General features: G+C 40.4%; 2 protein-coding genes and 1 non-coding gene across 4 annotated transcripts; 1 reads left to right on the top strand and 2 right to left on the bottom strand.

Moving 5' to 3' along the window:
• Nucleotides 1-35586: 35586 nt before the first annotated feature.
• Nucleotides 35587-35692, bottom strand: LOC132772421 (U6 spliceosomal RNA). Its single transcript, XR_009631161.2, has one exon. It is a non-coding gene; the product is annotated as a U6 spliceosomal RNA (small nuclear RNA).
• A 2116-nt stretch (nt 35693-37808) lies between these two features.
• Nucleotides 37809-50671, top strand: ECRG4 (ECRG4 augurin precursor). The gene is made up of 5 exons (XM_060769709.2): nt 37809-37985; nt 42827-42916; nt 44479-44526; nt 48208-48365; nt 50363-50671. Exons 1-5 carry the CDS (start codon nt 37922-37924, stop codon nt 50522-50524), a joined length of 522 nt encoding a protein of 173 aa, XP_060625692.2. The 5' UTR covers nt 37809-37921; the 3' UTR covers nt 50525-50671.
• A 1899-nt stretch (nt 50672-52570) lies between these two features.
• UXS1 (UDP-glucuronate decarboxylase 1) lies at nt 52571-106153 on the bottom strand. 2 transcript variants are annotated; one of them, XM_060769707.2, is made up of 15 exons: nt 105852-106153; nt 87397-87424; nt 86072-86120; nt 84259-84302; nt 79169-79229; nt 75218-75398; nt 72908-73012; nt 72109-72168; nt 70979-71100; nt 69972-70091; nt 66969-67012; nt 63225-63285; nt 62398-62455; nt 61578-61681; nt 52571-53368 (listed from the first exon to the last, which is right to left on the bottom strand). In XM_060769707.2, exons 1-15 carry the CDS (start codon nt 105949-105951, stop codon nt 53237-53239), a joined length of 1269 nt encoding a protein of 422 aa, XP_060625690.1. In that variant the 5' UTR covers nt 105952-106153; the 3' UTR covers nt 52571-53236. The 2 variants fall into 2 exon arrangements, with proteins under 2 accessions (XP_060625690.1, XP_060625691.1); XM_060769708.2 differs by having other exon boundaries at nt 106044-106150.
• Nucleotides 106154-109509: the final 3356 nt, after the last annotated feature.

Below are 109509 nucleotides of genomic sequence, written 5' to 3' on the forward strand. Positions count from 1 at the left end.
CGTTCCATGACTTTGCCCAAATAGGGGAGATTGGAAACTGGCCGATAGTTGTCGAATTGGGTGGGATCCAGTGATGGTTTCTTCAACAGCGGTTTTATAATAGCTTGCTTTAAGCTCGCTGGAAACTCTCCTTTCTGTAAGGAGGTATTAACCATCACCTTCACCCACCCTGCCAAACCCCCTCTGGCTTCCTTGATCAGCCAGGAAGGGCAGGGGTCTAGGATGCATGTGGTGGGTCGCACCTCTCCAAGGATCCTGTCCATATCCTCAAGCTGAACTAATTGAAATGAATCCAACAAAACTGGACAAGCAGATGCTCTCATTACATCCCCAGAGACTGCCGTTAATATGGCGTCAAAGCCCGACCGAATCCGCCCAATTTTATCCGCGAAGAATCGAGCAAATGCTTCACAGCGAGTTACCGTGTTATCAGGGGCCTCGCTTTTCGGCGGATTTAACAGACCCCTGACAACTCGGAAAAGCTCAGCTGGACGGTTCTTCGCAGATGCAATGTTGGCGGCAAGAAATGTTTTCTGTGCCGCCGCAATTGCCACACCATAGGACCTTAGGAAGGCATTCAGGTGTGTTTGGGCAGGGTTGGTGGGGTTCCGGCACCACACACACTCCAGCCTCCTCTTCTTTCGCTTCATCGCTGCCAGCTCCTCGGTAAACCAAGGATCAGGTTTAGCTCGGTTACTCGAGAGGGGGCGTTCCGGAGCGATTGTGTCGATTGCCCTGGTCATTTCCCTATCCCAGCGAGAGACCAAGACATCGACAGAGTCGCCAGCCAAGAAGGTGGAAAATTCCCCAAGAGCCGTCAGGAAGCCTTTTGGCTCCATAAGCCTCCTGGGGCGGACCATTCTAATAGGTCCACCACCCCTGCGGAGGTTAGGAGGCGCAGTGAGTCTAAACCTGATCAGGTGGTGATCGGTCCATGGCAATGGAGCGATGGTCAGCTCCTCCACCCCATCACTTTCACCCCATCTTTGAGAAAAGACCAAATCTAAAGTGTGCCCGGCACTATGGGTGGGACCAGATACTAATTGGGACAGGCCCATGGTTGCCATGGCGGCCATGAAGTCCTGAGCTGCACCCGTAAGAGAGGTCTCGGCATGGACATTGAAGTCCCCCAAGACTATAAGCCGTTGGAAGCTCAATGCCAAGTCCGAGACCACTCCCGCTAGCTCAGGTAAGGAGACTGTTGTGCAGCGGGGTGGTCGGTACACCAACAGAATCCCTATCCTGTCCCGGTCACCTATCCTAAAGCCGGCACACTCAAAAGAAGATGACTGTGGGATGGGGCACCTGATCAGGGGAATACAACCCTTATAGACCACTGCGACTCCGCCTCCCCGCCCTCCAAGCCTTGGTTGGTGCTGAACGGAGTAGCCTGGCGGACAGAGTTGGGAGAGATTTACCCCTCCCCCCTCGTCCAACCAGGTCTCCGTTATACAAGCCAGGTCAGCTTGTTCTTCCAGGATTAGATCTTGAATAATGGAAGTTTTCCCATTTACTGACCTGGCATTGAGCAGCACCACCTTTAGCCTGGAGGGGCCACCAACCTGGCACCTCAGCTGTATCTTGTCAGGAGAGTGTTTTGGAATTGTCAATAAGTCATTGACAATAAGTCAATTAGGCCCCATCTACACTGCCATATAATCCCGTTTCTGAATTATATCGCAGTGTAGACTCATATAATCCAGTTCAAAGCAGATAATCTGGATTTAGAAACTGAATTATATGGCAGTGTAGATCCAACCTCAGGAAGCCAACCACATGTTCTGACTATGCTTAGCAAGATTGCGGAGACCTCATCTATACTGCTATGTAATCCAGTTTCTGAATCCAGAATCTGCTTTGAACTGGATTATATGACAATGTAGATTCATATAAATGAGTTCAAATCAGATAACGTGGATTCAGAAATTGGATTATATGGCACTGTAGATCCAGCCTGAGACTGGATGACTCCAGCCCCTGTTGTAAATCTCCACAAGGTTCTATTAGTGATGTTTTGATACAGAGAAAAAAATTGTAAGCAATTTCTGTCTCAGACTAGGTCTTTTATTTCAGCTTCTCCATACCTAGCACCAACTGTAAATTTACTTGCACTCCCATTTCCTAACGTTTCCATATATAAATCCCCTCCACCACTGAAAAAGAATACTTTTAACTACAGGCTATACAAAAGAAAAGTGCTCATTCTGTGTTGTGGAACCAGTCATCCATATCTCGATAACAAAGACTGGGGCATAACTTTTCTTTTGCAGCATTAAGGTCAAACTGTCTAATTTCACTTTGGGGGGGGGGGGAGGGGGGGTTGATGCAACAAAAAGTGAACTAAGAATCCATTAAATAATGATAACATTAATTGGCCAGATTGTCAAAATCCATGCTCAGCTGTTCGCCTCTATTGCAATGGATTTGTTTTTTGCAACTCTAGTTAAGAGCAGGATTGAATCCCTCTGCTTTCTCTTCTTTCCCCCTGCCCGTCTGATGAGATCCACAGTGTCACCTGGAGGACCTAGAGAGTTCCTAGAGGGGTCATATTCTGTTGGATGTAAGTTAGTGAAACCAAGGCTACTGGTCCTATGGACATGGATGTTAATTACCTCCTTGATATCAATGGGTAGAGCTTATAAAAATAAATACCCCTCTCCCACTCTTCTCCTCTTGAAGAAACAGCCACAGCTGAGATATGAAATCTCGGCTGCCATGGGATTGCTGTCCCAGATGCTATAGTGACCGCATCTCCCCCTATGAACCAGCACGGGTTCTAAGATCTGCTGGGGAGGCCCTTCTCTTGGTCCCACCTCTGTCTCAAGTGCGGTTGGTGGGGACGAGGGAGAGGGCCTTCTTGGTGGTAGCCACTCGACTTTAGAACGTCCTCTCCAGAGAAACAATTCAATGTTTTCAGAAAAACTTGGGAAAAAAATGCTCTTCAAGCAGCCCTTCGAACATGATTAACACATCGGTTAAAATTTGAGGACCAAGCGAATTGTTGACTCCGGCACTTTTATGTCACTGAAATGTATACACCCATTTTAATCTGCAGATATTGCTGAGTTTTATTGAGTATTTAAATTAGTAGAGCTTTTATATGATGTTTCAATGTATATTTGTTTTATGTTAATTGGCATTGTTATTGTGTTATAAATGTTTATATATTTTGCTGTATTTTGTTTACCTGTCCGAATGGATTCTCCCCTACGAACCATCAAGGTTGTTAAGATATTCTGGAGGGGCCCTGCTCTCGGTCCCACCACCTTCGCAATTGCGTCTGGTGGGGACGAGGGACAGGGCCTTCTTGGTGGTGGCCCCTCGGCTCTGGAACTCTCTCCCGATGGAGATTAGATCTGCCCCTTCCCTCCTGACTTTCAGAAAGCTGGTAAAATCTTGGCTCTGGAATATAGCATTTGCAGAATGATGATTGACTCAATAACTGCTGACCGCACTGGTGGATGGTGATGAATTTGTGATTTTACCTTGACGACTTGGCTTTATGTAATTATTTGATCTGTATTTTAACGTATTTTAATGTATTAATGTATTACGATGTTATTATGTTTTATCCTATTTATGTATTAATTTCCTGTTGTTAGCCGGCCTGAGTCTCTCCTCGGAGGTTGAGAAGACCGGGTTATAAAAGCTCTAAATAAATAAATAAATATTCTGCTGCTCTACTATGTGCTTTGTAAGCTGCCCCGAGTTCCCTTTTGGGAGATGGTGGCAGGATATAAATAAAGTTTATTATTATTTTACTGGCATAAAAGCACAGTATGACACAGCAAATTAGATATTATTATTATTATTATTATTATTATCACATTAGAGTCTTACTTATCCAACATAAACAGGCCGGCAGAACGTTGGATGAGCAAAAATGTTGGGTAATAAGGAGGGATTAAGGTAAAGCCTATTAAATGTCAAATTGTGTTATGATTTTACAAATTAAGCACCAAAACATCATGTTTTACAACAAATCAACAGAAAAAGTTCAATACATTGTAGTGTTATGGAGTAATTACTGTATTTATTAATTTAGCACTAAAGCATTGCAATGTATTGAAACAGCTGTGGATCTGGGCAGGAGGCAGGCTGTGGTGGATAATACAGAATGTTGGATGAGCGAAGGTTGGATAAGCGAGACTCTACTGTATTATCCAGTTGCTAGCTTTGAAGATCTTGAAGTCAAGGTCACAAAGTGGCTTCATGCAGCTACTGCACTCTTCATTTAATTAGCCAAAATAGAACAGAAAGAAAACTGATAACTTGGCTGCTGCGAGTTCCAAATTCCATTTACAATAAGATGGAGTGTTTCTCTAAACTTTTATTGGTAACAGCATCCAAACCAGCACAGCATTTTCCATATGGAGTTCTTCCTTCCCTTCCTCCAATAAATCAAACAGAGTAGTTTTCCAATCCTTTGTCTTATTTTTCAAGCCATAAGGGTAAATGAGTACATTCAGTCATTCATGAGCCCTGGTAAGAATATGCGCCACAGTTATGAAAACTGAGTGATGCTTGATAAAAAGCATTTGAAAATTCATTTCCTTTAATTTAAAATGTCTGTTCTGGTAAGTTAAAAAATGTATGTTTCTCGTTCTCTAGAGTCTTTGCTTGCTGGAATATTTGCATATGCTTCAGACACTTTCCTCTGTCAAATTCACATTCTCTTGATGCTTATTCACCTCCTGCATTTTTAATACTTTGAATACAATATCACTTGCATCCAGGAACAATAATTATTCCTTCAGGCAAGAGTGAAATAGCACAAGCAACAACGACAAATAAAATGAAAGAAGGGAGATTATATATCTTTTGATTTGGGATTATCTGTTATACATAAAAATGAGGGTGAAAGAAATGGTGATGATGATGATGATGATGGAAGGATGGAGGTTATTTTAATTATTTTAATGTAAATACCCAAGTGGTATACATTACACTGTGTAGATTTAAAGACAAATATATAAAGGTCATTGGAAGGTCTTCCAATGTGTTTTAAAAAAGAAAATATGTAGAAGCAAAAAATATTAAATTGTGACAGCAAATAATCTTCATCCCCTTAAAAGGTCACATGGAACTTTTGAAGAGTACAGTAGAAGAAAAGAATTTTCTCAAGGTATTCACCTTTGTATGAGTACAGTTTTGGTCCCACAAGAAGCACATTTAATCCAAGTTCAGATCACTTGCATCATTTGATTTTAGCAAGACAGTGGACAGGGAAAGTGGAGAGAGACAAGGATTCGAATCATCACTTGGCCATGGTAAATCATTGGGTGACCTTGGGCAAGTCACGCTCTCTTAGCCTCAGAGGAAGGCAAAGGCAAACCCTCTCTGAACCAATCTTATCAAGGAAATCCATGATACATTTGCCTTTGGGTTGCTATAAGTTTGAAGTTATCTGAAGGCACACAACAAGAAGCAACTACAGACATTTAATTTATACTGTGAATGACAACATTCTACTTGATGGATTTGATTGAGTTTCATTGGGCTATGTCACTGAATATCAGTACTCCTGGTAGAACCTCATCAGCAAAAAGACCCTTCATTTCATTGTCAGAGCTGATCATCAATTACATTTTATCAGACTTATCTGACAGATGATTGCCATCTTGACTCAAGGAGCATCTGAAGAGCGGTGCTGTCCCTCCATCCCTCCCTGCCTGCCCATTGCTGCCTGCGTGCCTCGGTGCTTTGGCTCTGTGACCCTGCACCAAGGTGCCAAGAAAAAAGCAGCATACATGATCAAGACAAAAGCAGTATAAATAGTCAATAACTTTTCTAAAGTGTATGTGTTTTATTTATTTCAATTTTTAAAAAACTTGCAAACATTGTAGCCTAAGATCTCTTGGATCTACTTTAACCGTCTGAGATCTACCTTGTCTACAAATGGAATCCTACCTGCATCCAAAAATACATATACTCTAAGAATTTGAAATGTCTTCCATGCAATTCTATTGTATGCTTCTGTTGAATGTTACCATAGAATAACATGGAGGATCTAGGAAATTCCTAGAGGAGATGACCCTCTAAGAATTTTCTAGATCATCCAGGGTGACTCTATGGTAACTTCCAACAAAAGTCATTCATTTCAATAGGTTTACTGCTATCCAATTTCCTGTTTTCATGGTAAGTTCAGGAAGGTATCTTCTGTGAATATAAGGATGATCCTCATGCAAGGCAATGTGATCCATATTTCTGAATTGCATTCAGATTAGGGACTGAAACGAGACTGGATTGGGTCCAGATTGCTTTCAATTTTCTTACTCTAAACCTGAGTTAACAAAGAATGTATCAAATTGAAATTTATGACAAACCACTGAGTTGCTCAACTTGCTGACTGAAAGGTCAACGGTTCAAATCCAGCGAGGGGGGTGAGCTCCCATTGTTAGCCCCAGCTTCTACCAACCTAGCAGTTTGAAAACATGCACATGCAGGTAGATCAATAGGTAGCACTCTGGCTGGAAAGTAATCGCACTCCTTGCAGTTATGCTGGCCAAACTACAAGAACTACAAACTACAAGAAAGGAGATTCCATCTGAACATGAGGAAGAACTTCCTGACTGTGAGAGCTGTTCAGCAGTGGAACTCTCTGCCCCGGAGTGTGGTGGAGGCTCCTTCTTTGGAAGCTTTTAAACAGAGGCTGGATGGCCATCTGTCGGGTGATTTGAATGCAATATTCCTGCTTCTTGGCAGGGGGTTGGACTGGATGGCCCATGAGGTCTCTTCCAATGCTTTGATTCTATGAAATGACCTTGAAGGCATCTGCAGATAATGGCAGTTCTTCAGCTTAGAAATTGAGATGAGTACCACCTCCCAGAATCTGACACAACTAAACTTAATGTCAGCGGAAACCTTTACCTTTACCTATACACTTATAGTCTTCCTTTTATTCTTGGTTATTGTGATTTAATCTTGAATGTACACATTAGGGTACCTTGGTCAAAGAAATTCATATAAACAAGGTATGTATGATTTGGTAATGTACAACAGAGGTCTAAAGCTGCAGTTGTTGCCTGAAATAACTGCTGCTATGTAGCGGATGCGAAACTGGCAAGGCTATATGGCTAACAAATGTTTACAGTGTTTGAGAATGATTGCTGGCATTATGACAAGAACTCTAAAATATGGAACAGATGAAGATAAATGTGAGAGCCAGGCAGTAACACATACTGCAGCAGATGTGCGCAGAAATTAATGGTGTGGTGGCAATAACAGATTCAGATGTGTCACAGTTAATTCATCTCTAAACCAGGCTGTAATGGAACAACCATTTGAGTAGCATGAAAAGGAAAGCAAAGGGGTTTTTTTTTGTTTTTGTTCCAGGGCAACCTGTTTAGCATTGCAAATATTGTCCCAGAAATTTTGAATCATGTATGGAAAAGCTGAACATTTTCACTATAAAGGTGAAAAAGCTTTTTAAAAAATCTGGGGTTCTGAAGTTTTAAAGTCATTGAAACATATTGTGTTGAAAATGCCAAAAGGCTAAAATTGTGTGCATGCAAATGTAGACAGATGATAAAAAAAGATGATAGATAAGCAAATAGATAGATGGATAGATAGACAGACAGATAGATACAGGTAGAAAAATAGTGTCCTATTTATTTGCAGACATCTAGCGGGGATAGCAATATAAGTGTTTGTTTGATCGTCATGAAGAGTCTCCACAAAATCAAATAACAAAAAGTAAGAGTCAAATGTGTTTTGGCAGTTATTTAAGAATTTTTAAAGACATGGGTGAATTTTTGATAGGTTGTAGTGTTGTGTCTAATCAAACCAACATTTTCAAAATGATGTAGTAGTACAGCTTGAGTCTCGCTTACCCAAAATGCCAAAAGATTTTCAGAATTTTTTCATTTTAGAATTTATTTATGCAGGCCGTCCCCAAGGTTTATGCTTAAGTTGAATTTGTATGTAAGTCAGAAACGTGGACTATCTACTAGGCCTGGGTAACAATGGAAAAATTTGTTTCTAAAATCGATTTGTATTTGGGGGGTTTTTTTGTTTCGATATTTAAAATAATTACAAAATTTTCCTTTTAAAAAGTTCGATATTTACGAAATTTCGTAAATGGTAAAAAATTAACGAATCGATTTCCGAAACAATAACGAATCGATTCGTTAATGGCGGACGCGACCGCGAAATACGCTAAAAACCCTCCAAAACCTTCTGAAGCTTCCCTCTCCCTCTGTTGTTGACTATTGGTGTGATATTATAATTTTTTTTCACTAATTAAACCATAAAACTGGCCCAGACATGCGGAAATAATAACGAAACGACCTCAAAACAATAACGAAACGAATACAATATTGAAATACGAAGCATTTACAAAACGTTTTTGAAAATTCGTTTTTTTTAATAATTGCTCCAGAATGGTTCGTTATCGTTTTGTAATTGAAAAAATTAACGAATTATTAACGAATTACGAATTAACGAAACGAAACCGCCCAGCCCTACTATCTACAGACATCACACTCAACTCCGGAAACGATTCCATCAGCGTTGCTGCTGGAAAATCCTGCAAATCTCTTGGGAAGGCAGGCAAACAAGTATCAGCATGCTACAGGCCCATAGCCAGGATTTTGTTTCGGGGGGGGGGGCTGAGTTTGGTTTGGGGGGGCTGAGTTTGAGTGAAAGGGGATCTACCCTAGCAAACCTTTTGTACTCCAATACCCCAATGCATATGGGACATATTGAGCATGGTGATCAGATCATGATATGAATAAACATAACAGTTTAAATAATGTACCAGTAAGGCCTTCTTGTGGACCACCATGAGAATTTCAGGGGGGGGGGGCTGAAGCCCCCCAAGGCCCCCCCCCCCCGGCTACATGACTGGCATACTGGAAGAAGCAAACACCTGCAGCATTGAAGCGATGCTCCTATGCTATCAACTCTGCCGGACTGACCACATTTTCCAAATGTCTGATCACCATCTCCTAAACAACAACAATAAAAAAACTTTATTTATACCCCGCTCCATCTCCCCCAGGGGCTTATATGAGGCCACGCCCATCAGTACAGTACACACAATATAACACAAAAATATAACAAAACCAGAAAATAAAATATATAAAATGCAAAACCAATAGAATAAGAGACACAACAATATAAAATCAAGCATTAAAAACACAGAATATTTCACTGGGCAGGGCCAAGGATAAAATTGTAAAACACTGGGAGATAGGACAATGTAAATTATCAGGAGGAGGATCCGGGAATGAGGATGGATTTAATTGCACGAACCATAAAATAAAGTGCTTCTAAGGACATTTTGTGCAAAGTTTGGTCCAGGAGTATCTTACATTTAATCACTGAAGGCACATTGGAATAACCAGGTTTTTAAATTCCTCCTGAAGATTGCCAGTGTGGGGGCTAGCATAATATCTCTGGGGAGTGAGTTCCAGAGCCGGGGGGCCACCACAGAGAAGGCCCTCTCTCTCATCCCCGCAAGTCGCACTTGCAATGCAGGCAGGAGTGGGAGAAGAGCCTCTCCGGAAGATTGAAGAGATCGTGTGGGTTCATAGATGGAAATGCGGTCACGCAGGTAGGTGGGTCCAAAACAGTTACTATACTCCCAACTCAAGAACAGTAAATGTAATGTTGGTGGACAGGAAATGATATTTAAAGATGGGTTTAAAGCCAACCTTAGAAACTGTGGGATAGACACAAAGAACTGGGAAGCCCTGGCCCTTGAGTGCTCTAATTGGAGGTCAGCTGTGACCAGCAGTGCTGCAGAATTTGAAGAACCATGAATGGAGGGAGAAAGGGAGAAACGTGCCATGAGGAAGGCGCGTTAAGCCAACCCTGATTGGGACTGCCTTCCACCTGGAAACCGATGTCCTCACTGCAGGAGAACATATGGATCAAGAACAGGAGGGCTCCACAGTCACCTATGGACCCACTGGCAAGATACCACACTTGAAGGACCATCATCCTCGAGCTTCGAGGGATCACCTAAGTAAGTAAGTCAGTCAGAACAGGTACATTTTTAAGTGTAACTCTAGATGTATTAGTGCTTTGGATAGCATAGTGAAGGGTTAACACCCCTGTGGTGTTTGTTTTGTTGTCTGTGCCCCTGTTCAGAAGATTCCACCTCACTTTCTATCCTTATTATAATTGGATTTTGAAAAATGTGGCTTGTTGTGGAAACAAGGATTGGTGATAAAGCTTCAGTGGAGACACCTTTTCCTCACGATGACTCTTTCAGGAGTAAAATTCCCTTCCTAGGGGTAGATTTCTCACCTCCGTTCTTAACTATGAGTCATTTGTAAGTCTGATGTTTGTAACTCAGGGACTGCCTGTATATAAAATAAATGTATTTCTATGCGTAAAATGAATGAGAGAATGGAAAGCAAGAGGGCTATGCCCATGTTCAGCATCCCGCTGAGTTTTTCAAGGAGATCTGATGGGGGAAATAGAAGATGGGGAAGGAGGGAAGGACTCTGCTTGCACAAGCGCCTGGAAAAAAACAGGTGTCCAGATGCTTCCCTGGCTGTTCACACTTTCCATCCACATCCTCTTGTCCACAGATATGTCAAAATGTGGCTTAAAGCTTTACAGCTGATTAATTCTTAAGGCTTCAACTGAAATTACTTTTCTCAGTTGAATTTACAAATACCATCGTAATAATTTGCAAGCAGCAGTAGTGAAGATCAAGTTTCAAAATTAATGGTTTCTCTATGTTTATTCGTTTGGTTAAATAAAAGCTGTATTTCAATCAGCTTATTCTCAGCATTTGGAGAACAGCCAGAATCCAAAACCTCACTGCAAATCTGTAAACTTCATTTACTAGAGGCCCCAGTTATGAGTTTGTGAACAACAACTAAATTCTACCTACCATCGCACCTTTCAGGTCTCCAAAAAACTGAAATTTGGCTACAGACGGACCTCTGCTGAAGTTGTGCTTCTATATAAGCCATACAAAGCAGACATTCATCATTTTGGCCATGCTTATATAAGTGAAGGAGCAGCGAAAATGTCTGCTGGGTTTGAATTATTGGTCCAAGAGCTGTGAAGGACTCTTGTGTGAGCTGGAATGCAAGGAGAGGGGCCAACAGAGACAGTGTGTCCAAGAAAACAGGAAGCATATTCCTTTTCCTCCTTTAGACCAATTCCAGTAGGCAGGATATAAAAATTTCATATTTTGTTTGTGAAAAGCATGAAGGTAAGATATTTTTACACTGAAATTAGTTCTAGGCTTGGGTGAAAGTTTGAAGTGCCCTCAATATAAAACAAAAACCTGAAGGTATAAAATGGGGTGGCTAATTAACACTTATTGATCACATTCTCATTTTAATATTTTACTTTAAAAAATTCTGAGCTCAATATACTTAAACAAAATCTTACTTCAGCAAATCATTGACTGTTCTGCCAAAGAGCCAAATATTGGATTGCTGAGAGGGGAAAGTGTTTATTCAAGAAATAAGCCCTACTAATTATATTTTGTAATTTCATTTTTGTTCAATGTGTTGTTGAAGGCTTTCATGGCCAGAATCACTGGGTTGCTGAGAGTTTTCCGGGTTGTATGGCCATGTCACAGAAGTATTCTCTCCTGACATTTCACCCACACCTATGGCAGGCATCTTCAGAGGTTGTGAGGTCTGTTGGAAACTAGGCAAGTGAGGTTTATATATCTGTGGAATGTCCAGGGTAGGAGAAAAAACTCTTGTCTGTTTCCAGATGGGAAACAATCAGGGCCAGCTAACACCTCCCAACAAAGGATTCCCCAGGCAGGAAGCAGTCAGGCTTTGAAGCTGCAAGGCCATCCAATTCTAATCAAGGTGGCCACTTGCAACATTCACACTTGCCTCAAACAGACAATAATTAAACGGTTGCAGCATTAGGAAGGCTGAGAATCACTGCTTTAGCTGAATTGTACATTTATTGTTATTTTCACATGGTGTGAATTTGCAAAATGATTTAATATTACAGTGAAAATCTTACCTGGGGAAAAATAGTATTATTTATGTATTTATTTATTTACGACATTTATATGCTGTCCTTCTCACCCTGAAGGGGACTCAGAGCAGCTTACAAGTTATTAGACTGGTAGTATATAAAAATAAGTGCAAGGTGAAGGCACCCTCCCACTCCCAAAGTAGCCCAGGCTCATAGACCAGTTTTCCTAAGTTGTCATCAAAGATGGCAGGTGTTGAGGGAGCCGCAATGGAGGACAGTTCTGAATGTAGCCGGTGTCGATGTTATGGCCAAGAGGTAGGTGTAAAGTGGCTATAGGGAACCTGACAGCAATGTTAGTTGTCCATAAGCCTCCGAATGAATTGGCCTCCACGTACCACGATGGAGATTCACAAGAGCGGCAAGAGGGCATCTGAGCAATCACGCGCTGGGGCGATGGAGCAGACAGGAGTAATCACAGCCAAGAGCAGGGACAGCTATAGCAGGCATGCGCAAGGTCTCCAGTAATAATGAAGCCTCTAATACAGTGTTTCTCAACCTAGAGGTCGGAACCTTGAGCTGGTCGTGAGGGGGGTTTCAGAGGGGTCTCCAAAGACCATCAGAAAACACATATTTCTGATGGTCTTAGGAACCCTTTTGGCAGAGAAGGCTGAAGATCTCTCTGCCTGTCCTTCTCTTCCTTTTTGGTGTTGGTGACTACAACTCCCAGAATTCAAAAACAGTTCACATTTGGGCATATTAAGTATTTGTGCCAAGTTTGTTCCAGATCCATCATTGTTTGAGTCCACAGTGCTTTCTTGGAGGTAGGTGAACTACAACTCCAAAACTCAAAGACAATGCCCACCGAACCCTTTCAGTATTTTCTCTTGGTCAAGGGAGTTCTGTGTACCAAATTTGGTTCAATTCCATTGTGGCTGGCATTCAGAATGCTCTTTGATTGTAGGTTAACTACAAATGCCAGCACTACAACTTCCAAATGACAAAATCAAAACCCCTCAACCCCATCAGTATCCAAATTTAGGCATATTAGGTATTTGTGCCAAATTTGGTCCAGTGAATGAAAATACATCCTGCCTATCAGAGATTTACATTAGTAGCAAAATCACAGTTATGAAGTAGCAATGAAAATAATTTTATGGTTGGGGTCACCACCACATGAGGAACTGTATTAAGGGGTCCCGGCATTAGGAAGGTTGAGAAACACTGCTCTAATATCAGCGGCGGCAGTGATCTCTAAGGCGGCAGCAATGACGTGGCAGCCTCCGAGATGGAAAAAAACTTCATGGAGTCATCGGTGCCGATGTCAGGGTGCTATCGAGTTTTTCCTAAAGCCTTATCAGTGTAATTTCAATAACAATGGCCGCACAATGGCTCCTGGCCCATGACCTCTTACCCCTTAGGTCTTCTAATCAATGCGTTAAATAAGATAAAAACATCCCTCAGAATTTCAAAAATTAAGCCCCGAACCAGCCAAAGATATATAGTTCCCTGGGGCAAACAGAAATGTTGGTAAATGCTGGCTAATCTGTCAGAATGCTGAATAGTGGCCACAGTGTTGGTGGCAAATGGAAGCAGGTTCCATTAGTCACTGTGGATGTGTGCAATGTGCAGTGTGCTTTTGTTCTGTTAAAATGGTTACATTGTGTCACTACGTCACATTGTTTAGAGCTCAATAAAATGTAAAAGAACAGACAACCTCCTACTGAACCCATTTGAGGATGATTGGTAGAGATGCCGCTAGGCAAAGGGAAAAGACTGTTATTCAATAGCCCCAGATGTTCCCAATCCCATTCCAGTTTTTACCCATAATTTAATTGTTATAAAGCTCAAGTGAAACCAATAGGTTTTTATCTTCCTGGGACTGGTTAGAAGTAGGAAGAAAGCCTTATTAGTTTTAGTAGTGCTTTGGAAAGACTCCGTCTTCAGTGCTTATGCCAGTTCATACTGTAGGTGTTGAAACAGACAGCAAGCCCTCTGTCAAAGCAATGAAGCTGACTGTTCATATGAGGAGCTGACAGTTTGACAGAGGTTGACATGACTTTTGCTGCTTCTGCTCAACCCTTTGAAAAACAGCAGTAGTAGGAGCAGGGAGGTGAGGAGAGTATGCAAGACTGGGACTGGAGAATTCAAAGGCAGCCATGTTCACCCCAGTCTCAGTTTGAGACTGAGAGAAAGAAGTTGATAACATAAGCTTTCATAAACTCAGGTCTACTTGCATCGGACGAAGCAGCCGAAAGTTTCCAAAGGCTTCTTTCTCTATATTAATCAAGGTGCTACAAGATCCCTTTGGGGCTGGAAAGGTAGGAATGTCCACCAACAACACCATAGGAATGCATGTTAAATCTACTCTGCAATTTGCAGGAACTAGATTTTCCTTGTTCCCGAGGGGTGGCATCTTCACAAAGCCAGACTGCCCTGTCTCACATGGAAATTGTGGTTGCCCTTGAGATTTACAGAGTTATGTGTCTGTGGGGAAATACTGCATTACTTCTGAAAGAGATAAATAACTGTGGAAAAGATGCAAGTAAAAGAAAGGGGAGAAATGTGCATCAATAACTTTACACTAGTACACTTTGTAAGAAAATATGTATTATTTTGCATACTCTTTTCCACTGAAAATTTGCTAGGACGTAGAGGGTAGGACAATCCAGAAACAGCTGCCTGCAGTTAGAACACATGCAAGGTAAATTATGTTTGATTTGTACACCATTATTTCTACTACTATTATTTACATAGGTAGTGTATCCTTTATCCAAAATGCTCAAGAACAGAAGTGTTTACAAGTTAAAATTATTTTGGACATTCGAATATTTGCATATATATGATAACATATCTTGGAGCCGGGACCCAAGTCTAAACATGAAATTCATTTTTGCTTTGTTTGCACCCAATACACATAACCTGGAGATAATTTTATATTCAATATACATTGAGCCACTAGAAAACAAAGGTGTCATTATCTCAGACACCCATGTGAACAATTTTGGATTTCTGGATAAGGGATGCTTGTTTTACAAGCATAATTTTAAACATATGTCATGGTCCTTTACATGATTGCGTATTTTTATTTGTGTTTTTAACTGTATCATGTGTTTATTTATTGCTATATTTTGCTTCCCATCTCAAATGATGGATAAAGGTAGACAGGCCCGTAGCCAGGATTTCGTTTGGGGGGGGGGGCTTAATTTTTTCAGGGGGGTTTCGGGGGGGCTGAGTCTGAGTGAAAGAGGGTCTACCCTAGCAAACCTTTTGTATCATTACCCCAATACCCCCATGCATATGGGATATATTGAGTATGGTGATCAGATCATGATATGAATAAACATAACAGTTTAAGTAATGCACCAGTAAGGCCTTTTCACGAACCACCATGAGAATTTCGGGGGGGGGGGGGGGCTGAAGCCCCCCGAGCCCCCCCCCCCCCCCGGCTACATGCCTGAAGGTAGACAAAGAAGAAGGAGGAGAAAGAGGAGGAGAAGTGCTGATAAAATTCCATGTCATTAAACAGACAAAAGTTAAATTATAAATGTATTTATTTATTTCTTTACAGTATTTATATTCTGCCCTTCTCACCCCGAAGGGGAATTAGGGTGGATCATAGAACACATATACAGCAAACATTATACACTGACAAGACAGACATTTGAATGTGATTTTCCTGCTTCTTAGCAGGGGATTGGACTGGATGGCCCATGAGATCTTTTCCAAGTCTAGGATTTCCCATCTTCGGTCTCATGGAGGCTTGTGCTCGGTTCCAGCCACGGAGTGGGGTAGGGGAGGGTGCTGTCATTCCATCTTCCCTGCCGAAGAGCTTTGTTCGTAAACTTCCTCCTTGATCGAATCACTAGCATTTTTCTGCCATTTCCTTATGGGTGCCTTAAATACCTCCCAACTTTAAAGTGGTACCTATTTATCTATTCACATTTGCTTTTGAACTGTTAGGTAGGTAGAAACTGGGCTGAAGGCCAGGAGCTTGCCCCAACCCAGGCTTTGAACTGTCAACCTTTCGTTTAACAAGGTTTATTGCAGCTGGCAGTTATCCTGCTGTGCTAAAGCTATTTATTGTTTTATTAACTATAAATAGAAAGAAAAGACATTTGAGTTTCAGGGTAGCATAGTAGTATGAGTGTTGGACTAGAACACTGGAGACAAGGAAATGAATTCTACTGGGTGAGTCACATTTCCTCAGCCTCAGAAAAAGACGTTAGCAAACTTCTCTGAACAAATCATGCAAAGAAAACTTCATGAGAAGTTTGTCTTAGGGTCACCATAAATTGGAAACAACATAAGAAAACACAGCAACAAAAAAGAAAGGTAATTTAAAAACAAATCTTTAAAATGTTTATAATACACCATATTATTAAAAGCCTTTCCCATGAACAGTTGCTTCATTGAAGCCTGTCAAAACTAGAGATGGGAAGATCTGGGAAAAAACCAAAAACAAAGGGGTTGTGTTTTTTTCGTTTTTTCCAAAGTCATTTTTTCCTGGAAAAAAATGAAATCTTCATGTTATATAGTTTGAACACAATGTCATAGATATATCATTTATCATTGGAAAAGAACATATTCTACACACTTTTCAATTTTTCCAGAAAAAAGAGCTTTGGAAAAAATAGAGAAAACCCCTATTTTTTCCCCAATTTTTCCAGTTTTTTTCCAGGCGTTCCCATCTCTAGTCAAAACACACACACAATATATATATATATATATATATATATATATATATATATATATATATATATATATGCCTGCCTCCAGAAAGAACCAACAGAGCAGAGCTGTCTAGACATTTCATGGTGGTGACACACTTACTGCTCCTCAGACTATCCATGGCACACCTACACACTGCAGGTGACACACTAGTATGTCACAACATACAGTTTGGAAATAGTCTAATTTCTCTTGAAAATGACTTTCAAGCCTAAGAGTAACCACTAAAAATGCCCCTTTCCACCAGATATTCACATGGGAATGGTGGGATGAACACAAGGGATTCTTCTGAAGATCTCAAAATGTAGATAACCTCATAGGTGGTAATATGGTCTTTTGGATAACCTGGTCCAGAACCATAGAAAGTTCTATAGATTATGAATAATAATGTTACAATCAGCTCACACCTCGTGGACATTTTTTTAAAACATTAAAGCAAACTCAACAATGATAATGCAAAGAGAACACAAGAAAATATGGGAATGCATTTGTTAGAAAATTCCTCATAGCAACACAATAAACATTTGGACATATAGGTCAACAAAGATTCTGGCCATTTAATAAACCATATCCCAGTTGTTTTAGTGTACCTGAGCAAAACCAACAAGCCTCCAACTCAGCTGGTCCTTATCAACACATTGTAGGATAAAATGGTAGGGCTAAGCACTACTGGCATCATCTTTTAATCAACCTATAGGAGAGAGAGGTTTTTTCCCCACCACAAGTATTTTGAATCTTTAAATACATTTTAAAATGCACTATGGATAATTGGTAGTAACAGGAGTGAGGGAGATCTTCTACCCTGCCAGTGAGCTGACAATGTTGACCGATATGGGTCTTTCTCTGTAGGAGGGAACTTCATATCTTCTTTGTTGTTTATTCATTCAGTCACTTCCAACTCTTTGTGACCTCATGGACCAGCCCACTCCAGATCTCCCTGTCAGTCGTGGCCACTCCCAGCTCCTTCAAAATTAAGTCAGTCACTTAAAGGATACCATCCATCCATCTTGCCCTTGGTCGGTCCCTCTTCCTTTTTCCTTCCATTTTCCCCAGCATCATTGTCTTCTCTAAGCTTTCCTGTCCTCTTATGATGTGGCCAAAGTACTTCATCTTTGCCTCTAATATCCTCCTCTCCAGTGAGCAGTCGGGCTTTATTTCCTGGAGTATGGAGTGGTTGGAGCTTAACTCCAACAAGAATAAACAATTGGGCATGTGCCTATGTAGTACCAACCTTTTGGGTTTTCAAAATATGCTTTCCTCTATCATCTGCAATAAATTATGGAAGATGAAAATACACCCCAAAATCTGTTATTCATCATTTTTCCTACACACATACTGAAATTCCTTTAAGATGAGAACACAAATATACATCTGCTTGCAATCATCTCTCTTTCCCTTTTGAAATGCTTCCGCACTGATTGAGCAGAAATGTGACTCCTCCAAATTCAGCTGTGAACTGCTTACTGCAACTTTCTTTTTTCATTGGAGACTCTGGATTTCTGCAAAATGAAATAAATGTATCATTCATACATTCATCTGAGTGGTTTCAAAAATCTCTGTTGCTTCTTCTATCGCTCAGTTACTTCTTGCTTCCTTTAGAAGTCAGTAGGCTTAAATAAAGAGTGGATTTTTTTGTATGAGGAAAAGTAATGTTCTGGGAAAGTATGAAGACATGAAATAGATTACTTGAAAGGTAACGTGACAAAATAAATACAATTGCTATAAAAATTCTAGTCCTTTGAAATCAGCTGTTTAAACTTTGGGGAGAAAGGGGGAGAAACTCAGAGTTTCACACTATTATATTGAAAAGTTAAGTGCTAGTTAATTGCAGATGTTCTGACTGGAATGTCATGAACTCAGATAGTGTAATACTGTTGGATTTGCTCAGAGAAATAAAGTTTATGAGATGTTTCTCCTTATTCTATACTTAGATTAAACAAGCTGTAATCTACTACTTGAACAATGTTAAAATTGATCACATTCAGCATATCTTAGGATACACTTGCATTGTAGAACTAGTACACAGTTTGCAGACATCACTTTAACTTCCATGGTTCAATGTTCTGGAATCATGGGACCTGTATTTTTACAAGGTCTTTAGCCTTCTCTACCAAACTACAAATCATAGGATTTCTAGCATTAAGCCATGGCAAATAAAATGGTATCAAACTGCATTGATTCTAATGTGCAGATGGACTCTTAGGGTAGTTCTACACAGGCACAAAATGCAATTGTATTTGACGAGACAGGGCGATTCCAGACAGCCCTTTATCCCGCAAACATCTGTGTTAAAAATGTGGATGTTTGTGGGGGGCTGTCAGCATCTACGCCAGAAAGCACGTGCTTTCTGGCATGGGTATCCAGATGTTCTCTTGGGACTAGCCTGAGAGAACATCTGGAAGACCTAACTCACTCCCCCCCCCCCCCCCAAGCACCCAGACTCCTTAGAAAAGTAGTAAAATCTTACCTATTGTCCATTAGAAGCCTCTCCAAGCTCTCCAGGCACATAGATGTGCCAGGAGAGCGGGGGAGGGGGGCTTGGGGGAGGGGGGTATTTCCACAGTTTACCAGGCTTATTTAGCCCAGTAAATTGTGGCAATGGTGTCTGGACTGCAGTATTCTGCGATCCAGACCTGGAAGTACTGGATTTATCCCGCTTCTTCCAAGAAGGTGCGGAATAAATTCTCTAACAAATTAATTCGGTGCAAACCAGGGTTTTCCTGGTTTGTGCCGAATTAATGCGGGACTGGCCAGAATGTTGTCTGGATACCCCCCCCCCCTTTTATTATGGAAGTTTCCATATCTATCCCATACCCAGTGGTGTCAAATGATCCTCAGTGGAGGCAGCTGACAGTGAAGTTTCTGCAATAAAGGTCTGGATGGGCCCAATGAATCACTGTCAGCTGCCTCCACTGGGAATTGTTTGATACCACTGGGTATGGGATAGATTTCTATCCCTGGCACCCTTATTTTTCCTGAAACAGATTAAAACTGGGACATACCTGATCTCCTGCTGAATAAAATCCCACATTATCTGCTTTGAACTGGAATATATGGCAGTGTGGACTCCAATAACTCTGTTCAAAGCAGATATGGCAGAATTTTCTGCCTAAATATTCTGCGATATAGGATTGTGTGGAAGGCCCCTAGTTCAAAGCAGATATTGTGGGTTATCTGCCTAGGTATTCTGGTTTATATGGCTGTGCGGAAGGGCCCTATATTAATCTGTAGACAGTTAAAACCTTTGAGGATTGCCTGAAAGTAATTTAGTGACCATATCAGCTATAGTTGAAAGGTAGGGAAATCCTCCATCATAATGAATATTAAATCTGGAGCCCATTAAGATTTAAGTAATATTGTTTATGCTGCTGCCTGAGGTTTTGATGCCATCGTTCTTGGAATTGATTGCAATCCATTGCTTTGTTTTCTAGTACAATAAACTACAAAGTTTGTACAATAAAAATCTAAATACATAATCTTCTCTTTTATATATTAATTTAAACTCTAGTGACTTGCACTGTGTCCCTCCCAAAAAGAAATATCTACTGTATACAGTACATGCATAGGGTGGCTCTCTGGGTGGATGCTCTGCATTGATGCTACAGATCTCATAAGCACTCATGAAAATCTCAGTAGAATTTCATATTTTCCAAAAGGACAACCATGTTAGTTTGCTGCAGCAAAAATAGCAAGAGTACTCTCACAGCACCTCAAATAATTAAAAAGAAGCTGTTCTATTTGCACTGTACACGTTTTGAAGACATACTCCTCTTCTCACTTGCAAGATGGATGATTTTGGCTCCTTCCACACTGCCCCCATATCCCAGGATCTGATCCCAGGTAATCTGGCAGTGGAGACTCATATAATCCAGTTCAAAGCAGATAATCTGGGATCAGATCCTGGAATATAGGGCAGTGTAAAAGGGACATTAGTTAGCTTATTGCTTGCAAAAGCAATAAAGCAATAATAGGCTCTAACTAGTTTGAATTGATACAGTTAGGTTATTTCTTAACATAAAGAAACAAGTGAGCCAAGTAATTTTAACTAAAGTGATTTACTTAGGTTGGGATGTAAGCATTAACTTAATTGCTATTATTAATGAAGTTATAAACAAACCAAATGAGTGACAGTGCTAAAGAGATAATAGATTCCCCAGCTGGTTCTCTATCCAAAGTTTAGTTCTTCTAGATTTTAGCAAAATAGCTATTAAATTTTCTTAGATCCTAACAATTGTGGGATTAAAGTGTTCAAGTCACATTTCAATTCTTTTAAATCAGAGAGACAACTTGAGTTCCAGCAGGTCTGAAGACTGACAGGTGGGAGGTTCGAATCCGGGGAGCGCACGGATGAGCATCCTCTGTCAACTCCAGCTCGCCATGCAGGGATATGAGAGAAGCATCCCACAAGGATGGTAAAACATCAAAACATCTGGGTGACCCTTGGGTAATGTCCTTGCAGACAGCCAATTCTCTCACACCAGTGATGTGGAGATATTGGAAATATAAATATTTATACATATATTGTATGTACATTAGAAGCACTGAAATGTAAAAAAAAACCAGGTTCTCTCTGTATTAGAAAGCCAAGCTGACAGGACAAAGGGAAGCTGAAGTATCTGTGTCCAAGGCAGAGGCAAGAGGGAGGTGAACATACCAGTGGGTGGGGGGGGGGGGGGGAGAGAGATAAGAAAGTCCTGATACCAACAGATATAAGTAAAAAGTAAAGAATCTCCCTCCCCCCTGACAGGTCAAAAGTAGGCCCCTGATGGATTTAAGCTGCTTTAGAAAAAATATAGAGACATGTCTCTTGCATGTTGGAAGATAGAATTTGATATTTCTATGATGCTAAAGTGCCGTAGTGATGATGTTACATATGTAGAAGCATGTTTCTTTGTTTGCCTGCATTTGAAGATGTATAAAAGGGAAAGTCAATGCCTTTATCATTGCTCTGGTTTGCTTTTTGGAAAAGACTCAATGCCAGAGTGTCAGCTGAAAATAAGCATACTTTTCTGCTACACCAGAAGCGACTTGTAGTTTCTCAAGTTGCTCCTGACACAAAAAAAGGTTCTGAGATGTTTTTCTATTGGAATTCACCATTGGCTCTGTTGCCTATGTCTGATAGGCATGGCAGCCCAACAACTTCTTTTTGTTGTTGTTGTTTATTCATTCAGTTGCTTCTGACTCTTCATGTCCTCATGGACCAGCTCATGCCAGAGCTCCCTGTTGGCCACATGGCTACCCCCAGCTCCTTCCAAGTGAAGCCAACAACTAGAAGTCAACAAGTTCTAGAGGATCAGAATCATTTATCCTTAATTTAATTTATGTTACAATGATGAAGAAAAGTGGAGCATAAAATCTGAAATCAATAGTAAAAAAGTAGATTTAGACTTCAAAGACTAAGCTTTTTCACTCATAGTATCTCATAATACACTATGAGTGAAAAAGCTTTGTATCTTCTGTAATTGCAAATCAAGAAAAGTTAGATGGAGATACACAAATTCAAAACCTATTTACATCTCATTTTCCTGCCCAGTCTGATTCCTATTAAAAGCAACTGTCAAAACTGAATTGAAAAGAAGATGAACAGAACTAAACAACACAGCTAGGGAAACTTTCCATCTAGTTAAACGATCTCCCTTCTGTTTATGTTCATTCATCCTTAACATTAACACTGTTCAGTTGCACTTGTGGATTGGAATTCCTCATAGTGAGCTGGCATTTCTGAGAAAAGAAAGATTTCCAAAGAACAGAATTTCTTTTAAAGATCAGCTCAGTTACCTGTTGGAGAAAATAAGGGAGCAAAGGGTGAACAAGTGCTTTACCAGTCTGATGCTTAGGAATAAACGTTTGATCTTGAGAAGTATTTCTTGCCCAGATTTAATCTGACAAATGGGGCATATTCCTGTCTTTTGAAGCCTAGCTTATTACAGGGAATGAGGCCGGTTATGCTGATTTCAAAACAGATGAGGAACCACTAGACACCCCTCCCCCAATATTTTAATGTATGTATTGCAGTTGCCTACAAGTCATCCAGTTATAGTTACCCTAAGGCTGGCCAGTATAGTTGTCAGCAGTAAATTTGATAGGCTAAGTCTCTTGTGGCCACAAAAAGGTTTTTAACACCACACTTCCCAAGTAAAGTTTAAGTAAGGATCAATTAGGATTGTTGTGTGCCTTCATGTTGTTTCAGACTTAGGGTGGCCTATCACAGAGATTTCTTGTCAAAGAAAGGGGACTTTCTTGGACTTCTTCCGAGGCTGAGAGAATGTGTCTTGCCTAAAGTCACACAGTGGGTTCAGGGCCAAAGTCTGGAGTTCAAACTACTACATGTTTCCTGAATTTTGAATTCCTTCTCTCTCTTTTTCATACCTACCTTCTTTCTCTCTTTCTAAGTTTTCTTCCTTCCATCTCTATTTCCTACCTACCTACCTACCTACCTACCTACCTTTCTCCCCTCCTCCCTCCCTCCTGTCTTCCTTCTCTTCTTTCTTTATTCCTCCTTCCTTCCTTCCTTTGGGCAGGTGGAGGGTAATGAAGGGCAAGCGGCAGCAATGGGAGGCAGGCGCAAGCAGCAGAAGTGGATTTCGGGTGGCGGCTAGTGAGTGGCAGCAGCAAACTGCACCTGGCAGACCACACCAATGGCTTGTGGTGGCCCCAGGCAGCCCACGGTCCACATGTTATAGAGGCCTGCCCTAAGGTGACCCTTTCATTAGGTCTTCTTGGCACAACTTGCCATTGTCTCAATCTGAGGCTAGGAGAGGGCAACTTGCCAAAGGTCACCCAAAGGGTTTCCATAGCCAAGCACAGAATTCGGAGAAAAAAACTTGATCTTAGACAAAAACTTTATTCTCTACATTTTGAGAGTTTGATCATCAAAAGGTCTACTGGTTATAAATACCTGCCAATAGCCAAATGGAAATAATCACAACACAATAAATTTAAAATTAACTATTTTTTCCTCTTATGTGTGGCATGTTTGTGAGAGTATGACAATTCTGTTCTTTTGCCATACAAACATAAAAGACAAACACATCCTTGCTCTAAGCATTAACCCCTATATCTTATAGCCAAATAAATAAAGACACATTCATTTCTAAACATTAAACCAAATACTATATCCATTTTAATTTAATCAACTAATCTCTTTTTATATAAAGGTATCAATTCTACCCTTCTTTAAAAACATATAAGGTAGTGGGGGATAAAATAACATAACAAAACATTTAAAATACATTATAGCCCTCTATATTATTTTCTGCACTATTCCATAGTCAACACAATACTTAAATTAAAGAAAGAAAGGAAGAAGCTCTTTTGTTTTATAACTGATTGGGAGTCTACTAGGCTGCAGATGTAGATAACCTAAAATCCTTCCACCTCACAGTTGTAATCCATAGCCCATCTGCAAAACGTGATAAATTTTCCTGTGATTATCTCCGTAGTTGGGATTTTTTTCTTACAATATTAAAAGAATTGAGAAGGAGGAAGGGGCAAACTTATATCCTCCAACTGTCCCAATTTGGCATGGAGAGCCCCAATTATAGTACTGTCAATCCATATTTTCAGCAGCTTTTACAAATCTCAGTTTCTCTCTCCTCTTCCCACTCCCTCCCCTTTTGTCCTCAGTTTATTTCAGGTGCTGCAAACAATTTTGCACTCAACTACCACAGCAGGAGAAAAAAGGAAGTGGAAACTTGTGCTTTCCATTATGAACAGTTAAAGACAAATTTCAGTTGTGTCCCCTAGTGTATCTCTTCTTCCTCATTCATAACTTTTGACATCTTGACTACCCTCTGAGGTTGTTTTGCCATACATGTTCCTGTCTGCATTAGTGAAATGTTGGAAGGCATGGGTTCCTCTTAGTGAGGGGTTCTTGGTCCTCTGCCAAGTTTGACCATGGCTGATCTGTTCCTCTCTCTAGGAAGAGGAAATTCGGGGATCAGAAACTCTTATTCTCCCAACAAGAAATTGATGTCACACCAAGACCCCCCCCCCCACCCCTTCAGCAAAACCTTCATTTGTACCATGGTGGGAGATTCAAATCTTGGCTTGTCTGAGGAAGACTTACAGCAGCAGCTAGCTCCAGAGGAGACTTTGTCTCCAGACTCCCTCTATGAATTACAAATGGACACCCTGGTGTCCTAATGCCCTCATACTTGTTTGACTGTTGCTTTCATTGACATTTTGTGCTTTCCTTTTTACTTTCACAACCTGTCCCACTTACTGTGCAGCTCCTACATCCCAAACAGGGCTTCTCTCTCCTCTCTTTTCCTCATTTCCACTGCCCCTTTCCATGCCCCAACCATTGGTCAACTTCCATACCCCAAAGACCCTGATATCCGCTAATTAGGCAATACGGGACTCCCTATGTATGTGTGTTGTAATATTTTGTGTTTTATGATTTCATAAAATATCTTTGGAGCCATGAAGCCACCACCATGACCTTGGTGACTAGCAATCCTTGACCCCAGCAAAGGACTCAAGCGCCCATGATCTTCGGAATCAATCCATCTCCATTGATTCCAGGTTGGACTGATTGCACAAAGGATGGCCTTACCCTGAATTGGGCTATATGTGTGGCCATATGGACATAAAAAATTCATAATCACCTGGCACCCTTCCTGGAGTTTGGAAGGTCCTGCCACTGTTTTTCTTGAATGCCATTTCCTCTTTCCCAGGAATGGATTCCTTAATCCTTTTGTTTTGGACAGCATGTTTGTAAGGTCAACAATGGACACAGGCATCATGGGCGCCAGACCCATCTAATGGGTCATTTACTGGACAATCACCAAAACAATAATCCACAGTTGTCAGTCTTGTGGCTGAGACACTGTAGCCCAGTCATAAATCTATATTCTCTTTTGTTTTTCCTGACCATTCCACCCCCTGCCTGCCAACTGGAGAGCTGAAGTCTGCATCGGAAGTGGGGAAAGCTCTCTGATTGGCTGCTGGGTGCCGCAGCCCCTCCACATGGAGAGAATCCTCCCAGCTGCTTGTGATGTTAGAGTCGGCTCCACCCATCAGTGCAAAGCCACCCCCAGCTGGGCACGCGTGTGAAAAACAAAAAACTGAGCTGTATAAAATGTGTGTTTATCTGTACCATGGCATCAGCTTCTTTGAGCACCTTACCCCCCCCTGGCTGTCATCCTTTCTGGTCAGATTGAATAAATTACTTTGGTGGCTCCTGCTTTGACTGGTAAGACTTCTTTGATTAGGAACTTTGGGTTTAAACTTTAAGTCTCACCAGGCACAGATTCAGTTTCCGCGTTCTCACTATCTCACTATCCGCGAACTGCCCTAAATTGCTCTATAATAAAATGAGATGAGAACTCCTCAGTGGCCACAATTGATTTGTCCCCTTTCCACCTTCTTTCTTGCTTTATTGTTCCCTTTCCTGTACCAAGGGCACTTCTGAAAATCTTGTTGAGAGATTCACAGATAATTGCATTTCTTTTTTTACACATTGTGACTCACAAAGCCTGCTTGCCGAGGCAAAATTCCAACTAGGTTAGCCAAGTGAAAAAGCAAGAAGAAACAAAAATGATGTAACAACTAGAAATAGAGTAGCTATTGTTAAAACAAGACATGTCAGTTATTTTATTATTATTATTTTACAATGATGACCTCAATAAATCCATCATTCACTCAAACCATTCATTGAGTTAACCAATTAAATATTTAATTTGCATGCTTCCCTTCCACCATGCTTGGGATTTACAGCAGCTTACAATAAAATACTGTGAATACTTACAATGATAAAAGCAAAAGAAATTCAAAATGCATTCTAAATATTTAAACCATATTTTAAAAATACAGTACTTGTCCTGTCAAAAGCCTGTCAGCTGAAAGAGGGATCAATTGTTTGAAGGAGATTTTTTTACATGGTTCAGCTAATATTAAGGATGTCTTATACTCACATTGATCATAGTTGGAATGTTCTGTGTATGTTAAGATCTGTCTCTCAGTCCCTCACTCTGGAAAATCAATGAAACATGGAATTATATTTTGTCTCAATCATGTCCAAGCCATGCAGAGTTGCTCCCTTGCCACATGGCCTTTCCTTTCACATTTGTTAGAATATGGACACTAGGTCTTCCAGCATGACGTTACAGTCAATGTTTTCTGGAAATTGGCTGTAGAATTGCATTGGGAGACCTAAAAAGACATAATCTCTGGAAAATCTCTAGTTTTCTATCATGAGTGGAGAAATTAGAGTAGCCATAGAGACACACTGGAGGACCTTGATCAGCATGGGGAAACTTTCTAACTTGGGAGCCCCATGGAGGGTCGGCGTGGGGTGGGCAGGCTGGGAGGGAGGGGGTTCTCCCCAAATTCCCTACCTGCTCTTTTCTCCCCTTCCTCTTCTCTTTTGGAGGCATAAAGTGAAGGAAAGGTGGGGCAGGTTTGGGTCCCAAAAGCATTGGCCTTTGTTAGGATGAGATGGGGAACTGAAAGAGAAAAAGTATATCAATTAGACCGCACATTGCCTATGCCTGATATAGAATCCTAGCGCTGGAAGAGACCTTCAAGGGCCATCCAGCCCAACCCCATGTCATGAAAGAAGGCACAACCAAAGCACTACCGATAGATAGCCTCTGTGGAAAAGCCTCTTGAGGAGACTCCGCCACACTCCCAGGCAGCCTATGCCACTCTCCAACAGCTCTAACTCTCAGGAAGTTCTCCTTAATCTTTTCAGACAAATCTCTTTACCTGACATTTGAACCCATTGCTCCCTTGTCTCTAGAGCAGCAGAAAGTCAGTTTTTCCCTTCCTCCTCAAAGGGACACCCTTGAATATCTTGAAACATGGTCTTCATATTCCCTCTCTACCTTCTCTCCTCTCAAATAAACACCCCCCCCCCAGGGTGAAAGGAGGAAGGAAAAAGAGAAGGGAGGGAGGGAGGAAGAGAAGGATGGAAAGGAGGAAGGGTGGAAGGAATGGAGGGAGGGAGGGAAGAAAGGAAAGACAAAAGGGAAGGAAGGAAGGATGAAAGGAAGGACAAAGAGAGAGAGGGAAGGAGGGAGGAAAGAGGTAAGCAAGGACGAAAGGGTGGAAGGGAAGTGAGTAGGAAAGAGGGAAGTAAGGAAGGAAGGGATGGAAGGAGAAAGAAAAAAGAGAAGGATGGAAGGATAAAATGATGTGAGAGAGGAGGGTCTCAGAAAAGACCCAAGAGGCCACATCCAGCCCCTGGGCCTGGGTTTGCCCATACCTGACCTAGATGTCCTTAGAGAAACATTTAAAATCAAATCCATGAATATTCATCTCTACAAAAGTCAAAACTCCAAATGTGGAGGAACGATTGTACTAAATTTCCTGAAAATTTCAGAAATGTTCAAACACGGGGTACAATCAACTGTCAGTCCGTGAAATATGTGATTGGGATTGTAAGGGAGATCTATCCTAAAACTATTCACAGTGGTAATTATTGGGTTCTGTATTTTTAAAAGACTATTTTTTAAAATATTGAGCTTCCTACCATAATGTTTCAGTGTCTCGTGTGTAATGTCTACCCAGATTGCTCAGATAGCAGCAACCTCTCCACGTTAATGGGATGCTCACTGAGGAGAATGAGTGCTTTGTACTTGCCTGATTGTCTCTTCCGTCAAAGGAAGGCTTCTGCGCATTCCATTCCATTGCCCCCAATTTACAAGTGATTACCCAGCCCAAATTACCCTGCACGTCACACATGCTGTCACATACTTGACATGAAAATGTGCACTAATCAGCCGCAGAAGCTACTTCCTCAAAAGCATTTATGTTTGAGAATAAAGACCCAGCCCAACTGAAAAAGAGAAGGGGGAAAATCTTCCCTTTAAGCCTTTCTTCACATTGTCGTCATACAGTTCCTGGTGCTGATTCTCTGCATGTTGAAATAAACTATGCTGCTGCCTCACTGTCTTCTGCCTGGCATTCACTTCTGCATCTGAATTAGGATAATAGTCAAGATAGGAATGAAAGTGGAAGTGTTTCAGTCCAGGCAAAGCTATCATTTTCCAAACAATTACCCTAGTCTAGTTCTCTTTCCTTACTTTGTGCATTAGACTTAAAGTTTAATGCAGCTTCACAAATGCTTTATTAAATAGAGGCACCCATTTATCAGGAGACATTGCATCCTAAGGGAAACATAAGGACTTTGGGGCACGTTTATACAACAGAAAACTTTAACACAGGTTCAATCCAGACAAGCCTTTATCCCAGAAGCATCCACATTAAAAAAAAAACAAAAACAGATGTGTCTGGGGCCTGTCCACACCCACCCCAGAAAGCGTGCGCTTTCTGGGGTGGGTGGGTGTCCAGGCGTTCTCTTGGGACTTGCCCGAGAGAATGTGTGGAGGCCCTTCCCCCAAGCCCCCAGACCCTTTAGAAAAGTAATAAAAACTTACCCATCCTCCATTGCAAGCATCATTTCTACATGCCAGGAGAGCCGGCCGAGGCTTGTAATGGAGGACGGCTAAGTTTTTATTACTTTTCTAAGGGGTCTGGGGGCTTGGGAGGAGGGGGCACTCCCACAGTTTGCCGGGCTTATTTAGTCCTATAAACTGTGGGAAGTAGTGGATTTATCCCGCACCTTCCAAGAAGGCATGGAGCAAATCCACTGTCAAATTAATTTGCTGCAAACCAGGGTTTTCCTGGTTTTGTAGCAAATTAATTCAGGACTGTCTAGAACGCTGTCTGGACATCCCCTCCTTTATTGTGGTAGATACTGCAATAAAGGTCCTGTCTGGACAGGCCCACAGATAGTATTAGAGTGGGTTTCTAGTTGCATTTCTGTCCAACACTTAAAGTATTAAATCAGGAAAGGTGGAAGGTGAACTATATGTCCTTCCATCACCCCAAATGCCAGAATTATTATCTAGCATATATGAAGGAGTTCTTACTTCCATCTTGCCAGTTTAAACTGATGAAAGGCCACCTGCTTTATGAATTATCCATATGAGTATCTATGGGGGTAGTCTACATGACTAAGGAAATTGAGACTTACTTTCACAAGATTTCACAAGATTTCCTGAGTTAAACCAGCTTTGCCCAACTTCAGACAAAATTAGAGGATGTTCTGGAGTATAGTGGAAACTCTAAACATCCCCTAATTTTGTCTAAGTCAGACTGGTATATTGTCCAGACAGGACACCACTAGCATCACCATTTTCCTGAGTAGGAAAAAAAAGAGATGGATTATGCTCATTTGTCTGTCACTACTCTAATCCAGACAAGGAGCTCCAAGCAAACACTTGGCCACTGTGGGCATCCCATTCTGGCATCAACAGAGGCAACCAGGAAGATGGTGGGGAGAGGCTCACTTCCTCTTCCTAGTCATGTGGGTACCACTACTGATGTCAGAACTGGATGCCTGTAGTGTATAGAAGTTGTGTGTCTTACTGGATAACACAAAAGTTGGTTAAAACCAGATGTTTTCTTGGACCAGCTGACCATGTGAATCACTTGCAGATGTCATACATCCCTTGTGTGACCACCTCTAAGGCCATTTCAGATCATCTGGATTTATTATTGTAGACCAGGCTTACACAAATTGTGTCCCTACAAGTGTTTTGGACTTTAGCTCCCAGAATTCCTGACCATTTGACAAGCTGGTTAGGGTTTCTGGCAGTTGGAATCCCAAACAACCGGAAGACCGGAGGTTGTACAGGCCTGCTGTAGACTAGTAGACAAGTGTAGACTTGGGCTACAACTTCTGGGAGAAGTAACTGGTCCTTTGGTAGTAGCATACATTTATATTCTCAAATAGAGTCAGCTAGCATTCTTCTCTTATTTCAGAAAACAGGCTAAGATACATTTATTTAAACTTTTGGGATTAGATCCCCCCCCCCCCCCGATGTATTACTGTAAATTTATGGGGGAGGAGGGAAGCATACTGATAATTAAACAATATTTTTATTTAATTGTATTTGTGGGTTTTGTAACTCTGCTATTCCCAGCAAATGAAAGTATAAATAGAAATAAAAGACAAATGATATAATGAATTGAAGCCTGGTACAATCTTAAACTATGCAGGACCCTGGGGCAATGGCAGAGAAGCACATATGTCTACAACAAATGGACAGATGCATGATTAAAAAAAAACCTGTGCTAGCAAAGAAAACAACATCTGTATCCTGAATCTGTTTGGTGATGAGGAAACAAAGAACACCTGTACAAACCTTTTGAACAAACCATTGTTGGAATTTTTTTAAATGGCTGGGAGCATACATTATAAACATAGTTATAAATGTATAACTATGCACTGTTTCTCAATCTGACTCTGTTTGAACAACCAGCAGCTGTGCATAATAACAGAGGTTTGAGTTTCTGGCGATCAAGGGGCTGGATACTGAATATATGAATGCATAAGTATGCCGCTTTGAGTCCCATCAGTGGGAGAAAAGTGGAATAAAAGGAAGTAAACAACAACAACAACAACAACAAGCCTAGTTTATGTATTTGTAACTGCTCAACAAGATGCCAATTTCTATACACTAAGACACCAAGGTTTTCTGGTCAAAATAATAACACACTCTCCCAACACACACACACACAAAACCAGCAAAAACAAAATACAATGACATGAATGGGAAAGTCAAACAGAATACAGAAAACAAAATGGTTTCCAATTGGTGAGATAGTTAGGCAAGACTGCATTTTATCATCCTGTTGGTTTAACGTCTTTGTTGTAAATATATGTAAATTGGGATTTGACTTGAAGGAAGTATGAACATTTAAAATATGCAGATGACACTATAATACTAGCAGAAAATACTAAAGACCTGGAAAGATTTCTAAAGAACATCAAGAAAGAAGGCGCAAAGGTAGGTTTACAGTTGAACATTAAGAAAACAAAAATAATGACCACAATTGATGTACAGAATTGTAAATCAGACAATGAAAAAATATTCATGATTTTCCATACCTTGACTGAAGTCAAGAAATCAAAAGTTATGGAGCAAGTCTACATTGGCTGGTAAATCTGGGGTTAGTTTGTAGCCATATTACCCTCATGAATCTGTGGCAGAACAGAGTCTACACCAGTGGTTCTCAATCTGTGGATCTCTAGGTGTTTTGGCCTACAACTCCCAGAAATCCCAGCCAGTTTACTAGCTGTAAGGATTAGTGGGAGTTGAAGACCAAAACACCTGGGGACAGTCCACTTGAGCTGATACTGCATGGGTCATGCTGGACTGTCATTTCACCATCCATATTGCCACTGCTGCTCCTATACAGCTGCAAATTTCTTTTTGAGCTCATAGCTATTGTCAACTTGCCAGCAGTTGACAACAATTTAAAGCAAAGCAAGCCTGAACTCTCACTAGAAGCTAAGATAAGTATATTGAAGCTCTCATACTTGGGACATATCTGGAGTCAACATGCCTCATGTGAAAACCTTTGATAATATAATGTTTGTTTGTATTTTCTACTAAATTATGCTCTTTCAAAATGACCATTTCAAAGGTAAAACTACATATGAAGAATTATATCATAACTGTTTTTTCTTGTATTGTTCATGCATTGCAATTGTTCATGTCTATGGAGCCTCTGAGAGTCTTGCTGAGAAGAAGGAGGAAGGGGGGAAGGCGAAGGGAGGATATGCAGACATGCAAGCCAGGTTTGTAAGTCATTGCTAAGCATATTTGTTGAAATTTCTGAATTCGTGTTTGTTTTATTTCAGAGCAGATCCGAAAGTAAATACCATCTATTAGCACTTTCTTGTCAATCTTCAGCTTGCTTAAGGAGATTGTGCAAATTATTATCCACTGCAATATCTTAAGAAGAATTGCCTATTTATTTTCTGCCATCTGGATCAAGTATCTGTCATGATAACATAAATGTTTGCGATGTTAGGTGAGATCATTTTGAGATCTAGCAAAGACATTCCTAGGTCACAGTTTGAGATGAGGAGAAAATAACCTGCTATAGTAAATCTGATATTTAATGGGCTTAGCCTTGGTTAGACTCCTAGTACTTTAAGTCAGAGGAGCAATCTCTAAAGATATGAAATCTTCCTGCTGGTGAGTGTGGTGTGCATCAAATCACTCTCGTGTTGACTTTGACTATTGAAGAGATTTAGCATGCACTCAGATAAGTACAGTTAGTGTTTGTTGCTCTCTGGCATGAAGAAGTTCCACAACTGTGCCCTTGCAATGCCAGTGGATTAAAGATCCTTGTGTGACTTAGGGCCTCATCACATTAATATTGGGAAATGCTAAATCTGTATGCATCCGGTTGTTCATAAGGACTGGATGCATACTCTATAACAGGCCTGCACAACCTATGGCCCTCCAGCTATTTTGCCCTTCAACTCCCAGAAGCCCTAGCCAGCTTGTCTAATGGCCAGGAATTCTGGAAGTTGGAGGCCCAAACAGCTGGAGGACCACAGGTTATACAGGCCTGCTCTGTACACACAGCATGCATACAAATCCCATCCTTTTCTTATGTTTTGAGATTTATCTACTTTGACTCATCGCACCACAAAAGGCTTGCTCCTTCCAATCCATTTGATGTCCCTAGACATCACCCTCTGACCATCCCCCCCCCTTTATTTATTTATTTATTTATTTATTTATTTATTTATTTCGATTACTTCCACCCTGCTCTTCTCACCCCGGAGGGGACTCAGCGCGGCTTACAAAGGTATAATTTGATGCCAACATCACATAACAGTAGTATAAAACAATCTAGCAGCAGTTAACAGTTAAGAAACAGTTTCTGCATATAACAATAAAACCAATAAAGCCGATAAAACCACTAAAACCAATTGCACCTCATTAACAGTCAGCGTTCGCCATCTCATAGTCCAGTTTCCAATTCCACTTTGTCAGTCCTGTCAGTCCTAATCATCTGATTGTCCTTATCTAGTTGTCAGATTGCCCAAAGGACTGGTCCTACAACCATGTCTTTACTTTCCTCCTGAAGGAGAGGAGGGAAGTTGATGACCTAATTTCTCCCGGGAGTGAGTTCCACAGGTGAGGGGCCACCACTGAGAAGGCCCTGCTCCTCGTCCCCACCAACCTCACTTGTGATAGCGGGTAAATATTTTAGTTATGTAGCCCGGAAGTCTCTAAATTTTGCAGATTCAATGGGATGTAGGCTCATACAGATAAGCTGCACCTCAGAATCAATTTAAGGTAAAAAAGAACACAATTCCAACTTGTGTTCGGAGCCCCTGGTGATGCAATAGGTTAAGCCCTTGTGCTGACAGGACTGCTGACTGGAAGGTCAGTGGTTTGAATTCAGGGAGTGGGCTGAACTCCCATCGGTCAGCTCCAGCTTCTCATGGGAGACATGGGAGAAGCCTCCCACAGGATGGTAAAACACCCGGGTGTCCTCTGGGCAATGTCCTTGCAGATGACCAACTCTCTCATGCGAGAAGCGACTTGCAGTTTCTCAAGTTGCTCCTGACATGAAAAAAACTTGTGTTCAACTACTCCATTTCTGAGACCTTTGGAAAGCGGTTTCCAACAGGTTGCTAATGAAAAGGAAACAAAAGTCATGTAATGGAACCCATTGGGAACTGCATGCAAATGAGCTCAGAAATAGCATATATGCAAATGTGATGGCGTCCTAAGCTATGTGAAAGAATGAGCATTGCTAGATTTTTGTCATAAATATGTATTCTTATCTAAAGCTGTTTCCTTGTTATTAAGCCAATTCAAACTTGATGTACTTAAAAACCACTAAGCAGGTTTAAAAAAACAACCATGTGCAACCTACATGGCAGACTAAGAGTAGGTAAGAGCACACCTGCTCAAAATGTTAGTGTCAATACTTCTCAGGCAGAAGACAGCAGCCAGCCATGGCATATATCATGCACGAGTGCTTTCCAGATGGAGTTCTCCTCAGGCTACCAACCAACCAGCCTTATGCAGGTAGTCCATCTTTTCCTTTTTGACAATTCTATTTTTCTTCTAAGAAAAATATTGTGAGAGATGAGGGGGAAAGAGGAGACAGCAGTTGAAACTGGTACTGCTTATATCAGTGAGGCAGCCAATTCAATCTGGACTGTAGCATCTATACTGTTAAATGAAAGCGGTTTGACACAAATTTAACAGGAATTGTTCAATGTTATGGAACCCTGGGAGTTATAGTTTTACAAGATCTTTAGCCTTCTCTCTCTGCCACAAAGTGCTGGTGCCTCACCAAACTACAAACCGTAGGAATTCATAACAAAGAGCCAATGGCAATTAAACTGGCAACAAACTGAATTAATTCTATAGTGTAGGTGCACCTGGTGTCGTGGAACCTGTTGTTGTTGTTGTTAATGTTTATTTATAGCCCACTTTATCTCTCCTGAAGGAAACTCAAAGCAGCTTATTATTTCTTGGAGAAGTGTCGGTTTCAGCATGTTCAACTTCTTAAAATTTTACACTGAACTCAAAAAGATTTGTTACCATGCAATCATCAGTCACCAATGTCCGTTGCAGGAAAATGTATGGACTACTTCTAATATTCTGCAGATGAGGCAGGGCCTAGCAGAATAAAAGTCCCTCATGTGAGAAAGGTTGCTGACATGGTTTGGAAAGTAGATGTGAGATGGTGTAAAGGTTCAGAGTTTTCCCAGGCAGAAAAACTTGATAGCACTGTGTAACAACTAAGCCTTTCTCACCTTAATTGATTTTCCAAATAAAAGGACATAAAGAGAGCCATAAAAGAAAAACATATGCTTTTGTGGACAGAAATTTTATCTGAGACTAGAGCAGTGGTTTATTTATTTATTTATTTATTTACTTTGCTTATATACCGCTGTTCTCAGCCCGGGGGCGACTCACAGCGGTGTACAACATAGAGAGAGCAAAATTCAAGACACAGTATAAAACAATTCACAATCCAACATTATACAAAACATCGTCATTACTACAAAAACCATTCAGCGTTGTCTCATCGTCCAATCCACAATCCAGTATTATTTTCCGTTGTTCCATTCCTATAGTCATTACCAATCATTGCACTTCTTGTTCGAACAAAAATATGGAACGCTTCATGAATTCGCGTGTCATCCTTGCGCAGGGGCCATGCTAATCTTCTCTGTATCGTTCCAATTTTAGTATATGTGCTGCAATTTTAGTATATGTGCTGCTGTGGGTCCCCGGATGTTTTGGACAACAACTCCCAGAAATCCTAGCCTGTTTACTAGCTGTTAGGATTTATGGGAGTTGAAGGCCAAAACATCTGGGGACCCACAGGTTGAGAACCACGGGTATAGATGCACCCCAGTCTAAGAAAGCTTATGCTACCAACTTCTCACAGGTAGCCTCTAACATGCTATAACATCCCTTTGCATACATCAGTGGTGGCATTGCATTTTCTGGAGGGAGGGAGAGAGAGAGAGAGAGAGAAAGGAGAGAGAGAAAGAGAAAGAGGGAGAGAGAAAGAGATGTAACTGAGAGGAGAAGCTTCTCTCAAATTCAGGGAATGTCCCCATGAGTCACAGAATCATAGAATCCTTGAGTTGGAAGAGACCTCATGGGCCAATAAGTCCAATCCCCTGCCAAGAAGGAGGAAAATTGCATTCAAAGCACCCCTGACAGATGGCCATCCAGCCTCTGTTTAAAAGCCTCCATAGAAGGAGCCTTCGCCACACTCCGGGGCAGAGTTCCACTGCTGAACAGCTCTCACAGTCAGAAAACTCTTTCTCATGTTCCAGTGGAATCTCTTTTCCTGTAGTTTGAAGCCATTGTTCTGCATCTTTGTCTCCAGGACAGCAGAAAACAAGCTTGCTCCCTCCTCCCTATGACTTCATCTCACATATTTATACATGGCTGTCACGTCTCCTCTCAGGAGCCCCCCGGTGGCGCACTGGGTTAAACCCCTGTGCTGGCAGGACTGAAGACCGACAGGTCACAGGATCGAATCTGGGGAGAGGCGGATGATCTCCCTCTATCAGCTTCAGCTCTTCATGTGGGGACATGAGAGAAGCCTCCCACAAGGATGATAAAAACATCAAATCACCCAGGCATCCCCTGGGCAACGTCCTTGCAGACGGCCAATTCTCTCACACCAGAAGCGACTTGCAGTTTCTCAAGTCGCTCCTAACACGACAAAAAAAATATGTCTCCTCTCAGCCTTCTCTTCTGCAGGCTAAACATAGCCAGCTCTTTAAGCCACTCCTCATAGGGATTGTTCTCCACACCCTTGATCATTTTAGTCACCCTCCTTTGGACACATTCTAGCTTGTCAACATCTCCCTTCAATTGTGATGCCCAGCATTGGACACAATATTCCAGGTGTGGTCTACTGTCATCCTGGAACCAACGGAGGAGAACAGTCCAAACCTTCCAAGCTGTCCCAAACAAATCACAGGCAGTCTCTGAGTTACAAACATCAGAAGAGAAATTTATTCCTGAAAGAATTATTACAGGGAAAAAGATGAAGCTTTCTCACCAATCGCTGTTTCCACAAGGCAATTTTTTTTCAAAATCCCATGATCACAGGGACAGAAAGTGAAATGAAAGCTTCTGAACAGGGACAGAGATGGCAAAACAAACTTCACAGGGGGGTTAATGCTTCCCTATGCTATCAGGCATCCCCAAACTGTGGCCTTCCAGCTGTCTGGGCCTCCAACTCCCAGAAGCCCCAATGAGCTTGTTCAATTGTCAGGAATACTGGGAGTTGAAGGCCCAAACAGCTGGAGGATCACCATTTGAGGATGCCTGATATAGGTAGATGGATGGGTGGGTGGGTGGGGTGGGTGGATGGGGGGAAAGAGAGAGAGAGATTTGGGACTGAGGTGGCAAAACCAACTTCACAGGGGTGTTAACCCTTCCCTATGGGATCAGGCATCTCCAAACTGTGGCCCTCCAGCTGTTTGGGCTGGAGTTATACTTTAAAAAAGTACCTGTTCCGAATTACATACAAATTCAACTTAAGAACAAACCTCCAGAACCTCTCTTGGGGTCTGCCTGTACTGGGGACTAAGTCTTCTCTTCTCTGGGCTGGAAGGCAAGGGAATGTCTCTTCCAACTGGCAAAAGTGAGGCTGGCCACACACTTGTGGTGGTTTCCCCATCCTGAAACCCCTCTCCTCCTCGGATGGGGATGGAGCAAGGAGGGGAGAAGACGGAGGTGGACTGACTCCCTGCCAAGGTGGCTCAGCCTCCCCAGCGTCTCTTGGCGGCCCCTTGCCTCGCCTTGCCCAGACCCTCCTCCTCCTCCTCCTCCTCCTCCCCCTTCCCCCCTCGGAGGCGCCTCCCGTTATTCTCGTAGGTGGGAAAAAGGAGAGGAGAAGGAGGACAAGGAGAGCCGCGAGAAGGTCGGGCCGAGAGGTGCCTGCCTGCCTGCTTTCCTTCCTTGCCTCCAAGATGCGGGCTCCGCTGCGCTGCCTGGCCGCGGTGGGGCTGCTCCTGCTCCTGTCCTGCGGCCCAGGTGAGTCCGAAGAAGGGCACAAAGAAGAGGGGGGAGGGAGGAAGGCCCCCTCCTCCGGAGAGCCTCATGCCCCCCCAAGCACGACCTAGAGAGGGAGGGAAAAGTTGTGGCAAGGCTTGGAAAGGAGAAGGGCGCACGGGGCGGGGGGAGTCTGGCAGGCACGGCCTCCCATTCTGGGTGGAATCTCCGGGATTTTAAAAAGTTGGAATTAATGAAACGTTACAGAGGTTGATTACTCAATCAAGGGGGAAAAGTAGAAAACAACACACTGGTAAAATAAAGAGACAGATAAAAAAAGAAGGGAGAGGGAGAGAAAAAATTACAGAGGAAGGAAGGACAGACAGAAAGGAAGAAGGAGAGAGAGAGAAAAATGAGAGGAAGGAATAAAAGAAGATGGGAAGGAAGGAAGACAGGAGGAAAGACTGGAAGGAAGGAAGGAAGGAAGGAAGGAAGGAAGGAAGGAAGGAAGGAATGAAGACAGGAAGGAAGAGGGCAAGGAAGGAAGGAAGGAAGAAATACAGGAAGGAAGACAGGAAGAAAAAGTGGAAGGAAGGAAGCAAGGAAGGAAGAAAGACAGGAAGGAAGGAAGAGGGGGGGAGAAAATGACAGAGGAAGGAAGGACAGACAGAAAGGAAGGAGAGAGAGAAAAATGAGAGGAAGGAAGGAAGGAAGGTAGGAAGAAAGAAAGAAAGAAAGGGAAGGGAGGGAGGAAGATGGGAGGGAAGAAAGGAAGACAGGAAGGAAGACTGGAAGGAAGGACTGAATGAAGAAAAAAAGAGGGGAAGGAAGGGAGAGGGAGAGAGAGAGAAAAAATGACAGAGGAAGGAAGGACAGACAGAAAGGAAGAAGGAGAGAGAGGAAGGAAGGAAGAAAAAGAAAGAAAGAAAGAAAGAAAGGGGAGGAAGGAAGGAAAATGGGAAGGAAGTAAGGAGGACAGGAAGAAAGATTGGAAGGAAGGAAGGAAGGAAGGAAGGAACAGAGGAAGGAAGACAGACGACAGGAAGAAAAACTGGAACGAAGCAAAGAAGAAAGGCGGGAAGGAAGAAAGGAAGGAAGAGGGAGAGGGAGAGAAAATGACAGAGAAAGGAAGGACAGACAGAAAGGAGGAAGGAGAGAGAGAGAGAGAAATGAGAGAAAGAAAGGAAGGAAAGACAGGAAGGAAGATGGGAAGGAAGGAAGACAGAAAGGAAGGAAGCAAGCAAGGAAGGAAGAAATACAAGAAGGAAGACAGGAAGAAAGACTGGAAGGAAGCAAGGAAGAAAGACAGGAAGGAAGGAAGGAAGACAGAAAGAAAGATGGAAAGGACAGAAGACAGGAAGAAAGATAGGAAGGAGGAAAGGAAGACAGTAAGGAAGAAAGGTAAGAAGAAAGACAGGAATAAAGGAAGTATAGAAGGATGGATGGAAGGAAGGAAGACAGATGAGAAGGGAGAAAGACAGGAAGGAAAGGAAGGAAGGAAGGAAGACAGGAAGGAAGATGGGAAGGAAGGAAGACAGAAAGGAAGGAAGCAAGCAAGGAAGGAAGAAATACAAGTAGGAAGACAGGAAGAAAGACTGGAAGCAAGGAAGAAAGACAGACAGGAAGGAAGGAAGACAGGAAGAAAGATGGAAAGGACAGAAGACAGGAAGAAAGATAGGAAGGAGGAAAGGAAGACAGGAAGGAAGGAAGGTAAGAAGAAAGACAGGAATAAAGGAAGTATAGAAGGATGGATGGATGGAAGGAAGGAAGACAGATGAGAAGGAAGGGAGAAAGGGAGAAAGACAGGAAGGAAGGAAGACAGGAAGGAAGGAAGACAGGAAGGAAGATGGGAAGGCAGGCAGGCAGGAAGGAAGATGGGAAGGCAGGCAGGCAGGCAGGAAGAAAGATTTCCATTTTTCCTTTTAGCGCTTATACAGTATATGCATACTGGTCCTGCATATTCAAGGATTCTGTTTCTACAGATTCTCCAATCCATGACTAAAAATATCCCCTCCTAAAAAAAAGCAAACCATTACTTTGCCTTTATATATATAAAAACATTTTGCTACCCTTTTTTCATATAATGGGACTTGAGTATCCACAAATTTGAGGTGTCCTGGAATCACACTCAGGCGAATGCCAAGGCCTCCCTGTACTATAGTCCCTTCTTCCAAAAACCTGTTTTTTTTTTTCTAATCAATTCCTTTCCTTACTTCCCTTTGTACAAAAAGTCTATACATTGCCTCCAGTCTTAAAGAAATGTCACTAATAACGTTTCTCCATAATCAATCCAGTGTACCCATTTCTGTTGTCTATTTCAACCACTATTCCCCCACTCTGGGCAGTGTTGAAGTCTTCCATCTCTGCACATACAGCAGTCTTGCTCCCATGCTCATATACTGAATCTATCAAAATGCACACAATTCCTTCACCTGAGGTGTGCCAAAAGAACGGGAAAATAATGCTAAAGTTGAAAATGAACTTTAAAACGTAGCAATGCCGCCACATCTTGTCAGTGCTCCATGGCTCTTCCTGGTCACTTCTCAAATGCAAGTTCAAATGGCCTTTGAGTGCAACCACACTGTAGAATTAATGTAGTTTGACACCACTTGAACTGCCATGTTTCAGTGTAGTTTTACAAAGTCTGTAGCCTTCTCTGGTGAATAATGCTGAGGCCTCACCAAACTACAACTCCCATAATTACATATCATTTAGCCAAGGCATTATCTTTGTTTCTAACAGTTCACAGAGATAACCAAGTTTATCAGTCTAACAACCGAGAAACCTAATTTGCCTTGCATGAATACTAGTGGATATTTACCACTAAGGAGAAGATTTTACTCAAATGAATTTTTGGTTCTTCTCTGGAAGACCATACTTTACAAAAGGGTTATGATCATTCCAGATAGTGTGAATGCCAAATAATCTCCAAAAGAGTCACATTTCCAAAAGATTTCTGGTTTTCCAAAAGGTTATGATCTCTAAAAAAAATGCCTTTCCAAAAGGTTAGAAAGGTAAAGATTTTCATCTGACATTACGTCTAGTTGTGTCCGACTCTGGGGATTGGTGCTCATCTCAATTTCTAAGCCGAAGAGCCAGCATTGTCCATAGTCACCTCCAAAGTCCTGTGGCCACATGACTTCATGGAGCGTTGTTACCTTCCCGCTGGAGCAGTACTTATTGATCTACTAATATTTGCATGTTTTCGCATTGCTAGGTTGGCAGAAGTTGGGGCTAACAGCGGGAGCTCATGCTGCTTCCCGGATTCGAACCTGCAACCTTACGGTCAGCAAGTTAAGCAGCTCAGTGCTTTAACCCACTGTGTCACCGGGGGCTCCTTTCCAAAAGGTTATGAATGCCACTTTCCAAAAAAATGAAAGCACTTCTATGGGGCTTAATACCAAAACTCACTTTTTGCGCTGCTATTTCCAATAAAATCTGCTCTGTTGCTGTGTTTGGCTGTGTATATGCAATCTAGATTGGGGTGGCTTGGGGGAAGGAAAGGTGGGACATATTTCTGGGTGGCGAATATCACTATCTTGTGGGGGCGGGGGCTGCCAAGTTTTACTTGCTGGAGTGTATGCTTTCTGACATTAAACATTTCTTTATTTTTGTGTTGGGACGTGGCATGGGTAAGGGGAATCAGTGGGAAATCTCTTTTCCTGAAGTGATTTTCCATTACCTGCCTTTCTTTTTTTACTTTTGCACTGGGAAGCAGCCAGGAAGTGGCTATTCTCTTCCTGGCCAAACAGCATCCCAACAGAGCTCTGCTGGGGAAGTTACTTGCTCAGAATGAGATCAACAACAAGAGGGTCCATTAGTCTACTTCCTCATCATTGAACACATGTCTGGGCACTTCATTATAATGCCCAAGCAAGCTAGGCTTTCAACAACACAGGAGGCGCAGTGGGTTAAACTGCTGAGCTGTTGAATTTGTTGACCAAAAGGTCACAGGTTTGAATCCAGGGAGTAGTGTGAGCTCCCACTGTTAGCCCCAGCTTCTTCCAAACTAGCAGTTTGAAAACATGCAAATGTGAGATTAATAGGTATTGCTCCAGCGGGAAGGTAACGGTGCTCCATACAGTCATATTGGCCACATGACCTTGGAGGTGTCTATGGACAACGCTGACTCTTTGGCTTAGAAATGGAGATGAGCACCACCCCCCAGAATCGGACTCGACTAGACTTAATGTTAAGGGAAAACCTTATATTACATGTAGGTGTGGTGCTAATGAGGTGAATCCTGGGAAGCTCCACTCCAGGTTTCAATAATATGAATTGTGCTAGATTATTTTGTGGGATAGACAAACCCTTACTGTTCAAGAACTGACTTCAAGAACTGGGTTTACTGTAATTTGGGTTTGTTATTCGATTCAAGGTAGAGATGAGCATTATACGGCCTTGCAAATGTTATGGAACGGTATGTTCTGAAAATGAATGATTTCTGTGCCTGAAACTTTATTGGGAGATTGAGTCCAGAATATATTACTTCTTTACTATAATAGTAATGGATTCTGTCTTCTGTTTTCAACATTAATCCTTTGCCTCATTTTATGAACTGGCTAAAGCTAAAATATCTTAGTCGTCTTGGCATTTAGCAGGGTTTAAAAAAAATCTAATGATTTTTACTGTTGTTCACATATTTTATAACATGATGTGGTGTCCTTCAATACAGAACAAAACCTAAAACAGATGTAAATGTAGGGTTAATGTAGGTTTTTTTTGGGCTGTATGGCCATGTTCTAGAAGCATTCTCTCCTGACATTTCGCTTGTAACTATGGCAGGCATCCTCAGAGGTTGTGAACTGTAGCTTTATAAATCCAGTTGCTGTTTTTGCCTTGTTTATGTTATTTTTTCAATTTCCTGCATTCTCTTTTACTAGGTACTACGTCCCGTCGCAATCTGGAGGATAAACTCTTTGGTGGTCTCCCATCACCATCAAATACAGAGCCTTCAAACTCTTTAGGAAAGGGTAAGTCCAAAGCTTCAAGAAACAGGACAATTAAAGCTTCATTGGTTGAAGTCCAAGCTCTCCCTTTTTCAATATTGCAATATTAAATGGGAACTCCAATTGATTACAAATTTTCTGTAAAAGGTAAAGGTTTCTCCTTGACATTAAGTTTAGTCATGTCTGGTGCATATCTCCATTTCTAAGCTGAAGAACTGGTGTTGTCCATAGACACCTTCAAGGTCATGTGGCTGGCATGACTTCATGGAGCACCGTTACCATCCCACTGGAGCAGTACCTTTTGATCTATTCACATTTGCATGTTTTTGAACATGCAAATGTTGGCAGAAGCTGGAGCTAATAGTGAGAGCTCACCCCACTCCCCGGATTCAAACTGCCAGCCTTTTTGGAACTCTGTACATCTTCTTAATTTTAAAGGTTGCAATGCAACTGTAAGTCATCAAGCATGAGGCACTTAGGAATTGTGTTTTCATGAGGTCTTTTTGCATTTCCCAGAGCTTATAGTTTCATGCCCTGTGCTCTATATTACATTCTGACTCTAAGGGTAGATCTAGTGTTACATCCTGCAAAGACTTCTGCAATGCGCTCTATGTGGGGTTGCCTTTGAAGACTGCTCAGAAGCTTCTAGTGGTTCAACAGATGGCAGCCAGATTGCTCACTGGAGCAGCGTACAGGGAGGATACAACCCTGTTGTGTCAGCTCCACTGGCTGCCAGTCTGCTACCGAGCACAATTCAAAGTGCTGACTTTAGCCTATAAAGCTCTGAATGGTTCTGGCACAGTTTACTTGCCCGAATGCATCTCCCCCTATGAACCATCTTGGAGGTTAAGATCTTTGGGGGAGGCCCTGCTCTCGGTCCCGCCTCCTTCATGGGTGCATTTGGTGGGGATGAGGCAGAGCCTTTTCAATGGTAACCCCTCGGCTATGGAACTCTCTCCTGAGTGAAATCAAATCAGCGCCCTCCCTCCTGGCCTTCAGAAAGAAAGTGAAGACATGGCTGTGGGACCAAACCTTTGGTCAGTAAAGTAATGCAGTGCTAGAAATGGATATGGAATATGTGCAGTTGACAATTGGAATGGCTCTGGATTATGATTTTGGACTGCGTAGTTTTTAAATGTTTTTAATGTAATTGCTTATTTTAATTGACTGTGTGTTCATATGGCATTGAATTGTTGTCTTTCTGGAAGGCTGCCTTGAGTGCCCTTCAGGGTGTGAAGGGTGGGATAGAAATGTAGTAAATAAGTAGGATGCTTTAAGGACAAAATTATGCTCTAACGAGAAAACTTAATTATTTGAAACTGTAAACTGGTTTTCATTTGTTTGACTGTATTGACAGATGAAATGCCCATATTTTGTGGATGGCTTTTTATTTAGCAAACCAAAAGAAGGGGGCTGTATCATTTCCTAAACTTAACAGAGTTTATTTATATACAGAAGTATCTTGCTTTTATTGCAAACTCACTTTCGTCAAATAAGTCTAATTAGATTTGTAACAGCATTAAAAAAGTTGAACTTTATGAATATTGATGAATTTATTTTGTTTACTTGATTTTTGATTCCTTTAGGAGTTTCCAGAGGAAATAAACTGAAACTGATGCTTCAAAGACCAGAAGGTAAGCTTGCTTCATCTTAGCAGTGACACCATCAATTAGATGTTGCTTGGCCATTATAATAGCACCTAAGCAAAGCAGGAACCACACATCTTGTCAATGTGGTGTTTCCTGAAGCTCAGTCAGCTACTTCTGTACTGCAAAGTATATAGTATTAAGAAGGACAAATGTGCAGAGAAAGGCTTTCAAAAGAACACTTCTGCATTTTAATGTCTTCTGTTGCCTCTTGCCTTTTGTACACCCTTTTCCAATCCACTGGCCATAGTTTGCCCACCTCTGCTCTAAAATTGTTTCCTATCAGTACCTGGAAGTGAAGCCAGACTCAATAAATGTGAGATGCCTTCTTCACAGGTCTGTTGACGCACTCACTCTTCTTCTCTAGTCACCCTGAGTACTTCCAATTTTCACCCTATTGTTTCACATAATCAATGAATGTTCATTTGTTGAACAATTGTGGGATCACCCATTGTTGGATATGATTCTGCTACTTGTATGTTACATTATGGGATGTGTGTGTGTGGTGCTAAGGGTATCTATTAACAGGTATAATTATAACGAAAGGTCTCCCTAATCCATTGTCTGTATTTCAATGTTTATTTCCTGTAGCCGACAATCCGCAGCTGATCAACAAATGTGTATTTTTCATGGTAATTCCCCCCCACCCCCCAATGCTCCTTTTGGGCTTGTAGACTTAAGTCTGTGCCTAACATCTCCTTCTGGAGTCCCCTTTGGGGTTGAGAAGGGAGGGATATAAATATGGGAAATAAATAAATAAATAAATATAAACAGAGACAGAGGTTGAATTGTATTGTTTTGATCCCATTGTGTGCAATGGGATGCACATTCAATGCATATCTTCATGGGTTTGCTTTCTAGGATATATATTTGTGTACGAGAGAGATTTATTCATGTCACTAGACTATTTTGTCACATGCCCCTAATTTCTTTCCATACTTTCTAGATTTTTCATTAATTTTTGCTATCCAGGAACACTGCCTTGCAGCACAGCCCTGATTATTTTATCATCAACACTATTATTATTATTGTATTGTCAAAGGCTTTCACAGCCAGAATCACTGAGGCCATGTTCTAGCAGCATTTTCTCCTGGCCGAAGATACCAGCCACAGATGCAAGTGAAACATCAGGAGAAAATACTGTTAGAACACGGCCATAGAGCCTGGAAACAACAGAACACTCCAATTATTATTATTATTATTATTATTATTATTATTATTATTATTATTATTATTTCACTGGCACAAAAGCAAAATATGTCACAGTTTTTTAAATTATTATTATTATTATTATTATTATTATTATTTGTATCCCACTATATCCCTCTAAAAACGAAACTGAAAGATACTAACAGAAAAAGTAAAAGAATATACAGTTTAAAATCCAGATAACATACAAACATTAAAATAGAATTAAACATCCAAACTATTAAAATGAACCATTAGAACCTATTATAAAGCTATTCACATAGCTCCACAGCACCCTCTGGCTCTTAAAACTTTCTTGTTTTAAAGCCTATCTGAATAAATATATTTTTGCCTGGCACTGGATGGAGAGCAGGGAGGGGCCCATTCTGGCTTCCCTGGGAAGAAGGGAGTTCCAGAATTTACTCCCCACTTTCTAGTTTTAGGCTTAGTCTTTTGACATATTAGCAGAGTCATGTCACTTTCCTCCAGTCTGGTAATCAAAATAATTACATTTCATTTTATATAACAGAGTAGAATAAACTGAATTCAAACTATTATGATGATAATGTGCATTTGTCTTATCAATGCTCATTAAAGAGCAACAGAAAGGAATAGAAAACCAATGTGGGAAGCACAACTACCAATATTTTTTTAAGAACAGCAATGAATAACTCAGTACTTTTCAAATCCAGTAATGAATAAACAGATGGTTTGTAATATACCCTCAGCACATATCCTACCCAAAAAACCCTGCATGGCTAAGATCACAAATTCCAAATAAAAAACAGCACCCATCTCAAACTTTTGTGGCTTACACTGGGTCTCGAATATTATGGTACCTTAAGACTGACCCAGCTATGGAACTCCCTCCCCAGGGATATTAGATCGGACCCCTCCCCTCCCTCTTTGAGCAAGTTTTGAGAATGCAGCGGAATAGATAACACGGAACTATGAATGATGAACATGGAATGGCCAGACGATGTTACTGGAAAACATTTTTAACAGGATGACACCGATAACTATAACTATATGCTTTGACGGTTTTAATATGTTTTATACTGTAATGTTGATTGTTTTTAATGGCACTTTTATGAATGCCTGACATCAAATTGTGCCAATCTGTAACCTGCCTAGAGTCACCATATGGCTGAGAAAGGCAGACTATAAATATCGTAAATAAATAAATAAATATTTATTAGGCTTATTCAATCAGGGCAAACTGCTATCCGTTCCGATGTCCTGAATTTCGGTGGGGCTCTTGACTAGTTTTTCAGTCCAGGAAGCCAAAAGATTTGTTTTTTATACTGCTCATTGGGGTGGGGGGGGGGGGAGACTTCTCAGACTCCCCTTCCCATCATTTTAGGCATCATTTGTCCTTATATCCTTCATTAAGATCTGGATTTCTTAAAGCTGTTTCTACTGTAGAGGAGGCAGGCGCTGCAGGAATGTGCAGTGCTCTCCTCTTGCAGCATGCAGCTTTCCAAGGCATTTTAAGGAGGCTTCTCGACTTCCCAGGAAAGGAAGAGTGATCGACCTGGAGCTATCTTACCCTGGGCTTACTTTTTAAAAGGCATCTCTTTTCACTTAATTTGTAAGCCCTGGAGTGGTGTCTTTTTCCTCCTTGTGCTTTTCCTTCTAGCGGCTGCCTCCTTCTAGCACTCCACTTGCAACCCAAGGTTTTTGACAGCCACTGTTTTGTAGCAGAAAAAAAAGAGAAAAAAACAGAAGGAAGGAAGGAGGGAGGGAGGGAGGGAGAGAGAGAGAGAGAGAAAGAAAGAAGGCTTCACCTTGCCATTACAGCCATCCAAACAAGGTGGACCAGCCACTTTCTGTACAAGAGACTCAAAACGGTTTACAGTAAAACCAAATGAAACACAATTTAAAATATTGTAATACAAATTTAAATGTAAGGCACCATAAAACATAGCCTAAAATGTATTAATTTATATATAAATTTAGAAAACAGATAAAAGCATTAGATCCCAAGGGCTTTAACAAAAGCTTTATTTTTTTCTTGGCACTGAAATGAAGCCAAACTTGGGGCCAACCAAGACGCTAAAGGGAGGGCATTCTGCAGTCAGGATGTGGCAGAAAAACTTTTGTGGTGTCCTGTTGGACTATTGGCCCTGTTTTCCCATTGATTGGGAAACGTGAACATATTATCTCAAAAACAACTGATGTACACAGGTAAAAAAAAGTCAAGGTCTGCAGAGAAGTAGAAGTGGATAGAATTTGCAGCAGCAGAAACATTTGTGTTTTTTTCCATTTGGATGCCACATAAGAAATATTATGGACTATGATGAAATGGAAATGGTGTCCCAGACAAAAGGAAAACTGTGATTTAATCAGAACATCTCTCTATATTTAGTTGTGTACATTGGTAACTCTATCAAAGCCTTTGAATAGTAAATGTGAAATAACTTTTTAACATAAAGAAAACATTCTTGCATTTGTTTGCTTTATTTTGACACCTCATTCCAGCTCCTGCTGCAGTTAAGGCAGAGGTTTCAGTCAAAGAAGATAAGGCCAAGGAGTTTTTGAGAAGCCTGAAACGCCAGAAGCGCCAGTTGTGGGATCGAAGTCAGGCCGATGTTCAGCAGTGGTACCAGCAGTTCCTCTACTTGGGCTTTGATGAAGCTGTAAGTAGCAAAGTCTGTCCAAATATTTTAAAATGTAGTCCATTGATGAGAAGTATTAAAGAAATCCCTCTGGAAGAGTGATATGGCCAGTTTAGATTTAATACTAAAATAAAAATAAATTAACATTAAATTTCATTTTCCTGCAAAACTCATGAAGTGTATAAGCTGTGGACACATGCTCAAAAGTGCTCAATTTGAGCTCTGAATTCATTCAACAGTGCTCCAAATCTTGTCTGATCTTGGATATTGAGCAGGGTCAGCCTTGGTTAGTACCTGGATGGGAGACTGCTAATGAATATTAGGGGCTGTAGGCTACATTTCAGAGGAAGAAAGTGGCGGAACTACTTTTGAGCATTTAGTGCCTGAAAAAAGCCTATGAAATTCATGGGGTTGCTCTAAGTCCTGAAATGATTGTCTTTGGCTTTTTCCAGGAGAATGCTCAGACATGAAAACTATAAGCCTCCTTTAAAAATACAACAAAAATAATGTAACATGATTTTTGTTCCTGGGTTATAAATGTCATTTCCTAATTGGTTCTAGCATAAAAACACGGGGAAAATATATTAAACAGCAAAAACTTATGGGTTGTTGTAGGTTTTCTGGGCTATATGGCCATATTCTAGAGGCATTTTCTCCTGACGTTTCGCCTGCATCTATGGCAAGCATCCTCAGAGGTAGTGAGGTCTGTTGGAAGTAGGAAAATGGGTTTATATATCTGTGGAAAGACCAGGGTGGGACAAAGGACCTTTATCTGCTGGAGCTAGGTGTGAATGTTTCAACTGACCACCTTGACACCTAACCTGACACCTAACATTCACACCTAGCTCCAGCAGATAAAAGTCCTTTGTCCAGCTCTCACCTCCATAGGTGACTATGGGGAAGGATTGTATACTCTCACCCAATCTATTCAACTTGTATGCATAACACATCATGCGATGTGCAGGGCTTGATGAATGCAAGGCTGGGGTTAAATTGCTGGAAGAAACATTAACAACCTTAGATATGCAGATGATACCACTTTGATGACTGAAAGTGAGGAGGAGCGGAGAAGCCTTCAAAGCAAGATGAAGGAAGAAAGTGCAAAAGCTGGGTTGCAGCTAAACATAAAAAAAAAATCAAGATTATGGCAACAAGAATGATTGATAACTGGGAAATAGAGGGAGAAAACGTGGAGGCAGTGACAGACTTTGTATGTAATAGTTAGAGACATTCCTAGTTCCTGCTGAACAAGTATCCTCCTGAATAGTTGTTAAACTTGCAAGTGCTGTACCTCCCGCTCCTTTATGTGTGTCAAAAATAACTGACTAAAGGGAAGCTTGTATCCCACAATCAGGAACACTGTTTCTCTAGTACTCCTATGACACATAAGGTGGCTCTCCTGGATTTGTTGAAATCAGATTCATGACGGCTAAGCCACTTCAGACCTGTTCTTTCCCTCCCTTTCAGGGTGCACTTATTGACTATAAATTTAGGCACAGGGCAGTAGTTTTCAAAAATGCTTACTGTCAAAGGAGCATAAGATACACACAAAAAAGAGCTTGAATCTTAATTCTGAAGAGTGTTAAAAGTAATAGAATACAAATCCCCAAAACAAAAAGAAATTGAACTTTTGAGCCAGGCTGGATGCTTCTCTGTCACTGTGGTGGAGATGGAATATCTTTCCGCTTTGGTGGAACTTTGCACCTCTGGAATATTTGCTGAACCAGGATGATTATATTTGTTTGTACCCTGGTTCTACTCTATTCCCTCAGGTTCTACTCTTTTCTACTCTATTCCATCAGTCAAAATCCAAGTTGATTTTGTTTATTGCCAAATAATATTATACCATATTTTCTTTTGAAATGCTGCACACGTAAAATTTGATTTAGATTCATAGAAGAGTGAAGAACCTTCAAATGTGTTTCTGTTTTTGAAGTTTTAAATTTTACCTTTAAGCAATTTTTAAAGGGCTTCAGCTTTTAAGTCAACAGCTTCTATTTTCTGTCCTTTATATACAGAAATTTGAAGATGATGTCTCATACTGGTCTAACTTAGGTCGCAGTGGCCATGAATATTATGGTGGATACTACCACCATCATTATGATGAAGATGCACCCATCGGCCCTCGAAATCCCCACAGCTTCAGGCATGGAGCAAGTGTCAACTATGATGATTATTAATCTTTTCTACTTTGTATAAGGTGAAGAGGAAGATTGATAACTCCTATATACCTTTACTCCACTCTTTATGTTACGTTATGAAAAGTTTTTTATATTCTTCGAGTAGCATGGAATGTACAAGTGTTAGAATAAAAGCTTTCTGATAAACTATTTCACTAAATTACTGGGGGGGGGGGGGGGGAGAGCTGAATGTAATAATGTTTTGGATGAAAGACAATTCTAGATGTTTGTCTTTGTACAGTCAACAGCCTTGTGATAGTCTCTTGCTATGACAGCCTCTTGTTTGCAAAACAAAAACATATTTTTGACCTGCATAAATAGGAGTTTAGTGTCTAGATCCAGGGAAGTCATGCTACCCCTCTATTCTTCCTTGGTCAGACCACATCTGGAATATTGTGTCCAATTCTGGGCACTACAATTGAAGAGAGATGTTGCCAAGCTGGAATGCACAACAAAAACCATTTTTCCCTTGGTGACTTGATATTTAGGCTTGTTCCTGGAGTTATTTGGGGTGCTGATTCAGAAAATTGCATTGGATAGACCACATCAGCTCTAGGTTCTAAGATATGGTTATCATGATTTTCTATGGGTGACTGGTCGATGGCAGGGGGGCTATTTCTGGAATCAGCAGGTCACATATATTCAGAAACAGGTCTAACATTGAGGCATTAACATGTGTGTTGACTAGTGTAATATATGAAATATGTGCTTACTAATTGTAAAGTGGCATGGAGACCTGTAATGTCATTTATTACAATCTGAGCCAGCAGGGAGGCCTCGGTTCATTTATGCATGACCGTTATAGAATATTAGAACCAACAGTACAGTTTGGCAGATACAAAAATGCTTTTCAGGGGCAATCGCCCCTTTGTGTGTGTGTGTGTGTCAGGAGCGATGAGAAACTGCAAATCGTTTCTGGTGTAAGAGAATTGGCTGTCTGCAAGGACGTTGCCCAGGGGATGCCCAGATGTTCTGATGTTTTACCATCCTTATAGGAAGCTTCGCTCATATGTCCTCACATGGGGAGCTGGAGCTGACAGAGCTCATCCACCCTCCCTGGATTTGAATCTCCTACCTGTCAGTTTTTAGTCCTGCTGGCACAAGGGTTTAACCTATTGCGCCGCCTGGGGCACCCTATAAGCCAGTGTTTCTCAACCTGTGGTCCCCAGATGGTTTGGTCTCCAACTCCCAGAAATTTGAACAGCTAATATACTGACTGGGATTTCTGGGAGGTGCAGGCCAAAACATCTGGAGACCCACAGGTTGAGAATCACTGCTAAGCCAATTTGCAGCACTGACATCCTAGTCACAACAGTTCTTTCCGATGTTGCTGAGAAAGAGAGAGAGAGAGTGAGTTGTGTGGAAAGTGTCTACAATGCAGTTGTTTCTGTATGATTTACTTCAAATGTTATTGATAAAGACATACAAAACTATCTGGAGAGCTGCCATAACTCTGCAGTAGGTCAAACACATAGCACATATTTTTCTGCAGCATACTGTAAGTCTTCTGCATCATAAAAGACAAGAAGAGAGCACTTTGACAAACAGCCTCACAACTGCAGCAATTCCATTCAGACTTCTTTACTATGAAAATATAAAGCTGTTAATAAGTTTATTTAGTGTGGCCAGAACATTTCTCACTAATGCAAATACATCAGGGAGACACTGTTTTTGTAGGAGTCTTGCACCACTGTAATTAAATTAGGTCACTAAGAGTGAATGGTAGAAAAGTGTCAATTACTACTGTAAACAACAATACAGGTTTAGCAGTAAGGAAAATGTAAGCAGTAAGGTATTATATTCAGCTTAAGTACATGACTAACAGCTTCATATAAATCCAAGGGAGTACCTTTAAGAGGATTGGGTTCAGTGGCACATATTAAAACTTCACTCAATATTGGTTACGAAAGCAAGTGTCAAAAGTTTGGCATTACTTTTCTTAGACTTTTATATAAATATATCAATAAGTTTTATAGACCTTTACATCAATAGGTCAAAGGCATGCTCCACCACAAATATCATAGAATTTTCACTTACTGAAATCTGTAAGTTTCAATATTTTATTAAAATAGCATATTCATCCACTGGTAACCAATAATACACCATTTTGCCCCAGAGTCTGCACAACACAGTAGTGATTTAAAATAGCATTTATCCATGAGAGTCAGTGGAAATATTTTCAAATTCAAGTGTGCAACTATAACTAAACACCTGAAAAACAAACAGATTTCAAAAGAATACATAAAGCTCTCATACAGAGTTTTTATAATCCTATAATACTAAATGCCAGTGTTTGTCACCTTGACAATACTGCAAACTTTTTTTTACCTTTATGCATAGTATCTCTCACTTATAGTACCCACTTTTATAAATAAATTGGCATTTCCCATCTTATCTGCAGCTTCACAAAGAAACCAGTAAATAAAACTGTCAAGGACAGTCACAACAAAATGATCTCACAGCAAGATATAAAACTTGAAGATACTAAAAAAGATGCTCCTATTTTACATAAAAAGACAGATTTAAAAAGTGCAAGGCAAAGGTTGCAGTTTTCTTATTTAGGCACATCCACTTCTTTAAAGCAAGCTTCAGAGTGAAATTCCAGTTTTCGCTTCTTCATGATACCTGTTTCTGAAGTCTTTTCCAAAAAAAGGACAATATTACATCTTCTCAAATGCAAGGTAAGGAGAGTTATTTCTTGTCCAAATGTTTTTAGTTATGTCTGGTTCTTCCTTTTTTTATCCTGGCGGGTTTTGGTTTGGGAATATATTGATTATTTGCTTGATATTCAAGTTCTTTCCGAAAGTAATGGATTGCTTTATTTAAGCCTTCTTCCAAAGGAACCTGTTTACAACGGGAGACAACAAAACCAAATAAGCTTTATCATTACTTTTCAAAAAAGTCGAGGTATAGAAATGGTTTTGGTGTTATCCACTTTTTTTCACAGGTGTTATAACAAAAATCACAGAACAGGTTATAGTCCATTTTTTTCAAAATATTGAGACGAATATCCTTTTCCCCTTCACTCAGAGGTGATTCTGTGAAAATCTAAAGGCGCTGTGGGTTATCCTACCAAAAATGTACAGTTACATTAGGGAAAAGGTCCAAAGTGGAAAAAAATTACATACTTTGCTTTGATTCTGTCCCGTTTGTTTTTAAACCCTATAAGCTTTAGGAACATTATGACTTTTACCAGAGCTTGGAACTTCACTTTTGAAAAACAATGATCTTTTGTAATGTGGAAAATATAATGATATGACTGTTTCCACACTTGTATCAGTCCTTTCATTTTTTATATTATTTATTTATTATTTATTTACGCTATTTCTGTCCCGCCCATATCAGCCCTAAGGCGACTCAGGGCGGCGTACAAAGTCGGCACAATTCAATGCCACATATAAATAAATATATTGATAAAAAGCAGAAAAAAGAAACATTACAATATATTTAAAACCATAAAAACAGTGAACAATAAAATTTTAAAAAAACCTGTCTTCTTGTTCAAATCCCCATCATCTTAACCGTTCCTGGGTCATTTTCCGATTCAAGTTTGTCTGGCTTTGCTGAGGTTCCGAATGCTTGCTCAAAGAGCCAAGCTTTCACTCTTTTTTGAAAGGTCAGGAGGGAGGGGGCCGATCTAATATCCCTAGGCAGGGAGTTCCACAGCTGAGGGGCCACCATAGAGAAGGCCCTGTTTCTCATCCCCACCAGATATGCTTGTGAAGCAGGCGGGATAGAGAGCAGGGCCTCCGACGACGATCTCAAGTTCCTGGTGGGTTCATAGAAAGAGATGCGTTCAGATAGATAAGCTGGGCCAGAACCGTTTAGGGCTTTATAGGTTAAAGCCAGCACTTTGAATTGTGCTCGGTAGCAAACTGGCAGCCAGTGGAGCTGACGCAGCAGCGGAGTTGTATGCTCCCTGAGCGCCGCTCCCGTTAGCAACCTGGCTGCTGCACGCTGGACCATTTGGAGCTTCCGAGCCATTTTCACTAATTTTGCCCTTGAAAACCTAGACCTGATTTTATCAATTTTTAAAAAATCTTGCTACTCTACTCACTGTTACCATTATATAAGGTAAAGAAAAAGGTTTCCCCTTGACATTAAGTCTCGTCATGTCCGACTCTGGGGGGTGGTGTTCATCTTCATCTCTAAGCAGAAGAGTTGGCGTTGTCTGCAGACTCCTCCAAGGTCATGTGGCTGGCATGACTGCATGGAGTGCTGTTACCATCCCACCAAAGCAGTACCTATTGATCTACTCACATTTGCATGTTTTTGAACTGCTAGGTTAGTAGAAGCTGGGGCTAACAGCAGGAGCTCACCCTGCTCCCTGGATTCGAACCACTGACCTTTTGGCCAGCACATTCAGCAGCTCAGCGGTTTAATCTGTTGCACCACCAGAGGCTCCAAATCATGAAGTATGAAACATTAAATTAAGAAAACTCACAAGGTTTCTGAGGTTCAAGAGGACACTGGTTTTGGGATAGGAGTTCAGCAGCTTAGCGGTTTAACCTGCTGTACCACCGGGGGCGAATTGTATAAGCAACACTATTTTACTCTTTTATTTATGCCTCACCTTCTCTGCTCGCTGCCCCAAAGTTAGCTTTCAAGGTGGCTTGGAAAATCTTTTTTTAAAGCATGCATTGCTCATGCCTTTACTGCAGCATCACTCCTGCCAGCCCCACTCCCATGCAGGGAGCAAAAACCTTGAATTCAGTCCAGTGGGGATTGGAGCCCGCCACTCTTCCCCATCTCTTTTTCTTCTCTATTTCATTTCTTTCTCTCTACTTTTTAAAATAAAAGCCCTGTGCATTGCACTTGGGGGTTTTGTAAACATATCAGTGCTCTCTGGGAAGTTTCCCAGAAACGCTAATGACATTTCCCTCCAAGATTACCCAGAGCTATAGTGCAATCGTGGTCAAATATACAACTCTGGAGTACTTCTTGCCAATAAATCTCAATGCTCTAGGAGGCATCATGTAATTAGCATTTCTGAGGCTTCCCAGAAAGTGCTATTAGCCTTACAAAGATGGAGTGTAATCTGGAGTATATGTAAAAAAATGGAAGGGAGTTTGGGAGGAAGGGAGACTTTAGGGGAAAATATAAGGGCAGTTTTAGAATGGGCTGAAGTATGGATATATGAGGAAGAGGTGTTACCTGGCAAGGGAAACAGCCTCACTTTCATTCCTCCCTAAAGTACAAATAATGCTGTTGCCTGGTGCGTAGTACTTCCCAGGCTTCTTAAATTGGAATTAGCCCCCTACTCTATCTCATAATGTGTTTGTGTTGTTTGGACCAAATCCATCAGAACACATTTTACAGGAATCAGAAAATACCCAGTGAGAATATGCATTCTTTTGCTATAAAATGCAATTTTCCAAGCCTTGCACCAAAGTGATTTGATCCATTTTGAAAGTTTCAACCTGTACACCACATTTTAGTTAACAATGTGCTGCCATTTTAGCTCATTTCTCTTTTTTAAAAAATTATTTGGTACCTTTTGTAAACAAACCACATTTGGAAAAATGACATACACTCAATTCTATTCACCTTGAATTTCCACTCAACAAAACTATACTGAACTTACGCTCCCTGCATGGGAGTGGGGCTGGCAGGAGTGATGCTGCAGTAAAGGCATGAGCAATGAGCAAAAAAGGAAACAGCAAATAGTAACACAACCTGGTGAAAGCCTATGGACTATGCTACTACTACTACTACTACAAAAAAAAAAGATATTGCAAGGCAAGGTCTAGCAATTTCAAAAGGTTCTCAACAATGGCCTAATCTATATAAATAAAAATGTAATGTTTGTTTGTGGGATTAACATAACTCAAAAACCACTGGACAGATTGAGATCAAATTTGGACACAATACACCTATCAGGCCAACAAGTAAGCATCACACATAAAAACACTGAAAAACACAGCAGAAGAGGCTTAAAAAGCAAAAAAACCCAAAACAAAACAAAAAAAAACCTTAAAATGCATTACAACACATGCACAAAAACACATATATACACATATACACAAACATACACACACACACACACACACAAAACACATATACACAGACTGGGCCACAGCAACGTGTGGCAGGGGAAGGCTAGTCTATATAAATAAAAATGTAATGCTAGTTTATGGGATGAACGTAACTCAAAAACCACTGGATGAATTGACACCAAATTTGGGCACAATACACCTATCAGGCGAATGAATAACCATCACTCATAAAACACTGAAAAACACAGCAGAAGGGACTCAAAAAGCCATAAAGGAAAAAGATGCTACAGAGTATGCACAAAAATGACTCTTCCAGCAAAAAAAACCAAAACAAAAAAAAACCCACCACCACCAACCGCCCCCCCCCTTCCCCCCCCACACACAATAGCATATCTACACTCTCTTCTGGACTAGAGCTCCCAGCATCCTCTAGACCAGGCCCTTTAGGAGAGGAGGATGATCTAAATGCACTGCTTCAAAGATGCAAGCTTTCTTCTCCTTGGATTTCTTTGAGAGCATCCCAATCCCTACATATTTTCAATTTCCTATTCCTGGACTGCAACTCCCAGAAATCCTCCAGACAGATAGATTAGATAGAGTTAGATAGGTAGATAGATAAATCGATCAAGAGGACTGCTGGGAGTTGCAGTTCAAGAATAGGTAGAGAAGGAAGAATGGGGAGAAAGATGGAGGGAAAGAAAAGGGGGAAGGAAGGGAAGGGAAGGGAAGAGAAAGAGAAGGGAGGGAGGGAGGCAGGCAGGCGAGGAGGAAAGGAGAGAAAGAGGGAGGGGAGGGAAGGTAGGCCACAGCAATGCGTGGCGGGTATAGTTAGTCAATAATAAACATGTTTGAGTAAGAAGAAACATAAAAACTAAGGTGCACCTCTTCCCTTCAGTTCTTTTGTGAAATTGCTTGCGTCTTTAATGAGTCCCTGCTGACCTATATTGAGTACTAGCTTGGGGACCCGGCGCTGCCCGGGTTATTAGAGAAAGTGGGTAATGGCGGTTCTGTATGCCAAGTTTGGTCTTTATTGGTCTTTGGATAACGGCTGCATTATTTTCAGGAAGTGAGTGAAGGTACTTGAAGTCCCATCATCCATGGGCCATCCTCCTACAAACAGCAGCAGGATATAGAGTGGGTCATGGGGGCTCTGTGTGCCAAGTTTGGTCTTTATCAGTCATTAGATGAGGGTAGTAGTGGTGTCAGTAAGTGAGTGAAGGTACTGCAAGTCCCATCATCCAAAGTCCATCCCCTTTCAAACTGCAGCAGGATGTAGAGTGGATCATGGGGGCTCTATGTGCCAAGTGTGGTCTTGATTGGTCATTAGAAGAGGGTTGCAGCAATCTTTGGAAGGGAGTGGAGGTACTTGAAGTCCCATCATCCATGGTCTGTCCTCCTCCAAACTGCAGCAGGATGTAGAGTGGGTCATTGGAGCTCCATGTGGCAAGTTTAGTCTTGATGAGTCATTGGCGAGGGTCTCAGTGGTCTCAGGAAGTGAGCAAAGGTACTGCAAGTCCCATCATCCATCTCCAAATTTTTCCAAACAACACCAGGACGTAAAGTGGGTCATGAGAGGTCTATGTGCCAAGTTTGGTCTTGATCCGTCATTGGATGAGGTTTGCAGAGGTCTCAGAATGTGAGTGAAGGTACTGGAAGTTCCATCATCCATGGTCCACCCTTCTCCAAAACTGCAGCAGGATGTAGAGTGGGTCATGGGGGCTCTGTGTGCCAACGTTGGTCTTGATTGGTCATTAGATGAGTTTTGCAGCAGTCTTGGGTAGTGGAGGTACTTGAAGTCCCATCATCCATGGTCTGTCGTCCTCCAAACTGCTCCAGGATGTAGAGTGGGTCATTGAAGCTCCATGTGCCAAGTTTAGTCTTGATGAGTCATTGGCGAGGGTCTCAGTGGTCTCAGGAAGTGACTGCAAGTCCCATCATCCATTGTCAAATTCTTCCAAACTGCACCAGGATGTAGAGTGAGTTATGCAGGGTCTCTGTGTAAATTGTGATCCTGATCCATCATCGTTGGCAGTTGTAATGGTGTTAGGAAGGGAGTGCACGTATTGCAAGTCCCATCGTCCATGGTGCATCCTCCTTCAAACTGCACCTGGATGTAGAGTGTGTCATGGAGACTCAGTGTGCCAACTTTGGTATTTATTGGTAATTGGATGAGGGTTCAGTGGTCTGAAGAATTGAGCAATGGTACTGCAAGTCCCATAATCCACGGTCCATCCCCGGCCAAACCACACCAGGACGTAAAGTGGGTCATGAGTGGTCTATGTGTGAAGTTTGGCCCTGATCAGTCATTGGATAAGGTTAACAGCAGTCTCAGAATGTGAGTGGTGGTACTGCAAGTCCCATCATCCATGGTTCATCCTCCTCCAAACTGCATTAGGATGTAGAGTGGGTGATGGGGGCTCTGTGTGCCTATTTCGGTCTGTATTGGGAGTGTTCTGACCCAGCCCCCTTTGGCCTTTCCTTTCCTCTCTTTGTCATCTCGGAATGTTGGATTTGAGGCTGGCCAATCAGAGACCATATGCAAATTTCCTTCTGTCATGCCCCGTTTCTGCCATGAACCCTCTTCTCCACCAGGGGCTCCTATTGAAGCTGGCCAATCAGAGACCATATGCAAATAGCACCACAGCGGCAGCCAATCAGAACGCTGGCACATACACCGCCCTCCACAATTTCTCTGTCCGATACAAACACTCTTCTTTATTATATACTAGCTTGGGGACCCGGCGTTGCCCGGGTTATTAGAGAAAGGAATTGTATATCAAGGTTGGTCTTTATCAGTTATTTATATGGCTCGCAGTGGTCTCAGGGTGTTAGTGAAGGCACTGTGAGTCCCATCGTCTGTGGTCCATCGTCCTCCAAACTGCACCAGGATGGAGAGAGGGTCATGGGGGCTCTGTGTGCTAAGTTTGGTCTTGATCAGTCATTGGATGAGGGTCACAGCAGTCTCAGAAAGTGAGTTAAGGTACTGCAAGTCCCATCATCCATAGTATCCCTCTACATCACCAGAATGTTGAGTTGGCCATGGGGGCTCTCTGTGCCAAGTTTGGTCTTTATTGGTATTTGGATGAATGTCACTGTGGTTTCAGGAAGTGAGTGAAGGTACTGCAAGTCCCATCATCCATTGTCCGTCCTCCTCCAAACAGCACCAGGATGTAGAGCCTCTCATGGGGGCTCTGTGTGCCAAGTTTGGTCTTGATTGGTCATTAGATGAGGGTTCCACCAGTCTTGGGAAGGGAGTGGAGGTACTTGAAATCCCATCATCCATAGTCTGTTCTCCCCCAAACCTCACCAGAATGTTGAATTGGCCATGGGGGTTCTGTGTGCCAAGTTTGGTCTTCATCAGTCATTGGATGAGGGTCTCAGTAGTTTCACTAAGTGAGTGAAGGAACTGCAAGTCCCATCGTCCATGGTGCATCATCCTCCAAACCACACCAGGATGTAGAGTGCATCATGGAGACCCGGTGTGCCAAGTTTGGTCCTTATCGGAAATTGGCTGATGGTTGCAGTGGTCTCAGGAATTGAGCGAAGAGACTGCAAGTCCCATAATCCATGCTCGATCCACAGTCAAACCACACCATGGTGTAAAGTGGGTCATGAGAGGTCTATGTGCCAAATTTGGTGTTGTTCAGTCATTGTTGAGGGTCGCAGCAGTCTCGGAAAGCAAGTAGAGGTACTTCAAGTCCCATCATCCATGGTATGCCCTACTCCAAACCGCAGTAGGATGTAGAGTGGGTCATGGGGGCTCTGTGTGCCAAGTTTGGTTTTGTTTGGACATTAGATGAGGGTTGCAGCGGTCTTGGGAAGAGAGTGGAGGTACTTGAAGTCCTATCATCCATGGTCTGTCCTCCTCGAAAGTACACCAGGATGTAGAGTGGGTCATGGGGACTCTGTGTGCCAAGTTTGGTCTTCATCAGTCATTGGCAAGGGTCTCAGTGGTCTCAGGAAGTGAGTGAAGTGACTGCAAGTCCCATCATCCATTGTCAAATTCTTCCAAACCGCACCAGGATGTAGAGTGGGTTATGTGGGCTCTCTGTGTAAATTGTGGTCGTGATCCATCATTGTTGGCAGTTATAATGGTTTTAGGAAGGGAGTGCAGGTATTGCAAGTCCCATCGTCCATGGTGCATCTTCCTCCAAGCCGCACCAGAATGTAGAGTGGGTCATGGAGACTCAGTGTGCCAAGTTTGGCCTTTATCGGTAATTGGATGAGGGTTGCTGTGGTCTCAAGAATTGAGCAAAGGTACTGCAAGTCCCATAATCCATGGTTCATCCCTGGCCAAACCACACCAGGACGTAAAGTGGGTCATGAGAGGTCTATGTGCCAAATTTGGTCCTGATCAGTCATTGGATGAGGTTAACAGCGGTCTCAGAATGTGAGTGATGGTACTGCAAGTCCCATCATCCATGGTTCATCCTCCTCCAAACTGCAGTAGGATGTCGAGTGGGTCATGGGGGCTTTGTGTGCCAAGTGTGGTCTGTATTGGTAATTTTCTGACTCAGCCCCCTCTGGCCTTTTCCTTTCCTCTCTTAGTTATCTCGGAATCTTGGAATTGAGGCTGGCCAATCAGAGACCATATGCAAATTTCCTTCTCATGTCCCTGTTTCTGCCATGAACTCTTTTCTCCACCAGGGGCTCCTCTTGAAGTTGGCCAATCAGAGACCATATGCAAATAGCACCACTGCGGCAGCCAATCCGAATGTTGGAACTTTCAGGCTGGCCAATCAGAACGCTGCCACATATCCCTTCCGCCCTTCCGCCCTCCGCCCTTCCTCTGTCCGATACAAACACTCTTCTTTATTATATATACAGATATAGATAGATTGTATTAAGAATGAATAACAGAAAAACAGTTATTTTCTGTTAGCAGCAACAATATTGATTTAAAAAACTATTCCCACTACTATGAAAAAGGAAGGCACACAAACACAGATATAATTTCTTTAGATTCGTCCTGGGTAGAACTGAGGATTATTCAGTGGCTAGCCATGTTACATCTTGAAAATACTTAGATACAGCACTGTTACATCAGTAGTACATACCACAGGTTCCCATCCAAGTAGTAACTTGGCTTTCTTGATGTCAGGCTTCCTTTTCTGAGGGTCATCTTGAGCTTCTGACAGAAACTGGATTTCACTTCCGCTGCCTGTAAATCAAAGAAAACATTACAAAACAAACCGACATGTTACACACTTCTACAAGTTGTTGATTGTGTGCAGGTGCTTATATTTATTTCAGCCTTAACAGATCTAAATAGATAATTTCACCTAAAACTCACATATATTTCACAGTAAGGGACTTACCAAAGGTTTCACAACCTTTCTAAATAAAATACAGATTGGGTTTTTCTTATCGGACATTTCTTTAAAAAATTGGAACACCTGTATTTGTACACACATACATAATGGAGCCCAAGTCTAAACATGAAATCAATGTATGTTTTATATACAAATATATGTAAAATCAATTATATACACAATATTTTAAATAGTTTGGGGCATGGAACGAAGTTTGTGTTCAGTGAACCACCAGAAAGCAAAGGTGTCATTATTTCAGATACCCATGTGAACATTTTGGATTACTTGGGATATCTGGATAAGTGATGGTCGCCTTTTCTGGAACTTCTGATACAACACACATATCTGGTATAGATTTAATATGGCCCATTAAAGTATACCACACTATTCTCTGGGAATATAAGCTTCTCTCACACACAGCAGAACTCTTATGTTTATTTGTATTGTAGCACAAACAGTACATCCCGTTTTCTCTAATTATTAGCCTTAGGCCACAGTTGGCAACTATTTTAATCTATTGAATATGTGATCCAAATACATCGAAGTTGGTATATATCATACTCACCAACAAGTTTTTTAATTAGCTGGGCAAATTCTAGAATAGAATGCTCTTCCGGGTTCCCCTAAGAAGCCAACAAATAATAGGAAAATTATGTTTTTAAAAGCTCATGCTGCAGTAGGCTTAATTACTGAGATAATAAAAGAAAATTGGATTCAAATTTCTGTGATATAAATGAATGGTGGGTTTCCTTCCTTCTCCTTCCTTCCTTCCATTAGCACCATGTAAAAATATGCTACTGAAATTTAGAAAAACTGAAACAGAATGGCTTGTAAACTCAGGCATGTGAGTGCAAGTACCTATTGCTATAAAATCAACATTCTTAGAACAAAACTTCTGCTAGTAAACATTATATCAAGAGCTACAGTTCGGAACCCCCAAGTAATCTGTAAAAACACACAAGTCAATAACTTAAAAGATTTAAAAAAAAAATAATTGATTGCAGAATAATTGGAGCCGAAGCCTCTTTTGATGGGAACACTGTGCACTGCTTTACAAAATGTCCACAATACATTGAAACAGTAGATCAGTTATTACATTTTCTCTGCAAGGGCTTCAAGCACAAAGAGAACATGGCATTATATGCAGAGGAAGCACATGGGAAAATTTACAATGCATATTTCCTCCTCCTATAATGCCCAAAAGCAATAGAGAAAAAAATAGAAAAGGCAGTCATTGATACAGTTCTTAGAACTACACATTATCAACCCTCACTCACAACCCAGTAATGATTTCAACTGATTTGGGATGTTTATTTGTCCATCTACTAGTTCACTTGATACCTGTGTAGAGCCTGCATCAAGGAGAAAACCAGAAGAAAACCATATGCTTACCAAATTAACAGGACTGCTAACATTGCTGTTCATTAAGGCCACCAGCCCATTCACAAGGTCACTGCAAAAGAGACAACACAGCTCTAATAGGGTGGTTTATTCATAAGTGTGCTCTCTGTCCCTCTAAAATACTAGCATGTAAGTATAGTTCTTTACAGTGGGTTGCGGTAGGTGAACCTTAAAAGTTAAGCAAACTATTGCTCTATATTTGGAAGATGGCAGATTAGGCTAACACATCTCTGCATTAACTGTTTTCACACAGACTTTTCTCTGTACCAACTACTCTATTAGATAGAGTATGTTTCATCAGAAAGAAAATGGTGTGGGTAGGTTCCCTAATGCCACTGAATCATGGGCACCATGCTTTAGGAGCCGTAATCAGAAAAAGAGTTGGGTTTGTAGCCATGGTGGGATCACACACATTCTATTAGTATCTAAACTCAGAAATATATTTGGCATTTACTAATCTAGATGAAGGATTTAAGTAAACACCTGCTCTTAGGAAAGAGAAAAAAAGCACACCGACACTTGAATAATTTCTGCACACGAAATGTCGGTGGTCAGCATGGCATGTGTACTTGATATGGTTGTGGGATGGAAGGTATATCATACCTATATTCCAGCCTGTTGTTTAAAAAAACACACCCTTGAAAAGATAGGAAAGTCATATACTCCCCCTGCAAATTCCAAATCAATCTATGGCTTCCATCTGTGCACAATACACAGAATAATCAGATGGGGAGGCAGTTTTGAGAACAATAGCAAAATGACAATAGCAATATAAATACCACTGTGTCTATTGTGAGTTTTGCAGATTTAAAACTTCCACAACCGCTAAAATCACAGATTTGACAAAGGCAATTGCACATTCATCCTGTAAACACAAGATGGCAGCAATGTATTAAGAACAACAGGAAACTGCAAGGTTTCCATCATTTTTAACTCTAGAAGTGGTTTCCAAAAAGGTTGTGCTGGGTTTTAGAATGTCAGGTAACCCAATCACTACTGTAGCATTTATTTTCTGCACTGTAGAAATACAATAGGAGATTGCTACTCTTTCACATTTATTTTGTAGCAGTGGACAACTAAACAATCTTTTAAAAAAACCCAAAAACTACATGCTAGGAGCCTCACGAAATTACCTGCTTCCAATGACTATAACTGGAAATGATTTACTTGCAGTGATATCCATGTATACAAACAGCATGATACAGGAATGCATTCATAAAGCTGTCTTTCTGTGCACCAGCCAAATGCATGCATTATGTAACCACAGATTCCCTTTCTTGCTGTGTGCATTCAATCATTTCCAAATTATGGCGACCCTATCACAGGGCTTTCTGGACTGAGAGAATGTGACTCACCTAAGGTCCCCAAGTAGGCTTCCATGGCCAAGCAGAGAATAAATTCCCTGATCTCCAGTATATCTAGTGCTCAATCCACTATACCACCCTGGCTCCTTTCCACTGCCAGAATGACAATACGGTGCTCAATAGAGCAATGGTCTGACTCTTTATGAGCAGCTTCCTAAATTCAGCCAGTCCAAAATGTTTATCTGAAGGGCTTGTTTTCAGGACAAGGAGTTCACCGCTTTACTATTACTCTCAACAGCTACTTTTCCTAACTTTAGACTCCTAAGACTACTCCTTTAATTGCCGAGAGCAAAAACACCTAAGCAGAAGGAACAGAATGCTGGAAGTAGTAAAATATTGCTTTTACTTTTTGACTCTGTACTCCTGCATGGCAAGAGGTTGGACTGGATGGCCCTTGTGGTCTCTTCCAATTCTATGATTCTCTGAAAAGAAGAGTTGTGAAATGGACCCAACAGATAGGCCTATCTAATACGCAGGTCAATTACACAAAGGATTCTTAATCATGAAATCAAATCAAGACTGTTTATTATTATTATTATTATTATTATTATTATTATTATTATTATTATTATTTGCATACTGTTTTAATCAAATGAAAGAAACCACTGGCATGCATCGGTCCCCATAAAAAATAAAAGCAAAGCAGTGGTTGGAAGTGGTGGAGACAAACAGCAGCAAAACTGTACATTCCAATACCAAAACCAGTTTTTTTAAAGTTCAAATCTTAAGGCAGAAAGAGTGGAATGCAAACCAGAAGGTAGAACCTACGGAATCCTTAACAAACTGCTTGGCAAAGTTCAGAGGCCTGTTTCTAACAACACGCTGATTTAACCAAAGTGCAAAGGCTATGTGACAGAAGAAAGACTCCACACATATCTTATTCCCTTTTGTGGGAAACACAATCATGAATCTAAATGCTTATGCAAACATAACTCCTCACACAAACACAGTTTTTGCATGAGTCAGCCTTGAAAGCCCCGCTGGAACAAACTTTTGAGTAGGAGGGACACACTTTATTTGGCTGCTAGCCTTTGGAGAACAGCTGCACAACAGGCTCTCTCTAAGACACAACAGTAGCTTCAGCAGAGACCTCACTATGGATCCCCTTGAGTAATGTTATTTCCCTTACTCAGATCTCCTAAAGGTGGGAAAGTGCAAGGAAAAGGTTTTATCTTGAAATATGGAGGGTTAATATTTGTCATAATTTTATGTACTGTCTTACCACTTCCACACACTAGGGATCTGCAATCCTCCCAAGTTTATAATATTGATTTAAAGAACTCAGTATTAAATAATGCAGAGGAAATACCATCAAACAGAAAACTAGTGAAAAGTGATGACATATTGCATATATAAAGTGACTTCATATATTAAGTTACGGAGCCCTCAATGGCACAATGGATTAAACCCTTGTGTCGGCAGGACTGCTGACCAAAAGGTAGGCAGTTTGAATCTGGGGAAAAGGGTGAGGTCCCATCTATCAGCTTCAGCTTCCCATGTGGGGACATGAGAGAAGCCTCCCACAGGATGGTAAAACATCCGGGTGTCCCCTGGGCAATGTCCTTGCAGACTGCCAATTCTCTCACACCAGAAGTGACTTGCTGTTTCTCAAGTCACTCCTGACACAAAAAAAAAATATATTAAGTTAAGGCTAAGTTTTGGGTCAAAATTGCACTATGTAACAAAATCTGAATTTTTTTTTTCTGTTCCCAGTCTGAAAGTGATATTTCCTGTTTAATTGTGTGGTACATACTTTGAAAGTAGTTGTTATACTCCAGAAACTTCATTTTTTGACTAAGTTTATATTGAAATCTTCATTGAAAAACTATAGCAAATGCACTGCAGAATGTCCCGCAAAAACACTGTTTTTGCAGTTTATGAAATGACAATTAGGAAATGACATTCATAATCCAAACAAAAATCATGTTACATAGTGTTATGGATTTTGATATGATCCACATTCAAGGGTCATATCAAAAGACAAGGGTCATTCCACAGAAAGGGAAAAGTGACAGCTGTCCCTGGCCACCACTGCCACCACTTCCTTACCCAAGAATTCAGAAAGGCTAGATGTAGTCCTACAGTGCAGAGAGGGTTGGTGCTTCTTTTAGTTTTTTGACACTTTCCACCCTACCAAAAGTGGTTCCTTTTAAAATAATAATTAAGGTACAGTAGTTCTACTGATTGTGGATAAGCTGAACCAGGTTTTTTGGGGTGAATTTTGGTCTAAAATTTCTAGGTATATACATGAGTATATACAGTACCAATGTCACTGAGCGGCTTATGTTAAAAACAAACCATTCCATCCATCTCAACATTTCACATTTATTCTATTGTGTTTTTTTTTCTATATTGCACAAAAAGAACATACCTGACATACTGGAATGCTCTAGTTTGTGTGCCAGGCCCATAGACCTACGGGAGAAAAAATATTATTGACAATTAGACATACTGTAGTATATCGATAACACTGGTCAACACCCATTTTGGTGCCTAAAATGTTAGCCTTATTTTGGAGCATAGCTGACCTGCTTATTCCAAAAATGGCACCCGTTTTTCCCTATCAGCTCTAGTTTTTGAGATACAGAACATATGCTATGTACCAGTCTTCATCTGGACACCCACTGAAAACGATGATAACCATATCTAAGAAACTACAATTGGTGTGGTCTATTCAGTGCAATTTTCTGAATCAGGGCCCCAAATAATCCCAGGAACAGGATAAAAACCAAAACATTGAGATTTTATTTTTTGGTGTGCTGTGTAAAAGGTTAATTATTTTATAGTATCTATGTAACTCAGGAGAGGGCAGACTCTGGGGATAAGATGAGGCCACAATGGCTCACTGTATCCCATCAAACTGGGATTTCTTTTTGAGTGGGCCTCTTCTTTGAAACAAGACATGTGTTTAGCATGCACACTGCTTTCAAATGAAAAGTCTAGGTTGTTGCTGCCCTGTCAAAATGTAGCTGAAAGGAAGCAAATTCAGTGGCAGGAGGGGCTGTGAGAAACAGACAAGGGATGCGGCCTCAATATGCTGCCATGACCAAGTGGATGCCTTTTAGAGCAGATATTAAAAGCAAGATTCATCCCAATTTACCAAACACATGGCCAGATGCCAAGGAAATTTAGGTCACATATCTCAAGCACAGTGTAATATTTATGACAAGGAGCTCATTATGGCATGGATTGCTTTTCCCAGTTTCTGCCTAGACACCAAACAACTCCATTCACAGGATCTCTGCACCAACTTGTTTCAGAAAAGAAGCCAGCATTCTTTGTGCATTTTTTATACAACAAAGATTCAAAATGTTTCATTCCAGTTTTTGTCAAATTAACTGGATTGTTGTATTCCAAGTAGAAAAGGAAATGTGTTGAAAATCATCCCCTAGTGTCTTTCCTGACAAGAACTGGAGGAAGAAGTGAAGAACTGTACTTTCATTCATTTCCTAACTCAATTCTAGAGACTGTGGAAGGCAGAATTTGTATAGTCCTACTGATACACAAGTGATGCACTATGGGAAAAAAATATTCTCCACTATGACTCTCACAAAATTTTGTCTGTAGAATGGCTACAGTATATCTAAATATATTTATCTGAAAAGTCTCCAGGAAAATGGTTGATTTGTATTTTGCAACACACCACAATTCTGCTATCTAATATAAGACTTGATACTAAGTAAAAACTCCAACTTTTTCACTTTTAAAAACATAATAACTGGCATCTCATTGGTGAATTATGATAGTATAAGCCAAGAATTTATTGCTTTTTCGGTGGTTGTTGAAGTAAAAATTAAGTTCTTGCAATGACTAAAATCCCCCTTCTCCTCCACTGCCATTTCCAATTTGCCAGAAAGAGTAGACACTTCCAGCTACCGTATAAAGTGCCACTGAATGTAACAAGCCCCTCAATTTTGAAGGTGCGCATTACAAAAAAGGATCTGCTGTGAAATGTGCCACGCCTCACACAGTTCCCAACTGGCCTCATTCAAACCGAGGTTTCAAAGGCCTCGTGAATGAGTCCAATTGGGAGGTGACCACTCTCTCACTCACTCTTCTCTGGTGCCGCCTTGCAACCGTTGCCTCCTTCTCTTCCATAGCAGTCTCCCCGCCTCCACTTCCTCGCCCTGACCTAGCAGCTTGAGATCTCAGCTGACAGGTAAGGGGAAGCTGTACTCCTGTCAGGCCGAGCTTTTGGGGTGTTAGGTCAAGGCGAGGAGGTGGAGCTGGGTGAGGTGGACGCTGAGTGAGTAACCAACCCAATGGAAGAGGAGGAGGCAAGAATGGCAGCAGCTGCAAGCTGCCTGCGTCCCTTAGGGTGGTGGTCGCAAAGAGTAAACAAGAAAGCAGATGTATATGCACAATTCTAACACACCATCAAATCCAATGCACACCTCATTTTTGCAATGTAATTCAGCCAAAACTAGACTTGAGTAAATATGGTATTTTCCTTTAACTGCATATGCTTCAAGAGATATCTTGAGGACCCCTGAAGGGTCACTGTGTGTCTCTATTGGAAAACAACTCTGATACATTCAGACTAATGCAGACTTTCAGCACATAGACAATAGGAATGAGAACAAGCAGAATTTACAGATAGTCAAATGGCACCAGAAACAGCCCAACCCAAGATGCTGCCCAACAATATCAGGTGAAGTTGAGATTTAACTTCCATGAATACGCTTGTCACTTCTTGTAATAAATGGGCAATTGAAGTGTGAATATTAGCCACTGATAAACTTGATAGATAATCTGCTATATTTCTCAGTTCCAGCTGGATAACAACTTTCAATACAAACTGCTCCAGGATTTGATTAAAAAGTATCGCTTTGATTACTCAACAAGGAACATACATGCATGGGCGAACCTGCCATGCACAGAAAAAATGTTTCTCCTATTCTGAAATTCTATTCTATTCTAACTTCTGTTAACATGTCAAATGAGTTATATGATCTCACACAAAGGTATTTCAATATGAAATGTATGATGTTGGTAAGCAACAGAGCAGTCAACATGAGTTCTGGAAAAAGAGGTATTTCAGTACATCCACTAAGACAGCAGTTCTATGGAATAAGCTCTGTTGAACATTGTGGGCTTATCAGTTAGTAAATATGCATTGCCCGGTCAGGATAAATAAGGACTAAAATAGAACCATTAGCCAGCATACTGATTAGGTTATTTATCTCAGGACCATTTTATCAGAAGGCTTTGATTTTCCACAGCACTTTAACATGTTTTATCCAGAGCATTCCAAGCTCAGACCTCAAGCTAAAAAACATGCTCGATTCCACAAGGAGCACTTATTAATGCACACCTTTTCTGAATATCTAATGAAGAGTAATGAAATTCAAAGGACATGATCCTAAATACATACAGTTAAGGGTTCCCCCTGAAGAGCCTGCAGGATGAAGTTACTGACAACTCTGCCATCGTTCATGTGCATTCGAGGGCCAAAAGTGTTGAATATTCTTGCAACTCTTACTTCTACACCTTCCTGAAAGCATAAGAAAGTGCCTTTTTAAAAACAAAAACATTAAAGGAGATCACAGTGCTTTGCCTGGCTAAAGGAGGAAAAGTATTGAATTCAACCTACTGTGGTCCTTGGCTTCTTGGGAAGCCTGTGTGACTCCCTGGACTGACATTTTATTCAGTAACTTATTGATCTGTTCTTATATCTCTCTCCGCCCCCCAATCCTCAATACTATTCCCTCGTTTAATGTAAGTATATTAGTTTCAGAATATTTTGTAACAAATAACCTTGACTTGAATCCCTGGATTGCCTTTGAATGTTCTTCCTCCAACAGTTAATTAAAATCAATTATTTAAATTACCAAACATGGTCCCTACACTGTTTTAATACCAACAGTTACACAGGTTGTTCGGGGGAGGAGCATAATTTGCTCCCAAAATCTACCATAAATGACTTTCCTTGGATTAGACCAATGAAACTTACTTCTGCCTTTACCTGGGGTCTGTATAGTGTGTTTGGTTGTTTATATTGTGTTTAGAACTATGGCAGAATGAGTCTTACATCAAATTCATCTAGGTCTACTTTAGGTAAGACCAACAGTGATTTCTGCTATTGGTCAATCCTTTGAAACAGTCAGAAGAATGTTTCAAATACATAATTTGAGAAGGCTGAAATCTATTTATCTATCCAAATTAGACTCAGAAATTCTCAAGAACTTTGATTCAACTTAGGAAGCTTCTGCTTTAGCTTTCTGCTTATAAGATGCTGTTCTCCCCAGAGCTATTTTCTGAACCCACTTGAGTCATATTATGTAACTGTTAGAGCTCTGCATCTGTATTATGAATATTTATTGCACTATTTTATCACATTCGGAATATTCATCAACACTGTTCAAATGCTGATGCCAATACCTGCTTCATGTAGGCATAGCACATTGTTTCAGCAACTCTTTTTCCTTCATCATAACATGCTCTAGGCCCTATAGGGTTCACATGACCCCAGTAATCTTCATTTTGTGGGTGAACTTCAGGATCTTAAGAAAAAGAAAGAAAAATATTTTGAGTTTTTCTCAAGGAATACATAGAAAGAATGTACTCCAAACAGGCTACAACATATCAAAATTTACATAAATATTTTACCAGTTTTATTTTTGTCTCAACAGCAGCAGTTTCATGGAAGCAAAACTTACTCCCCCCCCCCCCCCAAAAAAAAGACTGATCTGCTTTAAGTGTCACTTTGTCACCATAAAGTCCCCCACTGCCACAGCATTTCCTCTGATCTCTTCACTCTTTGAATGAATCCAAACCATGAAAGATCGCTTATGGCAGAATTCCAAAACACTGCTCCTCCAAATGTTTTGGACTTCAGCACCCAAAATCTCTAACCATTTGCTAAAGTGTCTGAGGCTGTTGGGAGCTGAAGTCCACAATGTCTGTGAGATGTGGTTATCATGATCCTACATAGCCAAGGCTGGCTAGTCACTGACTTCACACAATCACACTCAACACAAAGATCAGGTAAAGAGGAAGAAAAAAACATCTGACACCTACAGATTTTAAAATAAAATAGGTTCACAGTTCATCTTGGCAGTAGCTAATAACTAATTTTTCATTTAAAATGTTTCATACTCCCTCCTTGGTTAAATTGCAATATAGCAGAAATTGCCACTTTTTAGCCACTCCTAGGTTTACTTTTTCATGGAAATCAATCTGTATGTATTAAAGTAACATTTAAAGTATCATGATGTACACATTCCACGTGTGTAAAGTATTCAGCAATGATGTAAAAAAAAAAACAAACACCCCAATGAATGTCTGTCTACTGCATACATTCATGGACGTTTGTGTTTTTATGGGCGGAAGGAACATTTCTAACTATTGTTGATGTAGCAAGATTCACAGAATACAATACAGGAAGATACATCTGCCAAAACTAAAACCTAGCCACGCTTTTCTTAAAAGAACACTTACGTACTAATGAGACCTCTCTGTTTAACAAAGGGATCACAGCTCATAACATCTCCAACAAGTTCATGGCTTACCTCCGTACACTTCAGATGTGGACGCAAGTAAGAGTCGTGCTCCAACACGTTTTGCTAATCCTTAAAAAAAAGAAATACTTCATTTTAGAGCAAAACAAGGGAACAGAGGTGCACATACAATCCCTTTAAAATGTTTTTGCATTTCTTAGAGCCTTTTGGAATCCCACAAATGATCTGCTGTTTTTCTGTCATTTTAAAGAGAATTCTAGGAGTGGTGGGTTTGGGGGGGGGTAGTCTCACAAAGCCTATAAGTGCATCTGAAACTTCTTCTGCTATTTACAAGCAACTTTCATAAATATGTGTTGTTTCCTATCAGATTCATGGCTGGCATGAACTGAATGGACTTGGACCAACTGCAATAGGTGATTTGGGAACTGCACCAAATTGAAATTTCAGCATGGCATGGCACATTCGTTTAGGTTAACTAAGTTCTAAATATATCCGCTTGGTAATATCCTCATTGCAGCCATCATGACAGCTGGAGTTGATGGAATATACCAATATTATCCAAATCACCTATCACAAATGGTCAAACATCCAGGATTACAGATGTGGAGAAAATACATATTGTATGACTGCTGCTAAAATTGGTGGCTTTCATATTTAAGAGTTTAGGCTTTAATTCCAGGTTGTAACAGAAGACCTTCCAGATATTCCAAGGATAAGAAACAGATACAACTGTGAATGCCGATGATTTAGAATTACGGCACTGGGAGATATCTCTACATGTTCATCAAAATATCATCATTTGATTTCACTGGACATTAAAATTCAACAATGAATTTCGGTTTTTACTTACCCAACATGTTCAGTGTCCCAATTGTGTTTGTCTTTAATGTCTTAATGGGATTATACATGTAATTTGGAGGGGATGCTGGGGAGGCTAGATGGTAAATCTGGTCCACTAGAAAAAAGAAGGGGACAAGAAAGAGAGAACAAGATTAATCCTACATGATATGAAAAGGTTCTAGGAATTATTGTCAGTTCAGTTGAAATAACTGTGACAAACAGTAATTTCAACAAACAGGGATAGGGACACTTTCGTATCTGAAATGTAGTTTGGACTTGAATTAGCAAAATTCCCCAGAATATCAGTGGGAGATGAACCTCCAAAACAATCTTCTTCTGAGATTATGACTTTCTGATTATTAGAATACAACTCCCAGAATGCAGAAATAACTGGATGGAGAATTCTGGATGGAGAATGCTGGGGAAAGTGGAAGGTAAAAGGAAGAGGGGCCGACAAAGGGCAAGATGGATGGATGGCATCCTTGAAGTGACTGGACTGACCTTGAAGGAGCTGGGGGTGGTGACGGCCGACAGGGAGCTCTGGCGTGGGCTGGTCCATGAGGTCACGAAGAGTCAGAGACGACTGAACGAATGAACAACAACAATATCTACAGTAACAAATCAAAGTGTGGAGTGAAGCAATCGGTGGGTCCTCAAATCTGACCATAAATTGCACAAGGTCAAAGGCCTGTCTAAAAAGCCATATTTTTAAACTAGCCCAAAAGGCTTGAAGAGTGGGGGCTAACCTAATCTCTCTAGGGAGGGTATTCCAGAGCGGGGGGCCACCACCAAGAAGGCCCCCTCTCTCTCCTAAGGCATAAGCAGTGCAAAGAAAAATCAAATCGTTTTCAATCCCATCTCACTTACGTAAGATTTCTGATTGTATTTCCCCTCCAAAAAACAAATGGCTACACAAAACCTTCCTAGTATTTATCCATTCATTTTAGACTTTTAAAAAGTTGGTTGGCTAAATATTCATGGAGCCTAAAGGACACGTCAAAGCAACATGATAGAAAAACTATTTGTCTCAAGTCTGGCAAACTAGGTCCAAGGGTGCACTTTACAGATGAGTGATTTCTGCATTGTTTCCTTCTTCTACAGACACAGTAGACACTTTCATCTGTGAACTATCTTCCTGTTAAGGGAGTCACACTGAAACTGCCTCTCATTATCCTCCATAAAAAGAAACAGTACAGTTCACAGTAAATCATGCACTAAAAACAGGCTGTCAATTTAATAATGTCCCACTGGTATTATTTAACCAAGAGCTCTTGATTGTATAAGCGAGGTGCTGCAGGCTATGTGCAAATCCTTGCTGTGAAGCAACACCCCCACAGACGAGCAAATGTCAGTGGAATCTATTAAGTTACACTTGGGGTTATTAAATTTATTAACTCTGGTCTATAAAACACTGAAAGCATGGTAGGCTGGCTTGACTACTGTACTAGTCTTCTGGATGTTAAAGGAGTTGAATGCATTCCTCCCTTTCTCAGCATGCTTGAATATCTTTTTGGGATGCAAGATCAACAGCCACAAACTCTGAAACATTTCACTAAACTAAATTGTACAGAGAAAGAACAATACTATGTTCTAACTTCTCAGGATGCAAATCTTTCCCCTTCCTGCCCAATTCTGAATTCTGTTCTATTTGATTTGTCATCCATCCACTCCATTGGGCTTCATGCAAATTTGCCATCTGCCAAAATATATGATCTTGTGTTTTTCTTTTCCATTTCTGGCCAAACAGCTTAACAATTGGTTCATCCTATCAAGTACGAGGTCTGCCCAAGAGCTGCTTGTGGTTTTTTGGCATCCAATTCTGAATACGTGCCACAACACTGGATTTAAACTTGGGAAAAGATTCAATTACTTTTGAATTCAAATGAATGCAGTCCTAAATTGGAAGATTTCTAAGCCTGTTGTTGTCAGAGCACAGTCCAGAATCTTTCCCACTAGTACCATATCTTTCTACATCTGCCTGTTTTCTCTTATGATTGTGGGACTTTCTTGTGGTACAGATATTAGTTTGATAGGCCAAGGAAGGTGAGAATCATGCCCCCCCGCCCATATGATGTTGGATTGATTCTCCCAGCACTCTCCACCATTGGCCACACTAGCTAGGATGGCTGGTATATCACCGGGAGGGCTAAATGCAGTCTGATAACATCTGGAGGGCTACGTTATCCCAATCTTTAATAAAATACTTTAGAGAATTGTGGATTGACAGCCACACAGAGCTCACTGTTTGTGGTAAGACAAGAAAACAGCTCATCAGCATTCATGTAGAGAGAACTCAGCCCGTGTATCTCACGCTACTCACCTTCAATGTAAAGGGGCTCTACGACATCATGATTTATCAGTTCAAAGTTCTCATGGCCAATCCAGTGCTCCACGTTTCTTTTCCTGCCCGTAAAGAAGTTGTCCACAACTGTAACTTCATGGCCATCCATCATTAGTTTGTCAGTAAGATGAGAACCCACAAACCCTGCTCCTCCAGTTATCTGTATTAGGACAGTTTGCATATAAATTTTTCTTCTCTTTTAAAGAAAAACACCAGACACAAAAAGTCCACAAACATGAAATGAATGAAAACAGCAGCTTGCAGAATTTTGTTTACATCTTGACAGAGGAAAGGGGAGGGGAAAGAAGGGGAAAATAATGCCATTTTTTGTACGGAAATGAAATAAGTTCCAGAGATGTATTAAATTCATTTCACAATTTGCTTCACATAACCGCAGTCTTTAATAGTGGAAGGTCAAAAGGAAATTCTGCATATCTCTCTTCTGTCAGATAAAACAGCCTGCCCAAATGAGGATTCTCTCATCTGTGTTGACCAGAATTAAAACTAGGAAGAGTCCTACACAGGGCTTGCATCAAGACAAATAATGCATCACCTTGTTGATAAAGGTGTCTGACTTGCTCCCATGTGGAAAAAGATAATCTTTACTTATATTTTCTTTAAAGTAAAAGTATTTTTCATCATCTTCCTAACATGCTAGGCACAGGAGTCTTCCTATGCATATGTCTCTCTTTCACAGAAATTATTGTTACTTCCACATTGAAATGAAAGAGTTGAGGAAAGACTGAATAACATGTATCTATATTCTGTACACACACCATGACAAATTCCAAGATAATATGGATTACATTGTACTCTTGCTAATTCACAATTTGCTTGGATATGGTAATGAAACAGACATACATTCTGAGTCATGCTCTTTTACCTTAGCCTCTAGCAATAAGCGAGGTCATTTACTTTGTGTTTACCAGGCCCTATGGTCGCTTTTGCTTAGAAAGCCTCACTTCACACAACATACCAAAAAGGCTGTAGAAAATCACTGAACATGGCTGAACTCTTGAAGAAAACAAATGGGCTTCAGTCTTATGCAGCAGCTTGCTATGGGTCAATTATATAACTGCTGAATTCAGTATGCAACTCAAGCAATTTAAATAGCAACTGTGGGATTACAAATGATTACTAATGCCTTGAATAATTAACAGTGGAAGGCTTCCTTATAGTTGCTGAAAGGGGTAAAAACTTTGACAATACACTAACAGGGCAATTTATTTGGTAATTGGTATGTTCACACTAATAATGCATACTTAGTAACAGTGTAGGGAAAGGCATTTGCTCTCCAGATGGAACAAGGAAAGGGAAGGATAAGGCTTTACTTTGCCTTGCTTTTGACAGATCACACATCTTTAAACTTACATTTCACTTTCCTTTACATCTCACTAATTAATTCAGGCGTCTGACAAAGCAATCAGTATTAAATTTGCATGTGAGAGATTATGCACATCCAGTCATCTAATAAGGACTGGGAAAATGTACTTCGTCCATTTGGATAATCTTAAGAAAGTTAGGTGTTACATATCTCCAACTGACTAGGTGTAGGTTCTTGTGGGTTTTTTCGGGCTATAGAGCCATGTTCTAGAGGCATTTCTCCTGACGTTTCGCCTGCATCTATGGCAAGCATCCTCAGAGGTAGTGAGGTGTATTTCAAGCACTGCTATCTTTGCTGCTACTTTAGATTAGGAATAACCTTCCTCATACAGGGAAGTTGTTGGACTGCAACTCTCATCATTCTTCACCACTGGGTAAGCTGCAAAGGACTAATAGGGGTTCTTGCCCAGGAACACCTGATGAGCCACAAGTCACCCATCCTTTCTCCAAGGTCCCTGAGAACTCTGTTCTGGTTTTGATCCCACTGGGAGGATTCCTTGGTACATGTCTAACGGGAGTGCTTTGGGAAGTTGTTCCCATACAATGGAGGTAACTGATCAAAACAATCAAAATGAAAGGATTTTAACTGTCTGGGCAGCTTTTCAAAACAGTACATCATGTTCTTCCCCATCTTCTTTCCTTTTTTTTGGAGTGGGGGGGATTACTTCTTCACAAGGAAGAATAGCTTTGCTGGATCAGAACCAAGACTCATCCAGTCCAGCATCCTGCCTAACAATGGGCAGATAATGATCTATCCACAATAGTTTATTTAATATTTACACTGTTCATTTTACAAAGAAATGTGGACTGACTTTGATATTCCATGTCCTCTCTATGTAAAAAAGGCAGGATTTCATACCTGTTAGCATTATTTTTATGAAACATTTTTATCGGTAAAGCAATTGGGTTGGTGACCAGAATGGTCCCAATGCTCATTAGCAATTCTCTCTTACTATTATTTCCAATATAAAAGGCAATGACATTCAGTGATATAGCAGAGCTGTCAGTTCAACTGCAAGCACAACTCTATTCATGGCATTTAATATCCCAGTCAGTGATTCTTTATACAAAAGCAGCAATGTATTGGTCATGACTGTGGCAGAGTGTCAAGACTTGTCTAAAACTTGGAACTTTCAAATCTCTAGATTTCATGTAGATTTCATGTAGTTTTTAAAGATGCAACAAAAGGCTTTACACAAATATATTGGTCTGAAACATAAGGCTGGACTAGTGACTGATATATTTAAAGACACACATAAACACATTTTGATAAGCCTATTTATGAACATTGAAGTTAGTGTACAAGGTGTGCCATGGATGTATTAATTATCCATCCATCCTCTATAAATATTAGACTATATTTCCTATTTTCTTCCCTCAGCATCCATATAGTTGTTGGAAATGACATTTCATGTGTAAAGCAAGCATGGCAACTTCTTCATAATCCTACTGATCAGTGAGTCTCTCTCCCCTGAATTTACTGTTGGATACTGAGTCAACGCACACAGACAAATGACATTAACTTAATAAGTGTGCTGTACCCGTGATTAACAATAAGACTCAGACTGCAGTATTTTAAAAACTGGATGCACAGGCACTTGAAAGGAACTATCACAGTTTAATAATACTTTAACTTCTATATCTTCATCCTATGAGATCCTGGTCTTTCTAGTGTGATGAGTCCCTTAGAATTCTCTGCTAGAATGCTGTAGTTTAGGATCCATGGACTGCAGTGGTCTAGAAGAGAATTCTAAGTACCTCACCAAACAACAAATCTAGTATTCTATAGAACGAAGCTATGAGAATTAAAAGTGGTATCAAAAGTCTGTAAATGTGTATATTCTTATGAACTAAAACCTGGAGGAATTCCTCGCAAGTTCATGGCTTTTGGCTGTCATGCCTAACAGCAGACTGAAATATGTAATAAGCATCTAAATTATTGGTAACTATCTGTGACACGGTCTGAAGATATGTTCTATGATTTGCACTTTTAGTAACTGCTGTTTCCAGAAAGCTTCCTACTACAAAGTATCTCTCTGTTTCAGGAAGCATAAAACAAAGTGCTGATATAATCACTGTGCACTGTAATGTGAGATGTGCAATTCAGTTGCCAATGCAGCGTACAATCTTTGCATTTTAACAAAGGGAAATGCATATCCTTTCTAATGATTCTGTGTCAAGTTCCATTACTATCTTTATTGATGATGTCTTACTTTCTCTTTTTAGCTTTCAAGTGTCAGTGTTAATGGAGCTCACAGGAACCTCCAGTTTGGCCACTGATCAATCTACACCCACTTAAGCTTCCCAATGTCACAATGGTCTGGATATTCAGACCATTTTCTCTACAGCCCTTTAGAATCAACAGTGAGTCCTTACTGATGGGTCCATCTGTGCATAACTAAAATGGAAAAGAATCTGCAATTAGTGATAGAGATAAATTTTGAAAATAAATGCAGCAAGTAAATAAATGCAGCCCATATCGGCTGTCTTGTTTATTTCTTCATATTAATACTTTGAAAAACTATAAAACATTCAATATTAACTTACCAAAATTCTTTTACGATCCTTTTCAGATAGGAACTTCACTGGTGGGTACTTCTGAGTAAAACTGCAAAATTTCAAAAACAGAAGCATAAAAAATATTAAACTTTATAGAAGTTGGTAAGTAGTACTCCTACATATGGGCAAAATGTCAAAAGAAAATACTATTGTGTCATTCTAGCAGCAGCAGGGGCCAAGGAAACAGAATTACAACCAGAATCACATTGTCCAAATGGGGGGTTCTCGTTTGCCGCACAAATCTGGAATCATGAATTATGATTTACGACTCCTGACTTGCTTGAAAGCAACAAGAGGGGATCCTTAATCCCTTTGCTCTTGGTAAGCTTTCCAGCAAGCTAGCACAGCTTCTCTCACTTGAAAGCAAAAGTGCTGCGTGCACTAATATGCAGCTCATAATTGGGAGGGAAGGATTCAATCTTGTGTGCAACAACCCGACTGCGTGGACAGTTATAACACTGAAGAAGTAAAATAATTGGTGTCAAGTAGCACCCATTCTAATGGAATAAAACCAATCCTACGTAGAAGAAAATCTTTGCTATTTTTAAAAACCCCAAACTGTTCTTCTATTTTGGATCTGAAGTGGATAATAACTTTATTACAAAGCAGCATATTTTCTAAACACAGCATTCTCCTTGAAACCAATAGCCAACTTTTGTGCTTGCTAAATTCCTTGATAAAATAAACATTGCAGGCTGTCCACAAGTTACAAACAATATAGGTTCTGTAGGTTTGTTCTTATATATGCAAGTCTGAACAGGTATTTGAATTTGTAGGTAACTCTAAAGTATAACTCCAGTCAAAAATATATTTTAAAACTTTGGATAGCATAGGGAAGGGTTAACACCCCTGTGGTGTTTCTTTTGTTGTCCTGGCCTCTGTTCAGAAGATTTCACTTCACTTTCTGTCCCTATGATAACTGGATTTTTTGGAGGAAAATGGCTTGTGGTGACAAAGCTTCAGTGGAGAACTCTTTTCCTCGTGATAACCCCTACAGGAGTGAAGTTCCCTTCCAAGGGGAAGATGTGTCTCACGTTTTGTCGTCTCACTCTCATTCTTAACTATGAGTCATATGCAAGTCAATGAAGCCATAACCGTTCAAAGCCATGTTTTGAAGTTTATAATCAGGGTTGCAGAGGCCCTCTGATTGCATCTACTCATGCATCTCTTCAGGAGACTCTCGTTTATTAAAATTAGGATTTCTGTGTTAGACACAAGTCACAAAATAGGTACCCAAGATGAACCCATAGAATTCATAGAAACTACAAGAGATACATCTCACAATGTTTCAAAGATGGTATCTATTAGTAGAAAACCTCCATGCATGTAAGTCAGTGTGGGCTCCTGTGGCCCCCTATTCAAGCAACTACTTAGGCTCAAGGTACAGAAATGTCTTAATTTCTGATACAGTATATGGTTGTTTCAGAAATTTGTGTTTGGTTCTAAGCAGCCCACTAGGGATCACACACAGGTTGAAATACATAGTCCTTACGACTAATACGCTACCACCTCATGTGCATCTTGAGCTGGGTTGTTTGTTCTTTCTGTGGATTTCACTTAGAGCCGCCGCAAACTAGCGTCTTGGGAGAGCAAGCTGTGCCAGCACGACCGATGACGTCGAAGACTCCGCCTCTTTCTTCGCCCATTTCTCCGCGGCCGCATGGTTTTCTCTTTGCTAGGGCAGCGATGCAAGCGTACTCTCGCTGTTGACAGAATTCAACAGCGAGAGTACGCTCGCATCTCTGCCCTATCAAAGGGAAAACCACGCGGCCGCAGAGAAAGAGGCGGAGTCTTCGACGTCATCGGTCGTGCTGGCATAGTTTGCTCTCCCAAGACACTAGTTTGCAGCGGCTCTTAGGACTCCCAAACCTTGTTTCCTTTTTCCCCAAACCCATGCGCTATATATTGCTTCAGTATTATAGAATACTGAAGATCATATATTCAAGGCACTTGAAAAGCCCATACTATACTGAAAATTACAAGCTTTGCAGACTAACCTAAAAATATTATGGGAGGGAGAACTAGAGACAGTCTACTCTGTCAAACTATTTCTGTCCAGCATCAGCTATGATTTTAACTGTCACAGATTCAATGTGACTCACTATTCTGTTACTCTTGGAAGGTTCTTTAGATCGTGCTTTTAACTTTGGCAGGTGACAAGAGTTTCAGACTGACTTCAGAGATAAATGTTTCTGGTTACAGAATTGCTGAAATATCCTGCAATTATGGGAATGATCCAGATGTAAGTACAACAAAATAACCCACTTATATACAAAATGGAAAATAAATCAGTTCAGCCAATAATGCGGCTGTTGAAACTTATTATATAGTTCAAATACACAGCAATCACAAAATATTACATGAGTTTGGTGCAGTCTCTCTGAAAAGGTATCAACGCCGTGTGATCTTGCGTCAAGTTAAGCATAAATTGGCAGCCCATGACCGGTTTCGGCCTCACTCCAGGCCTTCCTCTGGTGGACTGAAATTGTCATATATATCAATATATGCTGCAAATAAGTTCATTGAGCATCATGTAAAAATATATTAAGATACATATAAATATATTATATTTTAAAGCTGCATATCTTGTGAGTACACCTATTTTGTGAAATACGTTCATATTTCGATAAAACATTTATTTTCTGTATATGCAACTTTTAAATGCTTACAGCCACATTTTGTTCCTTTGGCCTAGATCCCACTAAACATAAAAACCTGTATTTCTAAGGGGAACAAGTATCAAGTTTATAAATGTTTAAGTATCTTTAGACATGTTGAAATATATGATGCTCAATGGATATATTTACAGAAAATGTTGATGTATATGTTAAATATCGAGTTCATAACTTTGTTAATATATTTATATGTATCTTAATATATTTTTTACATGATGCTCAATGGACTTATTTGCAGCATATATTGATATATATAACAATTTCAGTCTACCAGAGGAAGGCCTGGAGTGAGGCCGAAACCGGTCGTGGGCTGCCAATTTATGCTTAACTCGACGCAAGAACACACGGCATTGCTACCTTTTCAGAGACAGTACCAAACTCGTGTAATATTATTTTGTGATTGCTGTGTATTTGAACTGTATAATAAGTTTCAACAGTCACATTATTGGCTGAACTAATTTATTTTCCATTTTGTATGTAAGTGGGCTATTTTGTTGTACGTACTACTCAGGAACCCATTCATAATGATCCAGATGTAGCAAACAAGGGTTGGAGGAAGAACATGAGAAATTGCCAGAGATGATGAAAGTTCATATTTCATGCTCATAAACAGAAATACCCACTTTCATTTTGTGGTGGAAGAAAAACAAATGTCTTAAGACTCCATGACAATAACGTTTAAGTCTTGCCTATCAAATTATTTTCTGTATATGCAGGTGGAGGTACTGACTTAGCTGATTAAATAGGAGACGCCTTTTAGAAATCTGGAAAACAGAAAGGCTTTAGAGTTGTGTGACCTCTGTCCAATGACCAATAGCAGCATTAACTGATCCTGTGACTGGCACTGCAGCTTCAGTCATTCTTATCTCATTTCAATGGATGAAACCAGATGAAGAAATTTTGCCTTGTTTTACAATGCTGCCAGACATGGCAGGAGTCTGTAACAACACATTCTACTACAGGCTACTATGAATATAAATATAGAGCACCAGGATAAAATAAGTGGCAACCGTTTTAAGTACCTAACTAGGTCACAACGATATTTGAAAACAATCACTAGATCACAATGATATTTGGAAAAACTGTTACTTCTGTCTTAAAGAAATGTTTTGAAAGGAATTAACTACTAGCCTTGGGCTAGTACAATAAACTAGTCAATTGACTGACTGATTGATTGATTGATTGATACAGTCTAGTGCAATTGTTCTCAAACTTTGATCCAGGTATTTTGGATTAAAATTACAGAAATCTGTCAGGAATTCTGGGAGATACAGTCCAAAACATCTGGAGGGCCAAAACTGAGGAACCACTCTTCTTGAGTTTCAATCTATCTTGACTCTTAAAGCTTAAATCCAATTTGGTGCTAGTGACAGGACTTTTCCCCCCTTTCTGAAATATGCTCTTGAGGGTTTTCTTCATCCTCCAGAGCAGGTTTTCAGGATGTATACGGTTTTAAGAGTAAACCGCCCTCTTCCATCTTAACAGTCAAGAAAAAAATCCACCATCAGATGGTCCCCATAGGAGCCAGAGCAAATAAAGGGAATGGAAATGCTGATGTATCAGTAGAATAATTCAAACCAACAAATATTTAATCCTGAATTCTGATGTCAAACTCAGAAATGCCTTATAATTGTTTGAATTTTAGAATTAAAAATGCTTTCAAAAAATCAGGGATGTAACACCTGCTTGAGTATCAACTTTATTTAATGAAAACACGCCCCTTCAAGATGGTTAAATAAATGAAACCTGTATGAAATTGACTAACTGCCAAATCAGTTGATTGATGCTGAACATCACCATATATGTACTGGTGCTGACTTTGTATAATGTACTTAAATTTGCAGAGGAGAATTTGGAATTGATTTCAACTCGTATTTTCTTCCCATGTGCTTTAATCAATTCTGAATTAAGATAATCCTACTATGGGTTTTGGCAAGTTTTATTAAAAGTAAGTTTGCTACTACCTTTCTCATTATGATATTGGCCTTTACTTAAAGACCAATATCATTATACCTGTGCAGGTATCATTATACCTGTGCAAACATCATTAAAACAATGACACAGATATGCTTGAGATAACTGTTGGGAATTCTCCTATAAGTCATTACTCAAGATTAATAACAAAGACAGGGGGATTAAAAATCCAAAACAAAGAAGAATTTATTCTGTGTTGCAAAATGTCACTCAATTCAATTATTTTTACATAGGCTTTTTGACATAATTCCAACTGCTAGTCTCAATTACAGTAAATTCAATGGGACTTACTTGGGTTTTGACGTATCATGTATCAACTGATTCAATGGGACAAATCTAGTGTTGAGGACAGCAACTGGATTCAGAACTGTATGTTGAGCCAGTGTAAGTCGCGTAACCATCTACTAACAGATTCCAAAACATACATACCTTTTTTCTAGCTCTTGGATCTTCTCCCTTAAAGGTCCAACAACCTAAAGACAAAATGAAAATTAAATACTTTGTGTCTTCCCCCTCATTAATGTCCTTTCATATACAATAATGACAAAGCATAAAAGGCAGAATAGAAATTATAAGCAACATGTAGCTATTCTTTTTACGAGTAAAGGGCAGAAATTCACCCACTTAAATGGCAACCACAGTGAGACATGCTGTGCAATTTCTTATGGATTTATAGTAGCACTACATTACATTTATAAATGCTATATAATAATCACACATAATGCCAAAATATAGTTTGTTCCAAAATTACCAACCTAGATGTTGTTTGATTCCTAAAATAGCATGATTTTTTAAAAAAAGCCACTTTGATACTGACTTACATATATGACAGATACATAGGAAGGGATCTAGAGCAAACACTGGTAATACTAGGTTAATTCCAGACATAACCTGTATCTACACTGTAACATTAATGCAGTTTGACACTGCTTTAACTGCCATGCCTCAATGGGAGTTGTAGTTTGTTGAGACACCAGCACTCTTTGGTGTTGTTTATTTGTTCAGTCACTTCTCACTCTTCATGATCTCATGGACCAGCCCATGCCAGAACTCCTGGTCGGTCGTCGCTACCTCCAGCTCCTTCAAGGACAGTCATTTCAAGGATAACATCCATCAATCAATCTTGCCTTTGATCAGCCCCTTTTCCTTTTTCCTTCCATTTTCCCCAGCATCATTATCTTCTCCAAGCTTTCCTGTCTTCTCATGATGTGGCCAAAGTACTTCATCTTTGCCTCTAATATACTTCCCTCCAGTAAGCAGTCAGGCTTTATTTCCTGGAGTATGGACTGGTTTGATCCTCTTGCGGCCCAGAGCACTCTCAGAATTTTCCTCCAACACCACAGTTCAAAAGCGTCTATCTTCATTTGCTTAGCTTTTGCTCTTTGGTAGGCGAGGGTAAAGACCTTATACAACTACAGCTCCTAAGACTCCATATAATTGCTTTGTAACAGTTAAAGTGATGTCAAACTGCATGAATTATACATTGTAGATGCATCCTTAGTTATATTCAGAGAAGCCTATCTGAGAGCAATGGATTTAAATGTATAACTAAGAAATCTAATTTGAATCAACATACCCTTACTTCGATTAGCCTGGATCAAATTTTATTTTATTTTAGCATCGCTGATTTAATGATTAAGCACCCCAACAAGAAAACAGTAATATACTCATGTGATGTACTTGGGTTTTTCAGATAAGATGAGATACATTATGGAGCTCTGGATACTATTTAAATCTAAATTCAGTTGCAGTACCAACAATAGATGACCCATTAAATCAATGGGAACTTGCAAAGTCAATACTTAGGTAAGACTCAGATTCAACAAGTCTATTATTATAAGTCAGGAATTAGTACATGATCAAATATTTAGTATCTGGATTTAGTATCTAATGCGGGAAATTATTGGGTTGCATATTAATCAGTGTTTTATATACTGTACCCAAAACAAGGGTCTATCATAAGATTATAGCGAACAGAAATAAATGCAATTTCCATTTTTAAAAAAATCACACATCTTCCCAGAAAAGACTGTATGTTTGTCACAAAGGCATGAAACTTAGCAAGGCAGAATACTTTGGTGGGAGTGTTCTGTGAAATTTAGAAACATTCAATGAGAAAAAGATGAGAAGATGTGTTCATTCCACAGAAAGAATCAAGGAAAAGACAACTGATACAAAAAATAAAATACTGAGAAACATGCAGAAGTAAAAAAAAAATGTAGTGAGTACATTGCATACTGACCTCTTCAATTTTATTTTCTACTTTCTGATCACCATTATCTTGGATAGACCTGTTGCATATCAAAAGAAATTATTTTACATCTGAATGTCAACACACTGGAAATACATATCATATGTAGGAAACTTACATCCAGGAACAAAGATATTATTCTTAGTCAATAGGTTTGAATAGATGGCAGGAGGCGTATGCATTCCCACCTTCTGCATGTAGAATTTCATATATAAACTGGTGCACACACATATATGGATGGCTATTCCACGATTCCACTGGATCTACCCACCCAAGACAAAAACTAAGCTGGCTTTTATGGCTCCCAATCAATAAGCACATAAATACATTCATTTCTCCAGCACTGTTAAGGACCAGGGAAGAACAGAACCATTCATTATTTATGCATTCCTGTCTGAATTCAGCATCTTTTGACCTTATGTGGAAGCCAGTATGGAAAAAATTAGCTAAAGGGCAAAGGAGAAAGACCTTATGATAAATGTTACGCATATAAAGCCATTGCCTGGAACATCAGAAGAATGAATCGCAGTGCCTGCACACTGGAGGAAAGAAAACAGCACTCAGATGCTCTTGTTTTCTACAGGAAGGTATAGAGAAGCCACTGTGGTGACCAGAATGGGAGCAGAGAAACCTGGATTCACAAAACCCATTAAATAATTTTAAAACTAGCCACTATTTCTCACCCATACCCATCTACAAGTTTAGTGCTGCATGCTCAAGAGTTTGTTGCAAAGAATGAGAAAACTCACATATAACATTCTTCATAGAGAACGAGTTGTACGTTATTATGCAGACATATTATTATGCAGAAGAGGGAAACATAGATACTGTCCCCTCTTTTGCCTTTGAGAACTTTCCCTCATTCCCTTGAAATATTTGTCTTGCTGGAATGATATTTTACTTGAAATTTTAAAATTTGGGTACATTTTAATTGTATTTTTAGGTGTGAGCTGCTCTAGTCTGATGAAGCGTATCAATATTTTAATTTACGATATTACAAAGAATAAAAAATAGGAACCCCTGACAGGGTTTTTAGCTATGTAGGAACCAAATGCCCAATAAGAATGCTGCACTCCCATTACATTTTTCTTCTTTCCTCCAATTTGAAACACCGCAGTAATTTAAAACTTCAAGTGTGCATTCAAAAAAACATTTTAGAAAAAGGGGCTAGATAAAGTTACCAAGGTAATGAGAACATAGCAGGTATGAGGGGAAAGTCGCTATAGTATAGTGATTTGGATGTCATGCAGTTCAACTTCTCTACATTATCATCAATGCAGAAAGCAAAAAGTAAGCAAGAAAGTGCTCAATATTACCTCATGTTGAGTACATTTCCCCAGACAGCTATGAGAAACAAAAAGAAAGGAATGAGTTAGTATTGTATGAATATAATCTGAGTCAGTACTGAATGCAAAGAAGCTAAGCCTCAGAACATGTCACAGAGGATATGTCAAACTAGACACGGATGGATTGAACTAACTCCTGTTCATGTCAAGGTTCGTTATTATTTACATCACTGCCTGTTTTAAAACATTTCCAACCTTTGTTATTTACATCTTCATACATTCTTGCTGGTTTAACTATAAAAATATACCACTGCTACATCATTTAAAAAATATATCCTTTCAAATCATAACGAAGAGTACACTTATCAATATTTTGGGCACATTTTTTGTCATTGGGCCAAATTAATATTGTGCCCCATACTTCTAGACCAGGGATGTCAAACTCATTTTCACCAAGGGCCCCATCAGCATTATGGCTGACCTCAAAGGGCCATTGTAATTATAGGACTGTATAAATGTATAATTTATAAATGTTTTTATAATGGTGTGTTTGGATGTATGTATTTTATGTTGATATGTTTTGACTTTGTTGGACCCCAACTTGAGTTATTAAGAGATGCATGTAACAAATATTTTATTATTATTATTATTATATTATTATTATTATTAAATGTAACTGTTGCTCTGACATTGAAAGCCTTGCAGGCCACAAAAAATAACACGGCAGGCCGGATTTGGCCCAGAAGCCTTGAGTTTGACACATGTGTCCTAGATTATTGAATCATGTACTTCCATTTTCTGAATTACACAGATATCCTCCCATGACATTCTCATCAAATAAATTCATATGAGGTGCTTTACAATGTTCTTCCTTTCAATGTTATTTTTTATAGTACTGAATGAAGTTCAGCTGGCTAATGCTATTCATATTAGAAACAGTTGTAAAGATGGAAGGCTTTTTTCTCCAGCATTCTTTCCTTGGCCCATGTCCCACTGTTCCAAAGGTGCTGGTTTCTTTTCAAGGAGCCACTGGATTCACAAAACTAATTAATGAGTAGCCTCTGTAGGCGTTATGTCCCAATCTGCCCTTTCATCAGATCAGATATTTTCTTATCAACATTCTCTCTGAAAAATTGTTTCAGTATTTGCAACTTAAAAGGTTGATGGTTCGAATCTGTGGGACAGGGCAAGCTGACATTGTTAGCTCGCCCCTGCTTCTGCCAACCTAGAATTTTGAAAACACGCAAATGTAAGTAGATCAATAGGTACCACTTCAGCGGGAAGGTAACAGCGCTCTATGCAGTCATGCCAGCCACATGACCTTGGAGGCATCTATGGATGACGCCAGTTTAGAAATGGAGATGAGCACCAGCACCCCAGAGTTGGACATGAGCAGACTTAATGTCAAAGGGAAACCTTTACCTTTACCTTAACTTACTCAAAAACATATGAGATGCTAGAGCAAATGAAAATAATTATTCTTTCAACAGACTTCAAAGAGCACGCAAAAAGCTTCAAGCAGAGTCTAGACGTGATCCTTCCACAAGAACCTTAAGACTTGTCCAAAGGTTACATATTCCTTCATTTTAAAAGAGTTTCTAAGTAGAAAATAATGATGCATCATTCACATATCCATCACCATATACAACGAAACAAGGTTTTTCTTGATTTCAGTTTCTAAATTTTGAAAACATTTATACTCACATTAGTATAAAATCCATCTGACCCAGTTACATAGTGTCTACTTACATAATATTTTCTATACAGAAAATGAGTTATGCATTCATCAAATTAAAAAAAAACCCTTTCATTTGCCACTTTTCTACCACATGGGTCCCACTGAATCTAAATCATATTTGAAACGGAGATGCATGGCCAAAAACATGCAGCTCCCTTTCTAAATATGATTTAGATTCATCATATTCTTGTTCCTTCAAATATGATGACTACTCATCAACTAATAGATCACGATCAAATAGACCACAAGAACCAAAAGGTAGCCCAGTGGCCACCTTTCAGTGTGACTGAAACGGTAGGAAATTCCTAGCTGAAGTCTCATCGCAGCCATATCAATCAACAGGATAATCCCATGTGTGCCAACTCAGTTCCACTGAATGAAATCAGGATCATCTTTAGCTTCAGGCTAGGGAGAGGAACTGGGCAAGCTGTCCTCATTAGCCCCCAGACCAGCTCACTATCTGCTGCCCAATTGGTGGGTGAGCCACAGAACTAAGTGGAGCTTTGAGTCCAAATGTGTATATGGGGCCTTCTTCATGCTTTGTACATAGGCATGGTCTGTAACCCAAGTTCATAGAATCACAGGGTTGAAAGATATCACAATGGCATGCAGGGATACACAATCAAAACATGTTACCACATCAGTTTCATCACATTATGCTAGTGATTCTATCTGAGTCCCAGCAAATTTGTCTTCATTTTGGGATACGGGTATAGGATGGCAGACTAAATAGCCTCATACGAGTCAGTGTTCCTTTCAGCAAGAGCTTGGAAAATTTACTTTGGAGGGGTAAATACAGCTCCCAGGATCCCCCAACCAGCAGTACGTTTTCCAAGTTAAGCTTTCAACCCTAACATCTGTCTTGCAAACTGGGAATAACAAGGAAAAGCCTTGCATGATGGTTATGATTGCTAAGATAAGGAACGTGACACACACTGAATACACTTAAGTGCCACAGACACCCCATAAATTATTTTAAACACAGTTCTTTTCATTAAAATTTTAAAGCGGAGCTAGCATCTGAAACACAGATCTTTTAGAATGGTTTTATTAAAAGAAATGGAAATATATAAAAAAATCAGGCCATTTTGTAAATCAGCCATCATAAGCAAATTACCCAAAGCATGGCAGACACATACAAAAAACACAATGTAACACGATTTTTGTTCCTTGGTTATAAATAGCATTTTTTAATTGGTGTTGTTATAAAAATATGGGAAAGGTTTGTTTTTTCAGGACTTTCTGTATCACGTTTTGCTATAATTTTTCAATGAATATTTCATCTAATCTCAATCAATTCAACATAGTTTGTGGCAGCCACAAAAACTAAGTTTCTGGAGTATAACAACTACTTTCAAGGTAAGTAGAACACAATTAAACAGGAAACAACACTTTCAAACTGGGAACAGAAAAAAATTCATTTTTTTACATAATGTAATCCCTGTCCTCACCAAAAAAAAAACAAAAAAAACAAACCCTCTTCTATAACAACCAGTTATGCTATAACTGCAGAAGCCCATCAGAGTAATATGGACCACTGGGAAGAATAACACAGCCTAACAACAACAAAAAAATTCCTGGTGTTTTGGTTTTTAGGCCTGTTCCTGGGGTTATTTGGGATGCTGATTCATAAAATTGCATTGGATGGACCACATCAGCTCTAGTTTCTCAGATATGTTTGTCGTGATTTCTTATGGGCGAGCAAATGAAGACTGGCTTATGGCATATTTTCTATATCTCAAAAACTAGAGTTGATAGGGGAAAACTAGTGCCAAATATACCCACAAACTGGTCTAACATTTGAGGCACCAAATGCCTCAAATGTTAGAACAGTGTAATGTTATCATCTGAGGATGAAGATCACTTTGAAGGGAATGTCAGCTTGTTCCTAGACATTAATTTCCTTTACTGCTTCTCAGGAGATAGCCTTGCCCAAAATGGTGCCTATCTAGATGATATGATTCTCTAATTCAGTGGTTCTCACCCTGTGGGTCCCCAGATGTTTTGGTGTTCAACTCCCAGAAATCCTAACAGCTGGTAAACAGGCTGGGATTTCTGGTAGTTGCAGGCTAAAACACCTGGGGATCCACAGGTTGAGAACCACTGCTCTAATTCCCACCAACTTTGAGACAGCATAGCCAATGGTCAAAATGGGAATTCATCACTGGAGGACAAGCTGGGAAAGGTTTGCCTAAGAATTGGAAGGTGCTAGTAAATGATGGTATCAGCCCCTGGATTGAGAAATAAGGGCAACCACAAGGTTTCATCTTTTATATTCAGTAAAGAATACTAACTATGATAGATCAGTCCACTGGATATAAATGCCTATAGTTGATTAAAATTGTTCTGACACTATCACGCAAGCCCCAACAGTAGACACTGTGAATTAGGTGAGATGACAGCCATTTTGGTGACTTTGATTATAAACGACATGTATGATTTGCTTAATCTCTCTTTCCATGGTCAAATATCCACATGTATAAATGCATCAAGAAATTCAGTAGAACGTACCAGTCCCTTCTAATTTCATATTATGTGGCAAGAGTAGTAGTCATCAAAAATGGAATACAAGCAGCTTTCAAACCACTCCTTATACGGACTGCTTAATTGAATTAAGAACATACCGTTAGTTCTCTGTGACTTGTGTAATGAGAAACAAGTATAAAAGTCTATCATTAGTATTTCCGCATCAAAAGTAATTTGTTCTCTTAAGATGGTGATCACAGTAAGATACATAGATACTAATTTTAGTTCATTACTTTAAACCAATTTAAGAAAGTATGGGACTAACACTAGCACAAACATCCAGTTAAGGAAGACTTTGTTCTTTTGATGATGAACAAAATGTGAATAACTTACATTAGCTATAAAACTAATGAGACATCTCTAATGAGTGAAAAAATTCCTAAAGGCAACCCACTTTTAAAATCAGAAACAGTAAACACACAAGTTCTTTGATTCTTGAACATGCTTGCTCGGACAGGACATATATATACAAGACACAAAGCAATTAAGCAATGGCCTAAATTTGCACATAAACTGCTTTAGGATATGTCCATAGTCAACACAGATTCCTGGGTACATTACATAAGGGAAGCTTCCATAAAATGCACTTAATGGACTTAATGTTGCTGGATAACCAGAATTTCAAGAAAAATGGCACATGTAAATAGAACTGTCCCAGATTTTAAGCATGGCTTAAATTTTTCTTGATTGTCAGCATTCAATATTTTGTATAGCTCCAGAATTCCCAGTATCACACAATGTGACTAAGAAGAGAGAAAACATATGTTCTGAACTAAGAAATTACAACTGAATGTCCCAACCAAAGTATTTCTGATTTATCTAGAAATATAAAAGCTGAGAAGGTGGGAGGCAAACTTGTGCTAAAAAATATTCCTACAAAATACTTACTTTTGAAATTTACTACTTTCTTTCTTCTGATATCTCTAAATATAATGTTTCCAATTCTACATGTATTTACCAGGGAGCAGATTATATTGTACTTGATGGGTCTTATCTCTCATACAATACACAGTATGTATGTACAGTTCTGAAGCTGTAATACTTAACAGAGCAAGTTTTACAGGAATCTAAAAATCCACATGATTTCTCTGTAAAAATTTACAAATAGACCAAATGAAATGTTTTGGTGCAAGCTACTGATATTTGTCCCTTTCCTTGGGCTCTATAAAGCCAAATCACGGGCTCAGTGAAATAGCATGACTGTATTTCACTTTCACCTCAACTCTAGGTATTGATATGATAGAAAACCCTATGAAATGTATGGAATTGCCATAAATCGACAAACACTTGAAGCCACATGCACTTTTGCGCACACATACATAGAGTGAAGTGTTTATATACAGGCTGGACCTATGAGTCTAAACTATGTAACAACTGAATCATATATATAAAATAATATAAGAACCATCCTTACTGGGCTCTTCAGTAGGTCTATGATGTAGTTCAACACTTTACTCAACCTGTAGGTACTCAACTGCCTATGGGAAGCCTACCAGCAAGGCATGGGTGCAAGAGCACTTTCTGTCTCATGTTACACACAACTGTTATAAAGGGACTCACTTCCTTTGATACTGGGGATGATATAAGAACCATCCTGATGAGCAGAAACTGATAGCCCTGTCCTCTGTATCCAGTACCCTTCTTAATACCACAACTACATGTTAATAAAGCAAATAAATCTTTTTATCTGTGATTAATCTCCCACCAGACAGCTTTAGTTGATGACCTTGGATTCTAGTATTATAAATGTGGGAGAATTGTTTTGTGTTTATTTCATCCCACTATACATAATTTTTTACACATTTCAAATCCCCTAATTCACTTCCCTCCCTAAACTAAACAGACACATAGGGGAGTTGATCCAGTGCTTTGAGCATTTAGGTTGCCTATTCCACATCATTTATAGTTCTATCATATCTTTTCTTCAGGAGAAGTACCGATATATGAGATGAATTCAGGCTACCAATTAGGTTGGGTTTAGAGGATTAATGTTCTTTGAAATTATCAAGAAGCACATCAATAAAAAGCAAGTGCCACAATATTGTTTTAGTTACAAATCAGATACTAGAAATGGTATTCACATCTAAAGATACACTTTAATAATTTAATTACATGAACTTTTATTTTAAAAAAACCCAGTGTGTGTTAGAATACAAATACAAGAGGGAACAAACCTATTCTTGTACTGTTTTTATGTTCAAATTATGTGGTAAGAATATGTGGGGAAAGAGAAAAGGTCAGTACAACTATTCTGTTAGTCACTTTCAACTTGCAGAGAACACTCTAAACAGGAGAGTTTTCAAGTCATGCAGAGGCTCTTCACATGACTAGAAACCCTGAAATGCATTGTATACCAAAGTTGTATGTGTAGCATAGACTTGCCTAACCTTTCTCCTTCTGAATTCACATTAATCCTAACCTGGGAAGTTAAAGATGCTCCTGATTGGCATGTTACAAGACAAGTACTTAAAAATAATATCAGACTCAAAATATCATGACCAAACAATGTGTGCCACTTGTGTTATATGTAGACAAAACCTCAGGGAAAGAGTTCTGCACTGCCCATACTTATTTCATTTCATGTGCACTACAAAAGAGTATAAAATGCTTGCAGGAGAGATTAAATCACAGAAAGGAGGCTGGGTAGGCATGCTTTGTCAATCCAAGTTCAGCCATCTCTTTAAAAAATCAACCTACCAAGTGTAATAAACTGGCAGGTCACTGCAGTGGATACGAAGAGATCGGAAAGTAGAAAATGACCTGGATCAGATTATATTTTAGATAATCAAACAGACAACAAGTTTTGTTCCAGTTGTGTGACTTATGGTTACTCAAAGCGGAACCTATCAAAGCTTTTTTTGTTCAGAGGGAATGTCACTCAGTGGCTTTTAATAGCCAAGTGGGCATTCAAATTCATAGCCTAACAGACAAACAACTATACCACATTGGTTCTGAGTAAAATAAAGAATAGTTGATCACTTGGGAATGTGCAATGGGGAGTAACTGGTAAGACACAAAAGCACCAAAACAAGAATGTTTTACTTTATATTTTGTATAAGCTAAGACGTAATGAAACAATGTGTGTGCATCTTGTTTTTTTAAATACTGCCTTGTTATAGTCCAACCCCTTCTATTCTGGCAAAACGAGTATGTACTGTTCGATGAATACACTGGACACAAAAGTTCAAATAAGTTACAGGGGCAGCACTACTCTGATCAAGCTGATATTAAGTCACAAGACTCTATTAGGTTCCACGAACAAAAGGCAATTCTTCATTAACATCAAGGAACTTCAAAGCCAGCCATCCGACTGTAAGAGGCTATGTAAAAGCCTTCTTGTAAATCTATCAGTGTCATTTTGACATTAACTATAGTGGACAATAAGCCAATTGTTCCTTTCTCAAATTAGCTACAGAATCACACCATTAATTAAGACATCTTACAATTATAAACACTTTACCATCCTGGCAAAGTCACTGTGCACCTATCTGTAAACAGAGCAGCGGTCAAGTATGATATACCTATTATGAAAGCCAAGATCAAGCTTGGATTTGTTTCCAAGAAACCATCAACTTTCAAGTTGACTCCCAACATTCTCAGGCATTGTGTAAGTGCTATGACAAAAGTTGGTTTTATGGCCTCTGAACTGCATCCCTCACCATAGCCCATTAACTGGATCCCACACATGGATCCCACACATTAGTCTAGTTTTCAGATTATCTGTTATTGGTGTAGAAACTGTACAAGGGGAGTTTGGTCTTTTTGGTCCTTCTGAATTTTTCAGGAGTGGATAGATGATTGAGTACAGTGCACCTTGAAAAATGTTTATCTTAAGATTGGGGGGAGCAGAGAAAATGGAGATGTTCAAACCATAACATCTTTATTCCAATCTACGGTATGCTTCAGATGTTTTAATCTACAGTAGGTCAATTTATTATTCAGGCTCACTGATCAAAGTATTAGTCAAATGCAATAACCTTTAAGTCATGCAGGAGGTCCTAGCAATGCCTAGAGAAGTGTTCTTTCTAGGCTTCCAGAGCAATTCTGTCTTCAACTTCTGCTGGAAATTCCATCTGAAATTCCACCTGAGAAAATACTTCTCTAGGCATCAGTAGGTCTTCCTGCATGATTCTATGGTATGTTTCAATCAGAAGTCAAAAGATAGCATTGATTTGAGATAAAAAAGATAAGATTCCTGATTATGCAAATATTATAAGAAGGACCCTGGAACAATTCCCCTCTGTAAGACATGGCCCTACTGTATTCTATGGAATGCTCTAAGGATTTGTTCTATATTGGCTTCCTTCCTTTTTTTTTTTTTTTTTTTTGCTACTTACAGTCTAGAGTGTGTATGTGCCTTTAGCAACCCCATGAATTTCACAGTTTTGTTAGGCAAGGAATACCCAGAAGTGGTTTTGTCAAATTCTTTCTCAGAAATATAACCCAAAGCACCTAGCATTCATTGGTGGTCTTCCATTCAAGTAATGACCAGTGCTGACCCTATTTAGCTTTCAAGGTCAGATGGCATCTAGTGCCTTTGGGGGAATTAGCTTATCCTAGTACAATTTCCACAAATATCTTCACCACTCATGACATATGTGTTTGGAAAGTATTCTCCACATTTTTGGACTTCCAACTTGCTAGGTGGGGAAGATGAGAAATCTTGAAAATATCCAATCCTCTTCTCTGATTAATTCAATTTCTATCTTAAAGGATATGCTGGCTGTTCATCAATTTAACAAAAAAGATCTGCAAGATTTCTTCTTCATGACATTAAGTGCAATCATAATCACTCTCCTTACCTATTTTATTTCCTCTCTCCTCTTGGTTAGCAATATCCCCACTGTTCCTTAGAGCCTGTCGTACACTTAAAACCCACAAGTCTATGCTTCCAACAATCAATAGTCTAAAAGTAGCTCAACACACATAACGATTTTTCCTTCTTCAAAGCAAAAGTGAATTATGCAGCAAGAAGCCTGAAATAAATTTTAGGCAAAGCTGTTGCCCTATAAGTAACTTCATTGTGATCCAAGTTATCATGTAGAATAGATATGCCCTTGGGTTGTTGTAGGTTTTTCGGGCGATATGGCCATGTTCTAGAAGCATTTTCTCCTGACGTTTTGCTTGCATCTATGGCCGGCATCCTCAGAGGTCTGAGTCCCTCTACGGAGGTAGAGAAGATTGGGATATAAAAGTTTTAAATAAATAAATAAACCATTTTCAGAAGAAATGGACAATAAAATAATTCATGCTGTAGCCCAAGGGGACAGAGAATATGTCCTTCGATATTGGGTTGGGGGAACTGTAGCCATCGGACTGCAGGTACCTGTCAGGGCCATTGCGGGGAACAGGATTTTTTTTTTTAAAAAAAAACAACTTATCAAACAACTTTGACCCCAATTGATTCTGAAGTTGAGCAAAGAATGTTCCCTCAAGCTTAAGACAAAGCATTCCATAGAAGACATTTGAGAGCAATTTGGAATATTTAAAAGTGTTTTTGGGCAGTTTAGGGTAAAGGGTAGAGTGAGAGGCCCTGTGAGGTTTCCTCACAGACCAATCAGACCTACAAGCCTTGAACAGCCATGGTCCTGCATTTGCAAGACTTAAACAGTGCAATTGATAGCTAAGGCTCTTAGGCCCCTTCTACACTGCCCTATATACCAGGATCTGATCCCAGATTATCTGCTTTAAACTGGATTATATGAGTCACCACTGCCAGATAATTTAGGATCAGATCCTGAGATATAGGGGCAGTGTGGACGGGCCCCTAGAGATATCCCATTTGTAGGACTGCCACAGATTCACTATCGCTGATGGGAGATGAAGTCCAACAATAACTGGAAACTTGCAGCTTCCTATTCTGGTTTAGCCCTAGTCACTTTAGGACAGACAATAAGCAAAAGGGATAAAGTTGCAATAAATGACAAAATAAAGTCTATCTTTTTATTGTATACCCAATTTTTATTATCAACATTCATCCATAGATATTACAAGCAAACCCTAAACACCTGAAATGTTATATCAAAATGTGATCTCTATGTTATCTGTTTTTACATATGACACAACATTTATTTATTTATTTATTTACTTTGCTTATATACCGCTGTATCTCAAGCCCAAAGGCGACTCACGGCGGTTCACAAACAGTAAAAACAGTAGAAACAGCAGTGGTTCCATACAACATATAACAATTGACTTAACACATTATCCATAAATTACCAATAAGCAATTACAATGCACAATTATTACAAAAAACAACCGTACCCAATCTTCTCATCATCCAAGCGTAGTCCAGGTTCGTCGTCCACTGTTCCATTCCTATGTTCCATTACCAGATTGCACTAAATTACTCAAACGCCTGCACAAACATCCAGGTCTTCACCTTTTTGCGGAATACCATTAGAGATGGTGCTAGTCTAATGTCCGTAGGAAGGGCGTTCCACAGCCGAGGAGCCACCACCGAGAAGGCCCTATCTCTCGTCCCCGCCAGCCGAGCTTGAGAAGCAGGCGGGATCGAGAGCAGGGTCTCCCCAGAAGATCTCAAACTCCTGGTGGGTTCATAGGCAGAGATGCGGTCAGATAGGTAGCTTGGGCCGGAACCGTTTAGGGCTTTAAAGGCCAACGCCAGCACTTTGAATTCAGCCCGGTAGCAGATCGGTAGCCAGTGGAGTTGGCGCAACAGGAGGGTTGTATGCTCCCTGCGCTCCGCTCCTGTTAAAATCATGGCTGCCGAGCGTTGGACTAGTTGGAGCTTCCGAGCTGTCTTCAAAGGCAACCCCACGTAGAGAGCGTTGCAGTAGTCTAAACGGGATGTAACCAGAGCGTGGACTACCGTGGCCAAGTCAGACTTCCCAAGGTATGGGCGCAGCTGGCGCACAAGCTTTAGCTGTGCAAATGCTCCCCTGGTCACCGCCGAAACATTTAAACTAAAGCATGCTTGTCATTGGTACTTCAGTTTGCTTTGTAACAAATATAATTAAAATATTGGTTCATTATGCTTGCATTAATGGTTTACCGCATTCAAAATACAAAGGAACATTGTTCTGCTGATGGTAATGACTGAAGAAGAAAAAATATGGACAACCTAAAATCATTAAAGTACTTTATCATTTTGGAAGAGAGCATTAGACATATATTGTCAACACATCCAGCTGCAAAATTAGAAAAAATATTCTCTGTTCTTAAAAGTTGCTATTTCGTATTATTTGGTTTCTACACTACAATAAGAAAAGACAACAACAATCAAAAATATTATCTTTAAAAGGTATTATAAAAATTCTGTCTACAGAACCAAATAAAAACAAGCATAAATTTTCTTGGAGAATAATCTTGTTACTGAAATATGATTCCATTTCATATTCAATTATTACAAATCCATGCCTATTTTGTCTATTGCAGAAATTATGTGTTTGCTATACGTGCACTTGTACACACATCACTGTGTGTAAAGAAATCGAGATTATACTGCACGTTGCCAGATTGAGTATGCCTTTAAATATCTTACAACTCTCTCTTGTTTATTGCTTTCTTTGTGAGTGCTCAAGTGATCACGTGCAGGGTTTGTGGAAAACTACTACGAACCATCACATTGCCTTTAGGGGGTTTCTGCTCATTCTTTATCAATGCAAAAGAACACAGTAAAAGTCTGGCTGAAATACAAAATGCTGCAGGATTTGGGAGAGTTCAATACATCTGAGATGATAAAAATAGAGCTATTTTTATAGCTCTAAGGTAGCATCCTACAAAAGATGGTTTCAACGTAGTAATAATAAACTTTATTTCTATCCCGCCACCATCTCACCGAAGGGACATGGGAAGGGTTACAAAGAAACACCAGGGTGAAACATACAACATAAAATGGAAATTAAACCTTACAAATTTTATTAAGGAGGCAGCATCATATGTATTTACTCAACTTTCCTCAAAGTTGCAACATTCCTGAATGAACCTTAAAGACCCACAAACCTTTATTATTTTGGGGAAATAATGAACAGTGTAACTTCATGGTGTAGCATTTTCAGCAGTGAACTTTGACTCTGTAGACTTGGGTTCAAATTGCTGCTTATCAATGGAAACCCAGTGGATGACCTTCAGCAAGTCACTCTCTCTCAGGCCTTCTATGCTACCATATAATGCAGATTATCAAAGCAGATAATCCACATTATCTGCTTTGAACTGGATTATCTAAATCTACGCTGCCATATAATCCAGTTCAAGAAGATAATCAGGATTTTGTATGGCAATATAGAATGGCCCTCAGTCTGAAAGGGAGTCAAAGACAAAATGCCTCTGAATCTTAGAGTTGCCATAAATTGGAAATTACTTGAAAGCACACAAGAACCTTCAAGCTCAAATATTATCTCCTGAAATGTATCAGTGCGAGTTGACAAAACTGAATCCTACTAAAAGAGTGTCAAGCAAAATGATGATCTCAATTACTTCATGTTTTCAAAGTTGTTCTTTCATCCTCTGTATTTAAGGTGTCCTTCACACATATAACCCCCTCGACCCTGTTATGTATCAGAAATCACACATCATAGGAACGGGTTCACCTAGCAATGTCCACTCTTGCCTCCAATGTATCCTTCAGTTTGTTATTGCTGTTGCTGTGTGCCTTACAATCGTTTCTGTTATACAACAACCCTAAGGCAAACCTAATATGGATTTTCTTGATTAGTGGGGATTTCCCCTCTGCAATTTGTAACCATCAGTCTTCCCAAATCTTGTGTCCTTTGGCTATTTTGAACTGAGACAGCCTATATTTCTTGATACTAGTCTGAACCTATGCTAAGCTGACCGACCTTACTAAACAGTCCCTGAAGCTGTCCCACATGGTTGTTTCCTACTTCGTAGGTAGCAGGTATGCAAAGTAAGTACAGCAGGAATTATATCATCATCTCATTCCTGGCCATGGGGGAAACACTTTTATAATCTTGCCTGCCCCACAAAGTAGGGAATGTCCATGCAGGGGGCTCCAGTAAGCTCATAGAGGGTCAGAAACCCAGAATGAGGCCCCAAGTGCCCCAAAAACATTACAGGCCATAGCACCAAAATATACTAGGCCTGTCGGTTTTAGTTCGTTAATTCGTTATTTCGTAATTTAATCGTTATTTTTACCATATCCGACGCGATTTCAAAACATATTTTCAAACCCGGAAGGGTTTAAAAATATCGAAACAGCAGCCCCATTTTTTTTACGAGCTTCACCTCGTCTCGTTAATGGGATGGAGGCTGCTGTGCTGCTGGTGCCTGGGAGCCAATCCGGCGCTCCCAAGCACCCAGCAGTAAATGGGGCGGGCGGGGCGAAGGGGCGGCGCGAGCAACACAGCTGGGAGGAGGAGGAGGGCGCAGCAGCCGGAGCCGATCGGATGGCGCGCGCGCTCCTGCGCCCTCCTCCTCCTCCTCCTCCTCCTGGCACTTCCTGCAACACAGCTGGGAGGAGGAGGAGGAGGAGGAGGAGGGCGCAGGAGCGCGCGCGCCATCCAATCCGCTCCGGCTGCTGCGCCCTCCTCCTCCTCCTCCTCCTCCTCCCAGCTGTGTTGCAGGAAGTGCCAGGAGGAGGAGGAGGGCGCAGCAGCCGGAGCCGATCGGATGGCGCGCGCGCTCCTGCGCCCTCCTCCTCCTCCTCCTCCTCCCAGCTGTGTTGCAGGAAGTGCCAGGAGGAGGAGGAGGAGGAGGAGGGCGCAGCAGCCGGAGCCGATCGGATGGCGCTCTTGCTGTGAGTTTTCAGGCTCTTTTGCTGTGAGTTTTCAGGGCTGTATGTATGACCATGTTCCAGAAGCATTCTCTCCTGACATTTTGCCCACATCTATGGCAGGCATCCTCAGAGGTCTGTTGGAAACTAGGCAAATGGAGTTTCAGTTTATCTATGGAATGTCCAGGGTGGGAGAAATGAAAGCCATTCAATGCTAATCAAGGTGACCATTACTGCAACATTCACACTTACTAGGCCTGTTTGATCAAGAAAAAATTTGTTTCTAAAATGTTTTGTAAATATTTACGAAATTTCGTAAATAACAAAACATTTTTTTGGAAAGTTTTGTAAATATTTTAAATATCGAAACAAAAAAACACCCCAATTACAAATCGATTTTAGAAACAAATTTTTTCTTGATCAAACAGGCCTAAAATATACCTATAGATACACACACTCCTCCTCTGGCTCTCAACCTCTGTACAGATTTTGCTCTCACTTCCTGATCATCCTCAAATTTATATCCCACTTTTCTTGAGAAATTGGGATTTTCAGATTATGAAAACCAGAGCTGATTAAAAACATGTAACATAGGTAAATAATGCTGCTACTTGGGGGAGGGGAGAGAGAATAAAAGCTCTGCAGGCTGTAGTAGCAGTCAAATGAAAATGGACACAATGAGAAACATCAGGCGGGAAAACAGAGTCAGGTGTGACCAGGGCATCCACAGGTTACAGTGGGCTATCTGCAACATCTCCCATTTGCACTGTGCATGTGAGTATGCTCACATACACAGCTGCGCATGCTATCCTTCCCAAGTCTGTGTGATTTCTGCCAATATATACCTAGCACAGATGTCACGAGCAGGATGAAGACAAGGCCTGTTGCTTGCAATATTGTTTGTATGGCCTTCTAACATGTTATTTTTAAAGTGACTTTGAACAGTGTGCATGAAAATATATACAGTTACCCCAAGAGGGTTAATTCTGTACCTAAGGAATTCTTTATCTTACCTCCACATTCACAGAAGTGCGACTGCTATCTAAAAGAGGTGTCCCTTCCTGAAGAACTACAGAAAATTGACTAGACAATTATGAATACCAACTTGGTACTACCCCTTTGGATCTAGAATCCCTAGAATCTATCATCCAGCATGACCAATGAGAGATGTAGTCAAAAGAGGGATTCTTCCAGTCTTTGGAAAACATGAAGCCACCAGAGAAAATCTTGCTATAAACCAGAAATCAGTCTCAGTTCAATGTTTTGCAAGCTGAAGTTCCCTATTTCACTTCCGGGAACCACAAGTAAAGCACAGCTGCAGAGGCTACTTGGCAGTCTTGTTTTTCCTTAATGTACCAGGAACTAGTATCTTACTGGTCCTCATTGATAACTTTCTGTTCTTTCCTGGACTTGTAGCCAGTCCTCTTCAGCTTCTTCTACACTGCCATATAAAAACCAGATTATATGCTTTGATCTGGCATATAATCCAGTTCAAAGCAGGTAATGTGGATTATCTGATTTGAAAATCCTGATTATCAGCTTTGAACTGGATTATATGGCAGTGTAGACTCAGATAATCCAGCTCACAGCAGATAAAATGGATTATCTGCTTTAAGAATCTGGATTTTATAGCAATGTGGAGGGGATACCAGTTGCACTGAATTATAGGATCGGATTTTTTTTTAACAAGGACCCAGCTGAAGACCATGAATTGCAGTCACAACTAAACAACATTAGATAGCTGTATTATTGATCTGATTTAATAATTCATATACACAATAGGAATTGTGGAAAGGCGAGAGAACTCTAGACTCTATGCCAGAGCTTTCCAAACTGTGTGTCGTAACATGTTTGTGTGTCGGCTGCAGTGTGTAGGTATGTGGCACAAACATTAACATGGAAACTCTATCTGAAACATGCAATCAAACATATATCAAAATATATAAATGAAAGGTTTTCATGAGATATGTTGTGTCTTCATACATTTTGTTATTACAGTTTATATATGGGACTGTAATAATAATAATAAAACTTTATTTATACCCCACCACCATCTCCCCAAGGGACTCGGAGCGGCTTACGTGAAGCCAAGCCCAACAGTACATCAATAAACAAAAGCAATAAACAAAAGAATAAATACAATACAGTTAATATAAATCACATATAAACAATAAATAACACACAAGGATTTAAAAAACCTATGGCCGGGCCAAATGTAATAGTTTAAAAATTAAAAAATAACGCTGGGCATGAACAAGGTAGGATATAACTGGTACAGGGTTTTCAAAGAGAGATGAGGGAACGCAGTCAATCCTATCTCTTATAGGGCGTCCGTTTAACCTCCGATTTGCTAGTCAAACTGAAAGACTGTTGCAAAATGATGCATGTCTAAAAATGTGTCACCAACAGGAAATGTTTAAAAAGCTCTTTAATATCATAAACCAAAATACCTGGATGCAAAAAAGAGACCAGTCAAGGATCATAGTGGGCGGTGAATCCTTGGACATCTCCTTATTCCTGCTCTTGAATTACATATCTCAGGAAGGGCCATTTGTTAGTTCAGGTTAACATCTCCTGATTTGTGAAATGCAAGGCATTGCCTACATATTATAGGAATCTTCACTGATTTATTTCCTTTGTTTTGCACTCTTCCTACAAAGGGGTCAGGATGGCATACATTCCTAGGATTGTGAATCTGATATGGGGGCTGGTTTTTCTTTCTTTCTCCTAAAATGCCAGGAGTCAATACTATATTTAAACATGTTACTCACAACTTTCTTCTCTGGAAACTTTCTTTGGACTGGCACTGGTTCAAGCACCACCATGCTGAGTAGCACTGATAGCGCTGACCACTACCCTCCCTGCCCCCAATCCATCCATCCAAGACAGAAAACAAACATAAAGCAATCAAGACCAAGTGAAAAGGGTCTCACTTGGGGCCAAAGCCACTCTCCCCAATTACCAGGTGCATTCCCACTCTCCTGGTCCCAAATAGGGCCTAGCTGTACTATCCACTGATCATGTGTTGCAAGCACAGTACCTAGGTGGTACCAGTATTTGCAGTTAGCAAGCATCAGTCTTGTGATATCTGTGTACATCCCAAATATCACAAGACTAGGTGCTGATGCTTTCTCCCACTGCAACTACTGGAAAAGTCCACAACAAACCTACCTCTATAGTACAATTTTAGCATCTTTTTGACAATGTCAATAAACATTGCTTAGGGTGGAGAAGGAACATGATGAGCTCAGGTAATGGGCCAGCCACACTCTTATATGTAGCAATCCAGGTGACAAAAAGACAAATGAATTCAATCATTTCAAGGACCTAGGACCTCTTCCACACAGCTGAATAAAATCCCACATCATCTGCTTTGAACTGTGATATATGGCAGTGTGGACTCAGATCTTCAAAGTAGATATTGTGGAATCTTCTGTTTTGATATTCTGTGGGCCTTTCCACACAGCCCTATATCCCAGAATATCAAGGCAGAAAATCCCAAAATATTTGTTTTGAACTGGGTTATCTGAGTCCACACTCAGATATTGTGGGATTTTCTGTCTTGATATTCTGGGATATATAGCTGTGTGGAAGGGCTCTAAGGGCCCTTCCACACAGCCCTATATCCCCAAATATCAAGGCAGAAAATCCCACAATATCTGCTTTGAACTGGGTTATCTGAGTCCATACTCAGATAATGTGGGATTTTCTGCCTTGTTGTTCTGGAATATAGGGCTGTGTGGAAGGTCACATAGTGTGGACTCAGATAACCCAGTTCAAAGCAGATATTGTGGGATTTCCTGCCTTGATATTCTTTGCACTGGGTTACGTGAGTCCACATTGTTATATATTCCAGTTCAAATCAGATAATGTGGGATTTTATTCAGCTGTGAGGAAGGGCCCCCAGTTCAAAGTAGATATTGTGGGATTTTCTGCCTTGATATTCTGGGTCATATGGCTGTGTGGAAGAGCCCTAGGAGTCACAACAATGCTAAGAAAATACTAATTGCAAACACACAAAACCCATCTGTCTCTTCCAAGGCATTGGGATGTCACAAACAAAACGCATGCACAAAGGGTGCACCTACATTGTGGAATTACTGCAGTTTCAGGTCACTTTTAACTACCATGGCTCCATGCAACAGCATCATGGGAGTTTTAGTTTCACAAGGCATTTAGCCTCCTCTGCTGATGCCTCCCCGAACTACAATTCCCAGGATTCTATAGCACTGAGCCATGGCAGTTTTAGTGGTGTCAATCTGCATTCACTCCACAGTGTAGAGCCACCAAAGAAACCCAGCATGATCTGCCAAATCTCAGGATGCAACTACAGTTTGACACCACTTTAGCTGCCATGGCGGAATGCTATAGAATCCAGGGGGTAGTAGTTTGGAAAGGCGGAGAAGGCTAAAGACCCTGGAAAACTACATCTCCCATGACCCCATAGCATTGAGCCATGGCCGTTAAAGTGGCACAGACACGGGAACGGGCGGCCCGGCCTGGCCTGCCCCGCAGGGCCCCACTTACAGGCGACGTAGGCGACCAAGGCGAGCCCCATGAGCAGCTTCATCCTCCTCCTCCGGTTGACGGCAGACAGCACGCGCTGCAGCGTCCCTTTGCTCAGCATCCCCTTCCTCAAGGCAAGGGGGTCGGGAAAGCTACCAGCCCGCAACCCACGGTCCCACGGCCACCGCACGAGCAAGCATCGGAGGCACGAACCCGGTTCTGCGCCGCTTCAGCAGCCCCAGCAACCGCGGCCGAGCCAGTTTCCCGGCCGCGACGCCGCCGCGCATGCGCGCACGCTCTCTCGCGCTCTCTGCCCCTCAGCCACTCATCGGGTAGAGCCAGGCGGCAGAGGTGGCGGGGATGACGTCACTGTGCCCGAAGTACGCCTGCGCGGGGAGCTGGCCGTCCTCGCGCTGGAAATGTGGGCGCGCGACAAGCTTGTGACGTATCCCTGCGAGGCGTGCCTGAGCGGGCTGGGAAGGCGTTGAAGCAAAGGACCTCCTTTTCCCGCTTCTATTTACTTATTTCTTGCGTGTTTCTTTCTGCCCATAGACTCTCAGGGCTCTTCCACACAGCCCCATAACTCAAGGCAGAAAAACACACAATATCTGCTTTGAACTGCCATGTATCCCAGCATAACACATCGCTTTGAAACTTCCTTCTGCTATGTAATTTAAGAACCTAAAGCTAGCCTAAATAAAAAGGCATTTGGTGGAAAGAAAGCTTCCAAAGTACTTTCACAGCCTGGGAGCAGACGTTGAAGAGATGCTGTTGGTTCAGAGGAGTTTTGCCTTTGCCTTCCTCTGAGGCTGAGAGAGTGTGACTTGCCTAATGTCACACCGTGGGTTTCCGTGGCTGAGTAGGTCTCCAGAGTCATAGTCCAGCACTCAAGCCAGTGCATCGTGTTTCCTCTCGTACTAACCTTACATTCAGAATTTAACAACACACTGATAGCTTCTATAAAAATAAATAAATAAAATGTTTGTATTCCGCTCCAATAAACTGTCTCATTCATGAGGTTGTGAAGCAATGTTTCCTGCAGAAACTTACAGCGCATAGGGTGCAGACCTAAAATTCATAAGAACATCAGCCCTGGCCTTGTCTTACACAACTGCCAAGCATGCCTGCCCTGTTTGGCACAAGTCTGCTCATGCAAAGCAGGTGAACATAGCACTGAATGAAACATGCAGAATAATCACAGGATGTTTCAAACCTACACCTGTTGATAGACTCGATAAGCTAGCTGGCATAACCCCCCCCCCCCCCAAATGTGCGACAGGAAGTTGCCCCAAACTGTGAGATAAATATGGTGGCAAAAGTATGATAGCTGGAACCCTACGCTGGTTGTGTACTGCAGGTCAGAATTCATGAAGGAAACACATGCGCAAGACAGCAAGACAGCAAGACAGCGCAGCGAGTGAGAGACACAGCTGTGAGGGAGGGAGGGAGGAGGGGTTCTGTGGCTCACACATCCTGCCCTCCTGGAGCCCTGGCTCCTCCACTGTCAGAAAGTGGGCAGGGGAAAGCACAAGAAGAGGGAAAGGGAGGGAGGAAATCCGATTCCTGCTGCCGTGTTCACACTAGGGCCTTGTAAAAACATTTTCCGGCCACCAGCACACTTTCCACTCTTCGAAGAAAGCAGCCCCAGCAGCTGGGAGCAGTCCAAGTGGACTTCCCTTCATTAATTCTGACACACATTAATGACCTTATACATAGGTTCCACCTTTGCATAGGGTCCCAACTATCATACTTTTACCAATATGGTTGAACACTGAAAGCCATCCACTGCATGGCTATCAGCCTCCTCCCAGTAGACTTAAATCAAGGAAACATTTCAAGAGAACGACCACTCTTAACGTTCCCGCAGCAACAGCAAGAGTATCCCTCTGGGCAGCTAAACCAGGAAATCCCAACAGGATGGCCCTGCAAAAGGGTCTGCCTCCAGGGGCAAATCAAGAATGGGCAACTTGGAGGTCCTTGAACATACTCAGAAGTGGAGTGGGCAGATCAAAAGACAACCTGGCTAAATGGCACTACCTAGAAGAATCCTCCACCTTGTGTGACTGGGGAGCAGAACAAACAATTCTGCATCTGTATGCTTACCCAAAATGCTCTGCCTCATACACAGAAGAAGAACCATTTAAAGCTACAGACAATGTGGTTGCTGCTGTCCGTTTTTGGTCTAAAATTATTTAGCTGTCTGTGCTCCCTCTATTTTATCAGTTTTATACTTGTTTATTTATGCAATGCAAGGTTGAACCTGAATGGGGACATTCCATTCCATTGGAAACTTCCTGCTGCAAAGAACAATAATAAGCAAATAATAAAACTTTATTTCTATCCCACCCTATCTTCCCTATGGGGACGTAGGGCGGTTAACAACATATAGCAGCAAACTTTCAGTGCTGTAAAATGTAAACAACTAACAGATAAAACTCATATCAACAAAAGAATTTTTTTAAAAAAAATCTCATAAATACAGCAGTCTTGCTTATCCAACATAAACCGGCTGGCAGAACATTGGATAAGTGAAATTGTTGGATAATAAGGAGGGATTAAGGAAAAGCCTATTAAACGTCAAATTACATTATGATTTTACAAAGTAAGCACCAAAACATCATGTTTTACAACAGATCTACAGAAAAAGCTGTTTGATACATGGTAATGTTATGTAGTAATTACTGTATTTACAAATTTAGCACCAAAACATCACAATGCATTAGTACAGCTGTGGATCTGGGCAGGAGGCAGACTACATTGGATAATACAATGTATGAGTGAAGGTTGGATAAGAGAGACTCTACTGTACTAATAATTAAATAAACATAATTACACAGACATGTTTACCCAAAAAGTTAAAGGCTAAAATACACAGAAAAGTGCCTGACTAGTAATAACTAATATGAACCGTAATAAGGAAGGCAGGAGCAATCTACCGCACTTTTAACCCCCTCTGCTTAAAAGAAGAAAATAATCTCTCCTTCCCCTTGTAGAATCACACTCTCTCGTAACTGTGCTGGAAATTTAATGAGACAGACGTGTGTGCTATTTTGGAATATTCTGATTGCACCCCTCAATGGATGAGTTGCTCTCATCATTTCTGCTGTGCTTTTGGGAATACTTGATCAAAGTCTCAGCTTCTGGTTCCAAAATCAAGTAAAAAAAAATCTTCTCTTTGATATGATTAAGGGAATTATTACGATTCACAGAAAATTCCAGACAGATTATTAATAGGAAAATGAGGCCTTGGCCACTGCAACTGAACTATGACCCTGTTCCAAACAATTCAGTGGCCCCAACTATACTGCTATATAATGCAGTTTTGTTTTTATGCCCCACATTTGGATGCTGTTTGGAAGTTCCCTAAATACTTACCTGGTGCCCTTTATCTCAGGAGATATAGACTAAAGTTTTAACCCTAACTAATTCTAGTGTAATGTTGCCCTAGATAAAACAAACAAAATACTATATTAACACAAACTGGATTTCTTTACATACAGTTGTGTGGATTCCTGCCTGCAATGTTATTCTTTGGTGTTTGCAAACAAAATGAGCAGAGGTTTATATTTTTCATCTCGCTCTCCCTACTCACATCATCCCATTGTCAATGAAGCTTTGGAAAGTCAGAAGGACAGAGATCAGGAACATATGTCCTCTATATGCTCTTGAACTCCCAGTT

Source organism: Anolis sagrei, chromosome 3 (genome assembly GCF_037176765.1).
Source record: "Anolis sagrei isolate rAnoSag1 chromosome 3, rAnoSag1.mat, whole genome shotgun sequence".
NCBI lineage: Eukaryota > Metazoa > Chordata > Lepidosauria > Squamata > Dactyloidae > Anolis > Anolis sagrei.

Coding starts and splice junctions, on each gene's coding strand:
- ECRG4 (XM_060769709.2), top strand. CDS start 37,922: ATGCGGGCTCCGCTGCGCTGCCTGGCCGCGGTGGGGCTGCTCCTGCTC. Junction 37,986..42,826: donor GCTCCTGTCCTGCGGCCCAG/GTGAGTCCGAAG, acceptor CTCTTTTACTAG/GTACTACGTCCCGTCGCAAT. Junction 48,366..50,362: donor ACTTGGGCTTTGATGAAGCT/GTAAGTAGCAAA, acceptor CTTTATATACAG/AAATTTGAAGATGATGTCTC.
- UXS1 (XM_060769707.2), bottom strand. CDS start 105,951: ATGCTGAGCAAAGGGACGCTGCAGCGCGTGCTGTCTGCCGTCAACCGG. Junction 75,399..79,168: donor AGGATCGTAAAAGAATTTTG/GTAAGTTAATAT, acceptor GTCCTAATACAG/ATAACTGGAGGAGCAGGGTT. Junction 53,369..61,577: donor TACTTGGATGGGAACCTGTG/GTATGTACTACT, acceptor CGTTGTAAACAG/GTTCCTTTGGAAGAAGGCTT.